General features: G+C 43.8%; 1 protein-coding gene across 2 annotated transcripts; it reads left to right on the top strand.

The window, feature by feature from the left end:
* Window positions 1–63766: 63766 nt before the first annotated feature.
* On the top strand, window positions 63767–137489 carry LOC119172614 (cell surface glycoprotein MUC18). 2 transcript variants are annotated; one of them, XM_075892621.1, is made up of 14 exons: window positions 63767–64112; window positions 106374–106736; window positions 108504–108614; window positions 114073–114279; window positions 117492–117806; window positions 118752–119006; window positions 120712–120996; window positions 126493–126816; window positions 127569–127694; window positions 128193–128220; window positions 134602–134693; window positions 134983–135101; window positions 135984–136161; window positions 137113–137489. In XM_075892621.1, exons 1-13 carry the CDS (start codon window positions 63983–63985, stop codon window positions 136137–136139), a joined length of 2511 nt encoding a protein of 836 aa, XP_075748736.1. In that variant the 5' UTR covers window positions 63767–63982; the 3' UTR covers window positions 136140–136161; window positions 137113–137489. The 2 variants fall into 2 exon arrangements, with proteins under 2 accessions (XP_075748736.1, XP_075748735.1); XM_075892620.1 differs by having other exon boundaries at window positions 135984–136175.
* Window positions 137490–144179: the final 6690 nt, after the last annotated feature.

The raw sequence follows: 144179 nt of genomic DNA, 5'->3' as shown, positions 1-144179 counted from the left end.
ACTGGACATTCCAAATTTCCTGGTAACCCCGATCTTGATGAAGTGGCATGGCAAGCACATTGTAAAGATGTTAATGTTTCTTTGCCAATCTCGAAAAATGAATTGCGTGGTGTTATAAACGCTACAAAATTCCAAATCCACAAAAGAACCGGGCTTGACCAAAGTACAAAGAGTCGTCATTTATATCTTATGGATCCATTCATTAAATTCGAAATTGCACTACCTATGGATAGAAATATGGAAACACCTATTCACCCGTTAAGGCTAGGCACAGCATGCACAAAATATTTTTTACACAGGATTGGCAGAGCAAGAACTCCAGATTGCAAATGTGGATCTGTATATGATGACGTATGTCACCTTCTGATAAACTGCCCAGATCATGACACGCCGAGACACCGTCTTAAGTCAGAACTGTTGGCATTCGACCACAGACCGTTCAGTATGAAAAAACTTCTGGACCCATGACCAACCGGTGGTTTCAGTCGTACGCTTTAAAAGTGTTAAAACGTTTTTTAGAAGACAGCGGAATTACTTACTAGTACTATTGAAAATGAGTAAATTTCATTTGTGTAACACATGTCATACTGATTATGCGCAGTATTATGACACCCATCAATGTGTGTGCTCAAGTGAATGACGTGTCTACTGTTATGTACAGATCAGCGAATACATCTCCGTAAGGACCAGACGTGTTCACTACTATTTTGTACGGTTGCGTTTTATGTTAACTAGAGATTATTAGATACATTATTCATTGACTTCCGAACGTTTCCTTATTCTTGTGTAGGTGTTGCATGATATGTGCGTATGAGTGTGTGTTTTTTGTGTGTGCTCAAGTGTGCTATTTTCCTTGTACTGCTCTTTATTTTTTCCTGTAAGTTATGTGTTCAACATTCACTCAAGGGCTAAGGAGTAATCGGCCCCTTACTTGTGCGCAAACATCATCTTATATACTATATCAATAAACTTGTAACTTTCTTGAATAAAACAAAGTATAAACCAATTTTGATGTAGGAAATAGGATTAAAAACGGCCGCCGGCCAAAGCGATAGAGAACTTAGGAAAACAAAATAGGGGAACTTTGAGTGGCCCCTGTTTCGGAAAGCGAAAGTAGTCTTGCAGTAATAAATTTTATTCTGGGGGGAAAGCAAGCAGCCAAAAAATAAACGTGAAGCACAATATTGGGTTTTTCTAGTGCGTGCTTCACTAAACAAAGACATACATGAGTAATTTCACCTCATTCTGCATTCTATCACAAATACGTTTTTGTGGTACATCTCTATAGCCAGAGGCGTAGGTGGGAAAGAGTAAATATCATTTTAGAAAAAAAATGTCCATAACCCTAAATTTAGTAAATGAAAGAAGAATACGCTAATCGATTTTTTCATTTAATTGCTCAACAAGGAACTATTCGAGTCTAACCTATACTCTTGAAACGAGAGGAAAAAATAAACAAAACTTTATGAATATTTGAATAACCAGGACGATTATTCAGATGATGCAAGAGGCGATGCCGGAACAAAAAAGCCTAATGCATGATAAAAAGCAAGCGCGACATTAAAATTGAGCGACGTGATGAGAGAGTTTTTGCGCGCATTCATAGTAAAATTGAAGCCATGGTTCTACAAAGTAGAATAAACCAAACATAGCTTGAACAACAAAACTAGTAGATTATGCTTGCATCTTACTGCACCAGACGAAGTTAGAAGTATTATATTTGAAACGTTCGCGTTCATATTTCTCCGAACAGTCTGCAAATCGTGAGATCTCCGCGCATTACCGTAGAGAGTATCTAGAAACCTTCCTGGCATTTCTGCTTATTCTCAATTGAATCACCAGGCATAGTTCTAGGGAACAAAAAAAAAAAAAAGACTAAGTTGTACATCACGATCAGGATGCAAATACGTGTCTTTGGCGATGTCATACATTTATTAAAATCCTATTAACGCACGTACACACACGTATTTAAAAGAAAAATTCAAGTATTGCTAATATTCAATTCAAAAAGAGTTTGCGAATCTTCCTATCGATTTCCGTAAGGGTTTCTTATTAACGACCCGAAGGTAGCGGATTCGATCCCGGCAGCGGCGGTCACATTTTGATGGATGTTATGCGATAGAAGCCCATGTACTGTGCGATGTCAGTGCGCGTTAACGAACACTCGATGGTCGAAATTTCCGGAGCCCTCCTCAACGGCATCTCTAATAATCAGACAGTGGTTTTGGGACGTAAAACCCCAGAAATGATTACTAAGCTCCCCTGATAATTCCGGCTGTGAGCCATTAGTGCAAGCTCGACATTTTTTTAATGAAATAACTACAGCGTACACGAGCGTATTGATGCGTGCAAGTGCGCAACAAAACAATAATATGCCAAAAACCGTATGTTTAGTTGAACAAGAATCTCGAGCCACAACATGCTGAAAGCGTCAGTACTATAGTATGTGCTATAGTACTCTAGTAGTTGTACTAGAATAGCTCTGTGCTTATATTTATCATCCCAACTGTTTAAGCGACTTATAATAACGACGTAAAAAAATGCCTCCACGTCCTACAACAGTCAAAATTTGAAGCTCCATGGAAACATTGGTTGTCTTTTGAATATTACGAAAGTTGGCTGCGTATTCCAAGCATTTTATTGTATGTATGTATGTATGTATGTATGTATGTATGTATGTATGTATGTATGTATGTATGTATGTATGTATGTATGTATGTATGTATGTATGTATGTATGTATGTATGTATGTATGTATGTATGTATGTATGTATGTATGTATGTATGTATGTATGTATGTATGTATGTATGTATGTATGTATGTATGTATGTATGTATGTATGTATGTATGTATGTATGCATGTGTACGTAAGTGTGTGTGTGTGTCTTTCAGAAAGATTTCTGGGTTTTAGGTTGCACACAACATATACCTGCATGGTTTGGGTCGTGAGGGGAAATCGGACAGGAGGAACTGTATTTGGATCTTTCAGTAGTCTCCCCTTTGCCCCTTCCCCATACTTCAGTGGCAGTCAGGGTTCGTATGTGTACCTTCAGTCCAAGCCTTCTTTCCTTAGCTTTTATCTGGTATTCGTACCAATCTGACTTATTCGACAACGACCCAAATCAACGCCTACAGTGCGACATCTCACGCTTGAAGTGCATTAAGCGTCATTTGAGAACTTCAGAACACGTGCGCTCGGGGATCCTTGGTTTCTCGCAGCGGATCGCGAAGCCGTGTTATCCCCCTTTAAGAACAGTATGCAGGAGAAACTGCCGCTAACGTATCTCTGCATAGCATATCTCAGTGAGCTGCGCGGGTGTATAGCCACGAAGCCCTAGCATGCTGACAAGTTAAGCGGAGTAAGAAAGACGACACACAACTACACAGAAAAGACTGTAGTCCACATCCGTGACCCGTTGTCATTGATTTCCTGTCTACGAGACGTTGCTGTGTTCTTAGCCGCCTCACCTGTCGATGGCTACTCTGCTGGACCGGTTCGATGCGGATGAGCTGTTTATAGATCGCTGAGCCATCAACGCGCCTTTTATGTCCAATCCCGAGGTCTGAGACGTGTGCGAGCAGTCTCGAAGGAGCCCCACGTCTTGCTGGCTCCGATGTCTCCCCTGAGGATACAGAGATATATGGAGAGTTCTGGCATTGGTTGTTTAGTCGAGTGAAGCGAAGTGCACGCGTGAAAGCTGTCCTCGCGTGCTGAAATGGGCTGTAGGTGTCTGTTTAGGCACCAGTATTCAAAGGCTTTGAATTTATGATATACTTGCTTGGGTGAGTTGGTACCTTCTCAATCTTCGTATCGTAATAAATCGCCTTTTAAGTGATGCACAATAACTCTACAAAGAACTTTATATTTCCCGGCAATTTGTAGAGGTATTCGGTCGAAATGCACATGTACCACATGTTTGCACGTTTTAGAACAGGCCGGACATCTAAATTTTCAAGGCGGGACAGCGGGAATACTCAGCTTTTACTTGACTTTTATGCACCATCTACATATGATCATGGGTTGAAGACATAGTGAATGGGTGAGTAATCATATAAAGTGTTAGGATATAGAATTATTCTACAGAAAATTTTCTAGCCAGGCTTAAAGGCTTGCAAAAGCCAAGGGAAAAGTAAAAAAAAAGTAACATAGTTTGCACTGAAGGCGCAATGCTAAAGAGACAGTGGAGCAAGATGACGGGTACCTAGGTAGTCGTAGCCGCTGCTGTTGTGGAAATATTTGCATATATATATATTTATTTCTTCCTTTATTTCTCTATTCTATCCGTTTTTAGTTAATATGACATTTTTCTCTCAGTTAAATCATATTTCTTTGTTTCTCTTTCTATATATCCACCCCTATCTTTTTCTTTCTCAGTGATTCTATCTTTAGCTCTCTCACTATTTCTTTGTATTTCTCGCGTCTTCTTTATTTCTCTCTTTCGCTCACTATCCGTTTCTTTCACACTTTTTTTATTGTCTCCTTTTCTGTCTTCCCTTTCTTTCTGTCTATTTTTCCCCTTCTCATTCTTTTTGTCCTATGCTTTAGTTTCGCCGCACCTTCTTCACCTCCTCCTCCTCCTCGCATTACTGTATCATGATACTTTTTTCACTAAACAGGGCTATGCTATGACATGCTACGTGCATGGATGGCTAAGGAGTTGAAGACGCTCACCTAGGGGAAAGTAGACACGTGGGTTGAAATCTCGCCCCGGCAAGAATTTCTTTCTGTTTTTTTTTTCCATTTCAATGTCTGTCTCTGTGTAGTCTTTTTCTCGTCTATCGAAGTCATTGCATCCAAAGCTGAACAAATAGGCACACGTTTTCTTGGAGCGAAGCAGAACAGGACGAGGAGGAAGAAGAGGATAAAAACTCTGTGTGTCGATTCATGACGATAAAGTTTACTTTCGAAGACTTACGGAACCACAGAAAGTTTAACAGCCCCACTGCAAAAGCAAAAGAATAATGATAACTATTGCGAATTTGGTTTTAGTAATTAAGAACGTAATGTATAAGATGACATGCGTTATTTTGTGGCGTATTTGTGTCCTAAATGCATGCTTCTTTTGTCTCGAATTAGATATTATTATGCCGCTCTACTAAATTACCCGTAATTCCCTTTAGTCAACGATCAATCGGTCGTGCATCGGCAATTTTTTTACAGTTCATTTTCTGCCACTCTAGGTCATCTTTACTTTGTCAAATTTAAAACACACCCATAGAAATCGGGTATGAGCCACATCTCATGATTCTGAATATTTTTCTTAAATCATTATGACCTAAAAATGAGAAAAAATAATTGCTACGAAAAGGTAGACAGAAGATTTTTTTTCTTTCTATGCTCTTTTTATGTCGTGTATGCCTATATGTCTCGTTTCGTTTCAATGAGCATCATGTCATAGGAGAGCTATGCAGATAACCTATAGTGCATTTTGGCTTTGCATCAGATAGTGCTTTAGGTTTTAATGATGGTTGAAATTTTCTTTTAGGACGACTTATGGCTTATGTAGCTTCTATCAGTATTTGCCGTGAGCAATTGCAAAGTGCGCGGAACACTATAGTGGCAGCTGTTGTTATTAGTCGAAAATGTAAAAGGCACATTTCATATATATAATGAGTGCACTGTACACAATTTTTTACACCAGAGCCTCCTGCAAAAACACAATGCTCTCGCCCAAACAACCCAAAGCAAAAAAAAAGAGCAAGAAGCGCAGTTGTTTTCCTCCAACTCCTTACCCAGAATATCTTCCCAAAATATCCTCCCACAATATCCTTTCCCACAATATCTTTACCGTGAACTCTTCTTGAAATATTGTCATTAATATGTTTTTGTTCTTGTTATCTCTGAAAGCAAGATTTCTGAATATTTTTTCTATGTTGACTGGGCAAGCATGTTTCTTTCTTCCATGGGGATGAGCCATGTGCAATGTGTGCATTGTTTGTTGTTGTTGATGATGTTGTTGTTTGTAACCGCCGCGCACGCTAATCTACGTTTAGGGTGGCCAGGACACCCTCAAGTTGATTGATCAGCTTTTCTTTTTTGGTCTCCAGCAACATTAGTGTTTTAAGTAAATCAATAAATAAATGAACTGAATGAAACTTTTCCCAAGTGATAACGCGATGGTATTAAAGGGCTCGATTCACAGAATTTTCGGCGCCGGTGAATGTGTCATTATTCGTGAGGAAAAATAATAAGCGTGGTGTTGGCCTAAAAAATAAAAAAAATATGTAAATAATCAAAATTTCGGGGCCCGAGTGAGTATTGAACTCTATAGGCCATGATGTGCCACGCAGGTATTCCACCTCAGAGCCACATTATTTATCGAAACTGCCTTGCAAAAAAAAAAAAAAAAACGGGCTTCAGGAATTTCATTTACTAGAAGGGGTTTTCTTAAGCATCATATATTGCGTGGCAGTAGCGTAGCAGAACTGCGGCAAAAGTCAAAAGATGTGAATAGAGTGACAGGTGGGTGTCCCAAAGGCCAACCAATTACAAAACACTGATACTTATTCAATCATCATCATCAGCAGAACCATCAGCAAAGAAGATAGCTCGGCAACGCAGAGTGCGGCACTCACTAATTCGCAAAAGAAATGATTATTGCTTTGTGGGCCCCTAACAACTGTGCTTGTAATAGTCATTCACAGATATATCGAAACAGGCAATATTACGCGCGCAATAGTTCATTTTTTATTTTGCGGCATGGTTGAGGCGTACACCGACACCCGAAGCAGGTTAGCAGTTCACAAGCCTTCGCAGTTCACGAGATTTATTATTTGTTTTTTTTTTGGGGGGGGGGGGCGTTGACGAAGACCTTGAAAAACCTGTATTTTTATTATTATTTCTTGGTAAAACACCCCCTTTAATCCAAATTTAGGGAAAGAGGAGCCGGGCTCCTACGCACTCTTCCTCTCCCGGCTACGTGGGTGGCCATTAAGAAGGCGATGCGCATGTCGCCTATACACTCTTGAAGGCAAAGCTGAAGCATCCTCCAATTTTTCCTGACGTAACTTGCACACTGCGACAAATAGCCTAATTATCCTATCAGCCCCGTATGAATCCGTACCACGCGCTCTCTGTCAATTCAAGCGTTGAGCGCGAAAGTTTCGTGCATGCCAACTATTCTGGAGCAGTATCGCTGTGTCGTGATGCGATTGGTGTAACCATCACAAGGAACAAACGTTTAATGAGATATTTTTGGGCATTGCGTTAAAATGTCGCGTCTTCAGAACGGATGAACACCCCAAAATAAGATTTGCGAACACCCGAACGCATAAAAGGCTTATGCGTCAGCAGACATCGTCGCGTTTCGTCAGTTTATATCTGCAACTCTTTCCTCAAAAGTGTACAAGGTTGAAGGGCTGAGGCGAGCGCAGAGTCTCCCCTTTTCTCTCCGTCTCTCTCTCTTTTTCTTACTGGCCCGTCATCGATGCAGGGAGAAGATACAGGCCGTCGGATGCGCCACTCTGCTCCGGAAGCGAATATTCGTGATTAATGGAGTCGGAAAGCGTGTCGTCGCAGTGATCGGGAGCTTCGCGCCCGCGCCAGATGAATGTTGAACGATGTACGGGACCGTTCCCAGCAGATGAGCGTGTAGATAGCGAGAGGCGTTTGCGCGTTGCTGCCACGCCTCCCCAGTGAACGGCTAAAAGAACGAAAGATCTACAAGACGGAAAGAACGACGTTTGACAAGGGTTGCACGCTTTCCCGTGGGTCTCAATTGAACGGGTGGAGTGCAGTCAGCTGGTTTGATGAACGACGCAGCCCGCGAAGCGGCTGACTGTCAGTGCTCCGCGTTGCGAAGCCCTGCTTCACTGGAAATAATCAACGAGCTTGTTTTGCGAACTCGCAAAAAGACGCTTACACGTCTTTGGATGCGTACGCATTCGCAGCATGCGTTATGCGTGTTGCGAGTTGGGAATATAAACACTTTAGGAGAGATCATTAATAGATAGATAGAAAGACAGTATATATATATATATATATATATATATATATATATATATATATATATATATATATATATATATATATATATATACATATATATATATATATATATATATATATATATATATATATATATATATATATATATATATATATATATATATATGTGTGTGTGTGTGTGTGTGTGTTTGTGTGTGTGTGTGTGTGTGTGTGTGTGTGTGTGTGGGTGAGATCTAACAGACAGTAATTCCAAGGAATGTATAGGGGAAGTTATTAGAACCAATGTAAAGTGAGTAAGAAGAAAGAAAAGTGGGTGAAAAAAAAGTTCCGTGAGCAATGGAACATCTGAATAACGCGTTCAATGCTCTACCACTGAGCTATCACAGCGGCTATTCCCCCAGCCCCTTTAATGGGTTTATATGTGAATTTAAACGTGGGAGTGTCAGGCGCCACCTTAGGTATACACTCCTTTCCCTTATTCATTAACGAGGGTCTCGTACTGGCAGACTTTGTGCCGTTAGGTTGTATACGAGGGACTATTGGTCAGCTGCCAGCTCGTAATAAGTTCACGGGCTACGTGACGCCATACCGGCTGATCAAAAGAGTGTACCACCCTCGCCGCCATGGCTACAGGTGGCGCTGATTGACGCTCCCACGTTTGAATTCACATATAAACCCAATAAAGTGGCTGGGGGAAGTGGCTGGGTTGGGCTTCCACCACAACCATCGACATCGTCTGCAGCTACCACGAGAAAGCGTACGGGCCACCCTAGTGATGCCGACAGCAAAGACACGCTCATTTACTCTATGGCCAGCGACGAAAGCTCCGATAAATGCGACTTCGTGCCTGTGACAAGGCGGCCGCCAAAAAGAAGACTAGTGATGCTGTCTCCATCAACAAGTAAGAATGTGACGAAGACGCGAGAGCCCACGATATACACAATTCTGTTTGTGCCAATCGATGCGGCTCATAGTCTCAACCGCCCCACCACGGTGGTCTAGTGGCTAAGGTACTCGGCTGCTGATCCGCAGGTCGCGGGATCAAATCCCGGCTGTGGCGGCTGCATTTCCGATGGAGGCGGAAATGTTGTAGGCCCGTGTACTCAGGTTTGGGTGCATGTTAAAAAATCCCAGGTGGTCGAAATTTCTGAAGCCCTCCACTATGGCATCTCTAATAATCATATGGTGGTTTTGCGACGTTAAACCCCACATATCAAATGAATCATAGTCTCAACCAGCTCAATCGTCAAGCCACGTCCAGGTCTCTTGAGGAACTCGCCCAGGGACAGATCGTGGACGTACGGATCAATGGCCGTAAAAATATCTTCGCCGTAGACGTCACTCAACGAAGCACATTGGAAGTGCTGAGCAACGTCAAGATGTTGGATAACATCAATGTTCGCTCATACATACCTGATGGCCGCGACTCTACTGCAGGCGTCATTTACGATGTCGACATTTCCATCAGCGAAAGTGACTTTGCTGCTCTCATCAAACCGGTGTCTTCAGAACTTACCATACTGCAAGCTCGTCGCCTTGTCAAATCCCGCTGCGTGAAGCTAGTGTTCAAGGGAGACAGCCTTCCATTGCAAGTCAAGGTCGGCCATTTTCGACACACAGTGCGACCCTTTGTACCGAAGCCCCTTCCCTTCAATGCCGGAAATGTTGTAGATTGGGACATGTCAGTGCTGTTTGTACAAACCTGGCTGTGTGCTCGCTAGGCTCAAAATCACATAGTGCAGATGCTTGCCAGGCAGAACTTTAAAAATGCCAAAACTGTCATGGCCCTCACGAAGCATCATCAAAAGATTGCCCGAAGCATCGTCACGAAGCATCGTCAAAAGAAATGCAAATGTTGAGGCAAATGGTCCGGGACGGCTCAACTCACAGGGAGGCCGCTGCCCAAGTACGACGCCGGCGGTCTCGCCGCTGGAGGCCCCTGAGCAGACCGAGTGCCGAAGCAAGGACTGCACCTCACCAAATGATCGCCGGCATACCACCTCAAGCGTCCAGACACGCAGACAACGAATCCTCCAAGCAAGACAAGAGCATCACCGGCTCGCCTGAAGCATGGCCAGCGCTGTCAACAAAAGACCCGCCGTTTGGGCCACCGCGTCGCTCGCCTACAATCACTTCGGAACGAGAATGCGGTGATAGTCGCGACAAAGAAATCGTAGCCATGGTAAAGGCCCTCATGAATACCATTCGTATGCTCCTCACTAGCATTGACAGTCCGGCTGCTAATAGTGCACTTCAGTTAGTGGATGCGCTGAAGCCGGTGCTATCAAGTCTGGAAAGGCACCATGGCTCCACCTCTGCAAGCCTTTCGTAAAAAAGTCGAAGGAGCTTCTATATTTCAGTGGAATGCCCGAGGCTTAAAACCCCGTATTTATGATATCCGAGAATTTGTGTTTAAAAACCAGTTTCCAATTATTGTTATCTGTGAGCCACGGCTACACAATGCGGTAGGACTATCCAGGTATGAAGCCTTCAAGTCCGCTACCTGCAACAAACAGAGTAAAGTCATTGTACATATCAGGTGCGACCTTACTTATATCGAGCACCGTGTAGCAACTGACGATGACAACCAGTATGTCTGCTTGACAGTAAAATGTAGAGACCTTAATTTCACGCTGGTAGGCGCATGTATATCACCTTCAAGCCATTTTGAACCTGAAAGACTATGTGCACTGTTAACAGCCACGCCTGGATCATGGATCATCTCCGGAGATTTCAATGCTCCCCACCTACTATGGGGAAGTCAGAAGACAGACCGTCGCGGAAGGCAAGTATTCTCCTTTGCTCTGGAGCAACAGCTGCTTTGTGTAAACGACGGAAGCCCAATGTTTCTACGGGGAACGACATACAGCAGCTGCCTTGACTTGACATTTGTGTCACGAAGCCTAAATGGAATAGTTGAGTGGTTCGCAGACAATGAAACTCATGTAAGTGACCACATACCAACTTATTTAATGATCAAGGGCCTGAAAAAATCGCCAGATTACGACACTTCGACTCGCATCGACTGGACAAAGTTCAGGTCACTGATGGAAAAGAGGTGTCAAGAAAATGAAGCGCCTCCTCTTGACACCCTCGAGGATGTGATTAGAGGTGCTACTCAAGAAGCGACTTATCATATTGAACATACTTCAAAATATTGTCAACATGAAACGGAATTGGAGCGGCTCAGAACAATCCATCGTCGTGCAGAACGAAGATATAGGCACACGAAGTCCATCCACGACTTGAGGGAGGCAAGGTGCCTACGGAAAAAAAAAATCAGCGGCGAATCAACTCACTTCAGTCCTTTCGGTGGAAATCTCTGTGTGAATCGTTGGATCCACACAAGCCTTTGACTAAGACATGGAGGATTGTTCGTGGCCTACGAACATCGTCACATCACGATCACCCCTTTGAGTGTCTGTCTCTCCACCAAGGACGCGCCGAAATTGAAGTAGCAGAATATTTCTGCATAAACTTTGCTGGTCAGGCGTCCGCGTGCACCACGCGTCACCTAGAAAACGCTCCAGCCTCCAGAGATTCAAGAATGAACACCTTTTTCTCTCTAGAGGAAATCCAAGTGGCCTTGACGGCATGCAAACAATCTTCATCGCCTGGTCCAGATGGGATAACGTACATGGCTCTTTGCAACCCCGGTGAAGCAGCTGGACGGGCCCTTCTATCCGTGTACAATGACCCGTGGAGCAGCGGATTTGTCCCTCATTCGTGGAAATCCAGCCGCCTCGTCCCTGTGTTTAAACCAGGTAAATCTCCTCTGGACTTGACCTCTTATCGCCCCATCGCGCTTACCAGCTATTTCGGGAAAGTGATGGAGAGGATGATCTTGACTCGCCTAGAGTGGTACCTGGAGCACCACGAGGTATACCCTGATGCTATGACGGGCTTTCGGCGTGGGCGGTCCGCAATCGATAACGTTATATTCCTGGTATCATCTGTTCAGCACCAAAAAAGACTGAAACGTTTATCTGCGGCGTCGTTCTTGGACGTGAAAGGTGCATCTGATAACGTATCACATGAAGCCATTCTGGATGTCATGGAAAATGTTGGATTAGGGGGTCGGGTTTACCAATGGATCAACAGCTATTTGAAAGGCAGAACTTCCTTTGTACCGACGGAGAATGGCACAACAACGCATCATTGCATTCGTCGTGGTGTGCCTCGAGGTGGTGTTCTTAGCCCCACACTTTTCAATCTAGTGCTCCTCGGCCTGGTTGACGCACTTCCAGAATATGTCCATCTATCAATATATGCAGATGACATCTGCATCTGGGCATCAGGCGTAACACGCCTTCATTTGCGTGTACGGCTTCAGAGAGCGGCTACACTAGCGACAAAGTACCTGGAAGAACGGGGACTAGAGCTGTCATCAGAGAAGCGCTCGCTTATAGCATTCACGCATAAGGCGATGAGCCCATATGTTATTAAAATCAACGGACACACAAACTACGTGAATACCCTGCGACTCCTCGGAGTCATAGTTGATGGCGACCTCTCCTGGAGCCCTCACATCGCCCACATGAAAACTAAACTCACCATGATCACCCACGTTCTGTGGTTTCTTGCTGAAAAAACGTGGTGTGCATGGGTACGAGCAAAGCTTCAACTCTACACTGTTCTGTTCCTCGGTAATATGCGATACAGCTTACCCGTGCTTTGCGGGATCCGAAGGACAAGCTTGCGCGTCCTCCAGTCGATCCAAGCCCACTCAGCGTTCAGCGCAAGTGTAGCTCAACATTGCGCAGTGCTTCCATTGCACTTCACGCATACAGCACGGCCGCCGATACCATTATGGTGCCTACACCCACTCAAAGCCCTTCTTACAATTCCTGGCATCCAAAATAAGAAAAAGTCGTCGCATATAGCCCTGAAACAGGCCACATTACTCTTCCTGCAAGAGAAGCACAACGGACGCATTCACATTTACACGGATGGATCGGTGTCTTCAGTAAGTTCTGCAGGGGCGGTGGTATTTCCGCGAGGCACATCACAATTAAATTCATGACATCGCATTTGACGTCGTCGACAGCTGCAGAACTCGCCGCCACACGTGCAGCTCTGGAGTTTATAGTTGAAGAACCTTCGGGAACTTCGTCTATCTTCTCGGAATCGAAGGCAGCTTTTCAATGTCTTATGTCACCCTTTTGCCCTGGACCTAATGAACAGTTAGTAGCTGAAATAAGGCTGCTTCATCACCAACGAATCGAGAAACAGCACAGCATAGTGTATCAGTGAATACCAGGTCATTGCGGTATATATGGTAATGACCGCGCCGATGAGGCCACCAGATCTGCCCACGACAGTACCCAATACAAAGCCATCCCGTTCTCAAGAACCAACGCCGCTACAAGACTTTGTTCACTTTCACGCGACCTCACACTGGTACAGTGGAACCCAACAGACTTCACAAACACGCGCCTGCATAACTTGGATCCCGATCTGCAGCTTCGTCTTCCCCCAAGGATATCTCGAGCTGAGGAGACTCTTCTATGCCTCCTGTGGCTTGGAGTGGCCTTCACGAACGCATACTCTTATCTCATCGGGATGGCCAGCTCTCCTACATGCACTTACTGCAGCTTCGAAGAAACCATCACGCACTGTCTGTGTGAGTGCACCCATTTCAACGCGCAAAGACAAGAACTCACAGCTGCTCTGGATAGACTGGACGATCGGCCTTTGTCGGAACAAAGGATTCTGGGTCATTGGCCGAGCCCAATCTCAGCCCAGAAGGCTTTGAAAGCTTTGCTGCGCTTTTTGCGGACAACTGGCCTCAGAGACAGACTTTAGTGTCTTATACTCACTTATGTTGCCTTTCCTCTATCGCAATTTTTTTGTAATTTCTCTCTCCCTTTCCCAATATTTCCTCTTAACATTTTTTATTCCCCTCACCCCTTGCCCCAGCACAGGGTAGCCAGCCGGTCTAAGAACTGGCTAACATCCCTGTCTTTCCGCTTAAACTTTCTTCCTCCTTTCTATGCCTTCGGCATTTTATCACAAATTGTTTAAAAGTTCTGAAGTGTAGAGCAAGTCGACATCTGATGGCAAGAGCACTATCGTTGAGATGCACTGAAGAACGCAGCGTCTGATACCAGCGCGACTAACACGAACTACCTTCGGCCTATTAGACGGAAAGCCGCCGTTTGTTGACGTGCCTGAAAGAACAAAGTCCATGCGTCTAAGGCCGTAATTAACTACGCCGGAGTCTCTTGACCCACCGAGCGCAAGAGTTTACAGCCGTTCAGTTCGAAGCACTCGTGTCTGACCCTTGTGTGAGATAAGCTCGAGAGGACGCGTTCGTTAATTAACGCTTATACTCATGCCTTTTGCTGCCACTCACAGCTGCGCACTTCACATGAGTGCCTGCTTTTTACTTCACTCATCGGCAAGTTTTACTTGTCGGTGATCACTAAAGCGTACATAATTTTAATTTGAAGCAGAATTCTGTTTTAATCAACCTTGTAGTAGAAGTGAACTCATTGCGATAACATTGAGCTGGTATACTCAGGTACGATAAAATATGGTTACTGGTTTAAGGAAAACCTCAGCCAACATAGAAATCAGGGGCAGCGTTGTAAGCTATGAAAAGGCATTGGTGGTACAGTTAACTTTGAAAGCACACCACGAGAACGTAGCTCCTGACAACGTTTGCACAGATCTTTTAAAGTGCCTGCAACTCTATCGTTTAAGCGCCAGCAGTCACTCAAAAAGTGGAGTTGTGAGTGAACGAATTAAGTAAACGAATGCTCGCTTGTGCTCGGTATGCCTGGTTGGAGATCAGTGCACAGAAACAAATGAGAGCCATGCCAATGATGTGGTAGCCGACTCAATAAAAAAGACTGTAGCTTAGCTATCCTAAAACCATGCTATAGTTATAAGAAACGCCGTAGTTGAGGGCTCCGAAAATTTTGACTATTTTCAGTGTTCTTTAACGTACACCGACATCATGCATTAAACGGGCCTCTCACATCTCGCCTGCATCGAAATGTGACCTCCGCGGCAAGGATCGAACCAGCCACCTTCGTGTCATGGCGGCTAGATTGATCGATTGATTGATTGATTGAATAATCTATTTATTGATTGATTGATTGAAAACGTATTGCACGGCGTAAAAGATTACTGCTGAATGGGAGGGTAATATTACCTGGCCCGTATCTGGTTCCCTCCACAGCGAGTGCTTGACTGGCAAGTGATTGCATCTGCTCAAGATTATTGCTTGACTTTCAAGGACGAATGGCGTATAGACCACACTTTACTCGGGATAGCATAGGATGTTCTTATTGGTAAACATGAGGTGCCATTTGGCTGCTGGGTCAAATATGTTATGTGTTTCGCACGTGGTGTGTAACGAGTTGTATCAAATTTATCAGGCGAACTTTACTTAACACATCCTATGCCTACTACATCCTACTGCGAGTTCTCACTGACCCATCACGAGGAAAAAGTTTAACGAAAGGTAAACGACGCAGTGTGGTAGCCCCGCTATTTACAGGTATGGGCATTGTGGTAAGGGGATTTCCGTTGATAAAAGTTTGCGATAAAATACGGAAAACTGAAATGCCAATAATGGGGTTGTCGACCACTGTACTACTTCAAAAAAAAGAGCGCATTCAATATTTTTTTTATCATTCAGAACAATTGCTATCACGTGTGATATAGCCGATTGTGAAAAAACTCTCATTACATTTCAAGCGATCCAACAAAAAAAAAAAAAGGCTGGCGTCAGAAAATGCTTTCGTGGGCGTCAATGACTTGTTTTTTTTCCCCAGAAGCCCGCGAGTCTCCATATTTGGCTTCATGGCGTCAACTGTCTTGCTTCCTGATTACTCAGTGCCACTGCATTCTTATCACTTTTTTTGTTGTTTTTGTTCAGCCCCTCAAACTCTAATATCCTGGTGGTTTCCCGTTTCAGTGCCACTGCATTCTTATCCCTTTTTTGTTGTTGTTTAGCCCTTCACACTCTAATATCCCGGCGGTTTCTCGTTCTTTTTTCAAAACATCTTTCATGTGTAATAAAAAATGTACGCTTTATATAATAAACGATCACAGGTCAGAAAAATAGTATACGGAAAACTCGATGGGTAAAACTCCCACCTCAGAGGATATTGCTTATTGATGAGGTACTCAACGCGACGGCACTAAGGTTTGCCGTGGTGAATGCCCGCCGGGCGCCCTCGATATTGGCAGCCATCCAGAATCCGCCGTATTTGATTTTGAGGTCATGCAAGATGCCGTTTCAATTGAGCTGTCAAAAAACATGTGACCCACTTTTGTTTGCCAGTGAGAGACGGCAAGCAAATCGTCCACAAAAACGCCACAAGTCATTTGTCATCGCGTCAGCAAGTTATATATATATATATAGATTGTTGTGCCCTATCCAGCACTCTGCAGAAAAGAATTTGTTAGAAGCCATTTGTCACAGTATGAACGCTGTCGTCGACTTGTTATTCGTACTTTGTTAACCCGTGATTGAGCCATATCGATTGATGAACAGCCTTGTGTTGACTTCTTTTCCACTATAGGCAACCTGCTTCTGCAAACGAAGCAAATGACGCGTCCTTTTCAGGGCCCTAGATTAGGAAGTATTAGGGATAAAAGTTAAAGGAGACTATCTAAGCAACCTGTGATTCGCTGATGGCATTGCATTGATTAGTAAATCAGGAAATGGATTGTAGCTCATGATTACTGAACTGCACACAGAAAGCAGAAGAGTACAGGTCTGAAAATTAGTACGCATAACACTAAGACAATGTGGAGCAGTCTCGGCAGAAAACAGCGCTTTGCGATATATGGCGACATGCTGGATATTGTAAAGGAATGTCCGAGACATGAGTTATCCTATTGTGTACATTTTTTCTTCACAATTACATCAAAATTACTTCCAATAACATCCCTCATACTTTCTCTGGCATTATTGTTTGTTAGTTCTCATTGACTCGATAGTTAGGACATGTACAAGTCTAGAACTTATTTTCATTAGCACTACTTGGGCTCTTTCTCCTAGATATGCGCGTATGGGGGAGGTGTGGGTGGGTTAGTGCTTTCTTTTATTACCTACGGGAGGAGGGGGCGCCAAGTCTGCCACGTAAGTTTAGCCAGTGGCACTCGTGTCACCATTGCTCAAATATCAGGGTTTTAGTCATGCAGGTTTTAGGACAATAATAGGGGCCGGTAAGACATCCTTTACTCAGTAATTGACTGAGGTACTAAAATCACTGTTAAAAACTACCTAAAAAAAGTTATACGTTTCTCATTTCCTTAAACGAGAAATACAGCTGTACTCGGGAACAGCTGAGTGAACTGTCATTTGCAAAGAAGGTATCTGTTTTACAATTCAGTTGCCCTTCACTTGCCCTGTCATGTATACCGTTTTACCTGCATCTCGGAATAGCCTAACGCAAACAAACAGTGCGCATACGCGTAATGCAGGAATCGGTGTCATATTTTGTTCCCAAAGAACATTTACTTATCTAAGTTTACTTTTACTTATCTAAATCGCCCTAGATTTCACCTGCCGGTAGCTAGTTAGTTATAATTTCAAAGTGCATTTGTGTTAGATAGCGACTTTCATTTGAATGCTGAGACGCTGTGGTGTTTTTCCTACTGCTTTAGTTCCGGGATGGGCATATTCATACTCAGTAGTGATTCAGGTTCCACCACAAGAAAAAAAAATTAATTGATTTGTATCGTACTGTATAATACCGAGTTTTAAGCGAAAGCTCGTTTCGTTCGGTTCGCACTGAGAGATGTGCGTGCATTGCTTCTCTATAGCTAGTATTCGTTAGAATGAACGGCATTATCATAGGGTGGCAAAAAAGTGTGCTCTAGTTCCTTGTCATACGCGACACATGTGAACCTTCCTCTGTAGCAGTGATGATGACGCGTCTGAGTTAACTCGCAAAGGTGCCCCGCCAACTTTCTGGGCCACTCCGGTGTTTTGCTCTCGTCTTACGTTTTTGAGAATGCCCTCGAGGGAGGCAATGACTGAGTACAACATACGACATCCCATTTTGACCGAGAAAAAAAAAGCTCGAAAACAATACACATTCAACGACTTCGATTTGTTTCGTGAAAAACGAATGTCCGGAACTGCCACAAATACCTCGACAGAGAAGCACACGCATGTAGATGCCAACGAAGAAGAGCCAGAAACAAAATTCTCTGACATGAGTTCGTCGCTTCTGCACCACTCCATAACTCTCGATTGTTTCCGCACCAGCGCTCGTCGGTGATGCTCCTACGAGCTCCGATTGCGGGCCGTCTTCACAACAGCTGTGACAGTGGAGACATCGGATTGTAATCTAAGATAGCTGCGTCGTATCTTTCACCCGGGCCCAACAGCAAATCGTTTAAATGAAGATAAAATGAAAGCGAGAACAAGCTTCATTCACATCGCTTGCAATCCAGCATGCCCCACAAAGCTCTATCTGTGGAGGCACATCGATGTCTCACCAACCGGCGGCTGCGGTCGACCAAACGGCACGATAGAGTGGATCCGGGAAAGTGTAACAATTCGACGGTTTCCGCAGGTGCTTGCTCGAACTTCTTTGTGGCGTCTGGTGGCACTGATTTTTGCTTCGTGAAAGTTGATTTTGTGCTGCCATGCTTTGAAGTCGGACAGTAATGAATTACTCAAACCCCCCGAGACATCCTCTGTCACTAGCTTGTTCAGAAGGGCCAGCGGTTCGACTCGATCGAGTGAAAAAAAAAAAAGGCGCGCCTTCTGCACACATTGACTTTGTGCGAGCACCGGAGAACTATTGTGGCGAAGCTAGTCGTCTCCTTACAGGCCTCTCATGTTGGTGCTCCTAGATTATTTGGCGGTGTTGTTTTTGTTGAACGGATTCTATTTTCGACAACCACACTTTCATTGTAAGTCTGTAATAACTCTGAGAGCCTGTACTATATGCGTAAAGAGTCTGGAAAATAGAAACTCTTGCAGTTCTATGCATTCGATGCTCGCTGTTTCCCATCAGCATCCCCTAGCTCGTGGTCAACTTTGAAGATATCTTGGACCTAACCGGTGCAATGCACGAAACGTTAAAAGAGAGAAAGAATGCAAAGAATTAAACAAAAACACGAAACCCAGGGAGACTAACCAGCAAAACTTTTGCTTGGATATCGTACGTTAGGGAAATATAAAAATGGAATACAAAGAAAGGAAAAAAAAGGATGGAAACGTGAAGTGAATTCATGTGTACGTGACTGAACCACTTCGTCAAATGCGTTCACTCAGGCAGTCACCCTAGGCAAGCACAATTGTTAGGAAAGTGGAAAGGAACTTTCATCTCCGGTGTACTCGAAGAGCTCTCCAAATAGTAACTCTAACCAGGCTAGTCTGAGTATCGTCATCGTGGCTGCATGTGCCGCTGGCTCACACACTGACATGGCTTTTCGTTTGCAGCGTGCGTTTCTTTTGTTTGCGGTTTACAGGACGTATTGCACTATTCCCTCCTTGTTAGCACCAATATTTGAATAGGGCGGAGTGTACTTATATTTTGTGCTGTTACTGCGGCACTATGTTCTTCGTTAGAGGTTTTTTTTGTTTTTGAATTGCGGTTTTTGTAGTTTGTGTCTCGTTATTTATTTCACGTTTCCTTTCACTCATATTCTCCGGGTACATGTGTGCTTTTCCGTTATCCCAAAGATAGGCACGTTTTGTGCGCCCTATGATGGTGACTGCCAGCACGCTTCTCATTTTTTCGTGCTTTAAATCGAATACGCTTTAAATCGAATGCGCTTGCTTTCATACCGAACAGCAATGAACTATACAGAAAGAAATCGTGCTCACTGTTTTAGGGAGGATTGAACTATGGCTGCTCACGTATTACACGACATCCATAAGCACAAAAATTACATACGCATGAGGCAGCCACTTGCATTCGCAGAGCGTAAGATAACACTTTCAACGATCGAATAGCACAAAAATGTGGCACAAGCTCCCATTGACTGCAAAATGGAAATACTTTACAATGCGTTCATCGTTAATAGATCCTCTTCCTCGTAATAAAGACTGGTTGCTTGTGGGTGGAGTACAGGTGAAATGCTTTGTCGACGCTCTTCAAGTAGTGGGCATAGTCACCGCTTCTTTTACGGTTCGAAAAAGCGCAACGGGAGAGTTAGGCAATGAAAGGCCGGTAAATTAACCTGACGCTTGTCCGGTTTGCTAACCTGCTCTGTATGAGAACGATAAGAAGAGAGACATAAAAAACAAAAAAAAACTATTGTAGTTCAAGTTCTGTTGTGCCAACTTGATCTCGTTTAGTGCTCTTATCTCTGAGACACACTGCGACTGCTTACGCAACAGCTTACTTTTTGCAACTGCCTTGATCACTAAAGAGTTGTGCATTGGACAGAACAATATCAGGCTTATGTCCCGGCTGATCAGGCAGACAGAAATTGTTCATTGATTCGAAGGCTAAGTACTACGCTCTGCGTCTTGTTAGAGACGGTATTTTCAGGAAATGTTTCATGGCGGCTCTAAGGTGCGCTACAGATGCGGCGCAAAAATGCTGTAATGATGCGCCGTGTTACTCGGATTGCTACATTACCGTATTGATGCCTTTAGAAGTCGCTTGCTAGAGTGTACAGGCATATGATGCTCCCTCTCAAGAAAACTGTATTTGAACATAAAAACAAACATTTCGCAGTATAATATCCAAGATACGATTCCCTCGCGTGCGTGTGTGCTCCGCCCTGCCCCTTTCCGTCCGAACACACAACTTTAATGCATATTGTACAGTATAGCATAAGAAAGAAAATTTCTAGAAGAGTTTGTCTCGGGGAAGCTTGTGCGTACAGCTGTAATGAATTTTGTTCATGTTTCATTGAAAATTTTTCATGTGCACTGTCTTGGCGTTAGGGGCATCGTAAATTTTGCTTCTTGTTTTGATATAACAAGTAGGCTAAAAGCTACAATTTCTTTCATAAAAATGCAATACTTCAAATTTAAAAACCAATGACAACTGGAAGAGTGTTGCAGAGAAACGAAAACCCGCTTTTAGTTTTGCTATGTGACGAAAATGTCATATATTGTGATACACCGCCAATATACAGATATGGATACTGTGGCGGACAGCTGCCGTGACGGCTCATAGCGGTTGCAGCGTTGCACACGCAAATTCTCCAATTAGTGTCATTGATCAGAATGGCAGTGTCTAATCGTATGCCACCTTAACTAAATTTCACAAAGTACTGTTGCGCTATTGGCGCGAAATGAAATGCACACAGGGGCAAGTAATCGCGATTGTATAGTAGCCACGGTGACAGCCCTTCACTGCCGGTTACATGCAGCAATAGTCTAGTGAAGTACATTTGGAGCACAATGAAAATGTCAGGCAATCAAATGCGTTTTGGCACATTTACTACCACGTGTGTTCCTATTTCGCGGTTGCTTTCATTAAAACAAACGGATGCCCGTTTATAAGTTTTTCACAGTCTTGTAAGGACGAAAATTTGCCACATCGAAGAAAGACAGGTCGTGGAACTTGGCAGTAATTGATCATCTGAACAAAACATAAAGTGCTCAAATAAGTTGAAATAAGCAACGGAAAGCAAATGAAGCAGCTCTGTTCGTCCGGTCGAGAAACTACTTCATCCTGCTGCCGGTCGAGAAACTACTTCAAGCTCGTTAACGTCGTAACAGGCTGAAGGAAAAAAAGTTTGCAAAATACATTAACAGAAAGGTCCGGCTCAGCGAGCCTAAGTCATCACACTACGAATGTTTTGTAAATATTTTTTATCCGTAAATGAAGCCGGGGCGCAAGATGATATTCGTTGCCTTGGAGCGTTTTATGAATGTTTTTAATCAGTTAATCCTGCTGCCAAGATTTTAAATGGACATTTTCGTGCCTGAATTTAGCAATACTTTATTAGTTACGAAGCACCTGAGGGTCTAGGCGTGTCTGTTGTGCGTTGTCCATTTTCATAGTGACGATGACGATGATGTTGATGATTATGAAGAACGAGCGCGGGGATGATGACGATGTAGAATAAGCGCGTTTCAGAACACACACTTATCTCTCTGCTGTAACGACGTTACAGTGTCCGACGTAGACGAGCCATCGTTGCCTGTATAATGAACAGACGAAAACAACAGTTGAGGGCGGAAACGAGCTGTCGAAGCATGCAGAGCAGCGGACGTGGCGTCCAGCCCGACAGAAGCATCGAACGTTCAAGGCGCCTCGCGCCACGAGCTACCAGCGCTCGTATTCCTTTTTCTCTAGCCGGCTGGCTGCCACTAGTGCTACCCTACACTGCCGTGGATGAAAACGAACGTCAACGTGCTCCCTCCCGGGAAAGGCAGCGCCCACGAGCCACCCAGAGTTGAAGCAGCGGCAAAGCGGAAACCCCGACAACCATCTGCTACTCGGTAGGAGAGAGCGCCGCATGCGGCGGCTCGACGCCTACGCAGGTATAGCAAGCCACCCCGAAAGTGAGAGCTCGGGAAACAGGGGCGAAACAGCAACGCGGACAACAAGCTGCTACACCGGCATTGAAGACACGCTCAACGGCAAAAACACGATGTATATACTGCACGCACGCGTTGTCACTCATTTACATGCACGAGTGAGCAATGTCATGGGTGATTTACGGTAAAAACAATCCCCTCCCTCTCCCTCCTCGTCCTGATTAGCTTCGTGGAGATGCGTGTATCTTTAGTTCTTAATAGGTTCATGACGCAAATTACTGTGTGAAAGAAGAGGAGTAGCCGGAGCCATATTATAGGCACCAACCTCTTCTGAAGCACACTTATTAAAGAAACAGTAAAAGTGCTCACTACAAAGGGCGTCTGTTTTTCTTTTGTTATGCTCTTGGAAGCAGCGAGATCATGCAATTTTCTTGCGCAACGGTGTGCGTAAAAATGGCGACGTTGTCTTCAAAGAGTGCACGATGCGGGTGATTGCTAGGTGGCAAGGAAATTGCTGTGTAGTCGTCAGAAAAGAAAGCAAGGCAGATGAACCGATGACGTGTATGCACAACGCTTGCGTTTTGTCACCTGGAAGATACTTCTGTAGTCGCTCACTTCAAGTAAGTGCTGTTTACCTCTTTCCGCACTACCGACGGTATTGTTACGAGCACGACATCCTTACACAGGGGCAAAAATGTTTTCTAAGGACTGAGCGTATACTTTCGGGTCCGCTACAAAGACACACTTGTTGCGAAGTATACTCTTCCATTATAACTCGCCACTGCGCACGACATAGCCGACACTGCAAGCTTGAAGATTCGACTGCCACTTGAACTTAAACATCATTATCATCACGAGCACACAAAGCAGAATCTGAAAATATTGTTTGCCTGAAAATAATGGTGGACTTAAGAATTTAAGGGCTTGGTTCCAGGTTCAATAGGATGACGGTGCTTATACGACGCAGTTTGTTTTGACGCTGGCGACACCTGAAAGCTTGGACACGATATTTCCATAATTCAATAAGCTTGGGTCTTCGCAATGGTGCTAGCTGGTATAGTTCCCCTGCCGATGTAGCTAAATAAATTGCTTCGCAATACAATAGCCTATAAATCTAGGGCGGGATTAGCGTGTTGTAGGTCACCGGCGGATCTAGCCTTGCGAAATTAGCAGGCTATTGCCCCGTCCAGTTGGACTTGATTCGGCAGACTGGAATTATTAACATTTGATTGGACACAAACTAAAATAATATTTTAGTAGTATGTAAATGTTTACTTGGTAATATTGTCACTGCTTAGAACTATGGATGGATCTTCGCTCTGCCTTTTTCTTTGCTTTTTTATTTTTTTATGGCATTGCATATTTTGCTCAGTCTATTATGTCCGCATGTTACAGGATCGCGTTTCTTAATGCAGTTCTTTGAATATTCTTCCTCTAAATATTTCTTCTTTTGTGTGTGTGTGTGTGTGTGTGTGTGTGTGTGTGTGTGTGTGCGTGCGTGCGTGCGTGTGTGCATGTGCGTGCGTGTGTGTGTGCGTGCGTGTGTGGAAATCTGTATATCATGTTACAATTATTCCAACCATTTCACTTATTTTTTTGTTGTTCGGCGATTATTTTCACTGACTATAGAAGTATGCAGATTAGTAGTCGATTACAAAAAGTCTTTCACCACCTGCGTAGTATTTTTGATCGCCAGACAGACACAGCAGCTCATTTGGCACTGCAATTTAAAATACTTCCGGTGGATCATCAGCGTACAAATCAGATGCGAGGAGAAGCTAGGCCATACCGCTAGCAGCCGCTCATTAGCCACTGATCAATTCGGTGCACCACCGCGGGTTGGCCGAGGAACAGAAACCGCAGGTGAGCCGCATTAATTGGAACTCGCGTCCCCCGAGCGAATCGGAAGCGTTCGCTTCCCATACTCACTTCGTCTGTGCCTCCCGAAATTGTTGAGGTCAGCGTTGCTCGCGGAATTAAGTTGAAAGGACTAGGCGATGCGGTTTTGAGAACACCACCGAGTCGATCTCGATGACCACAGTAGCAAGAAACGCATCGGTGATTTGTTCGTTGCGTAACGATTATTAGTGGCAATGTCACTCGCCGTTCCTCACTGAGCGTTGAAATACAGGCGCTTTCAGCGGCATGAACGACGACTGACACGCTTGTTTCCCTTCCAAGCGCTTCCGGCGAGCACTTACTTCTGGTGTTATGGACATTCCGAAGAAACTTGGTGTGAAAACAGAGCAAAAAGTACGGTGACAAGGAAGGGCGACACACGCCGAGCTGCGAGCGCCGAAAGAGTAGCGTTCTGTGTGCGTCGTCATTCCTTGTCTCCGCTTCTTTTGCGCTGTGTCTACTCCATTGTTCAACCCACATGCCCAAGCTTTGACGCTGAGTCGCTTTATTTTATTATAGTGTCGACATTATATTGTCAAAACAATAGGGTCGATATACAAACAATGAATTATCAGTGTTTCAAGGCATAAAGAAAATTACGATTAAACTGAAAGGAAAAACACGCAAAATTTCACGCGATTTTCGCAGTGCACGTTATCACCAGTAAACTTAGTATATTCGACAAAAGGTCACTAGCATCCTGAATAAGTATTGTACAAAAGGAAAAGATTTATCAGCTTAAATTGTGTCAGATGTCCATCATGAGAGGAGCATTTTGGGCTACTTGAAAATTTACTATGTATACAGAAGGACAGCGCAACAAAAACACGAATGACAAAGAAGTCACGCATGTGTCTTCTTGGTCATCTGTGTTTTTAGGTTGCGCAGCTCATTTTAAAAAAATATGAAAAAAATAGCACTCTTGTTAGCTTTCCTCGGCATTCTTTGCACAGTCTCGTCCGATGAACTGAACCTTGCCCGTATCCTTCCTTCACGAGGACACGTAGGATGGAGGCAATGCTCATGGGAGAATTATTGAAGAACGCGACGACGCAGAGGAAAAAAAAAAAGGTAAGAGTCGGGAGATTTAGGTGCAATTACAGTTTCTGCAGTGGCCGGGTCAATTTTTACCATCAGCTCTGTTGAGTCAACGGACCTCACAGCTGCGTCCACAACGAAGGGAAGCTCACGAAACAGCAGGAAAACAAGGCTTTGGCGTCTCATCATAGCGGGCTCGTTTGCTGAAGACAAAGCGGGCGACACAACCTGCAGCAACAGGGAGGCAACAGGGATTGAGTATGTTTACTAAACGAAAAGAACAAAGATAACAGCCGTCTTGAAGCTGCCTCTTGTCTCGTACAGGCTGTACTCACTTCCTTCTGTATTACCTAGCATCGCCGCAAGTTTGTCAACCTTCAATCAATAAGTTGCGAGCTTGAGACGACAACTTACTGCCTTTTTCTTGCCTTCAGCCTTCGAACGCTTCTGGCCTATTTCTCCTTCCTCCGGTTTAAGAAGAAAATAATGAACTCCCATAAACGAGAGCATGTTTAGTTTAGTAAAAGTTTCAGAAGCCACTGATTATTCGGGGAACGACTCTGTTACACGTAACGATGTGTCGGAGTAAGCCAAGCTAAACCTGTTTCGACGCCCTCAGAGAAGCGGGGATGAAGAGCAAACATTCTGAAACTTTCTGTGCGGCATGGAAGCAAGAGTGTGCTGACATTTATTTATTTTTTCATAGCTAAGGCTAAATCAGCACTTCGCTTCTTTCGCGCCAATAAAGGGAAATGCAAAACACGTTTTTAATATGAACGGGAAGTTAGTGATTGAGCTTGCCGCACCAAAGAACATTTTCGTAAGCAAACACTGACTTGTTGCTCAGAGAAGAACCGAGAAATTTAATGAATAGAGTACACGTCCTTTTTAAGGGATGCAAAAGGAAAGCACCAAATCCGGCTGTTTTGAAAGTGTCTGCTTGTTTTCGACACAAAAGCATTGACTTTCAATGAAAGAACACATGCCACTTGACGTTTGTCAATTTTTTGACAATTTCATTCGTAATTCTACCTTTTGAGGTTGTGATCTTTGCTGATTCGAATCATGTCAACGATTTAGGTGTTCTTCCATAAACTTCGCATTCAATTCTTTAGTTTAGTTTTATTTTACTATGAACGAAAGGTCCTGCATTTTGTTATATACTGCATTATAAAAACTCCGGCTTCTCTATTGCAGAGTTGGTTGCAGCCACTGACGATGCGAAAAACATAAATACAAAGAAGTCTTCTCGAGACTGTGGCCCGGTTACTTTCTATATAATTAATCACACTCGAAAGGCCAACATGTGGAAAATAAAGGAAACGACATATATCCACCTTTTACACTAATAAGCTCTCTCAGCAGAAACCTTCTCGGCCAGTATGATTTGCTTCTCTGTCACGTCCGCGTATGTCCTAAGTGCCATTTGGTTTGGTCAGCACAGACGTGAAAAGGAAAGGCCGGTGTGAAAAACGTTTTTCATCGTCTAGTGTATAGCAATTAAACGCAGTCTAAATTCGGAAATAGGTTTTTAAACCTCAATTTTGCCATTTTTCTTTCATTTTGTCTTTGCTACGTACTAAGACAAAATGTTTGGAAGTTTTCGCTTTATGTTTGTTTCATAAGCAATAGCAGAGACAAGCTTCCTGGAATAGTTTTCGCAATAATACTTAACAACATTAAAAAGATGAGCTACCAATATTTCAACGCTGGTGAATGCTAGGCAGCAAAAGTAAATTGTCGAACCTAGAGCGCAATATTCAGTCTCGCGAAAGCTATCGTGTTCAAATTTGCCTCCAGTTCACCTTTTACACTAGAGGTAATGCTGATTCACATTGTACAGTCAAAATATATAGTTGCGAATAGTCGTGCTTATAACAGGGGACTTTCCTTCGTAACACTAAGTACACACAAAAAAAAACGTAAGTGAAATGAGCTTAGCATGCAAGTAACTTTTTATGTCAACGGCAGTGCACACACAAAAAAATACGCACAAAGAGTGAGAGAAAACACGGGTGCTCTTTTCTCTGCATCCTTGTTTTCGCGCGTTGCCGGTCATTTATATATATGAAATACCCTCTCGCCCAACGTCATACCCTTTTGCAATAATTTTTTTGTGTTTTTTTCGTCATTAAAAACATGTACTCTGGTTTATTCGAAGAAATTGTCTATTCGAAGAAATCATTATTTTTTTCAAATGACTACCTTTGTACTACAAGTGTAACTATTTACGTTTATATACATGTATTCGTACAGCTGACCTGTGCCTACTTATTGCACTATATTGGACCAACCGTTTTATTCGTTATACTATTGGTGTTAATATCTTTTGCGTGTGTAATTTTATTGGGAGTGTAATTTCATGGAGACAGATTTTTCCCATGGCCGCCACCATCACCGTCATGCTTCGAATGAAGTCCAAATCGATAACCTCTCCCCGTGTATCGTATGTTCTACCCGCTGGTAAAAACAAGCGAGTCGGGGCGACGGACCCGGCCGAAGGAGAGATCAAAGGAGCCAGCCAGTTTCCGTCACTCGGAGGGCACATGCGATAACATCGACTCGCTCGGGAGGCCTGCCGTCAAAGCAAGCAATAAGAAAGCACCACGCTGATCTTCAACGAGCATGAAAAGAGTTGAGAGAAGGGTGGTGCTCTCGCCGCAAGTGTGAACCTTGAATCTAAAGGTGCTGTCGAGAAAGCTGGCGCGTGTCATCTCGGCAGCCATCAGCGAGCGGCTCTCGCATACATGCTGCACCCTGAGAGCAAAGAGACTGTGAGATAAAGTGTTGCTCTTGCTGGAGCGGCCATACTTTCTTACAAAGCGTTTCCTACAGTTATGCGATACCCGATCGAAAAGAATGTGCTGTTAGCCTCACTTCGTATTGCATTACCATTTGTTGCTACGCATTTATTGCGTCTCCCTTGCGGTGATGTTATGGCTATTTTTAATGGAAACAGTGCTTCATTAAGTGATTGATTGGTTGTTTTTTTGTTTTCTTGACACCTTTTCTTCACAACTTGTGAGCGTGTTGAGGGTCCCAGCCTTTATAACATAAGTAACGTACCCAGCTTCACGTGAATACAAAAAAAATTTATTTGATTGTATAGTTATTTATCGAATTATTTATTGTCTCACGAAGCAATCATTATATTGTAGTCACTGCAAGTACACTGAGACCTGATTGGCACTAAAAAGTTTCCGAATACACATTATCTAAGCTGATGATGTTCATAGTATGATCACAATATGCTTATTGGCTGAAAGGCCCAAATGTTGCGAAAGAGGGCCACTTAGCATTGTAAAATTTATATTGCTGTTTCGGTCAAACGAAAACGGATACAAAACACTTCTGGTGAAGATTATAAAATAAAAAACACTGACGAAAAGTTCATTGCTTAGTAAGCATTAGAGCAGCATTCATCAGAAAAAAATTTCTGACTTCCTCTTCGCCTTGACATTCATTATTGGAGGATCGGGAGAGAAGCAAGAACAAGCGTTCTTAGAGATTAATACGGTGAAGTGTCAAGGAGTGTGTATTTGCACATGAAGTGAATATATTGTTACTTTATGTTTTCGCACAACCTGTTTGCCAAAGTTGGTCCTGTGCCTGTAGCGCCCCGGTAAATCAAGCATTCCAATAGTACGACATTTATCTCAAGACACAACATAGGTTAGTTTTACTCTGTCTAAAATATCGTTCGCTGCAAGCATTTTGAATAGTTACAAAGCAAATCATATAACCCTTATCTAGGCGAAGAAATTAATATAAAGGATGAAGGAAAGGGCTATGACATTAAGCCAATGAATTGTTAGCTCAATGTCTGTCACCGATGGGAAAAAACACCGTGCGTACACGCAACGGTTTAAGCATAGTTGGACGGATATCCGATATATTCGTTAAGAAAATATTATAACTTCTGTGCACTCCCGTCTTAACGTTAGGCTACCCAGAAAGTCATGCTGTGCCCTTTCTCTTCTACACGGACGAGGTCACACACATTAACACAAAGGAATACTTACAGCTCCAACACTCTCACCGAGAAGCATCGTCTCTCATTAATTGTCATTTGTGTCGGTTTTAGCGGCCACAGATATTGTCTTTCCTTTATCACATTTCATCGCGCAGGAAGAGAAGTACAAGAATCCCCCTGTTATCAATACGTGAGGGGGCTCAATTTCTTCTTTTTTTTTTCTCGCGTATATCAAGCCCAGGCAGACACTATACTAGCCTCCGGAGTGAAGTCCCTTAATGTGCAGCCTTCATTAGGATTCCCACCGTCGTTCAAGTCTCAGAAGCGTCACTTATAACTCCACTGAGAGCCAGGGCGAAACACGGTGGTTCAAACTGACAGGCAGCAGTAGCAGCACCGTCACTGCGATGGGTGCCCTAATTACCACCGTCGAGTAGCTCGTCACTTCTGAGAATGTCTCTCGTCTCTGTTCCTTAGTGGTACACAGCAATAGGTCGACGATATCTTTGCTCTTGAACTCGCGCACCCTCTGACGAGAGGCACACGCTCTGGTGTTTTCGTGTGTCTCTTCTCACCCTGGTCTTTTTCGCGCTGTGGAATTTCCTTTAACGACAGTGTCTGGCCTACTTACTCTCAAGGCGCTGGCGATTCGGAATTCGCATCGCTTGAGCTTCAAGACTGCGATACATAGGAAGTGCTAGGACAGCACACTTGGATAAGGAGCATGAATTTGGTTCATGAATAAATGCTTCGGTTAGCCCCGGTTGAAGTTAAGTGAAATTGTCCTCGTGCCATCAAGCAAACTCGAAACCCTGTTTTACGAGGAAGTGCACTTCTCAGAGTTTGTGAGAGATGAAAAACATTTAGACAGAAAACAGTGCTCTAAGTGGCTGTATTGCATGAATATTAATTACTCTGCCATGTAAAATGAGTTGATCATGTAATGTTAGCAATGCTCTTTTAAAGCTTGGCTCTTGGCTTCTGTTACAAGTTTGACCACGCTTCCCTAACCTCCCTGCCGTGGTGATCTAGTGCTTGAGGTACTAGGCTGCTGCCCCACAGGTCGCGGAATCTAATCGCGGCCGCGGCGGCTACATTTTTGGTGGAGACGAAAATGCTGTAGACTCGTTTGCTCAGATTTGGGTGCACGTTAACAACCCCAGGTGGTGGAAATTTACGAAGTTCTCTTTCACGGCCACTCTCATAATCATATGGTGATTTTGCGACGTTAACCGTCACATGTAAATTGATCAATTATCGCCCTAACCAAGAATACGAGCGGAGTGAAAAAGCTCCTGGCTCCCACGTCTCAAGCTACGCGGCACCCCTCTTCTTCTTTTGCTCTGTAGTTAGCGTTACAGGAAAAAATATAGAAAAAATATTAAGAATAAAAAATTAACAAAAATACAAGACAGAAGTGACGAATAAAATTATGCGATAAAATTTTGTGTATATCTAGTATGCGTCGCAGAAACAGCAGAAGATTCAAACGAAATAAAATAAGTTGAGAAACGAGTAACGTGTGTTCCTTCTGTAACGAGTGCCCAGATTCAAACCACGAAGTTGTTGTGATAATCACATGTTGTGACGCCCTGTGGTGGTGCACGTTTGTACCATGCAATACTAGTGTGACAATAAGTGTCCTCTTGTGAAGTGTCCTCCTATTGTGAAGCATACTGGACGTGTGTGTTTGTAAAGCATGAGCGTTATTTTCACTGCATGTCCAATCAGAGGGAGTTATTTTATTTTCACCGTATTTGGGAGCAGGCTCTGTGGTAGAACACCTGCTTAAACTGCTTGTGTTTGACCCTCGCTAGGACTCATAACTTTTTATTTCACTTTTTATTTTTATTTTTCTCGATTTTTCAGTCGTGGCAAGGTGATGATTTTTCGCTAACAAACAATGACGCCGAAACTGATACGAACAGCGGAATTTCTGTGAAACAGGCTGTTTAACTTTATAGCGTTAAAGAAAGCGTAAAACTCCTCAGTTGGGTATTCCACACTGTAAATGGGTAAGCCTCAAAACCTTGTGCGAATGGTGCGAGCGTTAAACGAAAATTGTGCTCAGTGACATGGAGCACAGAAAACACGTTAGAAAGAGAGAGAAAGCAACAAAAAAAGAGTGAAAGAAGCAGAGTGAAAAAGAGGTAGATAGAAATAGAAAAGGCAGTATACAAAAACGATAAAACAAACATGGAGAAAGAAAGAGAAGAAATAAACACAAAAGTAAACAGAAACAAGGTAGGCCAGCCACCTTCGTTCATCCTTCAGGTTTCGTAGTATTTCGAAGCTGTCATAAACATTTTTTTGGGGTATTTGCTGACAAAAGCGACACCTCAGTTATTTCACCTGAATCATCAGAAAATAAAAGTGCACAAATACCCGTTACGTGTGCAAGTATTGAAAAAATAATCATAGAAACCAAAGCTTTGATCTTATATAACGAATAGTGATGCACTATCGCGCTGTATATAGGCGTCTGTAGTGTCCTGACTTTGTTCTTGTGTGCGTTTTTTGAAACATTTTCTTTTTTAGAATAACTTGCGTGGTTAGCCGGAAAGCTTAAAATAGTGGAATGATCATAAAATTAAAAGTAGGGGAAAGAACATATACTGTGGTCATCTGGCAGCCATACGTATTCGGGCACTCCCCTTGAGCCACAATATCAGGTGGCACACCGGATTATGCGAATGATGAATTGCGTCTTCGTTACCTCCGACCTAAGTCCATGCGTGACGCTGTCACGTATGCACAGGCACTCACTCACACGCGCCACGTGTTCAAAGAATCAAAGAAAACATAAATAAATGGCGACATGACTGGCGTCAGTCTAGCCTAACAAGCTTTTCCGGCCTAATCAGGCTAAATGCTTTAAGACCTGCTTGGGCCTTTTTGGCCTGCAGTATTCCACAAATAAAATAAATAAATAAAGGGGCGATCGATTGTCTTGGCACTGAAGCCGAATAGTGCGTGTGTGTATATAAATAGTTAGGAAATAGAATACGGGACACACCGAAAAGCAGGCCTCTAAAGCAACACTGAAATGAACGTCTAGTTTTTTTTGTTTTTTTTTTTTTGCAGTGGCACTTGGGTTCGAAGCTTGTCGGTTTATGCGATGCGCTGATGCGAACCCAAATCTGTCAGGGTGTGGTGGGTTTTGGTTGACCAGCAATATTAAAGCAGTCGTTGCACCAATAACGTAGCGTTCCGTGCGGCGTTGCACTAAGCAAACGCTAAATCGACTGGAGGCGAATGGACAGCACGTAGTGGTATACATATAGTGTCTTCCGTGGTGATAATTTTTTTCAACCAAATAATATCAGATATCAGCCCTTCAGAATAAGCTATGCCTCTACCTGTTAATGCCGGCTATTGATCACTTTCCTATTAATACCCATGATAATTCAATCAGTCAAGATATAACGAGGGCGCTTTGGGGCACATTCATTCTGAATAATGCATGGACAAAAATGAGAAGTCTAGAATTCGTTCCCGCCGTTACGCGACGACCTCGGGAGTGGTGGCGCATAATACCACCACTACTGTTTGTTTATGTAGTCATAACTGCGGCGCACAGTCGTTCTAGGGCTGCTTCTTCATTTCTAACGCTCCGCGCGCATCCTACCAATCATTAGATGAATCCTATATATATCCATACACTATACATACCCCGCGTGCTTACCCACCACTAGACGAGTTCAATTTACTGCACGTCCGCCTACGCTCCCCATCCGCTACGCTCTGCCTCCTTCTTCTTTTCCTACTTCACCACCTGATATACCGTATTGATATGACGTAACAAAGACGATGCGAGTAGAGAGAGAGAGATTTATGGTATGAAAAAAGGCGGGGAGGTTAACCAGGAAGCAATTGTCTGGTTGGCTACCCTGCACTGGGAAGGATAAATAGGAGACAGAAAAGTAAGAAAAAGTGAATGAGAGAAAGAGAGCGGCACGGAAGCGAAACGATGCGTGTATAGCTTGGTGGTGGGGGACAGACTGACCCGAGGAGATTACTTTACAAGCGAACCATGCGGCGTTATGTTCTTGTACGCACCTATGTAGATAGTCCCCGTCTGGCCACACTCATTCTTGTCTTTTAAGTTTTCTTCATTCTCTACTTCTCCGTCATTGTCATCTACTCGAGTTAGACAATTACGGTGCAGGCATCACTCAAAGGTTTCTTTTGACTTCCCTATTTTTTATACACTTCCTCGAAACGGTTCTACCGGTACTCTCATATTGGTTCTACCGGTGCTCTCAAAAGTTTTTGAAAGAATAATACACTCCAGACTTTAATTTTTTTTTCACTAACTACCTGATAATCAATTAAGCAAAGTATGGGTTTCAAAATAGTAAGTTTACGGAGTCGGCGCCTTTAGACACGAAAGAGGACATATAAAAAAAACACGGAAAACAGAGCGTATACACCATAGGTCTCTTATTGATTTGAGGAAGGCCTTTGACACTGTCCAACAGGATATTCTAATATCCAAGTTACATGATTACGGTGTAAAGGGCGTGGCAGCTAAACTAATAAAAAGTTATTTTACCGATAAAAAACAATATGTAAAGGTGGGTAACATTGCTTCCCAAATGAAAACTGTAAAAATGGTGTTCCGCAGGGTTAAATCTTTGGATCATTACTATTTATAACTCATAATAAGATCTGTGTGACATTCCACGATCCCCAAAATTAATTATTTATGCTGATGACACTAAAATATTTTTTGCAGGTAGAATAACTATAACGTTGAAGCTGAGGTAAATGATTACTTCACTCATATTAGAAAGATGGCTTCATCAAAATAAGCTTATGCTTAATATATTTAAATGTAAAAACATCGTATTCCAGCCTATCGACAAGCTCTTCGAGGACGACATTAACGTTTTTTTTTTTCAAAAACCAGAGGCTGGAGCAGGTTAAATCACGAAATTTTCTTGGATTGGGGTACCTAGCAATGTTTTTCTGGAATACCCATTGACAGTCTCGCATCCGAACTAAGCAAGACTGTTGGATATATATTTAAAATAAATCCACTTATACCAATTTGGCTGAAAAATAATACTACGCTCTTTTCTATTCGCGTTGGAAATATAGTGTGCATGTATGCGGCTATACAAGTGAGAAGAATTTAAATAAACTAGAAATCTTAGACAAAAAAGTCCTCTGTCTATTCGGAGATTAATATAACAACCCAATGGAGATGTCTAGCACTCCACTATCTATAAAACATGGTATACTCCAAGCAAGGCATGTGCATAAACATAAGCTATTACTTTACATTTATAAAAATAAACTCCACATTGTTACGGCACAGGAGGACGCACTCAAATACTCACTCCGTAGGCAGCTAATTTACGTTCCTGCTACCAGGATTGCGTATGAAATAGCCCTAATTGCATACCACACCTTCTAAATCATTTAGGTGAACAAATAAATTTTAACCTCTCATTAACGCAATTCAAATATCACATAATATATCTCCTCGTTAACTGATTAAAGTAACATCATGTTTTTCTATAAATTCCTGGCTAGGTTGCACATATATTACACTGTCTTACCTCTAGAAACACAATGCGATCATATACAGTGGTACGTACGTACATATGTGCAGATGTATGTATGAATATATGAGTGTAATATATGAATGTATGAATATGTAATACAATACTGAAAGTGTGTCTTTTGGATTTATTTATATGTAATGAAAAGGGCCTCAATGTTTGAATCTGTATGTCTCGTAGCCATTTTTGCATGTCTATGTCGCCTATTTTTGCATTTATTCTATTCTTGTGTTCTGTTATATTGCTGCTCCATCTATTTTGATAATTATTATTCAATGTAGCACTGTTGACTGAACGTTTAACATTTTGCGTAGCGAAGCCACGTCAGGCCAAATGGCCTTTAGCTTCGCTTCGTTTTTCCGTAACATTCCAGAAGTAAAATTCATTCATTCATTCATTCATTCATTCATTCATTCATTCATTCATTCATTCATTCATTCGTTCAAATAAACGTCCACATGTACAACTGCCACTACTTTTCACCTACGCTGTTTTCCACAGCGCGCGCTCCTCCTGTCCCCCTACAGACCTCATTGTCTTCCAGCGCTGGCCTACATTTCTTTCTTCTCCATTCTCCATTCCCTTAGTGCAGGGTAGCAAACCGGCTTGCTACGATTTCTGGTTAACCTCCCTCTTTTTCTCTCATTTTATTCTCTCTCCCTTGCACCGTCCGACTTAATCTCGTCGGTTATGTGTTCGCAAGTATACGTGCCTACACGGGGCACGCATGTTTGCGTGTAAAAAAAGGAAAAAAAAATTCCGGGGCAGAAGCGTGAGATAAGCTCGATTGCCCGACTTAGGCTAGCGATCATGTGTAACAGTATTCTTCCAGGCAGGTTAAGGCACACAATCCCTGTTTTTTTTTACCACTTTGAACACACATCGCGCGAAGCCTCTGAACCCGTTTTAAGGTTGTAACCACCGTGCGAATTGTCCATCTAATAACACTCTCAGCTCGGTCGAGGAGTTCCAGGGGCTCCGGTGGGTGCCGTGATGGCGACTCCATTTACCCTGTCAGCGCTCGGGACGCTTTGCGGGGAAGCGACTAGGCTCGTAAGGTGCGGTATATTTTTCACCATTACATACGCCGACCGAAAACCCAACTCTGGGCTGACTTGATTTGATTAGCCGGCCATCAGAGACACACGCCGCGATGGAAATAACATTTGCTGCTCTCTAATGTACCTCGGAATAATACCGGTATGGCGGTAGCGAGTAACCAATAAGTATAGCAGCGAAACACAACCGCGTAATGTTGCGGTAAACCATCAGCCACAAAGCTGCATGGGCAGGGAGCCGACAGATGAGCGCAATCACGTACTCCCATCTCGCGTAACTGCTTGAACTCCAGCTGCGGTGGCTGCATTTTCGATGGGGGCGAAAAGGCCGTAGGCCCGTGTGCTTAGATTTGGGGCACACGTTAAAGAACCCCAGATGGTCTGAATTTCCAGAGCCCTCTACTACGGCGTCTCTCATAATCATATGGTGGTTATGGGACGTTAAATGCTACATATCAATCAGTAACTTGTGGAGCCAGCGCTACAAGCTAAATCCTTTTTTTAACTTTAACATCCGTTCTAGTTTGCAAGTGCCGTGTCGGACGTCTATTGCAATCGGCTCTGCCAAATGCGAAAGCGGCCAACACTGTTTAAGTCGAAGTGTTAGTTCTTGAAAGCTAGGTCAGCATTCTAACGACATCTTGCATGGTGTTGCGTTACCGTAGAAATTCAGGTATATAACGCATCTAATCTCTCGGCAGACGAAGCATTGCTGTCGCCAAAGAAAACGTCTAAAACAACCAGGGTTTGTATTTTTAAGGAGTATTTTTTGTGCACTTTACTAAGTGTGAATCATAGAAAAAAAAAACATACCTTTGGGCTTACTCCAACTTGTTTGTTTTCCATGATTTTGAAAGTGTTGTAAAGAAAAAAGCAGGAAGATCGTTTTGTGATCCTCTATTTAAAATTATTCATTATGAACATAGCGTAAAATATAACTAATTTTTTGAAATTGCTCTCATCAGGTTAATACGACAGTTCGGAATATAAAATCAATAGCATAATACTTGTACTCTTTATTAAATGTATTACGTATTGTTGCCATTTTTTTCCTTATTTTTTTTTAAATCACCTACCATTCTTAAAATAGCATCTTAAATTATGAACTTCGGATTCTTCGTTAATCCGCCAGAATATGTACGCGCCATAGATTTGCGAAAAATAAAAACATTACCTTACGAAGCGTGCTGCTCTTTTCTCCACTAGTTGTATTCTGTGGTAGCATTTGGAAATTGCACGTTCTGCCAAAACAATGTATAGGAAGCAAAGTCACAACGACATTCAAATGTTCTTTCCCTTGCCACACCATTTGATAAGCCGAAATACACATACGCACACACTATGCAACAATTGCCTTAGAGCGAACATAAACACACCCCTGTGGCACGCACAAATATGTGCATTCAATTTGATTGCTCATTTTGCATAAACGGAGCTTCGTCACTTTGCTGAGAAAATATAGAAGCATTGTCGCTCTGACAGACTTCTGTGACCATCAGCTGCTAACAAAGAACAAGCCAAGACTACCAAAGTGTCTAGAGAATGTGTAACATTCTCTAGACACTTTGACAATTGACCTTGCCTTGTAGAACACGTGTCCCGAAGATATCTCTGTTCTTGCACTGCAAGAGGTATAATGATCGCAGGGCTCTATAAGCGATGGTCAGCGTCTATTCAAGTCTGAAGTTAAGCGCGCGCTAACCGCACACCATCACGTTACCCGAAAGAGAAAACAAACTTACTGTTGTTTGGAAACACATCCGGTCGCAATTCTCCGAAGCGGAAGCACGTCCCTCCCCTCTGCCCCCTTTACCCCCTCCTCTTTTTGCGCTCCCTTTGAGCGGTGACGCGGGGCCTCCCTTTCAGAGGTAATGAACCTTGCAAGAGACCACGCCATCTTGTCACTAACCAGAGTCGAGGAAGTGCAGCGCCTAACGGCACAGTATTATGACAGCTCCAACACCCCAAGGCGTGAGCTGCTGCCAGGCCACAGTTTCGGCCCCGCTTCCTTCGTTGCGTGCTATTAGGATCGGAAGAACACTGCATAAAAGCTAAGAAAGCGCAAGCCACGAGCTGCATTCACCCTATCTGTTGCTTAACAGCCAGCTTTCGTAACATCATGGACATTCGCCGGAAATGGCTGCGCAGTTTGTGCTTCACCGCTCACTGTTTGGCCGTCGCATAAAAAATAAAAAAACGCATTCCTAATGGCAAAGTGAGGCATCCCTGCATACGTGCGTGCATGGGTTTGTGCGTGTGTGCGTGGTTAACCTTAACTCAAGTAACCTTTGCCACGTGTAAAATATTTATCAGTTCTCCCTTTGGCGGGCACGGAAACCAAACGCCAGCTTTTCAAGCCCGAGAGTTCGTGCTTCTTGACGTCACCGGCTTTTCTCTGACAATTAGGGAAAGAACTCCGAAACATCTGAGATAAGGGAGAATCGAAACTAGAGAAAAGGGCTAAACAAACTGACAAAATGAAAACTGGATGGCATCCCGTTATCCGAAACTGATAGGAAACGTACTGTTGTTTGTGGACACATCCTGTTGCAAAGAAAACACATCCTGACGACACATCCTGTTGCATCCTGTTGCACCTCTTTGCCCTTACCAGCGATTCAGAATTTCGAGTGCTGCTTTTATCAGTCGAACATCACTCATGTATGAGCTCCAGAAGCCTGACTAGCCTTGTGCGAAAAATCTTTTTAGTAAAGTCCCAAAATACAGCTAAATTTGAGCTAGTGGAGTGAAAGAGTCTGAAGTGATTTCTCTAAGCGGCAATCTGATATAAAAATAGCAAAGATTTTCGGACCGAAAGGTACAAGCATATTTATAATGACAGTATTCAAACGTATCTCGCGCATGAATTCCAACCTTTTTTTGAAACTGCCTCAGACATGTCCGCAAATGTAAACTTGTTGTGGCTCCAGTTCAAAGTCATTATTCTTCACTGTATCAATACCTTTATACCTGTGAAACACAAAAAACAACCTAAAAAACTCATGGATAAATCGAGAAGTTATCCAAGCGAAACGTCAAGTAAAAAGGTTACGGGGGGCAGCGAGGATCAACCCCGCCAACTCACCAGGTAACGAGAAGTTATTAAATGCAGTCATGAGACTGAAAACAAAGACGCAGCAAGCTAAACAGCATTACTTCAACGTAACCCTTCCAAACTTTATCACAAATAGCCCGCAGAAATTCTGGAGGCATTTTCGTAAAATTCCTGAAGCGTAGTCTACACTAAAAGCAGAAGAGAAGGTAGCGAAGTCGAATGCGCATAATGATTTCTTCTGCTCGGTATTCACGACAGATAATGGCATTTCACCTTATTTGGAACAGCACAATACTGACAAAATTGACGAAATTAACATCACAGACGCTGGAATTATGCAACTATTGCTTAACTTGGACCCGAAAAAATCCACCGGCCCGGATGACATACCGAATGATTTCCTAAAAAGATATGCAGAATGGTGTAGCAAGTACCTCGGCCTAATTTTTCGCAAGTCGCTTTCAACATCTACCCTTCCGGAAGACTGGAAAATAGCAAAAATAGTACCAATTCACAAATCAGGAGACAAAAATGACGTTTCAAATTTCAGGCCTATTTCACTAACAAGCACGTCATGCAAATTACTTGAGCACATAATACTGAAGCATCTAACTGTTTACTTGGAAAAAGTGAACTTTTTATCACCTCATCAGCACGGCTTCCGCAGCGGCCTATCAACTATTACACAGCTAGCAGAAGTAGTTCACGACCTCGCACTATCAATAAACAACCAAGCGCAAACAGACATCATTCTGTTGGATTTTTCCAAGGCGTTTGATTGTGTAGGCCATACTAAATTAATTGGGAAATTGGAAAACTTGATTGGCAAAGGCGCAACATCAGCATGGGTAAAAGACTTCCTCTCGAACAGGTCCCAGTTTGTAGTCTTCGAAAACACACCATCTGAGACCGTACCTGTGACATCCGGGGTTCCGCAGGGGTCAGTCCTGGGACCGTTATTATTCTTAATTTTTATTAACAATATAACGTCCATTATCGAGTGCATCATCAAGTTATTTGCAGATGACTGCATTATTTACAGGGAAGTTAATAGCTATACGGACCACCTAATGCTTAACACGTCGCTTAGTAAAATAACGAAATGGTGTTCTGACTGGCAAATGACAATAAACATTAAAAAATCCGTTACCATGACTGTTTCAACAAAAAAACAGCCTTCTATGTTTACATACTTCATTAATGACATACCCTTAAGAAAGGTTTCGCAACACAAATATTTAGGAATTACGCTTACTTCCGATCTTAGATGGGATTCACACATCACAAATATTACCGCCACCGCATTGCGCAAACTGTTCTACCTAAAACGGTGCCTAAAGACGTCCCCCACTCCTACCAAGCTGTTAGCTTATAGAACGTTCGTAAGACCGCTTCTGGAATATGCAAGCACGATATGGTTTCCGCACTCGACTACCCTCATGAAAAAGATTGAAAGTGTCCAACGAAAGGCTATAAGGTTCATCTACAATAAATATAAACGGACTGACTCTCCCACTAACCTCTTGGCTGATTCAGGAATAAAAAGTTTGTCAGTTAGATCGAGGCACGCTCGCCTAAAATTCTTGTTCCAGCTAATTCATAACAGTTACAAGATTGATACGCATAAATACATATCTTTTTCTCAGACCCGCCCTACACGTCACAAACACGACCACACCATATCCGAATATTCCTGCAGTAACGACACGTTTATGTACTCTTTCTTTCCCATGGCAATACGCGAGTGGAATAAACTCGACCCCGTGATAACAAGCACTGACTCGTTATCTAAGTTCTTCGAAATGCTAGATTATTCAGTGTAGAAATAACACTTATTGTTGCGCTAACCGAACAGCACACGTGTAGCATTTCCAGCTTACAAATCTGTTAATTTCTTGTGTATTTCGTTGCTGCAGCCTTGTATTGGAACTATTTTTACCTTTTTGATGGACTTGTTTCTTTGGTTTATTTCTTCTTCTTGTTACTACAGCTTGTAATATAGGAGTGTTTATGCGTAAAGTTGTGCAATTATTCTGTCTTTGTGTGCATATGTTCTTTTTGTTCTTCCTCATGAATCAAGCCTGCAGATTCACATGTTTCTTGTACAAACATTTGTATGCCCTCCTGCTATGCTCTCGGATGAGAGTGGCAGTATTGTAAATAAAAATAAATAAATAATTCACGCGCGTTCAGACAGATTTACTGACAACGAAGCTTCATGGGCAAGGACGTCACTGATTTCATCAACTTAATTTTTTTTGAACACGCGGCTAGGCGTATTTGCCGTATTTGTTCTTGTGGTATGCTCTTATCCAGTTGTAATATTAGTTGTGAAAGCCCATATAACACAACAATAAGCTACCTTTTCCGAATAGCGGTATAAAAATCAGCAGCAGTTTTTTTTTTCACAACACGTGCCCAACCGACTTTTTACAAGAAACAATAAGTACATACCACACAATAATGAACGCATGGCATTTTCAGCTGCTGAAGGATAAGATTAAATATAATTACTGAAGCGTGTTATTCAAGGAATTGTTCGTTCGCAAAAAATCAAAATTCAGGAGCCATTCCACTCCGTAAAGATGGATGACCACAGAAGCCATTAGGCACACTACACAAAAAAGTGACTCAGAATTTCGAATCACAGCCACTCGCAGCGTGACCCTGCAACACGACTTGAAATTTATTTAGAAAAACTGCTGTTTTAATTTATCGCATGCAGACATTATAAAATATGGTACGAAAGTAATTGCAGCCGACATGAACCAAGCAACTCAGTGTGCCATTTATAAGCGCCCAGATGAACCCAGACCGTCAAGATGGCCGCTTGTTTTCTTCTTCGAACAAGCTCATGCACTCGTTCGCACAAAACTCGTCTTATTCCCGCGGTCTGAACATGGAAATTTCAACAGCTGTAAAGTACCCCTTTATTTTTTTGTAAGTACTGTAAATACAGCAGGACTAAACGAGCTATTCCAAGAGAGGGTTTACAGAGATACACGAAACTATAGCAAACAGCAACAAAAATGATGTAAACAGGGGAAATAATACAGATGAGAGTTTATGCAAAGCCAAAAGCGCGCAAACGTATGATGAACACAAATGAAAATAGAACAAAGAAACAATGCATCTCAAGAGTTAACATCAATTTCAAATATACGAGGGTACATTATAGAAGCATGTCATGAATGTCGGCCGAAAAATTGGGGGAGGGGCGTGACCAAATTGAACCCGGTAACGAATTTCAGTCTTCAATGTTGAAAGAAAAAAATACTGAACTTCAACATGCTGGTTCGAGCATAAGAAGGCGTTAAGTATAACTTGTCATGAACTCTTGTCATTGACTGAAGTGCAAAGTGGATGCAGTCATTGTCGTTTGATAATTTAACTGAAGAAGTTACAATGCTATGGAAGTATTCATTTATTTAAGAAGCATGGGCCTTTTTCCGTGACATGCGTCTTGTCTGGATCGCCGTATGCGTTTGTGCTTTTGTGTACTATCTTAGTTGGTATTTTCTGGTCATTCTTTGTTTTTAGAGGATTAGTGGTCAGTAGATTGATTGATTGATTGATTGATTGAATGAATGAATGAATAGATGGAAGAATGAATGAATGAATGACTGAATGAATGAATGTAGTGAAGTGAAATGCCGAGCGCTCCAGCCACATCACCAGCACTGCACAAGCTGGAGCTGCCTAAAGCCTCTGGTTGCTGCAGCGCTGCCTGCGCCTGTCCATCTCTTGCTGCTGCTGTTCGGACGAAGCCACCACTTTCAGCCCGGCATTGTAATTATAGAAATTACTTCAGTGAGATCTGGCATGACGCAACAACCGCACTGTGGGTTACTCCAACGCCATAGTTGGCCAAACGCGCCTTTTTCAGGCCTAAATGGGGCCTCCTGTGGAGATCGCTGAAATCGAAACTAAGGGTCAGCGGCCTCCGATGTTTTCAGCGGGAAATCTCGCGGGCAAAGTACTTTTTATGATAATTTGCAAGTGTCGCCACCCAGTTAACCCCCAAAAACATGGCGCGCGTGATGTCACCACCGTTGCGCTTGCGCAGGCCGGTCTCCAGAAAGGTCCATTACGCGGCAGAGTGGTTTTTGGCCACAGAGGAATTCTTGATATTTACTGGGACAGTGGTGAGTAGTCGGTCGCCCCAACTACCCACGACACGCACATACGTTTATTATTGAAGGTAGAAGTAGGACGCTGTACTTAACATGGACTGGAGGAGAGAACAACAACACAAGCGCACCTTCTGTCCGACAGTCTGTGTTAAGTACTGCACCCCACTTCTATCTTCAATAATGAACCGCTACCAAGTAGCGCAAATGGCTTTTTTTCTACGCACACACGTGTTTTTTTTTCACGTATGGCAGGCATTTCCGGAAACACCTTAGTCATATAAAGCATAGCTGCATTATAAACGTACTTCCGTGCCATTCCCTATTTCGCCCTTCCGTTAGAAAGAAACGGAAAACTCGAAAAATGTTTCCTGATCCTTGGAGCATCCCACAACAGTGGACTCATGTTTAGTTAACTGCTTCTCGAGAGAATATTGTAAACAAGCCCGTTCTTCGATTATCATGGCTTTCATCTTTTGGGATGGTTTTTAGTGTTGGAGGCGGAAAATACCCACCCATTTCCTTGTCGTGTTCAGAGCTAATGCGATCGGGCAGCCGAGGCGCCAAAGTCTCGAGGCCTGTGAAATGAAGTATCTCGAAAACTACTTCCCGCTGTGCGCCAAGCGATGCAGTGAATGGGATAACGTGGTATGCAGAAACGCCATAAAAGGGCGAACAAAATAGCCTTCTCATTGTACTCTGTGCCATGGGCACTCGATGAAGAATACATGGTTGTGTGTTTTTCATTGAGCGGCCGTGTCTCTGCCATCATTCATCGTTTCTTGATTGTTTCATTTTGTATGCTTCTAAGCGTTATAGAAATAAGCGTTATAATTAGCCATCGTGTTCCTTTCTGCTACACTGTCGGTCTTGCCTTGTAACTTTACATCCATTACCCTAAAATTCCCACACTCGTTTTTCGATTTCGCTTAAAGCTTCTTGTCTCACTCTTTTCATCGCTCCTGCTTTCAAGCGTCACAATTGATTGACTGTTCTTTTCACGAAGCCGTGAACTCCAGCTTTGTTTGTTTTATGCGTACACAAAGCTGCACCGCCTCTCTTGACGACGCGAGGGAAGTATGCTCGCAGTATAAAGCAGAAGCAAGTAAGCCTTGTGAAAGCCGCTGCTTTATGGCGTTGTCAGAAGCGCAGTTTGCCTTGGCAATTAACGATGACACGTTCCCCGGGGCTTGATTTTACTGAGTGTATCAATCAGGCCTGATGCTGTCAACCTGTGAACAAACATGGCCCTCTGGTGATTGTCATGTTCTTTTCATTCTTTTCCTTAGTGGTGTAGTGTCTTTTCGTGTTTTTTTTTGCAGAGCTTGCAAAAGTAGAGTAACTGAGTGAATGTAAGCCAGAACTTCTCTCCAGCAAATCAGTTAAGGCAGTAAAAAAAGAAGGAACCTGCGAACAAACACAAACAGCTGGCTTTCACGTAACAAATAAAGGATTCGTTTTCGAAGAGCAAAATGAACAACGTCCGCATGATAGCACATGACCCACCTGACACATACCTCTGTAGCTGTATACTTTGTCGACTAATTGTGTTTTCTAACTACGCACTACACCAACAGCTACATGCACCAGCAGCTGCGTCTACAATTGAGAAATGGAGGTTAAAATTTTTGCTCATGCCGCAGGTCTGTGTTTTACACGAGAAGCGTATTGCATGATGCTTGTACATTCCAAAGTAAACAGAGTTACTTTTGTCATAAAAGCCATGGCATATAAGATTGTAATAAAATATAGTAGCTCCTTGGCAAAATAAAGCTATTTATAAGCGCCGTGTGCTAATTTTCTGAAATGTCGTGCTCGTGGTATCAGTCGAACATGGGAATACGTTCTGTCATGACTAAGACTGGAAACGGCGTACTGGTGAAAAATAGTTAGTCCGCCATAAAAAACAAAGGTAATTGGTGTTTTGGTGTCGCTTGTCCACCTCAGCGGTGCCATGGTTAAGGTACTCGACTGCTGACCCAAAATGCGCGGGCTAGGCCCCGGCTAGGGTGGTCGTATTTCAATGGAGCTGACATATTTGAGCTCGAATACATATTGAGCGCTAACAGACAGGTACGTAAAAGAGACAACACAATGCGCTAACTTAGCACCACACAATTCACTAGGTTATCGCATTGTGTTGTTGTGGTCTCTTTTACGTTTCTGTCTGTTCGCGCTCAATATGTCTTCGAGTTCCGTTAACCAAAAATGCCCGAAAGGTGGCACTGACATCATTGAGGCCCGTGTGATATATCAGTGGGCGTAGCAGAACACCAGATGATCGTACTTTCTGGAGCGCTCTACTATAGCCTCTCTTGTAATCATATATAAAAAAACAGATATTACTATTTCACTGTCACTTGTTACCCCATATTCCAAGTCGTCGGAGCAGCTCACTGCACCATGTCGGTGATCTAGAGTGCACATCTTGGCACTTAGGACGGGCGTGGAAACTATGTGATTTGGCTTGACCTTGATTTGCATGTTTCATGACCGAGAACAGGTAATCTGAAGCCACAGGTAAGTATTTTTGATTATTTTAGTGGTGCATTGTGGACATTAGTCGTTAAAAACAAGCGAAGAAGCGAAACGCAACATAGTGCTCAATGAAACAAAAGAAAGTTGTTCTACAGGGTATTGTATATGACGAACAGTTGTGGCTGTGATCGAGCAGACATGTGCTACCACTTCATTGTGACTAGGGAAATACGTGTGGCACCTTGCCCTACTTGCCCTAGCTTGCTTCTTTAGCGCCTATTTCTCCATGTTGTAAATTAAACACAAGTCCCTCTTTCTTCTTTAAACCCACATGAAAATGTTCTTTTATTAACTGCCATGGTGTTCTCGCTCTGCGCAATGGGTCGTGGCCACAAAAATATCGCCATCATGAACAATTACGTGTCACAGAATTCGGGCAAGAAAAGAGGCGGGGTATAGAAAGGCTGAGAGAGAGAAAAAAAAGAAAGAAAGAAAAAGAAAGAAAAAGAAAGAAAAGAAATGACGACCAAAAATTTCTCACGAGATGACGGGAATTGAAATGACGTACCCATAATTAGAAGGTAAGCGTCTTAACAGCTCGGCTTACCAGGTACAGGGACAGAAAATAGCCTTGCATAGTATCGTATATCTAGGTTCAGTTGTAGGAGAGAAAATTGAAGCTGAGGCGGAAAGAAAAATCGGAGAAAAACAGCACAGCATATGAAAAATGAGGGAGGGAAACATAGAAAGAAATGCAGAAATAAAATAAAATAAAGAAAGTGAGAGAAAAATCACTTAAAGTGAAATAGTAAAGACATACAAGGAATTTGGATAGCTAGAATGAGGAGAAAAGTGAGAAATAAAGAGATAGTGAAACGAAGACAAGAAAAAGATAAAAAGACAGAGGAAGAAAGAAATAACCAGAAATATAAGGGGAAGGGTTATAGAGAGAAATAGTAATTAATGAAGATAAAAAGATGCCGGAAAGAAGTCCCACAATGCTCGACACAGCGACAGCGAAGATGGTCGATGCTCGAACAAAACCTGGTTACAGCATAGAAAAATCTTCATACAACACAACAAAACCTGGCGAGGCCCAGCTACAATACGGCAGGAGCCGGCGTTAGCCTAAAGAGTTGAGGATCGGCGAGCTTCGCCATGCCAAGCCTTGCGCAAATCAGTGTGAACTTTCCGCATTTTATCATTTTTATTTATTTCATTCTGCCTTATTTTTGTTTTCCGCTGTATTACATGGTGGCGACGCGAGAACCATCAGTGATACCTCAAGATCAGCACTCGCCCTTCTGATCCATTTCTTTGAATGGGACAACGACCTTTTGGCTGGCCCGCCGCGGGAAGCCGTCCGAGGACTGAGGTACCCACATGTAGCGCAATGGTCCATCGAACGAACACGGACGCGTGATGAAAGGAACGAACTGGTAGGGCGTGCGTTGAAAGACAGGAAATCAATGGCGACGGGGCATCGGCCGCACTCTGAAGGAGCACCGCCTTTTGTCGCATCGGAGTCGATCGTCCCTGACCTGACGGCGTCTGGGTGGACTACCAGGTGCTCGGCTGGTGATAGTGAGCGTGCTGGAGGTGTTCTCAGATGGCGGTGCTCGCTGGGCATAGCTGGCACCTGATCTAGTCAAGCCTGATCAGGTGCCATCAGGTGTTTGGACATCGGTACAAGTGCACTAGAAAAGTGATGGAGGCTTTTTTCATTGAAAAGAAGGGGGAAAGGAGTGTAAGTAAGCCGTCTGTGGCCCTTGTGAAAATGAAGTTCGGTACCTGGGTTCAACGCTGCCATGTTAAAGTGATTATTAGTTTGTTACAGACTGTTGCGTACTTTTGGCAAGTATGAAGATGTGTTTTTTTTTTCTTTTTCACGGTTGTTACACACGTGCTGCTGTTTAATATGATTACGCATGTTTCGTACCTTGTTTGTTTTGATGCGCAGATACCTTTGGTTTGCCACGTGACTGAGTCGAATGGTTGATATATGTGCGCGCGTCTTCCAATAAAGTTTAGTTGCGAGTTCAGTGCGGTGTTGGTTCTTCCTCTGTCCTTGTCTATAATTTTGCACTGTTTTTACTTCCAAAGTATGAACCACCAACTAGCCCAACTTTCGCTATTATTGCTGGTCCTAAAGATTGGAGTCTCACTTTTACGCTATGCTAGTGCTGTCATCAGACAGAAGGTCTTTGACAAAATGTATACGCCGTTTCATACATCTAGGCATTTATTCACAAAACCGGGTTACGCTATATTTTTTTCTAGGAGAATATTTCAGCCAATGACAGTGCGTGACATATAATTAGCGAAGCCGCCTGACCAATTGGAAAACGCGCTTACGAAAGCAAAGCTTTGGGAATTGGGCCCCAGGTGCAATGCTATGAGAGCTGGCGTAGTGTTTCGCATTGCATTCGCTCGCATCAAGCAATATATTTCACTCATTTTAGAACACGGTAATATTTTTTTGTTTTAGACTAACTAATTAACGAGAAAGCTCTGTGCCTTAGCGAAAAACCAATGTTGTCGTTTATGCGCTTGTCAAAAGGGACGTGCAATCGGACGTGCAAGAAGACCAGCGATGTCTCTGCTTTTCTCCTCGTTGTCACCCTGCATGCTTTTCGTTGGTGCCGCAAACCTAAAACCATAAAACTTGAGCGCATGCTCCCGGAACTATTTCTCTAGCATGTTTATTACAATCACTTTTGTTAAAGATGATGAAACAAAATTTCTTGGCATACTATCTCTTCCTTTCAAAACTGCTATTATTCAATGCAAGCTACCTCTACGAGTCTGCGTATTTTTCACGCGACTTATAAAAGTTGGTGCTGGGAAGTTGGCACATAATTAAATATACTGAAGCGGTGCAACACGGGACAAAGATGCAGCCGAGAGAACAAGTGTACAGGAACGCTTGTACCTGCTCCTTCGTCTACATATTTGTCCAATGCTGCGCAACTCTCCCATGCTTCACTTTCGCATGAATTTCTACCGTAAATTGAAGATTACCGCAGGTTCTATTAGTTAAAGTGATTCTTCGAACCGATAAATGCTTTGCTCGTTGTTTTTAGCCCAACTCTTTTACTACAGCTAATAACCTTCACCACCAACATATCGGGAAGTACAAAAAAAGAATATTTGAAAAGTAGTATGTTCTGATGCCTCGGATGAATTTTTAATGCGTATTTAATCCAATGACGTATGAGTCTTTCGATTGCACATTAGTTTGAGCATCTGTTTGAGAATTTATAAATCCACGAAAAGAATAATAAACCAGCGCCTAACTCGTTCAGGCTCCTTAAAGATATGAGGTCCCACATTCCGTATAAAAGAAACATTCTCATAACGCGGCAAGAACGCCTCCGCATTTCGCCATGGTATACAGAGGTGCCGCTGAGGAAGGGCGTTTATGGAGTCTTTATTGCCAATTTGCTCTCGGCGGGGAAAAACATTAGCCTATAAAGCGAAGCGGCCGGGCCAACGGGAGGGGCAAGCAGACTATCCCATTTATCTGACCGTACATTCGTACAACTTGTGCAAGCACTTCAAAGAGGTCGTTCCAGTAAAATAAAGCTGAGATAACGTTATTATATTAATACGCTCTTTCCTTCTTACGCGCTGAAGCAAGCAAGAGTGGAGAAACAGAAATTCAGCAACATCAGAGGAGCACGGATAAAAGTTCTGCGTGTATTGGGAGCTCAGCAACGCCCGCAGAAGTGAAACGAAAAAATTGGGTGGGCACTCCTTGACATAGAATGTTTACTATTTGTGGTCGCACCCTATAGTCTTTGGTAAGAAAAAAAGCAGTTGGAATTTTCTGAGTTTATTTTCCGCGCTCGATTGCTTCGGCAGAACGTGAGCAGTACTGCTAGACGAGCTAATTGGTAAGAAGGCATAACATCTATCTATCTATCTATCTATCTATCTATCTATCTATCTATCTATCTATCTATCTATCTATCTATCTATCTATCTATCTATCTATCTATCTATCTATCTATCTATCTATCTATCTATCGAGCCGCCTACGACTTTAAGCTATCCTGGCCGTTTCGATAATGGTATTGATACGAAAATTGGTCTGGGATAACATGACTGTACGACGAGCATACTTCATTAGACATAACATGAAAATCATGACATGTGTGTCACGAATGATATGATTGGCATGTCATCGTCTCGCTTCTCTAGCGGTGGTTTCGTTTACATGACATGTTTCAGAACTGGTATAGTATGACATGACTGCATGTCGAACACAAGAGACAGACCTTAACATGGAAATCATGACATCTTGTCATGTAAGTCATGAGTCATGACTACTTGTCACACTCATGACGCGCTCACAGCCTTTTCGCTAGGTTCACATATACCAAATTTGCTATTACGGGACACGAATGAATTGATTTGATATGTGGGGTTTAACGTCCCAAAACCACCATATGATTATGAGAGACGCCGTAGTGGGAGGCTCCGGAAATTTCGACCACCTGGGGTTCTTTAACGTGCGCCCAAATCTGAGCACACGGGCCTATAACATTTCCACCTCCATCGGAAATGCAGCCGCCGCAGCCGGGATTTGATCCCGCGACCTGCGGGTCAGCAGCCGAGTACCTTAGCCACTAGACCACCGCGGCGGGGCAGGGACACGAATGAATGACAAAGGTAAGTGACTGATGCAAACATGATAATTATGAGATGCGTGTCATGTGACAACATGACAACATGCCACGCTCATGATGCACTCGTGGTCATTTTGCTAGCATCACACATACCAAATTTGGTATTGCGTGACGCACACGAACGACGAAGGTAAATGACACGTCGAAACATGATAATCATGACATGCTGGTCATGTAACAACATGACTACATGCCACACTCATCATGCGCTCGCGGCCGTTTCCCTAGCTTCCCATATGCCAAATTCGGTATTACGGGACGTGAATGGATGACGAAGGTATGTGACTGGCGCAAACATGATAATAATGAGATGCGCGTCATGTAACAACAAGGCTACATGTCACGCTCATGATGAGCTCGCGGCATTTTCGCTATCTTCACAAATACCAAATTTGGTAATACGTGACGTGAACGCGTGACGAAGGTATTGAGACGTCCTAATATGATAATCATGACATGCGCGTCAGCCATGAAAAAAATTGGCAGATCCCACGTACAGTGGGAGTCGAGGATATGCGAAGCACGAATGGGAAATGTTGATTTGTCACTTTAAAGTCAGTGCATCGTTATGAATTGGAGGTAAATCATGTCGTACATGACTTCCATGTCATGATTATCATGTTTGGATGTGTCGTTTACCTTCGACATCTATTCACGTCACGTGATACCAAATTTAGTATATGTGGAGCTAGCGAAACGACCGCGAGCACGCTATGAGCGTGGTATGTTGTCATGTTCCTACATGACACGCGTGTCAGGATTATCATGTTTGCGCCAGTCATATAGTTTTTCATCCATTGACGTCACGCAACACCTAATTCGGTATACGTGGAGCTAGCAAATTGGCCGCGAGCGCATCATGAATGGCCCAATATACTCTTATGTAACGTTGACACCGCACGTACACAGGGCACAGCGACGGTTAGCAAAACGCGAGCACAGAACACCAGTCTGACGCCAGACGTGACCAGCGTCCGTCGACGCGAACTGACGGCAACCAGCGCGAAAGGCGACATGCTGCATTTTGTACCAATGCGTTACCCAGACAACACTGCGTCTCTCTCTTTAGTCCAAAAGGGACGCCGGACGCGCAGAAACGCGCAAGCGTCAAAGCAACGCAGCGCGGCGCGCGCTTGTGAGACCGGCGTCTGGCATGGCAACGCAGGCGTTACGCGACAATATGAACGCCGGCGAGCACGCGTACCACGTCACGTCGAAATGTATTGGCACCTTGACTGTGGCATGTAGTCATGTTCTCACATGACATGCATCTCATGATTATCATGTTTTCACCAGTCACATACATTCGTCATCCATTCACGTCCCGTAATAACAAATTTGATATAACTGAAGTTAGCGAAACGGCCGCGAGCGCATCATGAGTGTGGCATGTAGTCATCTTGTTACATGACACGCATGTCATGGTTCTCATGCTAGGGTCCATCGCTTGTGTTCGCCATACAGTCATGTCATACCATACCAGTTTTGCAATATGCCATGTGAACGAAACCACCGCAAGAGCTGCAGGACCATAAAATGTAAATCGTCACATTCATGACATAAGTCATGTCGTGTCATGATTTTCATGTTATGACTAGTCAAAAATATTCTTCATGGAGTCATGTTATGCCATACCATGTTTGGTATCGATACCATTATCGAAACAGCCAGGAGAAATAAAAGTCATAGGCGGCTAGGCAGATACGCTCAAAGCCGCTGAAGTTCGCTAAGAAATGCATCGCATTTAAAACATTACTACATGTTACGCTCATAGCGCAATCACTGCCATTTCGCTTGCTTCACATATACCAAATTCGGCATTACGTGACGCGAATGAACTACGAAGGTAAATGAAACGTGAAACATGTTAAGCATGGCAGGCGTGTCATGTAAAACATGACTACATGCTACGCTCACATCGTGCTCGCGGCCGTAAGTTATGTACGGCATAATTTACGTCCACCTTGTGACGTTGTGCTGATTTTAAAGGGCCCATAAACTACCCAGAGGCAGAAATATAGATGTGGCGTTGCATTTGTGTACGAGCCTGCAGTAAACGCTGGTGGAATTCCACGCGTTTCTTTGTATCTCTCTTTCTTTCGCTAGGCTGGATTTGTCGGCTCGTTTGACCAGCTCTCCTTGTGCCCTTGCTACGTTATACGTTATACTACGGGTTGCTACGTTATATTCACTGGGCGTAACCTCCTTGATTTTAGAAAGGTTTGGCGAGCGTTGGGCCACAGTGCCATGAATATAGTGAACTAGTATATACCATGAACTCGAGGTGGTTGAAGGTGGGAAGTAGATACGAAGGGCAAGCCGTAAGAAAGTGTGCGTGTGCCACCTCTCGTTTAGTCTTTGGAATGTCCGCTGGACGGCGGTGCTTCTATATGCGGAATATATGATGAAAAGATGCGAGATAGTGGTACTTGGATTATTGACTAAATGGATGAACGGACACACAGACAGATGCATGGATGAACGCATGTATGGCTGCACGGACGGATGGATGCATGAAGGGACGCAGGAGCGGTTGCATGGACGAACGCATGGACGGACGCATGGATGGACGTGCGGACGCATGAACAGACGCACGCACGGACGGGCGGATGAAGGCATGAACGGTCACATAGACAGGCGCCTGGACGAACGAATGCAAGAAAGAATAGACGGACGGATGCTTCGCCCCACTCTCCATTATTCACCCCGTAGCCATGCTGCCATTTTTTTTCTTATCCCACACTAACCCCTAGGGGTTCAGAATTTCAGGAGCCCTTCAGTACGGCGTCTCTCATAATCATATGGTGGTTTTGGAACGTTAAACCCCACATATCTATCTTAGGGCACAGTGACCCACGGACATAAAGAGGGAAAGACACCAGCGCTACTATAAACTGAAAGCTTTATTCAGAAAAGAAAAAAAAACATATATCCATACTATCAACCACTGTTCATGCGCACCGTCATATAGTTGTGGGAAAACCAGGGCTATCACGCCATATCTGCTGATGTACTCATTCTTATCTTCAGCAGCTACACTTGTTTTTCAGAAATAGTCACTGACAGGTGGCTGATACAAGATGATTGCCTGACGTGGATGTGAAATGCCTCTGATCTATCGTAAGGTACACCTGGCCCGCCCAGTGGTTCTCAGAGTACTATAGAGAACGCGTATTGCCGACCCCAACAAAACACGTGGCTCAGATATAACATGGAACGTATACTTGCACTGTTGCCTTCGGAAAGGTGCCAAGCATTGTTCACTAAATCGATTGTGAAGTACAACGAGAAACTTCCCGTGGGATTCAATCCTGCATCTAAACCATCGATACCCTCTTGGTGTCTTATTCGGCCCACAGTGCATCTTAGTGCACCAGGTATCCGGAGGAAATCTGAGCTTTCATCGCCCGTACTGAAACAACTGTCTCTTCTTCTTTTGCACGAGAAATATTCGGACAGTGCACATATATATACTGTTGGCTCAACGAACCGCCGGTGTTCGCCAGGGGCAGTAGTTGTCTCAGCAAGAGGTGTTACCATCAGCTTTAGAACTGACCACTCAGCGGCATCTACAGCAGCGGAACTAGCTACTTTGCGCGCTGCACTTAGTGGAGTCAATTGGGAACCACCGCAACAATGGTCGATTTTCAGCGGCTCAAGGGCTGCCCTACAATCAATTCTCTCAGCACTGCGTCGCGGGCCGTATGAACAGCTTGTTTTCAAAGTTCGATGCCTTTTCCACATTTCAAACGAGAAAGGGCATCATGTGACATTTCAGTGCCTGCCAAGTCATTGCGGCATCATAGGGAACGAACATGCCGATACTGCCGCGCGGGCCGCTCTTGAAGGAACACGAGAAGAAGCCATATCACTTTCGCGGACTGATGCTGCCAGTAATCTTCGACGATTTGCGCGTGAAATCACGTTTTCACTGTGGTGCCCACCAAGCAACGTGACGAATCGTCAACACCACCTGTCCTCTTTGATGGCTCTCCGCATGCCCACTGGGCTCGACCGAAGAGAAGACACCCTTCTTCATCGCTTATGGCTAGGGGTGGCATTTACAAAATCTTATTCATTTGTCAAAGGAATGGCCGACAACGCTCTCTGCGGTGCTTGTCATTGCAAAGATACGCTACACCACATTCTGTGCGACTGTCCATTGTATGACATCCAGAGACAGTCACTGGCGTCCGTTTTTGCGCGCATCGACAACAAACAAATTTCTGTGGACCTGTGGACACTATTCTGTCAAGTGCCCGAGAGAAGACATTGCAACAGAAGGCGACAAAATCTCTGTTGAATTTCCTACACGACACGGACTTGAACAAGCGGCTGTAACAGCAATGTCACACACCGCGAAAGACAAGACTGGACTATGACTGAGTGTGCGTGCGTGTGCTGCCGAATGTGCTGTGTTTATCTTTCTTCCCTCTCTGCTCTCTCTCTTTCATCTCCCCCATCTCCCTTCCATGCGCAGGTTAGCAAACCGGCTGCCTATAGGCTGGTTAACCTGCCTGCCGTTCTATTCCTCCTATTTTCCTTCCTTTGCCCCGCCGCGGTGGTCTAGTGGCTAAGGTACTCGGCTGCTGACCCGCAGGTCGCGGTTTCAAATCCCGGCTGCGGCGGCTGCATTTTCGATGGAGGCGGAAATGTTGTAGGCCCGTGTGCTCAAATTTAGGTGCACGTTAAAGAACCCCAGGTGGTCGAAATTTCCGGTGCCCTCCACTACGGCGTCTCTCATAATCATGTAGTGGTTTTGGGACGTTAAACCCCACATATCAATCATCAATTATTTTCCTTCCTTCTTTCGGCATGTAACCGCAACCCGTCCGCTTTCTTGAGCACAAAGCTGCGCCTCTGTATATGAGCGGGGCAAGGTCTGGGGACGACGCCTATACGGGGTCGAAACGCCGCGCCATGATAAATGGAGTGGCGCGGAGCAATTCGCAACATTTGTAAGCGCCAGCGAGGCATCGCCGAAGCAAATGGCCACTCCGGTACAAACGGAGTGAGATAACGCCGGTGGCCACGTCGGAAAACACCTGAGGGAGCCAAGAAATGCAGAGTTCCGCGAGATGGGGGAGCCCGGACCCCCTGCAGACGATTTTCTGGCGCACGGGGTCGAGACGAAGATAGCCACGTGACAAACGACGCACTCAACGCGCTGTCATCACAACCACGGCAGTTTGGTTTTTATTTCGGCTGATTTTTCGTCACCGTCTTGTTTTTTTTGTTGTTTTTGTTGGTGTTACAGTGGGGAACAATGGTTTTCCTTACCGGTCGCATTGGAAGTACACCGCTTGAGTCATCAGTCTAACCACACATCTAAACTGTAGTGATATTGATATATGTTTTTTTTTGTTCATGTCACGCTTTGCCGCGTCATCATCAGATGCGAGTGAGGGACGATCTTCGGGGTTAGAAAGATTGAACACTAAAGCGAGAGAAAAAAAAAACACACGGAAACTGTTCGGCGAACAGTCACAGTTTTCAATGCGCCACTTGAGTCGCTTTTAATGCAAATGGAAAACTTTGGCGCGAATGACGTCCCAACAGGTGTTTGAAGAATAAGTTTAGTTGTTTCTTACGTCCCGAAACCAGGATATATTTATGAAAGTCACCACAGCGGATGGTTCTGAAAAATTGAACAGCCTGTTGTTATTTAACGTTCGCCTAAATGTAAGCACCCGGGGCTATAGTATTGATCCCCTCAATGTGGCCATCGTGGCTGGGATTAGATCCCACTACCTTTAAGTCAGTAGCTGGCACTGTAACCACTATACCACCGCGACAGACTTTACTATAATTAGCAAAACAACAATGTGTTTCAACAAAATGAAAAAAAAATAGAGCACCCACAAGCCTCTATTGAAAGCCAACAGCGTATAAGAAGGAAGTAAAAAAGAAGGGTTAACAATAAGGCAAAAACCCAAGAGGTTAACTCGAAAAGTGTTTGGCTGTCTACCCTATACGTTAGGTTATTAAGAGAACGTGATGTTACTATACGTAATGCACCTTTACTGAGGCGTTCAATTTTGCTATCACAGTACCGATCATTGCCCTTAATGACCGCAAAGAAACAATATTGTTTGAGCTTAATTTCATAGGCGGGAAAGGCCTAGCAAAATAGAAGCTTGCTTTCAACGCAAACAAAAAACTTGCAAACTTTCCTAGATTATATTTCGTTGAGCCGAACACCTATGTCCACACGAGTTCGTTTCTGAAAATGAGACCAAGGGGTCATTATTGCTTTCTCTGCTTCACATCATCGGTGCAATAACAAACAACTTAATATCGAAGTCACGCTTACACAACAGCTGCGTAAGCAGTCGATGCAGGGGAAATTAATTGGACACATATCCTTTTGCATGCATTCGGTTGCAGTAACACTTCTCTACTGTCAAATCGATTTTGTGATACGCGTTTAACGTGTTCGCCACGTGTCACTTGCCGGTCCTGGTTTCCACTGAACCCCTTTATTTTGTTATACTCCATAGCTGGTCCTGTTGGACCGGCTAGGGTTTCTTGTCAGACGGGTATGTACAGCGCGTCTGAGTGTATTGAGAGAGTTGAATGGCCAAGAATTAACAAGTTAACGAGATCTGTACGTCTGGGCTGCCTATGAAGACACCTCGCCAGGATATGTTGTCAACTGCTTATATGAAGCACATGAAATAATATTACTGGGGTCTGCACACTTTCTATCACATACGCGCAGCCAGGCAACTCTCTTGAGAGAGAAAGAGAATTATTTATTGAACTGCAGAGAATTTAGCCGGCTTGTGTAGACTGCTGACCTGCAACTCGGCGTAGGGAAGGGTATTGGGAACTGAATGTTCCTGATATCTGGAAAACTTGATGTAGAGATCTTATTCCCTGACCTAAAACTGGGGGCGAATCGTGTGCTCTCCTAGCAAGGTTATAAACCTAAGTAATCAAGACTATTATTTCTCCTAAGTAAATGTTTTGTTCTAGTTTGGGAGTTCAGATTCGTTTCGCATGTCGCGAAATCACGAGAACGACGCTTGACGATGTTGATAACCCACACCTCTTCCAATATGTCACGCGAAAAACGAGACCATAAGACGGGAGACTGCTTTAAAGGTACATTTAAAAATACCCGTTGAAACACTCTCGAAAATTGCTTTTATTATGGTTGTTCTTCAATAGGCTTCCCTGGAAACCCGAGCATCGTAAGTTTTTTTTTTTCTTCGAAAGGAATCCCCACGCATTAGGCACACAATTCACATGTCGAAATAGTATTTGTCGAAAAGCGCAGCTTTAAAAAATAAAAGAAAAAAATAAAAGAATAAGTATAGAACGGGCATTTTAAGCAGCTAGCACACGTTAGAATTTTCGCGTCGCCAATATGGCTCTTATTTTTAACAGAACTAGAACTGAAAACTGTTTTTTTTTTGCGCATTTGTAGTGGAAGTAAGCACGGTAAATATCCCGACGACGCAAATTAAACACTTGTTGGCAAAAAGCAGCTTCAAAGCATTCGCAACCGACGTTGTAAAAAAAAAAAAACTCAATTGGTGAGCCAACTTCAAGTCATCGAGATCAGCCTCGTTTTGTTTCGTGCAACCCGGATAGTTTTGCGGGCTATGGGCAATTATACCACGGCGTAAAATTAGGCCTATGGCAGAGACCATATGATTCTTCCTCATTACAGTTACGAGCAATGTGTTGAAGTTGACACAAAATGCATCTACAAAGCAAGGCCAACGTCTACCAACAAAAAAGTGTGAAGTAGCTCATCGCCGTCATATTGCTTCAATTTGTTGAAATGTACGCCAATTGTTCTATGCAGTGCTGATAACGCTGTGGGTGTCGTAAAGTTTTGCAAGCTGCTAAAATTAAACGTCCTATATTGCCCTATCAGCACTTTTACAATAAAGTATACGAAAAATGCTGCGACTGCAAAAGTGGTGGCTGGCTTGGATTCTACGCACCTTGAGAACAAACAACATGACCGGCAAAGAGATTGCGGGCCGGCCGGTGAAGAATGTAGTATCGCTCCGGAAAGAAGGCGACAGAAAGCCCGGACCCGCGTGTAATTACTCCGCCTCCACCGAGGATCGTGGCCAGGCACGTGGCGAAAGCCTCCGAGTCTCACCATCTCGCTGCTCTGATCATTACAGATTAGGCAATCACGTCTATACGCAACGCACACGATTGCGCCTGTATAGATTCGGGTAGCGATTGACCTATAGCGTCGGTCTCCTCCGCGTAGATTAGTTTTCGCTGGAACGTTCATTCTTAGTGCGCTTAGGCCTCTTTACTCAATTTCTCCGGAAATTGAGAACTTCTGTGGAGCAACAAATACGTCAAAATATACGAGCTGTGATTTCATAGCAAAAAATGCGTGTGTGTGTGTGTGTGCGTGTGTGTGTGACACTATGAATGAGGATAAAAGAAGGACATGAGACAGTGGAATGGCAGGTATGTTGACTGGTCTATAAAAACCTGTGTTGTCCTACACAAGGGAAAGCGATAGCCGGTACTGATAATAATGGTAATATCTAGGGTTTTACGTTTCAAAACCACGATATGATTATGAGTGACGCCATTTAGGAGGGATTCGGAAATCTCCACCATCCGTGCTCATTAAGGTGCACTCACATCGCACAGTACAAGGGCCTCTAGAATTACGCCTCCATCGAAATTGTGAACGTTGTGGCCAGAATAGAACCCGCAACCTTCCGGTCAGCAGCCGAGCACCGTAATGCTACACCCCCGCGAAGGAGAAAAGTGATAAAGGAGTTTGAAAGATGGAGGCAGATGAGAGGAAAGAAATGAAGTTGAAGGAGAGAAAGAAAGAAAGAGAGGGGGCGCGCATACACAAAATGTCAAACTCTTCACCGTCGCATTATTGATATTGGTCTGCGACGGTCGAATAAAACATTTGCGGGCAGAAAAGGCGTGGAAACTCGATGAAGTTGGCCTATTCTTGTTCATGACGTTCTTTAGCGCAAAATATATATGGGAATTTTTTAATTTCTTTAAACCAACAGAGAGAAGAGTATTACAGATAGGTATGCTTGCTCGCAAGCCATTTGTAAGCAGGAACTCCTGCTGTATACGCTTTCCTGGTTTAAAATACGCCAGCACTTTCGTGGCGACGAAATGAGAAAAGCGTCCCTCCCTCCAGCAAGATGATAACCTCCATGAAGAAAAAAATGAATAAAAGAAGGTACATTTTCTCGTTTCGATTAGTTCTTATACCTGTGCTTTAGCGTTGCGGAGGTGAGTGTCTCAACCCCTACAGGTTAGACACCAACTCTTAAAGTTTGTGAATGTATTCGAACCATACAAAAGCGCTGTGCCCGCGGCTCCAAGCAAAAGTAAGAAGGGTGCACTTGTCGTGCAAACTTCGTTGAATATCGTGGCAGTGCAATAAAAGACGATGACAGCATGTAAAGTCGACATGCATACATGTATGCACGTCAGCAAAAATATGTCTAAAGCTGAAGTAGAGTGATAAATATGCGACCTATATGTCCAATCGGAACAAAATTTTTTAAAATACCGATGGTGAAACGAACAAGCACCGAATCAAAATCAATACCGAATCTTCTGAATCCCGATTCCTGGTAGATTTGAGTACAGCCGTGCCATACGAACCATCTGTCATAGTGGGCGTGGATGCTGTCCCACTTTGGGTGCTGGGTGAAAAAAAAATGAAAAAATCTAAGTTTACAATTTTTCGCATAATGCATTGACACATTTCTCGCCATAATGGACGTCTACACGATGAAAAAGAGACTGAGCAAGAAAGAAAAAAACAGAAACGTGGGAGAAAAGAAAGCAAGTCAGCAGAATATTGTGATTTGTTGTCGAAAGCCAGCGTAATATTAAGAGAACCATCGGGTCCTGATTCGCACGTTGGGGATATTGAAAGAGAAAAAAAGAAATCGAACTGAATGATGGGAGGCAAGCTCACACGTTACTACAGCCTGTTAATCTTATCCGTTGCTTTTCTCGTTCGAGTCAGCCCAAACGTGATTAATTTCTGGTGCTCTTCCTAGGCACCCTTTGAAGTTGCTTCTGTTTCGCCAGGTCAGGTCTTTACTTAACCGACAAATAATAACCTCTCTTACCGCATCAAGCCGAACACAACGGAAGTTCTTGCGCAATGCTGCTTCATGATGGATTAAGGTGCCCGGCGTAAACCTTATTACGCGTGCAAATATTTGTTCTTTTTGCGACAGCAGTATGTCGCTGCACAGGCGTCCCTCGCCGTATACGCGCAGTCTTGTAAAATATTTCGCAGCGACCGTTTCGACACTCGCTTCCTGCAGGCTGTACCTGTGAACTTCCTCTGCGATTGAATGTGTTTTGTTTGTTGAACCATTAGCCTTAAGGCTTTCGAAAGCCGTGAAAGCTCAATGTTTATACCGTAAGCACAGAATAAGGTCGAACTGAAGGTGGCCCCGCCGCGGTGGTCTAGTGGCTAAGGTACTTGGCTGCTGACCCGCAGGTCGCGGGTTCGATTCCCGGCTGCGGCGGCTGCATTTCCGACGGAGGCGGGAATGTTGTAGGCCCGTGTGCTCAGATTTGGGCGCACGTTGAAGAACCCCAGGTGGTCGAAATTTCCAGAGCCCTCCACTACGGCGTCTCTCATAATCATAAGGTGGTTTTGGGACGTTAAACCCCACAAATCAATCAACTGAAGGTGATTTTTAGGTAAGTTGATGGTAGTGATAGCCTCGATGTTGATTAGGATGATAATAATGATGGGGATGATGATGATGTGGATTTTGGTGGTATTGCAGGAGACGGGATTAGCCTGGTGTACATAACCGGCAATAGTACCATTATCTTGGATTTATTTTCGCTACCTAGTTAATAAATTTATTGGTAAAACTGTAACATAATCTTTATCGGATCAAACCAGCAATCTATATTTGTCATCAGGATTTCCAGTCTGTGCTCCGTTTCTTCACTTCATTTTTCAGTTTGACAGTACATAAAGTGCAGGGAAGATGCAGAGTAATACTGCAATATAAATGAGCGGAAGCTTGGTTGGCTTCGCAAGATATCAATATCGGTCGGTGCACACAACCAGTTGACCCTAACCCGCTGCCGAGGCTTTGCTAAGCAACTTCCATGAGGTTCCGCACTCCGACCTCTTTCCGTTATCGCTGGCCTTTCCTTAGCGAAATGCAATTACTGGCGGGGATTGACTACATAGTCGACTTGCTGACTCAAAAAAAGCTAACACGTTTTTTCTGTGTGCAGTTGCAAGCAATAGCATACGCAGGCGCCTACATATTCCATGGCACCTGATGGTTCGTCAAGCAATAGCCGCAGGAACATGCGCATGTTTAATGCAAATGGGAAACACTACATGAAGTGTACGCATGTCAAGGTTCATATGTACACGGGAGGTTGCCTTCTATTTCTCGCGGTTTGCTATCACGTTTGCCTACCTCTGCTATTCTGGTAGAGCAGAAAAACAACTATTGGGAAGCACTTCTTAGGCGCCGTAATGATCAACAGGGGAGAAAATAAACCTTTACAGTCTTTTTGCAGCTTCGAGACACACTGCATTAGTATTCGGGCTATATTTTTGGGGGGTCATAAAATATGCTCTGCGAAACGTTTCGTCTTTTAACGGCATAGATAAGTACAGCTACATTAGTGCTGTAAGAACCTGGCCTTGATGTTCTGGGGATAATATAGTGCACATATAACAGCCAGGGCGTTTCTAGTCATACAGCTCTGACATTGAAACGGTTGCGGTATTTGCAAAAACGATAGCGTGACAGTCTCAGCCTTCTATACTGGCGGCTTCCATGTGGGCTCAAATAAAGATGTGCGTTTACATCGTCATATTTTTGTGATCGAGAACACATTAAAAATAAGGATGCACCTAAATCTAAGCACATTGTAATGAATGAACTCACCCCAGAATAAAACGACACCTGCGTCAACCAGAAAATTATTTAGGAAGAGAGTCGCGATGCGGCATGCATGCACTTTTGAAGAGAAAAATGAGTTCGAACAACATGAAACTTCCAGGTCGCGGGATCGCATCCCGGTGGTGGCGGCTGCACTTTAGATCGAGGCGAAAATGGTGTAAGCCCATGTGCTCGAATTTGGGTGCACGTTAAAAAACACCAGTGGGTCGAAATTTCAGGAGCTCTCCGCTATGGCGTCTCTCATAATTATATCGTGGCTTTGGGACGTCAATCCCCACATGTCAGTGTCGACATGAAACTTGCCGTTGTGTCAAATACTTGCCCGTGCGTTTCTTGAACAGCGGTTTTTAGGATTCTGATGTATTGTTTTGTTGCCCTATGCAGAAAGTTTAAGTTTGCTCATTCCAGGTTCTTGGTTTTAAAAATGTTTCGTACTTTATTTCCTTGCTTTTCAGTATCAATGTATTCTTTAAGGCCATATACCAGTTCCTAATTGTGTAATAAGGTAATGGGCAAAATATTGTATTATTAATCTGTAACGTCCAGAGTCTGAGAGCGTTCAGAGGCAAGATTTAACATTCCATGCTTTAACTATTACTGAGAAAAGTGGAAAGGTTTCTATCATTATCAGAACCTCTCATAATAGTGGCTATTTCGAATGCAATGGCAATATAGTGCCTTAGCACACGATGCCTTCACAACAACATCAACTACAGTTTTGCGAAGTGAACTTTAAAATAGAAACAACTAAAAAAACCCTGCTGTATGTAGCCGATACAAATCCAAGCGAATAATGCGTATTCTGGAGAAGTTGGCACAGCAAGAAAGAAGAAAAAGTGGAACTCGAATAGACACGTTCACATTTAGATATAAATAAAGGGAGTAAAGTCATAAGAGCAACAAGGCGCCCACCCCGAGGCATCTCTAAACTCTGAGCGCAACTTGTCAGGAACCGTTTTCGGGGCACGCCTGGCTGCTCAGGAACGTGGTCGCGCCGAGATGCGCACTCCCTGCGTGCTATAGATTTTGCCTTTTTTCCCGCTTTTTTATCGCTCCATACATGCGTACTTTTCCTCCCCTCTCTCTTCCAAACTAACTTGCTCTTATCCGTGGGTTTATCCCACGCAGAGCGAGACTGCGGGTGGCTTCGGCGGAGGCTGCTTGCCGCGAAGACCGCCAGATGGTGCTGGTATCATCGATTCGGGAAGCGCCCACCCCGTCATCCCCTTTCTCTTCTCGCTTCCCCAAACGGACCCCTATGCTTCTCCCCTTTTTGTCCACGTCGGGATCTCGCAGTCACTCACCGCATTCGCTTCGGTTCTGGCGCACGCTGTGACGGTCTCGGGCCGCGGCGCTTCTCCGTAGCAGCGCCTGACTTTGAATCCTCCAGTTAGTATTCTACCTAACTGAACGCATGCTTTGCCATATAATTGGGAGCGGGAAAAGAAGTCTAGCTTTTTCATAAGTCTGCGTGGGCAGTCAATATTTTAAAGTTTTAGTTTGGCACCGCTGCCCGACGTGAACGCCGCTGCTAGCAGAGCTGTGTCTTCAGCCATACTTAATGTTTTATTTCAGCTTTTAAGCCTTGCCTTAGCTAAGGACCCAAACAAAGGCCTCCGAAAAGCGGAAGCTAGAAAGGGCTCAGCTTTTTTTCTCTCCACATTTTTTTTTTTGCGGCTCCGGGTGCGAGAACTTGTATTCGTCAGTTACCGGTCAGGTACTGTGCACAAGTGACGTGTGGTGCGAATTCCGGGAAGCACCAGAGACTTTGGGAATATTAGGAACAATGTCACGGTCGCTGAATCAACCAGCAGCAAGGACAAGTGTTGTTTGGATTACAATTTCACGGGATTGCCGTTGGTCCGTTGCGCTGACATGCACGCTTCTGCTGGTTGCGTGCGCCGAGGACGTAGAAGGTGAGAATATACTTTTTTGTCACGTGCAGCGCGAAATAGTTATAGTTTCTCTTATTCTTTTCTTGTGCTTCTATAAAGTCCCTTCTATAAAGTTACTTTCCTTGATATCTTTGTGCTGCGAACACGCATGACCCACAGCGTTTATGGTGCTTACATTTACAGTATATAGTTACTCTTTTGTTCGCGAATCTCAGCTCTCGGCGAGAAAATAAAAATCAATCTGGTTTGTTGGCCTGCAGGACGACAATAATACTCCTAAATGAGAAAAGTTGTGTTCGCCAGAATTTCTTTCGATGAAACTTTGGGCTAATGCGGCGCGAAACGCCGTTGTGCTATTGAAGCTACCCTTCTTGTGCGACACAAATACCGCTAAAAAGGCAGGTATCTTTTTCTCACAAATACATTTATATCAGTCAAGATCATATATATATGTATATATATATCTTAAAACAATGTTGCACAGAGATGACATCACCATAAGTTTAAGTAAGGGTGTTATTTTGCACGAATGAAAAGTGCTTCAGAATAACAGTCTAAAGTAGTTTTTACTTTGAGCTGTCTTTTGTATTTTTTCTTTCCTGGTAAATCAATTTGTTTCTTTTTATGTATGGCTGAACATGTGCATAGAGCAATGACATAGGTGAACTTCGTTTTACCTCGTGTTAACTGACACAGATGAAAGATACAAAAAAAAGAACGGTTTTTACATGCTTCGTATAGTAAACATCAAACACCATCATGATTTCCAGTATGCTAAATAGTTTCCGAAAAAAAAAACAGTGCTCAGTAAAACCTATATGTTTTTCGGGATGCTAACAAGTATAGATATTTTGTGACAGTAAAGATTGGGATTATAATCCTTATAAATGCAACTCATCTTTTGGCAACTCTCATCAGTGTGTTTAAAAAAAGACAATAGACGTGTTTTTTTTACATACGCGCTAGAATTATTGCATTTTTTAGCAGGCTGACAGAAAATTAACCGCATCTTGAGAGACTGGAAACGAACCTGACGGAGTGCTATCATAAAAGGAAACGTCTTATTAGCGCATTGTTGGGACCATTGGCTCCAAATACGCGTTTTGTTTGAGCCATCAGTTAACAGTGTCCACGACGATCTATGTGAAAGCACGCCACACCAGGCTGCAGATGATTGAGAACTCGCTAAGTCGTTGAAGTCAACAAGGCAATTGACGAATGTGTGTGCCTTGGAATGAACTGTTTTTAATATTTTGTTCTATGCAACTTTTGTTTAACAGTCAATCATAGAAGTTCACACGTGCTCGCAAAAGCTTTCGTAAGGATGTAAACATTACGAGAGGTGGATGGGATTTAGTGCAATCGTAGAAATGTTCAGTGGTCATGGTCGTGCTACGCGCTAGCTGATCATAACCATATTTGTTCTGCAATTTGTTCATTAAAGTGAATACAAATAAAGAGCTTGTTTTTATTTAGTTTTACGGCGATGTCTTTTTCTTCTTTCTTTGTTAATGAAACAATCCTTTAAACATTCAATAAGTATGTGAATTCTTGCCCAAGAGTCTACTTAGTAGAGAAGACAGTTAAGGCATTTCAAGCGTATACAAACATATATTCGGGGAACGTTTTTAGTTACAAATCTCTCAAACACTCAAAATGTGTTTCACCCAACTCTTCAATAAGGTGCGCGATGCTATCGCTTGTGTATAATACCCAATTCATGCATAAGTAATACATTTAAAAACGAGTACGTTTATTGCAGGAATTGGATTTGTTTAGGCTCAAAAAAATGCGCTTCCTGAGTCTTAAGCACAATTGTTTCTTCGTGTGGCTCGGGTGGTCTGGATATGCTCCAGATGTGTAGCAACGCAAGCAAAGCATCACAATTAGAACACAGAGCCAAGCACTTCTAATCTAATTCGGTCAAGCAGTATACGGCGGCGCTCAAAAGTTCTTAATTGAAAGCAGAGAAGTGACGCTATGGCATTTGGCAGAGCCATCTCGTAAAGAGCAAAGAAAGGCAAAAAAGAAAGTGCACCGAGGAAAATCTGACATTTCAGCGTCTCAGAATTTGATTACTCCGCTTCCTCAACGCCCACAAAAGGTTTCCTCTTTATTTAATGAGAAACCCCGTTCTGTCATCTTTCGCCATGCCACGCGAAATTGTCTTCTCCCCTATTACTCTGCGAATAACGTGCCTTTGAGTACATGATTTATATTCACGACAAACAAGACTTTCTGGTGTGGCAAACCATTGTGGCTGACAGTGAACCAGAAGCAGGCTTCGCACTGTGGATAATGCTAGAAAAATCTGATTCCATATCCTGCCACCGTAAGAGGGATTTTTGTTTCGCCCTGCAGTTCGCCTTTTCTGGTTTCAATATTGAAATAGGCTTACTACCTCTGCTGAGCCGGCAGCTTTTGACAAGCTCTACCGTGTATAAAGATTTCAGTGTGATAGGCTTTGTCTATCTATTTTTGAAAAGGTCTTTTATCTGATAATTTGCTTCTACTTGTTCAGTGTGCGAGACCTACGGTTTTGTTGCAAGAAAAAGCCGTCTATACGTCAGCTAATTGTATTCTATGATCAGCAAATGAAACGACTTGTTGCAGTTCATATTTGTAGACGTGTTTTTTATATTTTTATGATAAACATTGCATCAACTGCAAACATGACAAGGCTGCATACATTTTAAGTGAAGACTTAAATAGGAAATTTACTTGCTTGACAACTTCATTTGTAAGCTATATATTTTTTTGAGGAGGGGGGGGGGGGTTACAGTTCAATACGATGCAACACTGATAGCTGACGAAGATACTTTCAGCTACCACGTTCAGAATAATAAACAAGTACGAACGAACCAATCCAAGTAATAGCTTGCTTTGCTATTCTAAATGTACCTCGCCTACAACATGATCTGTAACATGTCACTGGCCTGCCTTGAAAACCATTATTATTATAATTATTATTATTATTATTATTATTACTATTATTATTATTATTATTATTATTATTATTATTATTATTATTATTATTATTATTATTATTATTATTATTATTATTATTATTATTATTATTATTATTATTATTATTATTATTATTATTATTATTATTATTATTATTATTAGTTACTCCAATTATTGCTGTTGTTTCTTAAATATTTTTGTTCCATTTAAAAAAATCTGTCGTAGATAATTCGTTTCCGGTGACATCATGCCAGTAAATGCCGCAGTACTTCGACGTTGCGTTTTTCGCACGCCTTCGTTATTTCTGCTCCATGTTGGTACTTCTTTCTCGTTTCCGTAACATTCAGTCAGTCCAATTGACGGTAACAAGCCGGAACTTCGGTCAACTTACCTGCCATCCGCCTATTTCGCTCGCTCTCTCACGCATCAAAACACCCTCCTCTTGTATTTTCAGGTTTCTGTCACTAGTTACGAGCATGTTATGCCTAGTAATGAACAACTACAACCTGCGTTACTTCTACTAAACAAGTCAAGCACCGTTCTAGCTACACGTCACCATCAGAGTGTTACGTCTAGTAATTGAGATTTTCTCCTGTTCGTCATTTCGTCCACGAGGGCGTTTTTTCTGCTTCGTCACCGCCCGCATAGACAAACAATGTTAGCCGACAGCCACGATTTGCTCGAAGCTAGCGGAAATCGGCGCTGCACCTGCGGCCAAAGGAACCACAATACGCCTTGCTTCCCAAATAGGAGCAGGTTCTATGCTGAATGTCTACGTGAAAAAGAAGGACTGATTTGGTTAGCCGCGACACTACCGGCTGCACCACAAGGGATCCGCCACGGAACTAAGTCACAATTGGGGGCTTTACTTTTACCCGCTACGTACGTTGTGCTTAGCTAGAACGCAATGCTTGTTTTTCATAAGGCGTTTCTTGAATAGGGGAACCCCTCTCGCGGAGCAGAGGTGGAGCTTCCTCCAACCTATACTGTTCTAATAATAATATCCTCGTTCACACGGGTCAGAATTACGATAAGGTTATGAGGTACGCCAAAATAGAGGGGCAAGGAATATTCGATAAACCGGTGTGCACTGGATTTGCACAGTACACGGGCCTCCAACTCCTCGCCCAGGTCGAAATGCGATCGCCATTGTCGGGGTCGAACCCACGACCTTTGGGTCACCAGACGAGCACCGTAACTACTGCCCTCTCGTGGCGTATGGGGATACTGCTTTAAAAATAAATGTTTATTCGTCTTCATCTTCATATTTTACGGGCGTTCCAAATTGAGGAATGCGAGTGAAATTGCGAGAGACAAACAAACGGTAGTTTGCGCTTAGGTAGCACGGAATACAGCCCCATAAAACCAAGAAAAAGGAATTATTATATTAGTTATCCACAAAGTACTGTCACACGCTCTTGCAGCAATTTATTATCGGTATTGTCGTATATAGCTACACGCGGTTGTTTCTAGGCTCAAGACCTGCCGACATTATCCGGCCTTACTTAAAACTTCATCCACAGTTGTGCCGTAGTTAACCTAATCAACAGAAGATTGTCTAATAAAGTTATTTGAGTGACTAGGAAACTGCCGTGCCTCTTAGGGAGTAAACTAGAACTAACGGTTAATTTGGAGCTTACGCTGATGTGTTCCCAAACAGCAAACTAATTTAGCCCTTGGGATTACATTCGAGAATCGCTGACTGTGTTCACCGTTATCATAGTGATCTTGAATGTTTGTGTTTTCTGCATAAGCTCCTAACGTAAATCTAACTTCTCAGCTAACATTCTCCGGCACTGCAGTGTTTTGCCCATTCGCTTTATAGAAGGGGACATCAGTGAAACAACAAAGAAAAAAAATTTCAGCTAAAGCATATTGCTGCACTATTCAAATCTTCAACAGGTTATCTACGCGGCTTTTTTCCACGAAAAAACAGACAGTGCTTCTGACAGCTGCGCAAATATTGTCTTGAGTACTTTTATTTGATGCTTCCTGAAAATAATCTTAAGCATGTAGTGTCAGTGGGACACGACATGAAAAAGAAGTCAACAGGAGTTCGCCGTCACGGTTAACTTGGAGAAAGGTGCGTAAAAAAAACAAAAAGAAAATTGCAGAGTCCCATTTGCAATCTCTTTCGAGAATAACGACAATACGTTTAAAATAAATTCTATCTTAGTTACGGTGGTTGCTCTTTGCTACTTCAGAACATTAGGTAGATTAAAGTATTCAGCACACGCCGAAGTTGAAAGGCATCATTTAAAAGCGCCGGCTGCAGCCCTAAAAGGGCATTGCATCGTGAAAAACAATGAATGATTTCGCATATTCATGCTGTGTGACTGTTACCGATAGTAGGAATACTTCTGTAGTGCTTACATAATTAAATAGCTCAACTTTCACCTGAATTATAGGGACGTGCTCTTAAACGCGACTTTAAGGCTCTTAGCGTCACACTTATCCGCATGCTATCGAGTTAGGAGCAGAGAGCAGTCGGCGAGCTTGATTACCTCTCTACTTCTCTTTCTCTTGATTTTCAAAAGTACAAGGTATAATATAAAGACCCGGAAAAGATTTTAACGCATGCATTAAACAGGCGAGTGCAGTAAATGCTCTAAAGTTGAAAAAAAGAAAAATTGCGGCAGCTTCAAACTACCGTGAAGCGAAAAATGAAGGAAGTTTTTAGCTGGGCTACCTGCCTTGTTTTCCGTCATTTTCTTTCTTTCTCTTTCTCTCTACTTCTTTTTTTATTTTTATTTATGTTTTTGAGCCTGTCGATCTCTTTGTAGCTTTTTTTCTGTTCATCTATCTATCTATCTATCTATCTATCTATCTATCTATCTATCTATCTATCTATCTATCTATCTATCTATCTATCTATCTATCTATCTATCTATCTATCTATCTATCTATCTGTCTATCTATCTATCTATCTATCTATCTATCTATCTATCTATCTATCTATCTATCTATCTATCTATCTATCTATCTATCTATCTATTTGCTTCTCTCTTTGTCTCTCTTTCTATTTTTGTCTTTTCCTTTCTTTTTTGCACCTCCTTTTGCCCCTATGTCTTTCTATACCTTACTCTCGTTCTAGTTCTTTTCTAATTTGTTCCCTTTCTCTGCGCCCTTTTTTCTATATTTTTCATTTTTTCCTCCTCTCTCCGCAGACGATTGTCGCCCATAAATGATTGCATATTTACACCGTACGAATTGGCACACCTGTTCTGCGAACAAAACAGCGTATGAAGAAGTGGACGAAGGAAGCCCGTGCCGTTTGATCATGATTATACTTTTTTCTGTTCGCTCTTCAACGAGTAGCTATCAGCTGAAGCCGTTAAAAAGTCACCGGCACCATTTTATATTCCCACGTGATATGCTCATAAAATAAGGAGGCCGCGCATTCAGCAGTAATGCGTTTATGAAGGACGGCGACAACAGAGCGGGGAGTGCACCCGTCGGCTTTTGTAGTCAGCCACTTACAAGAGAGGAATGGCTTCAATTTTACTGTGCACGCAGATCTCAACATGGACATTGCAGCCTACACGGATCATAGCTCGAATGCTACTCAATCACGGCGCAAACTCAATTGCACATTATAGAGCCATTTCGAAGTTGGTGTCGACTAAACAAAGCCTTTAAAAGAGGTGAAAGACATTCCGGAAGATTTCTCGTCTCACACCAAGCCTCAAGCTAAGAACAAACCTGCGATGCTACTTTCTGCAAAGACTTGTTCCATGAGCGTGCCACCAATTGGAGCACGCTTACCAAGTTCTTCCACTTACTTGGACCAACCGATCTGAGAGAAACGTCTGTTCACATATGCGCTTTCATGAGGAAGAACTTTTGCAATTTCTGTTTGATATCCCCTAAAACTTCGTACGTTGCACTAAATCGGCGCCGATATGGGCACCTTGATGTATATTCACCATAAACTCAGCCAAGGAATCGGAACAGGGTTGGTATTCAAAAACATCTCAATCAAGATTAAAAGAACAAGTAATCACGTAATCACGCCAAATATAGCGTCTGACATATTATTAGCGGAGGCGGCCAGCCAATGCCAAGCAACAGTTATACACAAGAAGGATATGTGAATTCGTACAAGCGCTACTTGGCTTCCCGCCATCTATATTGGCTTGTTTGAAAGACTCTGAGTCAAACGCTCCGCTGTGTGTGTGTGCGTGATTTTAGTTTGTGTTATTTCCCTCGATATTTATTTTTAATTTCTCTCTCATTCTTCTGGTAGAGTACCTATTATTCTACCAGAAGAATAAAGTAGAATGGTTGAGGGAACAGACGAAGGTTAAGGATATCATAGCTGAGATCAAGAAGTACTGAACATGGCCTGGACACGTAACGCGTAGGCAGGACAACCAGTGGCCATTGAAAGTAACTGAATGGTTTCAACAAAAAAAAAAAGGCAATCGCGTAAGGTGGAAGATTGAAAATTAGTTGGGAAGATGATGCCACCAATTTTTTTGGTAAATTGTGGCAGCAGAAAGCACAGGATTGGGTTGATTGGAGGAACGCACGATAGGCCTAGCAGTGGGCGTATCAGCGTGAAGGATAAATTATGGTGATAATGTTTATGACAATGATTCGTCAACCCTATTGCATGGTAGCATAATGGATACAACCTTCTGGTTAACAACTCCGTCTTTCTCTTCTCGTTCATTTTCTCTGCCCCAGGATAGCACTTTTATTTGCACTTTTTACTTTCACTTTTATTTTATTTCCTTAAAGGCCACACGTGGGGACATTACATAAGAGTTGGACGTACAATAACGATGCATGAAACTCGACTATTTAGTCACTAACTTCTAGCTACTAAATTCAACCTACTAGTCCCAGCTACTAAATTACCTAATGCGCCATTAAGAGTGCATTCTTCAGCTCATTACAATAGAAGCTGCGATAAAAGGCAAGCAGGAAACAATAACCACCATATGGCTCCAACACGAGAAGGGGTATTCCGTATGGTAACGTCCCCAATGCACTGTGGTCAGTCCATAAATAAACCATCACGTAGACAGAAATAGTGTGACCTTCCCAAGACCGTTACAGAATCAGCGGTGAGCGCTGGCCGACGATGTTAGCGAGCCTAAATTTCCCACATTGATGAAGCCAGTGGCCCCATTTAGAAGCGCGTCCAAAGAATGAAGGCAGCAAGGCGGTGGCGAAGAAAGGCCCGGCGAAGCTCGAAATAATGGCTCTCTTCTCATACGCTGCACCGCGCAGTTGGAATGTGCTTGGTGGCTTCACTCATGGCCGTCACGTAGTGCCCTCTGGCGAGAGCACTTCGTCGAGGAGAATTGCTTCGAGCATTGCTTTCTATCAGCGAAAACCATGCCTCACAATGGAATTATGCCACTTTCTTTCTAAGTAAGTAAGGAACTGATAAACTCAAAGCTTCTTCCGTCACTGCGGTCACCACTCTAGAAGGCTGTTCCTTGTTACAGTTAATGCAACCTTTTATATAGCTCAAATATGCTGCGTACTTCAGCATTGTTTCTCCTTCTAGAAATTACAGCTGAGGCATATAATAGGCTGCATCTGCTTTTCTTGTCAGCAGCTATTCAGAGGTCGGAATCAAGCGCTGTTATGAGCGATAAAAAGCGGGGAGAGAATGCAGACACGATAAAAAGCAGACTAGGTGCAGTTTGCCACCCTACGTCGAGAGAGGAATGATGGGGTGAGAGAGTGGAAGAGAGAAAACATGACGGCACACATGAACAGTGCTGTTCATTCTTAGAGTGAACATGGGTCAGCGTAACTGCGCTCTGCGGAGTACCAGTGCACCCAGCGTGGCCACGATCGTAGTAGCGTACGCGCACATAGACCCATGATTGCTACTTCGCATCTGCTGCTCGCCGGAGTGCGCTCCTCATGCACCGCTCCTAACGTTAATGTATATTGCTACCTTTAGCCGCACTACTCTAGCCGTTTTGTAGCAGCCATAAAGTTTCCTAAATATACACTAGAGGGAACATTGGTGTTATTGTCTATGGGATCTGCAACGCACGGCGCTTTTGCGAGCATAGAACTGATGTGCAGTAAACAGATTTGTCCAATCTTCGTACTTCTCGTACTTCTCTGCTTGGAGCTGTTTTCTCACGACGCAAAAATCTGAAAATTTTCAGCGGCTGTGCTTCACCACCATATTTATTTAGGCTTACCATTTAAGATCGCGTCACGAAATTCAAAATCCACCATATTTATTTAGGCTTACCATTTAAGATCGCGTCACGAAATTCAAAATGGTTCGTTCTTTCCTTCGACACAATACCGAAAAAAACATCAATGAATGAAGCCACAAGTGCGATTGGCCAGCCGCAAGTACGAAGACTAGACAAATCCACGTACTACTCATCATTCCCGTGGTTGCTCATCGATCGCAGTGCCAGAGTCCCCTCTAGCTGATTTCAGGAGACTCTATCGTAGTATCCGCCAGCTCACGGCACCACTTTTTCATTTAGAAGTGCGGAAAGAGCCTCGCGCTCGTGTGTGCCTGCGCCGCTTTGATTCGGTGCATGGCCGCCTGGCATGCAATGTCACTCCGCGGAGTGCAGCCACGCTGAGCCGTGTTCACCCCAACAGTGGCCGCCTCGGTACAGTGCACCCTTTGTACCTTCGATTTCTTAGTTCACGCCTTCGGGGACTGCATGAAGGCTCGTGCGGCTTTCTATGATTTATAAGGCACTGGATTACAGCAACGAGCACAGGAACAACTGTTGTCGGGAAATATAACAACAAGCTGCATATGTACACGAATTGCAATATTGTAATAATACCACATCTCATCATCATCATCATCATCATCATCATCATCATCATCATCATCATCATCATCATCATCAGCCTGACTACGTCCACTGCAGGACAAAGGCCTCTCCCATGTTCCACCAGTTAACACGGTCCTGTGCTTGCTGCTGCCATTTTATACCCGCAAACTTCTTAATTTCATCTGCTTACCTAACCTTCTGTCTCCCCCTGACCCGCTTCCCTTCCCTGGGAATCCAGTTAGTTACCCTTAACGACCAGCGGTAATCCTGTCTACGCGCTACATGCCCAGTCCATGTCCATTTCTTCTTCTTGATTTCAGCTATGATATCCTCAACCCCCGTTTGTTCCCTAATCCACTCTGCTCTCTTCTTGTCTCTTAAGGTTACACATACCATTTTTCTTTCCATTGCTCGCTGCGTCGTCCTCAATTTAAGCTGAACCCTCTTTGTAAGTCTTCAGGTTTCTGCTCCGTAGCTAAGTACCGGCAAGATACAGCTGATAACCACATCTAATAAATGCTAATGTAACCGTGAAAGGTGGGGCCCAAGTGTGATTTTAAGACCACACTTTTAAAAATAAAGGTTCGCATATTCACCAACTAAATACTAACCACTCACTTGTCACATATAGCACAAGCCTCTTAGTAATGAAGGGTAGTAAAATGCAGGTTAGCGAAGTTTAATACCTAGTTAGTAAGTGAATAGTGCTGACACGAGTGGTTAGTACATTACTAAATTGCTAGAAACCCCCCCAAATAGAGGTTTACGCCTATTTTGTAAATGTACGCGTGCGTTACCGTATCAAAACGATTCTATTACAAAAGTTCAGAATAAAAAAAAACGCATTGGCATGGCCGATTGCCCTCGTAAATTACCTAATGCCTTCTGACTACGTCACGTAACTATACTGTGGTAAGTGCGTATCACAGCAACATACCTTAGAAAATTGATCCTATGATCATATGATCAAATCAGATTCACATATGATCATCTCCCGCAGGGGCGCCTGCGCAAGTAGGCGTTTGGTGTGTAGCGACTCCACGGACCCGAGCTAACGGGGGAGTTTCTACTCCCTCCCACGCCTAGCCGTGCGTGGCTTTGCCGTGTCCGGGGAAAAGGGGATCCTGGGGGTTGAGCCGACGCTGGGTGATTGGACCGTTAAGGCCCCCCGGCAGAGGCAACACACCCCTTTGGCCCCGGCTTCACGTAGACGGCACCCCTGGGCTGACCCACCCAGGGGAAATCGGCAGTCGCCTTTTCCTATCTCTCTCTCCCTACATCTTCGTCTTTATCTCTTACTGTTTATCTGTCCTGTCTTCTACTCTCTTCCGTTTACTTCCAAACTTCCTGGCGGCTAGGGTTAACCCTGTGCAAATAGCCTACCTTGGTCTAGGCGCATTGGGTTATAGTGGCGTTGTACGGCTGGCGTCTGCAGGTTTCAGCATCTGTAAACCTGCAGCGTCCCCTCGTTGGGCTCCGTGGTGGGTGGCCGCCAACGCTACCGAACAACATACAATTAGCATGCACAAAGCATTCCCTTTACTAAGTGATCGTGCCTCCTCAAAGCGGGTACGCACCGAAGATATCAACTTTTTCATGCGCCCAAGACAAACCTTTCCTCGATTCCATGTTATACACTGTGAAAAAACTAACAAGCAAGCCAGAACAGTATCCCCCTTCGTAGTGGCTAGGTCCTTAACCGAAACTCTCGGTGCCGGGTACAAGGTTACCAAAATGGCCAGTGGAGATCTACTCCTTGAAATACATGAACAAAACCAATTCGATAAACTGAACACCCTCACAACGTTTGGAGACACACCCATCAGTATTAGATAGATAGATTTATTTCCAGAAATACAAAGATTCTGGCGGATACCATCGACTAAAAGCTGTTGTCAAACAGCTTGACGGGGTCGATGGTCCGTTACAAGGCATATGTGGCAAATGTACACAACAATATCTGAAATTATTGAAAAACAATGAAAACAAAAATTCAATGCAGAAGAAGACAGGAAATCATACACAATTTGCTCTGACAAGTGAAACATAGAAAACAATAATAGTAATACGTTAAGTCATCACATGTTAACAAAGAGAGTCCTGAGTTCCTTGGCTGAGAAGCACTTGACGTCTTTGTATTTATTTAAAATATGCGGCAAGTTGTGCTCTAATGATTGTAGCCTATAATTATTGCGAAATCTAGGAACATACCACATGTCACTGTTTCTAGTATTGACGGAAGTGATTCTAGGTGTCAATGATGCAGTAGACGCAAGAAAATTATGCCACACAGGTCCATGAACTCATCTCGCGGGGTCGTATCAGACGTAGATTTGCTTGAGCTGACGGAAGCTGAACTTCTGGAAGGATGGAAGAGCCAGAACGTGACAAACGTACAGCGTATTAAGATCAGAAGAGATCAAAAGGAAATCCCAACCAAACACTTAGTACTGACCTTTGCTTCGAGCGATTTGCCGGAAACTATTCAGACTGGGTACACAAAGACATCCGTGAGACCATATATTCCCAACCCCCGCCGTTGCTTCCAATGCCAGAAATATGGCCATGGCTCCAAAACGTGTCGTGGTCGCCAGACTTGTGCACAATGTGGAGTTCTAGGCCACGTGTCTGAGAACTGCAAACAACCACCACACTGTGTAAACTGCGAAGGAAACCATGCCGCATATTCACGCTCCTGCACATACTGGAAAAAAGAAAAAGAAATAATTACGTTGAAGGTGAAGGAAAACATTACATTTAAGGAAGCACGGCGAAGAGTCGCTCCATTCTATGGAGCTACATACGCTGATGCGGCGCGTCAGGGGGCACCGCCGCACCAGCCCTCGCCACTCCCTCGGCCCGCGCATACCGAGCCGGTGGTTGTGGCACCTGCCCCCAAGGCGGCTGTAGCCCAGGCTACACCGCCTACTCCCAAACAGAGACCGGAGACTCCAGAGTCCTCCAGTCTCAAGGCCTCACCTCCGCAGGTGAGGCCCGAAATTCGAACTAGCAGCCCGCACGTGCGGGCATCCAGTGCCTCCGAGGAGGCAATGGATACGTCGGCACCCTTGGTGCCGAAAGAGCGGCGTGGCTCCTTGGAGCGCGCCAAGAAAACAAAAAAGCCGATAACAGGGCCTGGTGACGGCCCTGTTAAGTGAAGTCAAACTCTGTCTAAACAGCCACTCGCTTTTCGTACACACAGCACTATTTTACATTCACCATGAACACTCAAATTATACAATGGAACGTCAGGGGCCTTTTCAGAAACCTTGACGACATCCAAGAACTCTTACACGAATACTCACCAAAAGTGCTGTGTGTACAAGAAACACACCTTAATTCAAAGCACACAAATTTTCTCCGTAATTACGTTATATTCCGAAAGGACCGTGTTGATGCTATGACATCATCCGGAGGTGTTGCCATCATTGTGAATCAAGGAATTGCATGCACACACTTACAACTCCAAACATCCCTTGAGGCAGTGGCTGTTCGAGCAGTTCTTTTTGATAAACTGATCACAATCTGCACTATCTACATTCCTCCTAGCTATCAGCTGCAAAAACGTGATTTACACTCTTTAATTGATGAACTTCCGGAGCCCTATGTTCTCCTTGGAGACTTTAATGCGCATAGCAGGCTATGGGGTGACTCTCGGTATGACGCGCGAGGTCGACTGATTGAAGAGTTCCTTCTCTCCTCAAGCGCGTGTCTTCTAAATCGAAAAGACTCAACGTATTATAATCTCGCCAATAACACCTACTCCTCCATAGACCTAAGCATAGTATCCCCATCTCTTGTGCCCCTACTCCAGTGGAAAGTCATCAGTAATCTGTACGGAAGTGACCACTTCCCCATAGTTTTGAGCACAAATACAGTAACTGAGTGTCCATCACGTGTTCCCAAGTGGCTCATAAACAGAGCCGACTGGGAACACTTTTATACCATCGCTCGTCTAGGTTGGAATGACATAAGTACTTTGAACATTGATGTTGCTGTCAACTACTTCACAGCATTTTTGATTGATGCTGCAACAAAATGCATCCCACAAACAAATGGACACCCTGGAAAACGGCGTGTGCCATGGTGGAACTCTGAATGCCGAAACGCGCGCAAACAGCAAAACAGAGCTTGGAGGCTGCTTCGGAACTCACCGACAGCCGAAAATCTTGACACCTTCAAGAAAATAAAGTCTCAAGGCAGGCGAACGCGTCGGCAGGCAAGAAGAGAAAGTTGGCAGAAGTTTTTGTCAGGGATCAATTCATACACACAGGAAGCTAAAGTGTGGAACATGGTCGGTAGGATAGCAGGAAAACAAGTACACACACTTCCACTCGTAAACACTCAGGGCGACACCTTGGAAGATCAGGCAAACTTCCTCGGTGCACACTTCGAACAGGTGTCCAGCTCATCCCACTATACTGACACTTTCCAAAAATACAGAACAAGAATAGAAAAGCAGAAACTCGAACACAAATGCACTGGATACGAGGCATATAATCAAGCGTTCAGTCTAGCTGAGCTCCGAACATCCCTAAACTCCTGCAGTACTTCTGCCCCAGGTTGTGACCGTGTCGTTTATGAAATGTTAAAAAACCTGCCGATCGAAACGCGAAAAACCTTACTTTGTTTGTACAATGCTATCTGGTTTTCTGGCACTATCCCTAACTCCTGGAAAGAGGCTATTATAATTCCCGTTTTGAAAGAGGGCAAGGACCCTTCCTTACCTTCCAGTTATAGGCCTATTGCACTCACAAGCTGCTTGTGCAAAATCTTTGAAAAAATGATAAACTGCAGACTTGTACACTTTCTTGAAATAAACAATTTGCTCGATCCATTTCAGTGCGGGTTTCGAGAAAGTAGATCCACCACAGACCACCTTGTTCGTATCGAGGCACAGATCAGGGACGCCTTCGTCCATAAACAATATTTTCTCTCTGTATTCCTCGATATCGAAAAGGCTTATGATACAACATGGCGTTTCGGAATTCTAAGAGACCTGTCCCACCTTGGCGTGCGCGGAAGAATGTTTCACATAATCGAAAGTTACCTGTCAAACCGGACATTCCGTGTCCGAGTGGGCACGGTTCTTTCCCAAACATTCGTCCAGGAAACAGGCGTGCCACAAGGTGGTGTACTTAGCTGCACACTTTTTCTCATCAAGATGAATTCCTTGCACTTGTCCATCCCTCGCAATATGTTCTATTGTACATATGTCGACGACGTTCAGCTTGGCTTCAAGTCATGCAACTTGGCCATGTGTGAGCGGCAGGTTCAGCTTGGTTTAAATAAGGTCTCCAAATGGGCAGATGAAAACGGATTTCGACTTAACCCACAAAAAAGCACATGTGTCTTGTTCTCTCGAAAGAGAGGCATGCACTCGGAACCCGACATTCAACTGAACGGGCAACAACTGTCCGTCAAAGCCGAGCATAAATTCTTAGGCTTAATCTTGAACAACAAGTTGACCTTCGTACCCCACATAAAGTATTTAAAAACAAAATGTTTAAAAGCCATGAATGTTATAAAAGTGTTGTCACGTACTACGTGGGGTAGTGACAGGAAATGCCTCATGAACCTGTATAGAAGCCTTATTCGCACCCGCTTAGATTATGGGGCCATTGTTTATCAGTCAGTGACTCAAAGTGCTTTGAAGATGCTGGATCCCGTGCACCATTCGGGCATCCGCCTTTCTACGGGTGCTTTTCGCACCAGCCCCGTAGAAAGCCTTTACGTTGAGTCAAATGAGTGGTCCCTTCATCTGCAAAGAACCTACATGTCCTTTATATATTTCCTTAAGGTGAAAGCAGACAAGAGGCACCCCTCATACTCTACTATTAATGACTTATCGAGCTCCATTCTCTTTCAAAACAGGCCTTCAATGAGGCAGCCCTTCTCAGTTCGCCTGAAGGGTCTATCTGAAGAAACTGCAGTATCACTTGAACACAGTTTAATGGCTCCTGTTGCACACCCGCCACCGTGGCAGTGGCAGACTGTAGATTGCGATGTGTCTTTTTTAGAAGTTACAAAACATGCGCCTATTGCCCATATTCGAACATACTTCTTGGAACTTCAATACAAATACACACGTCCCGAGTTTTTCACAGATGCCTCTAAGTCTAACTCTTCTGTGTCCTACGCTGCTGTTGGCCCTTCCTTTTCGGATGCTGGCCCTCTACATCCAGGCACAAGTATCTTCACAGCGGAAGCTTACGCGATACTTGTGGCAGCTAAACACATCAAACAATCACAAATACAAAAAGCAGTAATTTATACAGACTCCCTCAGTGTGGTAACGGCTCTGCACAGTCTTAAAAAACAAAAAAACCCTGTCCTCGTTTCACTTTACTCCATTTTATGCACCCTCTACACACTCAACAGACATGTTGTTGTGTGCTGGGTGCCAGGGCACCGTGAGATTCAAGGCAACGTGATGGCGGATCAGCTTGCTGCATCCGCCCACGAAAGCACCGCCGTTACACCGACATCAATCCCGGTCCTTGATCTTAAGCCGTCTCTCAAACGAAAACTCAGGGACTACTGGCAGAGCAAGTGGGATACACACACACAAAACAAACTACACGTTATCAAGCCACACCTTGGCCATTGGCCACCAGTATCAAAATCGCGTCTAACAGAGGTAACACTAACAAGACTCAGGATAGGACACACATACACGACACACACACACCTTTTGTCTGGTGGCAATCCACCATTGTGTGACAGATGTGGGGAATACTTAACCGTCCTTCACATGTTAATTCAGTGTAAACACTTAGAAACTCTTAGAAAACAACATTTTCCAATACTCTACCGACAACATATACCTTTACACCCTGCAATGTTTGTCGGTAGGGAACCACTTTTTAGTCATAATTCATTGTTAGCGTTTTTAAAAGAAATTCACAGCTTTCATGTCATATACCCGGGCATACCGTAGCAGGACCTCTCCAGAGAGGTTTTTGCTGCGGTGGCTACACAAAAAAAAAAGCACATGCCTCACGGCCCTTGGACGCAAGGGTTTGAACGAGTGAGGCACTTGTGCTATTGCCATACATATCCACCATCGTCTTTTATTATCACCAACTTTTGTCATCTGTTCACATCACACACACCTTTCACGGCATGGTCATGATTTTATTACCTGTATGTTTTTACCCGCCTTACTGCGAGGAATTTTATGGCCCTTATACAGCCGCTTATCACAATCATTGTCCATATTTTTTAGTAAGATGAACTGGCGCTCTTTGGCCGTGAATCGGCCCTTGCGCCATAAAACATCAAACATCATCATCACATATGATCATACATATGTGAATCCCATATGCTGATGTGGACTCATATGAGCATATGATATGCTCTATCTGTTCTCATACTCACATGAATATATGCTCAGATGAGTATGAGTACTCATATGAACGTATCACGAGAAGATGGATGCAAGCGCATGCACAAGTATATCTTCAAGACCTGGGCATAGCAGATTTGTACTGTCAGCTTGAAGGCAACATATACCCTTGCTTTGGGATCACATCCCGCGTACTGGTTAGCAGTCACAGAGTTTATAAGATAATTGTTGTTTTCTACGCATCATAAAGTCGCCATCTGTTTACTTATGTGTGTGCCTTCCCGTAGCATTAAACTTCTATTTCAAGGTAGTCAATGAAATTGAGCTTTTCAAAAAAAGCATTTCATGAAGTTCTTTTTTTTTTCTAAGATCCTTCTTAATTTTGAGGAATCGAGTCTTGCAGTAATCGCTTGTGGCAATAACAGGTGTCGTGGGCACTGGATTTGTATGAATTTTGAGTGATCGAAATGTTTATGACAGCATTTCATATTACTATTCAAACATATTTATACCACCAACCCATGTAAACTATTGAATCGAAGAGTACGGTCTGCACGCCCACGCTTCGTATCCCTGAAACTGTAGTGCGCAATTGCCAGAGAATCAGGGTAACGGTGTTAATTGATTGATTTGTAGGGTTTAACGTCCCAAAACCACCCTATGATTATGAGAGACGCTGTAGTGGAGGGCTCCGGAAATTTCGACCACCTGGGGTTCTTTAACGTGCACCCAAATCTGAGCACACGGGCCTACAACATTTCCGCCTCCATCGGAAATGCAGCCGCCGCAGCCGGGATTTTAACCCGCGACCTGCGGGTCAGCAGACGAGTACCTTAGCCACTAGACCACCGCGGCGGGGCAGCGTAACGGTGTTAGTACTCCAATATCGGAAGGAATGTAGATGACAACACGTTTGCTTCTAGTTAGACAAACATAGCATGCCAAATGGAAATGTTTGTTTAACTGGTTCCCAAGCCCAAACCCACTGCACTAGGGGTTGTTTAAGCAAGGTTACACTTTAGCCCTAAAGCATCCCATTCTGAGTGTAACTGATTTCTAATTCTTTCTCGGGAACCTCTTGGTGCCATTGCTGTGATGAGCAACTTTTAAGCGGCTATTTAGAACAGGCGTGTTTGTTTACGCGTCATATCGCGGGAGCTAAGAACGGCACAAAGGAAAGCCTTGTTGCGTCCCAAACGAAATAAAACGGGTTTTCTCGTGATACGAGGCCGCGGCTACGGTCAATTAGTACCCGATCTATATTATTGTTTTTTTTGTGTGTGTAACAGGAACAAAATGTTATGTGGTTGCGCAGCAAGTAAATACGGCAGACGTGAGCGGTTGCATTAAGCCAGCCAGAGAAGTTGTGGGTGATTTTCACTGTTGCCAATGCACCCGCAAGGTGACGTACGTAGTGGCGGCTGAAGAGAGGCCAGGCGAGCAGGAGCAACGACTTCGTATTTTGTCGTAAGTTTTGCGACAGATGACTGATGGTGGGACCGTCGTGAAAAATTTCCAGAACTTCACGTTGTAGGGAACGTGGGATGACGGGTACACACCTGTTGTAATCGACGTGGTAAACGTAGCTGTATAAAGTGCCACCGCGAACCCTAAATTGTGTAAGTTGTCAACGGAGTCAGGCATTGGGAGGAGGAGTAGAGCCGGTCCGGTCATGCGTTCAACCATGGTGCGGCAATATGGCTCGACGCGTTGTTGTGAAACGAGCACGAATGGGATGCTGGATGATTGTGAACTTAGCGTTGCCATTGGAGAGGCGGCGTCGTTCTGGAGCAGCGGGGGTGAGTTGCCTGCGCTGGACAGAGGACAGCGTGATAGACCATCAGCGTCTTGGTGTTTCTTTCCAGATTTGTAGGCGACATCGAAATTGTACTCTAGCAAGCGAAGCACCCAATGACCGAGGCGACCCGGTCCGTTTTTCAGCGATGAAAGCCAGCATAGTGCGTTGTGGTCAGTAACGACTGTAAAGGGACAGCCGTAAAGGTATATGGTCGAAGTCTATGACCTGCCCAAACAACAGCAAGGCACCCCTGCTATATGATGGTGTAGTTCTTTTCTGCAGCTGTAGGAACACGACTTGCGTAAGCAACGACGCGTGTGCACGAGTTGTCACGCTGAAAGAGTACCGCTCCCAGACCATGACTATACCCTATATAGCGTCACTGTGAATAATCGTGGGTTTGTTCGGATTTAAGAGGCACGGTACCGTATCCGTTGCAAGTTCTTGTTTTAAGGCCGTGAAAGTGCTTTCGCGCAGACAATAAATTTTGGGTAAGCGTAATTAAATCCTTGCCGTACTCCCCCCCCCCCTCCACAAAAAAATGATTACGTTGCATGAGTGGTCTTATTAAGGGCTCTGTCGAATCCAACGGTAATATTGTACTCAATATGTATCACTTTTATAAAATAGGAAAAACGTCCCCTTACAAACGAATAGCGTTGGCCCAAGTTTATCCTTGGTTTCTTTCAGAAAAAACCTAACTTTATCGCTTGATGGACAATATTACTGTTAGTTCTTTCTTTAACAATCAATAAAACATTTTAGTCTACGCCCAACCTAGCTCTTGAATGTGATCATATAATAAAAAATTGAAACTGAAGGCATGAAAGATGCTTGCTGGTTTAGTTAACCTTTGACAGCACATATATGAAACTGGGGGTATTACGAACTTGAAAGGTTTCCTGACCTGACACTTGTTATGATAGATATGTGGGGTTTAACGTCCTAAAATCACCATACGATTATGAGAGACGCCGTAGTGAAGGGCTCCAAAAATTTCGACCACCTGGGGTTCTTTAACGTGTACCCAAATCTGAGCACACGAGCCTACAACATTTCCGCCTCCATCGGAAATGCAGCCGCCGCAGCCGGGATACGATCCCGCCACCTGCGGGTCAGCAGCCGAGTACCTTAGCCACTAGACCACCACGGCGTGGCAATAACGCTTGTTATTGCGTCGCTTCTGTTGCAGCGACAATGAGATAAGATCGTTTCGATGTGTCCTTGAATGTATGTAATGAGCGACTAAGCAATGTTTATTTGATTGGGACTTGTGTTTTGCACATCACTCTTTATGACAACCTAAAGTGCACCTTCAGTTGTAAAGAGCCTCGGTCAAGTTTTTCAGTCATCGGCGCCAGATTTCTTCTTTGTAAAACAAAGGGAAATAACGCTTCACTTCATTTTACAGGAATGGGCATAAAGAACATAACAACTGACACTCGTTGAAAATTCTCATTTCACGCCACATTTACTGATAAAAACTGAAGGAAGCCACCTGACTTAGGTTATCAACGATAAATGCAATAAATGATACCGAATGACCCCCCTGATTTTCTTATCATCCCTTTTACCAGCCGATATTTGTACTAACGCATTAGAACGAGCAGTTTCACACTAGGGCCCTTGCCTATTCTAAATGACGTTCACCTCGCAACTAGAACCAAAGTACATTACTTCTACCATCCATTTCTTCATTTTCATCAGTGTAGCAAAAGTGACATATAGTTAGGCTTGGCCATCCTCATTCACTTCTTTTCCTACATTTCTTCGCACAGTGCAGTTTGTAATTCTTAAACGATTAGATATATAGCCTCAAGTTTTTCATGCCTTTTTTTTTCTTTCTAGGTGCTAATGGATAGCTTGAAGGCGGTGCCTATGTTCGAAGACACCGTTTCACCCTTTTACTGATTTTGCGGTTTTTCATTATTCCATTACTGATTTCATTCGCTAATATCTTACGATTTCTCTTCCGCACAAGCCACCCAATTGCCCAACATTTGCACCTCGACGAAACCTCTCAGCTCTGCTCTATCAGGAGCAAATTGGAAAACTAATCGTCGAAGCTGTAGATGGCTGGCAAAAAAGCAGTCACCCGAAAGCGCTCATTTCATTTGCCCCCATTCCGCTATGAGCGTGGCATCCAGCGCGAATCTCTTTTTTTTTTTCTGTAGCGCTCGAAACGGTGCCATTGTCACACGGAGGGAGACACTTAACGAGGTTGAAACGAATTGCCAATTGCACGCCCGGTTGCACTTGAAAGCACCACGCTAATGCTTTGGGTCCAGTCATTGGCTAGATTTGTGGCCTGGTTCACGGATTCAGTGATGAAGCGAGGAAACAGCAAGCTAAAACACATTATGCCTATGAAAGTAAAGTAAAAGGTCACTGTTATTGGCATACGCTAACGTACTGCTTGGTGAAAGCACGTTGATAGCGATTGTCTTTGTTCATCACGCCCCCCTACGTGAGTCAGTCAACCTACGTGTCAGGTTATTCCAGTTGACATGCGGGCAGCGCTCCGCTTTGGAAGTGCTTTTCAATTCAAGCTATTTGGTGACTGGACGGCATGTACTATATAATTTCTACTGTTTGGCGCTGGTCGTGCTTCATTTCACAACGATTGCACACTGCTTTTGAGCGTAAAAACATATCTGTTTGCTTATGCACCAAGCAGCGCTTTCAAACAACATAGACTTATAATGGTTTTGATGTTTGTGGTTTCAGACACTACATATAGAATAATAAAAACAGCGGGCAAGAAAAGGCTTGCGAGAAAAAAAAGGAACAGCTTGAAATCTAATGATGATTGATATGTGGGGTTTAACGTCTCAAAACCACCATTTGATTATGAGAGACGCCGTAGTGGAGGGCTCCGAAAATTTTGACCACCTGGGGTTCTTTAACGGGCACCCAAATCTGAGCACACGGGCCTACAACATTTTCACCTCCATCGGAAATGCAGCCGCTGCAGCAGGGATTCAATCACGCGACCTAGGGGTCAGCAGCCGAGTACCTTAGCCACAGACCACCACGGCGGGGCAAGAACTTGAATTCTAGAACTAAACGATAAATTACAGAAAAAAAGACCTAATGCCGTTATAAGAGGTAAGTCTTATTTACGTCCTAACTATAACGTCAGCTGTGATGGCTAAAAAATGTACGCTTGAGGAAAACACGCAATGATGTGCCCATCAATGTACGCACCTTGCAATTTCGCCGGGCGCTCACGTCTTGCAAAACGCGTGAGCACCAATTCGCTCTCTAAGCGATGACGTGCACTTTTTAGGTGTCACTAGCATACATAGAAAGCCGTTGAGCTTTGGCTGTTACCGTGACGCACGTCTCTTTCATAGCAGGGTCTATAGATGATTTGTTGTTGTTTGTTACGCCGGTTTCTGCTCGTCATTAAGTTTCGGTCGCACGACCATTCTGTGTGGATGTGAATGTAATATTTAAGCTTTTCTAAGCCACGGTGTTGCGCTTCCGGCTTGTCTAATTGGTAATTGTTTGAGTGCTCCTTCGAAAACCATCACCAGAAATATATATAGCCTTGTGCTGTGCGCCACATTGTTACTAACAGACGCTACAGCTATTTTCAAGATAAGCTTAAACAGAATACAAAGAACTCAGCCTGCCTGTTTATTATTATTGTTTGTGGATAACTATTGTGAACACAGATTTGCGGCCCGTAGCTGTGGTATTGCGTTATATTTACTTGCATAATACTTCTGCTTGAAACAGCCCCGCCGAAGTGCCTAGTGGCTAAGGTACTCGGCTGCTGACGCGCAGGTCGTGGAATCGAATCCCGGCTGCGGCTGCTGCATTTTCGATGGAGGCGAGAACGCTGTACGCCCGTGCGCTCAGATATGGGTGCACGTTAAAGAACCCCAGGTGGTCAAACTTTCCGAGCCCTCTGCTACGGCGTCTCTCATAATCATATGGTGGTTTTGGGACGTTAAACCCCACATATTAATCATCATGCGCTCGAAACAAAATAACTTTAAGACGAATACCTTTTTAGAGAAAGAACATACGTTGGTGCTTGTAGTAATTGAACAAATTTAGAGATATTAGTGCTGGTTTCTTCATTATTTGTCATGGTCAAACACATGACAATAAACTTCCCTCTAAACGAAGTTCAACCCAACCACGGCGGCACCGTTTTAAATGGAAGTGAAAATGATCGATGCCCGTGGACTTAGATTTTAGGATCACGTTAGAGAATGCCAGATGGTATAAATTACCGGAGCCCACCATTACGGAGTCTGTTATAATCATATTGCATGTTTGAGACGTTAAACCACAAATATTGCCGTTATTAAAATATGTTCAATTAAACATAAACTAAAGTTTGTAACAACTTCAAGTATTTTAGCAAGGGAGGGCATTTATCTTAAGTATTGATCTACTTTCACGCTTTATCAGCTCTGGTTACACATACGTTACGTTCTCTTACTTTGCACGCACCGGGAAATACGTCCATGCAGTGACAAAAAAACAAACACTCACACACATCTCCCCGCAAAAAAATCCTGACCAGTATGCGAAGAAGCCATGGGTCGACTTGAAGTTCAGTAAAGAGGAACTCTTTGTTCATCACCCAAGATGTTCTTGGTTGCGCGCACAGCAGCTTCGCGATCCAACCTCAGCCGCACTCATGCTCATGTGTTCAATGATACTAATACGCTGTGCAAATCGAAAAGAAACGGTATGAAGGCGAAGATGGAACCTTGCGATGAAAAATCCGTAGACACGGGTTGAGTTCTCGACGTTCCGAAAAGGGGACTCGTCTTCCTTCGACAAGTCCACTTGTTGAAACGCCGGCTCGACACAACCCCTGTTTACGGAATTTTCAAATACGACACTGTGTCTGGTGTTTGAGAGAGGGGAGTAAATGATCTTGTAATACAGGGCTGCGCAGCGCCGCAAGCGCTCTCACCTCATACCAGAGCATGCGCCGTAGTGGAGCGAGTGCTCTACCACAGAGCCATCTAGTGGGTGCTCCCAGTGCTAGCGTGGCTACGACGATGGTCAAAGGACAATCCCGACAATACGCTGCTTCGCGTATGAAAAAAAAATTATCTGTTTCGGTATTCTGTGTTGCACCGTGAGCACCGGCGTGGTTGAGGGCTCCCTGTTAGCCATTATTGATTAGTACGCTTTATCTCCTACCAAAATTCGTAATGGTTGCATGACTATTTCCTTTTGCTTTTTTATTTCGCTGTCATGTGTTAGTAGTTGCACATTGTGGCCAACCAATTTGCGACCTTGTGCTCCCCAGCGTGAGACCATAGCTAATAATCCAGAGCAGCTGGAAGACATTGAATGATTAGTTGTTTTAACTAAATATTATCATAGCGACGAAGTGCTTCTATAACGCAAGGATTTTCAGACACTCTTTTCTCCATTGCTCATTAACTATAAGGTGATTATTGGGCTTGATTTTTATACGCCTCTAAATCTACTGTATTGGCATCTTAGAATTAACACTCGAGACTTGTGGCACAGAAAAACATTAACGTGATAATTTTAGTTTCAAGAAAGTCGTTGCGAATTCTATTCCTTTCCGCATACACTGCCCAATATCAGGTTGTCACGTTTTTTTTATTTTTCTTATACCTGTTTAATACTTCTTTTTAGTTGTCCTGCTTAGGCCTGCATAATGTTCGCTGCGTTTATTGATAAAAAATTGCAAGACACTTCATCGCTGTCATTGTTGACATATAATCTGGTTATTGGTTTTCGTCATATATTTTGCTCATTTATCTCCGAAAAACTCTTGCCGAAGGCAGCACTAACTAAGTTTCAGGCGAAATGAAAAATTAGGAAACAACAAAACCCGCCTGTTTTCCAAAGCTGGAGGAGATATCGCTACTGTCATAGATAGTTTTCCAAGCATACACTAGAGGGAACTAGTCTCTAAGGGAGCTGAAACGCATGGCGCTTTAGCGAGCATGGTAATTGTGGTTATGACATGGGTTTGCCTAGTCTTCGTACTTTACGTTCCTTCTCGCTTCGCGTGGCTTGAAGCTGCTTTATAACGAAACAACACTCGGCAAATGTCCGGCATTTACGCTTTACCCTCATAATGGTTTAGGCTTACCACTTCAAATCGGTTCACGAAGCGAAAAACGGTTTGTTCTTTGATTCTAAAGGAAACCAAAACGCAACAATAAACGAAGCCACAAGTGTGTTCCTTATACCCGCTAGCACGAAGATTAAATGGGAATCCATGTCATATACCCATAATCCCCATGGTCACTGAATGATCACAGTCCTAAGCCCCCTCTAGTTAATCTTAGGAAACTCTATGGTTACAGTTTAATTAGTTCAGTCAAGCTCTAATGATCTCATCACATCAATGTTTGGACAGTACTAGCAGGTCGCGAAAGGCGAAATGATCCCCTTGGTCTGACGATTTTTCTCATTATTTTTTTCCAGCGTTGTTTTTTATTGCCGCCCACTGGGTTTAGGACTTTCCTTGGAATGCTGCGCGTAATAAAGTTTGCGAATAATAGAAAGACAGAAAAAGGGAAGAAAAAAAAAACATGTACTATCCGGAGCCGCGTGCGAAAACACTGCCACTGAGGAGACCACGCATCTTTCGAGTTCCCTGCGTCTCGATCCGCATATCAGAGTACACAAGCTCCGAACTCGTTAATGCCTCGTTGCACGTGCCTAGGCATATCTGATTGCGAGAGCGGAAAAGAACTCATCGGGTCGTCGCTTCCGATGATACCAGGAGACCGAGACGGCAGAGCTTACGAGCAACGCAGGCAATTTCCCGTCTACGCGTGGAAGTCTTGCCGTTGTCTTATGTTTACAGTACCATTTGTGACTAACGCTTCGCTGCGCCCCTGTAGGTAACGAACGGGAGAATCGAAAACAACAGCGGGACATGATATCTTCTCGTGCCATCCAGCCTTCACCATCCCATGTGGCGCGAATCAGTATGATTTGCTTTGTATTTGACGCACCATCCGTAGGATGTTTTCCCGGCAATAACAGCCAACACGGATTCCCGTATTGCGTGAATGTGTCATTCACGCTCACGGTCGAGCATTTCATTCACGCACCGGTAAGTACTGCTGTCGTGGCGGAACCATGTCCTGTAGCAGCTTGCAGTTTGAAATTCTATATGGGCATACGTGGTGGACGCGGCTTTGCGTGCGAGCGTATCAGTTGTCTTTTCTCTCCTTCTTCCTTTTTTACATTTCTTTCCTCCCTCCTACTTTTTTGATCAGGGACCTCATTAACCTTCCTGCATTTCCTTTGCATTTCCTTTTACCTTATTGATACTGCTGTTAGGTGGTGTCATTCGCTTTTGATATTCAAGCACGTTTTTGTTGTACACCTCATTCCGGAAATTGATGTTGCATAGCATAAAGAGCTTATGCTTACTTTGAATTATGCTGGAATTTGATGCAAGCTTCGTGATTATTGTGACACCACAATTTTCTGCTTTCTGTACGAGCTCATTTTCTGTGTTATATAGAGCTAATAAAATAACAGGCAATTAGGCATCCCACGGAAAAGGGAACGAGTGTCACAGACGAGTGCTCAAGGAAGAGCGCGTTCCGATTTCTAACTGATGCGACAATACCGCTCGACATTCGGACGCGACAAGAGCCGCCGCAACGAAGAAACAAGCATCAAAAAACGCTGCAAGCGCGCCTCTTCTCGAAAGAGCCGCTGCCACGCCGACCAACCTCCTCCGAATACGCCGAGAAGATTGTAGAAACATCTAGAAGGGGCGTGGGGCTGCATATTTGAGTCGCGGGACGCGGAACCGGCGAGAGGAATGTGCCCCTTTTCCCCACCTTTGGCTGTGCGGTACGCCTGGAAACTTCGAGAAATCAATTGGCTTCTTTCTCTTCTCAAGAGTCATTTAACCCAGGCAGAACGCATACCGGAGGGTGGCGATGAGGAGATGAAGAATGTTATCCGCAAGCAGTCGAAGGCTTGTTGAACAATGACAAAGCGGTAGATGAAGTCAGTGTTACCGCCCGTGGCTGAAGACGTGACCTGCAGTAGCAGCGCGTGAGTAACCGATGTGTTACCGGCAAAGAACTTTTGTTATTGAAGGACGGTCAGTTGACGACGCTCGAGTTTCTTGGAAGAGAAACCTCGGGTGCAGTGGGACGATAACCGGCACTGGACTTTGAGTGATTGTTTCCTTGACAAAAAGCATTCAAAGTTTGTTTCGAGAAATTTGGACTGAATACACTTGACGAACATGTTAGTCTATAAGTGTGTTGGTTAATGCATAAGATTGAACTGTGTAGCGCTTCTTGTTTGTGTCCTTTCTTTTGAATGTATTGAAGTACGTTGTAATTGGTGTCATATTGTATTTGATTACTATCAAGCATATATACGCAATTGTTTTGTACATAGTTTTGGTTTTGTTATCAAATCTCGGCTTCACCTTGTTTTTTGGACGCGCCGAAAGTATCAACGCTAAATTGTCCGTGCTTTCGTTGTGCATTCCGGGGGACCAATTGATTAGCAATTGGAATTAGCCGGGTGATTGCCACCTTATCAACGGGACTACTGACAACGAGAGAGCAGCTTCCGTCTTAGCTTAAACGGTAGAACATCGTTCTTTGTTAGGGTCATGCAAACGGTCATATTTGGATCACTTTAGTTCATTTCAAGTTAAGTGAGAATAATACAATACAGTTAGAAAGCCAGACATATTCTCCCTTCTGCTTTAATTGGCTTAATTGTCTGTTAGATTTATGAATTGTTATTGTGTATAACTTACACCGGACAATCTTTTATAAGCTCACTCAACCTTACACTCTCGCATGTAACGTTCCAACTTCAGGATGCCGCAGCATTAATATTTTCACCAGCTGACGCTCACTTTAACACAGAGCGAACCACTCGGAAGTTTAATGATGCTTGAAGTAATGTATCTAAACGCAGTACAGGAACGGTTTATAAAAAAGAAACGCTCTGCACTTGAGGCAAGCGGCCGTACTAATAGAAACAGCTCCGTTTCTATAAGACGTGCTCTTCTCGCGCGCAAGTGAAATTCAAATGACAGCGTATTTTCACAAGGAGATGGTTGTCAGCCGCGCGGCGGCACCGAATCAAAATGCAGGCTTTCTCAATTTCTGCTCCTCGGTGCTCAGCGCAACACACTCACAAGGTTCTATTCACCCGTTTTTTCCCCCGGAGTTTCTTGCTGTTGCAAAGGAACCCTTCTTCGATGTGACGAGGTCAATATATTTATTTCTAGTGAAAAATAGGTGGAGAATAGCAGTTGCTGAAAAATTCGTTTCGTTCTCGCAGAGATGAGAGGGGTACCCGCACGTATTTCTAGGCCCATCGATTTTTAACTAAGGGTGCTCTTGCAAGGAAAAGTAGAAAGAGAGATGAAAAGAAATTCTTCCCTGCTCTGCTAATAGTGGATACAAAATGCGCCCTTTGTCCCCTATAGTTAGACGTTCTAGATTCACATAGTCATCATTTGGCCGCCTCTCACTTATACGAGACATAGTTGCTTCCTTGTTGAACTGTTTAAGTTTTTATTCATGGAGTAATTGGGACAAATTGCCTTTATAATCATGCTATGCAAACCCATATTTACTCAAAGAACAAACAATGGTTAGTAACAATGCTCAGCGGAAATTAACTGTCTTTTATTACAGCCTTTAGAGAAGTCATTTAATTTTTTCCGATATCAATCGCAGTGCCGATTTTATATATATATATATATATATATATATATATATATATATATATATATATATATATATATATATATATATATATATATATATATATATATATTAAAATAGCATCGGCGATTCTCTTTAAACGTAGTCAATTCAAAATTTCAATAACAAGCTCCTGGTCATAAGAATGCCTTGCACTTTGAATTACTTTTTAACTAATAAGAAAATTGAAGGAGTGACTGCTTATTAGTCTATTAGTCTATTTCTTGCACCATATATTCTCGACTTTGACGCACTTCTGTAATGTTTCCGGGCAGGCTAGCAGCCTGTGGTATCGGTTTTTTTTTTAATTCCTTACATTATAAGGACTCGTCCATCACAACGGCTGAAAATAAGAAAATCAGTTTAAAATTCCTGGACGTGGTGTGAAATAAATAAAGAAAAATTACAGCCATAGCCTGTGGTAAATTTACCTCCGCCTGTGCCGATTTGTGTCATTATATTGCACAGCCTTTCGTGTATATATCAACATCGTTACGAGAAGAACGGGAGCAAATTTGAGCTGGCCTATTTGTATTCCTTCGGCACAAAGGTAGACGTCAAGGAATAACACATTTCGATAAAAAAGTGAAGCCAGATAGCATTGTGATTAATGGCCTGATGAAACCTCGCATTTATATCATCTGTTTTTTAAGGCGCCCCTTTCTTAGAGCAGCCCTTCGCACCTTGAAGCCTTGATATATCGCTTCCACTTTTCTCTCGCTCTGAAAAATAGTATTTTGAAAATGTATAAACGCTAGTTTTTTTAACTGTTCTTGTCTAGCCTTGTGTTTGTGATTCTGTACTTGTGTTACCGAGATCACATGCTGGTCTCGCTTCAGAGCCACCATGTGGGCTACGACTTTTTCTCATGGTTTGCCGTTGTCGGGCTGCCTTTCTAAATGTCCCATTCTTGATAATAGGTATCTGTAATGGGGTCTAAGTTAGTCTGCTTACTGGCAGTTATATACTACAACGGATTTTACAGCTGCACTGATCATCTTCCAGAGATTCTAGAAGTAGCATTTGCTCATGTGTCCATGAGTTGTGTACGAGAAACTGCATTTATTCTCAAAAAAGATAATATTGACAACTTGTTGTTGTAGTATTCTTGTCGCCACAATTCCTTGGCCTCGGTTATTGCTAAATTTTGCCTGTAATATTGAATACGAACCTTCGAAAATTGGGGAAGTGACAAAAAGCCAGCAAGACTTCGTATATGAGAGTGGTCTCTTTCCAAACAACCTGGTTCCTAGAAGTCCCCAATTTCTGGTCTATATAGAAAGAGAGGAACAAAAAGTGCGGTTTGGGAAATATGAAAGGACTTGACAGGAAAGGGAGATCATATTTTTGTTCGCGCACTCAGGAGGCTGCAAAGGAAGACAGAATGGAAAAAAACGGTGGCACACCCATGAAATGGGCGCACCAACACGCACACGCAAACACACACACACGCACACATACATACAGAAGGCTGTATAATGCCGCCGTCATTTAAATATGTAGCTTGATTTCAAGAAGTTGAGTTTGGTTTCTTTACTTATTTCGTGAAAAAATGCTGTATACCGGTATTCGAAGATGAAGTGTTCAGAAAGCATTTGCGAAATATGGACCAAGACACAATTGCTAGAAATTAGTTGTCTTGTTTAGAGTTAATCAATATGTAGAAGAGTGACGTGAGACCACTAATGTTTGTAAAGTTCCCACTGCATAGTAATAAACTATTCGGCATTTGATGCGTAATATTTTGTCTATATGGTGACATCTGACACTAGGATGTACGTGCTTAAGTGATTAAGAAGGTACCTTAACTTTTGAAAGGAAGGAAGGAAAATACACAGAAAAGAACGGCAGGGAGGTCAACCAGCCTATAGGCAGCCGGTTTGCTATCCTACGCATGGGAGGGGGATGAGGGAGATGGAAGATAGAGAGCAGAGAGGGAAGAGACCGTGCTTCATAGGATCATTTTAATTTGGAAGATAATCATTCTTCTAAGGTGAATAGCATTCAGTACTTTCATTTCCTGTTTCATAGTTTAGCAAGGAAAAAAAGCTTCGATTGTTATCTTGTAAGACATTGCTTAAAGCTTATGTTTTATGCGTATACGTGCAGCTGAACTGGCCCATGTTTTTCGAACTTCACAGCGAAACGTTTCATAGTAAAGAAATTCGACATAACGACTAAGTGATTGTTTGCTTCTTTTTATTATCAATTTTAAAAAAAAATTGGAACACAGTGGTATGCCTTGACAGTACCATCTGGCATCGGTGACGGGAATTGCTATTGTTTTGCTTTTTCCTACAAAACTACACTTTTGGTGGCTTCCCTGAAGCCTCTTTTTAAACGCTTCGACATAACTGTTTGTACCTGACAGCCATGTCAAATGCTTGCTGATATGTGAAATTACATTTTCGAAAGAAGTATTCTCGAAAGTGCATTGACAACTGAAAAAGCATGGCTTATCCCTCTCTGATAGGAATCGGTGTTGCTAGAAAGTGAAACGTGACTTCACAGAGGTAGTTCTGTGTTCTGAGCTTTGTTTCATCCCACAGGCGTAGCAATGAGTGTTAAGGGAACAAATTGTAATGCCGCGCGAAGACCAGCAAGCAGCTCGAAATTCGCAGCGTACTTCACAAGCAAAACAAAGCACTAATACGAGCTTGAACAAACCACTGTGACAGGTCACAGCCCAACACCTGAAGTGCGCGGCTCAAACCATGTCGTCCGAGATTGCGAGCGCGCGGCGGGTTTCTCTCCGGCCGTCCCAATCGCACGGAGAGCGCGTGTTTCCGGAGGTGGGCGTGGCCCGCTCTTTTCTCCGCACCACAGCGCTCTTTCTTTCGGTGCAAACGACTGCTGCGCTGTTGGCTAAGCTTCTATGTGGCGAGAAAAAAAAATGGTTTCGCGCTTTTTACAACTTAGCATTCATTTGGAAACGTCGGGTCAAGGAGTGCGAGAAGCAAACTGAATGTTGTGGCGTTTTATTTTCAAATGGGGTTTTTATTTTGCTGTAGATTGGCACCGCCCATATTAGAGTAGTTAAAATTCACCAATTGGACAAAAATTCACCAATTGGACAAAATGAAAGCAGCAACAGAAAAAATATGTGCTTCAGAGCAGTCAGAAGATTTGTCGGTAATTTTTCTCACACGCGAGAAAATAATTATGCGCATGCTGAAATCCAACGTGCTCTGCTTTCTGCCGTGGTCTCCGCCACTCCTGGAACCCATCTTAAACGCGCCCCCTAGCTGTAGCCGAATGTGTGTGGTGATACTCGCTCATTTTTCTGGGGATTGCGGCAATTGGAACGGCCGGAGAGAACCCCACCGTGCGCTGGCAATCTCGGAAGCCATGCTGAAATAGAAAGAAGGACGCGCTGAACGAACGCCAAGTATACACAGGATGAGCGAGAACAAACGAGTGCCACAGCTGTTACTTCCTTCAGTGAGAGCAGCGCCTTTCTTTCGCACTCGTGGCAGCTGCAGCCAATGAAGTGATCTTTGGGCTCTCACTCACTTCTTAAAGTTGCATGGAAAGCACAACACGTACAAACTGATCCAATCAAGAGATAACAGCACGCGCATGAGGGGCGCCCTGTAGAGGCTGTGTGGGGCAAAGTTACTAGAACCAGGTCCTAGTAACGTTGGTGTGGGGCTTTAACCCTTCGAGCCATTCGTGCCATCTCGCTAGTAATAACGAGAACACAAAGTGTCGCGAACTTTAAGTACCGCCAATGATGCATAGAAATCAATATGAATAGCTCGCCGTTAGTACGCTGAAAAACGTACAGTCTGTGGCGCGAGTCACTTCATGCCTCGCGCTATGGAGCGAGAGGTCATAGGTTCGACTCACGCTGACGAATTCTTTCTCTCGCAATAACTTTCTTTGCCGTATGTGAGAGTATATTTTACAACATCATATTCGCGTGGAAATACGCCAGTGTAGCTGTAGTGGATTCATGACCTAGCAATTTTATACTAAAGGGAACTTCAAGGAAATAAAACTGGATTTTAACGCACCCTCGTTCGATAACCTTTATGCAGAATTGTTTGCTATTACCATAATGTTTAATACTTTTTTTGGTCATGAAACTCCCGCGTCACTCAATAAGAGAGCGTCATACGCCGCCCGCACTTTCCGCGCCATGGCGCTGGCGTATATAGAGGAGCGAGCATGAAGGAAAGGAAAAAGCCGGCTCGGCCGGCTGCTTCACTGGCCGCCATTATCGGAGTGGTGGTGGTCGTGCAGATCGCCCTCATTTTTTTCGCTTTTTGGGGTTGCATCGTGTTGACTGTGATGACCACCTGCTGCGTGCCGGGCTGTCGCTTTGAATACCAGGGCACTGTCGAAAACTTTTCTCTGTTCTGTTTCTTAGCCAACGCAGAACAACGCGACAGGTGGAAACGTGCAATCCCGCGACCAGAGACTGTCAGATTTTCGTTGGCCTCAAAGAACGCTTGCGTGTGTGAAAAACATTTCGACGCCAGTGACATTGTACGTGCGGACATGTGCACAGTGAACGTATTATCGTTTCGCTGCCTTTAGAGTGACCGAGACTGGTGGAAGACGCCGTACTAAGGATTTTCGAAGGTTTGCCTTCTTGCCTCTCCAAACCAAAGCAGTGTTCGCGTGCAGCACAGAGAGCCTCGGTTGAAGAGAATGCTTCGCGTCTCCTCTGGAAAGGGCAAGATCTCTTTCGACATAGAGAACCCCCTATTAATCAAATAAACATTTGAATAGCACCTACCAACGCTGCTTGTAGGGTGCTTGTCCTTCGTAAACGTGCTGAGTTACGTCTAGCCTTTTGATGCTGATGACATTCACGTCTGGTCGTCTGATATAGCACAAACTTTTATTCGGCTTTTCATATTAGGTTATTTTTTAAATTTCTCACTCTGGCCATTGTGATATTGTGAAATATATTTCAGATTCATACCTTGAAAGTTCTTTTTGACAACATACTGCTGGAGCTTGCTGAATTCATGCAAGACATAATTAATTCATCGCGAGTCAACGAAGAACTGCATTTTGGATTACCTGGGTGGCTATGTAGCCAAAAACATTTGCTAAACTAAGCCGAAAAGACTGCCTCCAAACACTCACAAGAAAGTCCTGAGAGCCAACTGCATTGACTCGAATCAAGTCAAGAGAATTTTTGCAAGTGCCATTAGAAAAATTAATGCGGCTCTTGCAAATTGTGGAAGAACATGTGGAAATGTGTATCGTGGACAAAACAGCCTGTGCCAGTGTTGGCTGTGGAGCACATTTAGTGAGAACTATGGCAGAAATTGTGCAGTTTTTTGTTAAGTGCTGTCTGCATTTTTTTACGCGTGAGCAAAACAAACTGTTTCGTGCTTGCGTACGTCGTTTATACTGCATGGCCAAAGGAGGGAAGAAACCAGAGGCATAAATTTTTTCAGTGATTTTTGTTGTGTCGTTCACTCGATCTCCCAACGTTCAAGCTCAGTTTATGAAATGCGAATTTGAATAATATATGTGCCTGTGCTCATGGCAGTTAGGAATTTTCGACGATTGCCAGTTTTTTTTTTACCAAGAAAAAAAAAACGTTACGTGCAGCCAGACCACGGCTGCTCCACAATCTCTAGCGCCAACTATGTTACATTTCAGTCATCTTGAACCAGTCACAGCGTTTGGTTTAAGCCCGAAAGCAACTATGCAGCAACTGAGAAATTTAGAAGGTAAAATTGAGAAAGTTAGAAAATTGCCAGAAATCAAGGACTTAGGCAATTTGACAACGCGTATCATGGGCCACTTTGGCAATACTAATAGCTGCTATGATTTGTTAGCGAAAACACGGAGAACAAAAATATATAAAGAAGGGTTTTTGTTGGGAAACGCTTCCGCGGATGCGCTACAGCCCTGCCAAGTGCGGCTGATAGATGCCCTCCTGCTTACGGTGGCATTTCTGGTGACCACTTTTGTCCCTATATAAAACGTTCGCGAGAGTTTCATCACTAGAAAAAAAAGTATTAAAAGACAATGCTATTACTATTTCCACAATCTTCGGTACAAAAAAAAAACGGCTTTTCTGGCAACTTACAAAAAATCTTATGAGTTTTTCAGTGCTATTTATGTCAAAATGACGTCATAAAGATTATTGGGTAATGCCTCTAGCGTTGCTGCGTGAACAAAGGAAAAAAAAAAGTGTTTTCTACAGGTATAGGCGCGAGCTTTTTCAATTTTTTTTCATTATTTTTTGTTTTCTGAACCCAGTCCTGCAGATAATTTCACCACGCTGACGAATCCGCAGGTTGACATTCGATGCCTCACAAGAAATAAATAAATGGCCCTGATAAATAATTAATTTCGAGACACATTTCGAACGTTGCAAAGTACGCCAAATTCATCCCAATTGGGTGATTTCGTGTGTTAACATTTCATGCTGTGCAGTTCCTCTATGCAACACTTTATTAAAGTGTTGTTTGAAACATACTCAACAAACCGTACAATATGGTTTGTGAACAAGTCACAGATGTTTTTTTTTGGATTGTCTTAAAAGTTTCACAGAAGGGGAATGTTTGTATCATGTCTTTAAGATTAACGTATGTGTGTTTATCCTATATTGCCGCATTTCATGTCAGCTATTTAGACGAAGTTACTGAAGCTAGTGTGACCCTACTACACGTATTTCTTTATTTAGTTGAATATATGTTTAAGGTCACCACTATCGCATTAGGTTATATTAACTGCAATTTGAATGCGCTGGGTGCAATGCTTGCTGTTACTGGCTTCGGCCGATTGTTAGATGCGAAGCCACTCTTTGACTCACATGCGTAATGACGCACGTACTTGCGTCCGTACGAACACGCCGCAACGCGTTTTCCTCGCCACAAGTGCTGGAGCGGTGCGAAGTAGGCCACGCCACAGCTGCGCGTTGACGCCATGCTCTCCTTGCAAGTTTCCCTCACAGGTGCGCTGACGTCGTTCTCTCCCTCTCCTGCAGCATGCTCGCCGCAGCGCCCCAAGCTGCCGGCTCTTCCCCCCGCTCGAAACACACTCATGTCTCACTTCCCCACACTACACCGTCCACAACGCTCGACAACACGTCGAGTGGAAATCCTCTTTCGGCTCGTTTATCTGCGATGAACCTTAAAGAAAACCCAATTCTTCTCCTGTGTTTTTGTATTTCGAGCAAATGCCTACTTAGGTGAACGCTACACCGAGTTTTGCTTCAAACCGCTCTTCCAGCACTCGCATCGACGCCCGTTTCAACCGGGTCAACACCGTGCGCACCGCTTATGCATCGCATCCCATCAGGGTTCTCTTCGGGGAGATGGTCCATAATTTTTCTTTTCTTTCATAACCTTGCATGATGAGGCCATTAATAGCAAAAAAAGAAATAGAAGCATGCAGCCACGAACTTTTAGCGCTATGAATACTGAGACTTGACAATTTTTTTTACTCTCCACCAGTATTTATTTACCTGCGAACTTAAATAACATTTATGAAGGGCAAAACTCAAAGGCGACGGAAACTTTGGTAAAAATTGCTTAGAGGCCAACCATCACTCTTGTGATTTAGACCCCATATTTCGTGTGTGTGTGTGTGTGTGTGTGTGTGCGTGCGTGCGTGTGTGTGTGTGTGTGTGTGTGCGTGCGTGTGTGTGTGTGTGTGTGTGTGTGCGTGTGTGTGCGTGTGCGCGTGTGTGTGTGTGTGTGTGTGTGTGTGTGTGTCGAACGAACAGAATGCACGATTACCGGAAACGTTATAAAATATAAAGATTTGTTTCATCATCGCAAAGGCGAATAAGACGTTCCAACGCCACGTACGAGTAAATAAAAAAAAGTTGGCAAAACTTGCAATATTTTGGCCATAACATTACGGTAAGTATCTCTGCATGGTGCCGGTAATGTGGATGTTCGTTCGCTTTTCAGGAAATCTAGCTCGTATTCGTGCTTGAGGAATTCAACTCTCTCAGCAAGATTGTTTGCTGTATATCTGGAAATGAAGATAATTGCTTAATAGCTTGGACCTATTTGTTGTGGAGTATAGTCGTCCAAATATAGCTAACATAACGGAAGCATGAAAAAGATAATTCAAGGAAACTGACCCATCTTTTAACTTTGTTTTTATAACACGTATACCATGACCGCGAAAACGACACACTGGAAGATCCGCCATAATTACATGTTCCGCCTCATGTAATGCATTGGGTTCAGTCACTGTAGTTTCTTATCTGCTTTTCGTTGTAGCGCGGCTCTTTCATTAACAACGGTCATTTGTTTCGCACGGCTGTAGTTGCCGCGATAAGGACCAGGTGTGCGGTCAGGGCCCGGTTTCGCGGTTCGCCGGAAAGGGATATTGTTCCGTAGGGTGTCAGCGTGTCTGGTGGGGAGAGCTCTGTGGTCACCAGACTGAAAGTAAATCAAATAAAGAGTTCCATGTTTCACATTGAGCCACGAAGGTTACACCAAAAAACTGCGGGATAGAAGAAACCAGGATTCGTCTTAGCTGACTCGACAGCCATTGTTGTAGCGCTTCTCACTGCTTGGTTAAAAGCGTGCCGTGATAGCACGGGATTACTGCAACGCAGCGCTGTCAGAGTTGCAGTCGATACAATCCAATTCTATGAGTAATACGCTCTATTAAATCAGATGAACGCGTCAAGTTCTTCAGCTCAGCCCACCAAGTGCATAAAATGTAAATAAAGGCATGTGAACAACAACACGGTCTTGCTTGGTTGATGGCGTCGAGTACGGGAGTTATTTTGGGGCTAATACTCTCGGGTGAAGATCATTTTTGTAACGTTTCGCATGACTATTGACAGAGTACTCTCGAATGCATATAGGGCACAGAACGCTCCTGTAAGGCTGCACCATCTCTGCCACTTGAAACGTTCATTAAGTGGATGGTATCTAGCTATGGCCGCTACAACGCATGACACTTCAGCTCGCAAGAGAATAGTGGGTAGTATACAAGGATTTTCCTAAGCATTGTTATATCGGCTCCATGTGAGCTACAGCTGTTTTCTCGCAAGACGAAGTTCAGAAAAGTTTCAGTGATCGCACTTCACCGCCCTGACCCTCCTCAATCTGACCCCTTCAAATCAGCTCACGAGGGTCACAACAATCGATTTCTCTATTCGAATCAATAGCGAAAACAGAGCAATAAAAGAACCACAAGTATGTAAAAAGTCGCAAGAGCGAAGAGTAGGTATATCTATGCACCACTGATAATCTCCATGGCCTCTAATGGATCCCGTTACCATGGTTCTTTTTAGTAAACTTTGTAGTAAACTATGCGATTATCTGCACAATACTGGGAGTTGTGTAAGCTGTCTCAAGGCGTCCAGTACCTTGACAAAATCTAATAAAAATATGGCATGCACAAGAGTGATGTATCAAGTTTACCGCCACTCCAGCTATATTAAAATACCAGTGGCTTTGGAGATATTTACGTAATCATGCACGGTCAGCATAGGCATATATATACTCTCCTAACAGCTGCTGAAAAATTCACACACACACACACACACACACACACACGCACACACACACACACACACACACACACACACACACACACACACACACACATATATATATATATATATATATATATATATATATATATATATAATGGATTGATTGATTTGTGGGGTTTAACGTCCCAAAACCACCATATGATTATGAGAGACGCCGTAGTGGAGGGCTCCGGAAATTTCGACAACCTACGGTTCTTTAACGTGCACCCAAATCTGAGCGCACGGGCCTACAACATTTCCGCCTCCATCGGAAATGTATGTTCCTTATTCCTTCATCAGAATAAATGTTCCTTATTTATTCGTTAGTGCATGAGCACGTGCCTTAACCTTAACGTCACTGAGACCATGAGAACGTTATGCGAGGTGGTTGCCAACAAGTAATTATAAAGTACAAGATTCGCATAATTAACCTGGCAGCCATGTAATGTGGGGCACCTACAATAATGTGCGGGCTACTTTGCATATTACGAATTTATCGTGGTACGTACATTATGTCATACCGTTTCCGTATACCACAAGTAACAATCCAGACATCTGGTTGTTGAGCGAAGAAAGTACTTCAATTAGAAAATGTTGGAGCATGTTACCTGCAACGGGAACTACTCATAATAGAGTAAGCAGCACGTCTTAAAATCACGTAAGTTGTATGCTGTAAGCAGCAGCAGATGGATATAATTGCATTTTGCTTTACAGATCACAGTTTCAATATCAGGAGTCAAAGCAAGATCTGTGTCTGCCTGTTTATTTGGAAAAGAGGAATTTCTTGATCAATTTTTTGATATTCAATGACTTCCCACAATTTCTCCACAGCTAACTACTTACTAACATTATCAAATAAGAGTAATAAGCAGAGGCTTACCAAAGTACTTCGTTTTATTTTTACAGTGATATCTGGTAGCTATGAAGCTGTTACGGCTTAACTATTAAGTTAGTGATGTGTACACTACCACCCGCACTGTCCGTTGCAGGATCTTAAAAGTGTCCTGTGTGATTTATGTAGAGGGAAAGTTACAATAGAGAGAAAGTTACAAGCCCTTCACGAGGGTGCGATATCCCCACCATGAAATAACAGTTTCAGATCAGATACATCTTATGACTCCGCTATCTTTTCTTTCTCTAATGTAAGTAACACACGTGAATTGCGTGGTACCACACGTGAATTGCGTGGGAATTGCGACTAATTAACACACGTGAATTTGCGTGGCCGATTCACGCAAACACAGGTGTCCAAGCATGCAAACTACGCAATGAGTGGCACGTTTAAAGACCCGCTAAATTTAAAGCACACAGGCACGAATGATAATCATTACCACCAATGGCATCCAACATATGTGTCTAGATGCGCTGAGGCACGTGTTTCTTTACATACGCGTAGGGGGTACATCGCTAACTTTCAAAAGGAATATTTATCTAGTGTGATCACTTCGCAACTGGACTTGTAGAATACATTCTAGGATAGTTTGAAAGGGCCCATGTTACGATAACCATGCCTCATGGTTTTGGTGTCCTCCGAGAAGCGAAACTAGGCTAGCAAGTCAGACGCCGATGTGAACAGGGTCCGATTACGCTATCGCAATCTACTTTTGAAGGTGGAGCTCTAACGCCTGCCAAGTTTTTCTCTGCCTTGCTTTCATAAGACATTCTGATTTGTTTCTTTCCCTCTATTTTGGTGTGCCTATTTTGCCTGTGTTGCTATTTCTCTTTGTACTCTATATCAATGTATTTCTCTTTCTCGCTCTTTTTATCTTTCTGCCTCTTCCTTCCTATTCAAACACCCCCTGTCTCTCTTTTTCTCGCTTCACTTTCCTTTCTATCTCTTTCTACATTTTTTTATTTCATTGGTTCTCTCCTCCTCACCCCCCTTTCCTTTCCCACCTCTTTGCCGTACTAAACTATGCTCTACTATACAAGGCTATGTTTTTTGTCTCGATATCGTGCCTGAATAACTGAGTGGTTACGATTCACGCCTTCAGATTGTGGAGAAGCAGGTTTGAGTCCCGCCTCGCCAAGAAATATCTGCTCAAGAGTTCTTCTCCCCATTATCCGTTCTGTCTTTCGGTGCTAATTTTTTCGCCCATCCAACCTACTGCATCTCATGCTGTACGTATCGGCTCAGCGAAGAAGCTCTAGGCGAGTGCACATGACCGCGGGGCGAAGCAGAAGTTATTGCACCACACGCTCATGAACGATAGAGGTCATTCACAAGGATGACAGTTTACGTGAACTCGTAACGACATAAAGAAAACAATAACAACTCTTCTGAAAAAAAAAAAACGTGTGGCTCTTACACGGGTTTATGCGGTACTGTGCGTGGTATTCCGCCCGCTCGTAAATAGGAGCGTGCTGGCTGCCTGTCAGCACGGGCTGCAGCCTATTCATAAATCAGCACGAGGTTGAGGAAACTACGGAAGCCACCAGACCGATGAGAATTGTGGGATAGGAAAGAGGAGCGAAAAAGAGGCTCATCTCCACATCAACACGATATTTCTGGAAGAAAGACGAAAAAAAAAAAAGCGTCAGTGAACCAGATTTGCTTCTTTGACCAGACTAGAAGTTGCTCGCTAGTATTTGCGGATGTTTACTCAAACCAAGGAGCGCGAGGCAGTGTTATAGTTAGTGCGTACGACATTTCACTGCCTCTGGCGTCACCACTTCCGCAACATGAGTGAAAGTTCGCCCAAGACGCCAATTTTCACTGACTCCAACAGTTTTCCGAGTCACAATTAGATAAGGGATGTTCTGGGAAAAAGGGCTGTGTGGTCGCCAAAAAATGAATGGAAGGTCAAACTAATTTAGGAGTCCAGAGGAGCGCGACTAGCGTGCAGTGGGTACGATTTTTTTTTTTTTTATCAGGGAAGCATGCGCGTATGTAACATTAAGGATGTATAAAGAGCGATGAGTGTGTAATAATGATGGGTGTATAATTGAAGTATGGAAATTCAGCAAGACAGTTTTTGCAGGTTTGGAACAAAAGAACCAGCATAATATTTTTTTTTCAATATTATTGGTATGTGAAGTATTGATGCGAGCAAACAAACGGGAACACATTGTAGAACAAACGTTGCATGACATGGGATATGTTACCTTACACAGATTGGTGGACGTTTCGAAAGGTGTGTGTGTGTGTGTGTGTGTGTGTGTGTGTGCTTTGCCAGAAGTGTTTTCTTCTTCCTTGGCAGATTATTCTTGGTGTCATCGTCACTAACGTCATCGTTATTGTGCTATACATCATCATTTTCCTGCATTTTCGGGGGGGGGGGCATCATTTTATTGGCGCCAAGATCTAAGATGACAAGCCGTGCTTAGCAACAGCAGCGAATTTCAGAACAAGAGCACCATAAGAGTCCCCGTGTACTGAAATGAGTAGATGAATGCGAAACTTTATTTTCAGTTCTGAGGTGCACGACTCAACGGGCAGTGGGCCGTTTTCACATTGGGACGCAAAGTCTCATGGCCACGTCGTGGGCCCTCTGGACAACTCACAGTTGAGCCCCGACATCGGGGATCTTCGCAGCGGATTGATAGCCACTTGTCTTCATTGAAATATTCCGTGCCCTGTAACTAGGAGCAATTGTAGTGCATCTGATCTAGGCCAGCGAAAACAAAACAGTTCCGCCACCTGACGCGCTGATAGTTCTTAATTATTTTGGTACTTGAACGCAAGTATCTTGCTTATACAATACTTGTCTCACCATTCGTATTTGTTTTATTGCTCTGAAGTTTCGCAACATGACGCGCTTGGCTGCTGACCTTCAGTGGGCGTGATCCTATCTCGACAGCGGTGACCGCATTGAAATGGAACTGAAATGCTAGATGCCAGTGTTCTAATATTTAAGTGTACGTTAAAGAACACGTTAAAGAACAGAAAGGTCGAAATATCTGGAGCCCTTCACAACAGCCTCTCTCAAAATCACAACGCGAGACCATGTCGTGTAGTTTCAAGCTGAGTGTTGATCCATCTCCTTCTTACAATTCCTCACTCTTCTCTATTCTTTCTATTATTCTCACTTTCCCCCAACCCAAGTGTAGGGTAGGCAACCGAACTAGAACTTGGTTAACCTTCCTGCCTTTCGTCTCCATTTCTCTCTCTTCCTCACACACACTCGCATCGTGGTTTTGAGAAGTGAAACCCAACAGTCTTAATTATTTTTTTCCAGCGTCAAGCAATGCTCCTGTCGAAGTGACCGCCGTGGCCGGTGGTGACGCCTGGCTCCCGTGCAACATCACCCCTGACGGCAATGAAGAGCGACCAGTGGCGCTTATCCTGTGGTACAAGGACAACTCTTCAACTCCCGTCTACACGGTCGACGCTCGCTGGGGCAGCCTTCTCCAAGGCGCGCGGCACTTCCCCAGTGAAGAGGACGAAGAACTTGCTGCCAGGATGAGCTTCGAGGCCAGCCACGAGCCAGCACTGTTACGAGTGACGCGCGTCGAAGCCGAAGACGCCGGGGTGTACCGCTGTCGGGTAGACTACCGCCAGGCGCGCACTGAAGTCACTTACAGCGAGCTACGTGTCATAGGTGAGAACAAATACAAAGCAAATGAACGAACGTTATCTATCAGTTAAAAATAAAAAGCTGAATTTAAAAGACCTTTCTTTGACAAGTGCATTTTTCCACTGGTCAGCTAGCGACGCTAATTATGTGTCTCGCATCCCCATTAGCTGAGATGTAGTCGGACTGCTCAATAACGAAATCACCGGGGAAGTTAAATTTGTTCGTTGCCGTGGGAATATGGTCATCGGAAAAATTAAGAAAACAAAATTCGCCGTGCAAAAATGCACGTAAGCAAAGCGCGGGAGATCCCGGCGTGCACACGGAGATACGTGTGGCTGGAGACCCTTAGGCAGTCTACAAAATGTCGGTGGGCGGTATGACGCCAGTTTCACAAATTTAATCACTTGAATGCGTCCGCGTAGTTGCCAAAAGAAGCGATAGCAAAAACTGACCTCGTGAAAAAAAAAAGAAGTGTTGTTAGCATCATCATCATCCAACCAAATGCAAACAGCAATGGTCAAACCGATAATTGTTGGTGAAACATATAAAGTCTACTTGCCGAATAAGTGGTGCTGCAATACTTGAGCTTCTGCGTTCCCAACTAGCTTATGAATTGAGAGAGAGAGAGGAGAAAAACGAGAAAAGAGGAAGGCAGGGACGTTAACCTGGCTTGAAGAAATTGTAGTGGATCACCACCTGAAACTTCCGTTATTGCGGGAGTGCTTCTTAATGTCCTTCGTTGTGGGGAGGGGACAAACGCTAGTGGGGAGAGGACAATCGCATTGCACTCTATAGACTTTCGCAGGGGATGCCAGAGATTATCGTTGCAGCCAGAATGTCGATCTTGAAAGAATTCATTATTGGGGCATTCAAACGTATTTTCTAATAAAATTTTTATTTTAAGACGTTTTTGTGAAGACGGGTGCAGGCATTCGGTTACCACAACTTATGAAAAAAAGCGACATCGGCCAGGTATAATGCAAAAACAACTGCGAGCTGAAATCAATGCTTGGCTCGTCTTTTTCGCTACGTGTGTAGAAAAGCATTGCACCCTATTTTTAATTTATTCTTGCTTGTAGTATTGTGATGGTAAAATGGCAAAAGAAAGCTCCACGAGTATCTGTGGTGATAATTTTAATATTAAATAAACAGCGACTTTCAAGTCTAGGTGGCATCAAAGGCACATCCCAGCCCCACTGCGTTGGTCTAGTGGTCAAGATACTCGGCTGCTGACATGCAGGTCGCGTAATTGAATCCCGGCTGCAGCGGCTGCATTATCGATGGAGGTGCAAATGCTGTAGGCCATGTGCTTAGATTTGGGTACACGTTAAAGAACCCCAGGTGGTCGAAATTTCCGGAGCCCTCCACTATGGCGTCTCTCATAAACATATGGTGGTATTGGGATGTTAAAGCCTATATATCAATCAAATCAACCAAATAATCAAAGGTACATTCCGGTATTCCAGTGTCAACGCGAGGAGTCATTTGTAGACGTCAGAGCAGCGATTTCAAATCAAATCTAGGTTCTAGTCTGCGATTTCTAAAGGCCATCAGACTCTTGCACTATTTTCGGCAGGGAAGCATTTCTGAGTTGGTGACATCAACAGCGGAAATTTACTTCTCACAATCTTTTCTTTGGAATTCGTGTTTGCACACGTAGGCCGATCTATCGTGCTCAGTCTTGACCAATGTACTTGCCAGTGATTCGTTCTTTTACTCTCACTTATTCTTCAGCAAACCTCGCCTAAGAAAATGCGTTCGTTTATTGTTCATGGTCCGTATTGTCTGCAGTGCCTCCGAGGGAGCTCATTGTGCTTGACGAGTACGGCCAAAGGCAAGTTGATGTCCTTGGGCCATACAACGAAGGCACCACTGTTCTACTTGTATGCGAAGTGGAAGGAGGTGAGAGCAAGTGACGTCAAATTATTCGCCACTTCTAATACTGCAATGTGTCTTGAAACAATTCATAAAATGTGCACGAACAAACTTTATTTGCTAAACGTGAACTGTCCAGAGAAGCCCCAACGAAATGTCTTTGCACTTATTTTGGGAAGGTTACCATGGCGACACCAATATTTATTGCAATATTCTAAGTGGTATAAAAATGAGCCAGTAAAAAATTCTAGTAAACTGTAAGATAGACTAATCGCTCGACAAGCCCGTCGTGAATGTAATGTTGACCTATATATACTTGTTAGTGACACGTCAAAAATAATTCAAATTATCACTTACTGGACTTTTTTTATCAAACCAGAGATATAATAATAGTTAACGTTGCCCTTGCAGCTTTCAGCATATTTGATTGAATATGAAGTTCAGCACGTTTCACATGCTCATGGTTTGGGGGCACTTCATACCACAATGATAATAAAATGTTGAAGCTGAAAAGGTATGTACACCTTCATCTAAATCCCAGTACGCTCCAAAAATAATGTTATAATGTGAGCGAAATATTTTTAGGGAAGAAAATATACCCTAGTTATGTTTTTAAAGGTTAGGAGCCTTCTACGACTTATTCATTTGAAACAACACACTAGCATTAAATTTGATTAGTTTTAGCAAGAGGCAATGGTCGCTCATTGCGCTTAGTCGTGCCCAGATATGAAAAATAAACGCCCCGATTACAGTAACATTATGTAAGACAGAGCTGCAAAATATTGTCTTTAGAAATAAACGTTTGTCAGCTGGCTCAATTACTATTGTTTTTCTTTCGACCTATTTATGCACCACATCTCATGACCTTAGGTAACCACTCCCTTTGCGTGTTTTACTTATGGCACGCGTGATCCTCCCAAAACGACACCTCCACCGTTCAGGATGGTCCGAGCTTCTCAGGCAGATGAGCAGCTACGAGCTCACTCTACGGCGACCATCCCATCAAGACAGTGTGGAGCGCAGGATAGCAGCGCGATAGAAATGACCACAAGAACGCGCGTGGCGACAGAAATGCATGTGGGGCATTTGCGGTGGTTATCAAAGAAACACCGCGTGCGTACGTAAGGTCCCTAGATGAAGAACATTGGCCCCGTGTCTGCATGTTACAGTGCAAATGTCGTCCAAAGACGATAGTCTTGCCTTTGGAGAGAGCGAACAAAACGTTTATTTGAGGTTCTACGCAAGAAAATCGGTGAATGGCGTTCTGGAGGCACTGGGTTAGAGTACCTCGAGCGTGAAGCGGAGGCATCAAGCCACGTCACACGTGAGACATGAGCGCGATCTGGCAGTTATCTTGGAAAACGAAGCACGTGGCGTGCGCCCCTGCCTCGGAGTTGATAAGGTGTAGAACGCAAGGCGACGGGTAGGTGCCACCACCGTATCGCCTTAGCAAGGCGTTGGAAACACTTGCCGTTTCGTACAAGCGTTGCATTGCAAGCGCAGCGTAATAAGAGCTACAGTCCTTAGTATTACTTATGTATGCCTTTTCTAGCAAAAGACGCTCATGCAGATTATCAACGTGTTGTTATGATTCCTCAGATATGCGCAATATTTGCTTTTTAATTGACAATCGCAGAAGTATAAACGCTAAACCTTGAGCAATATTGGTGGACTCTGCGGGTGTGGTCGACCATTTGGGCCATCGTTCGGTCCCGTTTAAGGTATCATTAAGCCAGGACAAACAGACAAATGTACAGACAGATAGACCAAAATTTTTGCGTCGAAGGTCCCCAAGAAAGACTATCGTCTTTAAAACTTGTTGTATCTAAGAACATTATGCGTACGTACGTACTACATGTCAAGCGCCGCCACTCAGCGTTTCAGAAGTGCAGGACCGTCACCTTGATTGTTGCGCTATCGTGTCGCCGACACAACACGCACCTTCCACAGGCATTTTTATGGGCGTCTGTCCTCTTTCGAGTACGTTCTTTCGTTCCACTTGCAGCATGTGAATTTCCACTCTCGAAAGCAGCAAGGGTGCACGCGCAGCCCTCTCTTGCTGCTCGTTTCGCTTCTATCAAATATTCCAAATAAATGTAACGACAGGTGTTCACCAGAAGCGCTCGTATCATGGCGACAATGCGGCTCTGAGTGGATACGTCATGAGCACGGTGATATTGAATGCGATACATAGTAGCCAAATGATGATATAACTTGTACTTTTGCGTGCGCGTGTGCATAGTGTGCGTGATAACTCTGATAGATGAATTGGGCCACTCGCTCTCAACATGGCGTGAGCACTGCTCCTCACCAAGGACAAAAGTGGTGGGCGGACCCGATCTTCACCGCAGGCGTCTGTCAATCAAACTAATTGGGGCGTGAACTCGGATACAAACTCATTCATTTTCCCCAGTTCAACTCGTGACGGTCATGGTGCCTGCGTAACTGTGCAGCGTTTGCTGCGGTGGACGCTAAGCAGCTACTTCTTAGCGTATGAAACAGTTTGGTCATCTCACACTGCCATAGAGGAGCCCGTGATAACCCAACTTCTTCCAGCTTTACAATTCGGTCGTCTGCTCATTTCTTTGGTCTGCTTCGAAGTGAAAGCCGCATCAGCTGTCTTAATTTTTATTTTACTTATAATCTAGAGCTTAAAGGACATAACAATGAACAGTTGTGTTTTACTTGATAAGGTTAAAATTCAAAAGAGAATAATTATTTGGGTGCAATTAGCTGACTGATCATTAGTATAGAGCTATGTACTGACATTATTATTAGCGCGATACTAATTGTCATCATATTAGTATAGTCGGTTTTATTTAGCGTGCTCATAAAAAAAGTCGCGTTAACTAGCATGGTTTAGCTAGCACGTCAACTAGCACGTTTTAGTTAGAGCGGTTCTAGCTTTACATGACTTGTTTACCATGGTATTAATAAGATGTGGCGTAATTACTTCGGTCTTACAACAGCTTCGCTTAATTACCTTGTTAATGGCTTGTCTTGGCCTAACTGTCCAAGTATACCACTTAGCCAAATAGCTAATTAGCCGGCCGCACGTGGTTGCATGCTAGAGGATGATAAAGACGACAAAAAAGGCACGTGCCAACCGAGCGGCGCGCTATATAGAATGTACAGGCTGACCATGATGATTAACACGTGACCTCCAGTTAGTTGTTGTCATGACGTCGTGAGGCGCTCGGCCGGAACAAATCTCAGAGGCCACCGTGCTGCTTATTTTAAACAAGGCTTCGTGCAGACATTAAAAGCTTCATGATGAATTTAAACAAATCACGCCTTTATCATCGGGAAAAGCTCCTTACACATTTATTGCATGGGTGCACTTTCGCACCTAGTGAAGCGGCAAACGAATGAAAGACGATGTCTCTGGTTTGAAAACACCACCCAAGTTTGTCGATTGACCTCTATACGATGCCTAGTTGCATCGTAACCAATTAAACGCAACGCGCTGAGGGGTCGATTTGACTTTTTCGCAGTATTCGCTCATTCAAAACAGGGTGTCGCTAGAGCTCGGAAAGGTGTTTCGCCAAGCTCGGGCGATCCTGCACTATAGCGCCTATGCACTTCAACAAAGTATGCTATGAACATCAATTTTAGGCAAATGGGTTTATTTGAACTAATTACACGATGCTTGAACAGATGTAAAGGCAGATAAACGGAATCCATGAAACGTCTGTATTGGGACTGGTTTTTCATGAAATTTGAGCCTATAATGAAATGAAGTTATTGGTACCGAATCGGCATGGTCGACTTCTAGACACAAGTGATATGCATTGTTTCATGGATGACGCAAAGTGTGATACCTACTTCAAATGCTCAAGCGAGAAAAAAAAAAAAGAAAGTAGTCTAGATAAATGCACATCAAAGTGCGGAGTCGTAGCTCTCCATCTTTTTTCAAATTTGCCTTTTCGAATTTTCGCAGCTGTGATGTTGCATTGCAATTCACAGTTCAGCGAACTACTCCAAAGGGTTTAGCTTCTACAGGGAAGGCAGAAAGTTAAAAAAAATGAACCAGTAATATCAAAGCGAGCAAGGTTCTGGTGGCAGCATTCCACAGGAGGGAGGCGTGTCGCTCATAGAGAAGCGAATTAGCCCGTCTCGAAACACAGACATTGGAATGTGGCTAGTGAGAGAAGGCATGCGACGAAGACAAGACTGGTGTCTATATAGAGAAATCAATGACCGTCTCGCATGCTAGACGGCGCGTCGGTCAAACAAAGAAGATAAAATACATTCCGAACGCAGATATCACGAAAGCGTCTTTTCTTGGGACACATAATAACTTTTTATACCGATGCCCACATCATGGCTCCCACCATTTCTTCTTTTGGTTTTATGACTACGCCACTTTCCAATAGACATCGTCCTGTGGAGATCATGAATAAGGCTAGCGCTTTGCAATGTTACACATCACAGAATTTTATTGTTAGTGTCCCGTATGTCTAGAGCCCAGCACTCATCTCGCAATAGCACATAAGGTTTGTATATAAATAATTCATAGCTTTGTATACCATCTGGGATTGTCATAACGTCAAGCCATTGAATAAATTTGTTTTTTTTTTTTAACACAAACAATGTTCCCGGCATCATTCTTGAAATAAACGCACTTGATATATGCTTGACGTCATATATTGCACACGTTAATTTAAAAAAAAATTGGGGACCAGAGGGTTGTGTTCGTTTGACATATGAGTTGCTCCAGAAAACCAATAAAGCACACGAAGAAGGCAAGGTGGGTTCTAAACGTCATTTAGTCTTCCTGGACACAAGCAGTACTAGTCAGTAACAGTTCAGCTCTGACAAATAAGAAGCAAAAAAAAAAACTCGACTTTTTGGGCGCATTCGAACGAGCGTACAGAACTCCACGGATATACGAGTCCCTGAAAAAAAAAAAATGCTGAGGGCGAACCTAGCTAGACGGAGCTTGTGGAGCGATAGCTGCGAGACCATAGCGCGGAAAGCATGGTGTGGTGGTGTCCCACACTGCAAGCAGCGGCTCACTGTTTACAATCCTCCTCGTACTGCCAACGCGAAGTTCACGTAACAAGGGTTCCATGTCTCAAGGTGCGTGTGCGGCACGTACACGCATCTGGAGACATCTAACTCACGGCTCTCGCCGACCTGCTGCGAGGATGCGCGGAGATAAAAAAAAAAAAACACTGACACTGCGCATATACGCTTCCATGACGACTCATGTGTGAGAAGGAAGTTCACGTTGGCTGATGCTCAAAGCCGAATGGATGCACAATGTCGTTTTCTCGATTTGTATACCGTGGGAGGAGCTATCACTCATAAATGTTCTAGCGTATAGCCATTGTCATCGACCATACGAGGTCGACATCTTTCGTGCGACCAGCGCGCAATTATATGAAATAATTTCGTTAACCTCTTGCCGCTATACATAGACGGTGCACATGAGCGAACTCAACGCGGTATTTTCACAATGTTCTTCGACCTTGTCCCTTAGGAGATCCTCCGCCCGAAGTTGTTTGGTACAAGGACGGCGAACTGCTGGACGCCAGCTTCTCCGTGCTGTGGCCGCAAGGCGTAGTGCGCAACGAGCTGCGAATGGGTCCGTTGCGACGTCGAGACCTTCTCGTCGCGCTTCAATGCACCGCCTCGAATAACAACTTCACCGAGGAGCTCTCGTCCCGTCTCAAGTTGGACCTCACTTGTGAGTTTGCGATTCAGCGAGCACGCGTTTCCTGATCGGGTGTGACATGCGTCAAGTTTCTTCCCAGGTTCATGCTTTGTTTATGGGCTCGCTCGAAATGCGCCCTTACTAACATGACCTATACTGCCGAAAATTGTGTGTTGAATTGACAGCCATTATAGCCAAAGAGTACAACGTGTTTCCCAATCATCATCGTGCACAAAGATTTAAAAAACAACAAAAAATATTTTACGCGCGGAATTCAAAGTCACGTCACGCTGTGATATATATATATATATATATATATACATATAGCTCAGTGGTAGAGCATCGAACGCGTTTTTCGAAGGTCGCAGGTTCGGATCCTGCCCACGGCAACTTATCTTTTCACCCACTTTTTTTTTCTTCTGATTTACATTACAATTGGCCTAATAACTTCCCCTATAGCTTCCTTGGCATTATTGTCTGTTATATCTCATTAATATTGTGTAAACACGAAAAACGAGCACTTAAGTATACACTTGTTTCCCTTATATATATATATATATATATATATATATATATATATATATATATATATATATATATATATATGTTATGAAAAAAGTGTATACCTAAGGGCTCGTTTTCTTGAATGTATACACTTCTTTCCCTTATTCACTAATGAGGCTCTCTTACTGGCACACTTGGTGTCGTTAGGTTGTATACGAGGGACTACTGGTCAGCTGCACGCTCGTAATAAGTTCACGTGCTACGTAACGCTACACAGGCTCATAAAAGGGTGTTCCACACTCGCCGCTTTGGCTACAGATGGCGCTGACTGACACTCTCACGTTTAAATCACATATAAACCCAATAAGTGGCTCGCTGGTTAGCCGCCGTGACAGCTCAGCCGTTAGAGCATCGAACGCGTTATTCGAAGGTCGTAGGTTCAATTCCTGCTCATGACAAGTTATTTTTTCACCCACTTTTTTTCCTTCTTATTAACTTTACATTGGTTCAAATAACTTCCCATATACATTCCTTGGCATTATTGTCTGTTAGACCAGATATATATATATATATATATATATATATATATATATATATATATATATATGTATATATATGAAAGAGGCCTTTGCCGTGCAGCGGGCGTAGTCCGGCTGATGATGATGTTAACGTAACGTAATTCATCTGCTTTTATAACAAAGCAGCATGACATTGGCAACACCACGCCTGTAATTACCTCCGAAGCCTTTCTTCACTGCAATAAAGTGGTCGGTGTTGCCAATGTTTAGCTTATGACTGTCTCCAGGTTTGCCTGAATTCATGCTAACAGACGACCAGTATGTCAACACCCTTTATAGCACCAAGAAAGCTTTAAGTAGGCCAACCCAGTTTTCAAATGATTGTGAAGAAACAATAATAAACTAATTTCAGTATAATAAACATCAAGATGCGAATCTTGCCGCTCGTTTATTTCATGAAAATTCAAGAGCGAATTATTTCTGATGTTTATATAAATCGAGAGATGTTATAACACCGCAACACGGGGCAACCACATAATTCGGATTTGATTGTTTCTGCTGTTCCCATGATTGCATAAGGCCTCTGACGTTTTTTTTTTTTTCTAGTAGCGCTTTTGCTGCGTGCGCTGTCAACATTGAGAAATAAGGAAACCATTCATTTCCTACTTTATGCTAGCAACATATACGAAAAAATGAAAAGCCATTCTTTGAATTCATTTCCTAGAGTTTTACCTTACACGCGGCTGAATCTCATCTTTTATTCCCCACACATTTGCGGACTTCACTGCAATGAAAACAACCTTACTGATTTAAAGAAAGAGCTGACCGTTTTCATGTGCCTATTTCTAAACATTATTTGAAAAAAGCAGATGCAAAAGAAAATAGGCAATATAAGACCTTTTATCTAAATAAGAAAAATATAAGATATATACAGATGGATCATACACTGAAGAAGCGTCAGCCTGTGCGGTCTGTATAGCCGAAATTCAGAAAAAGAGAATGTACAAATTATCGCACAAATCTTCATCGACGACAGCAGAATCTATCTATGAAGCAGTTAAGCTTATCTGCGATGATTCTGAGGCACGCAAGTAGGTGGTAATTCTGAGCCATGAAAGTAGGTGGCTGCACGGATAGCAAACATTCCCTTCAGCTAATAAAAAATGTGAGATCACTTTACGACAATGGTGAAACAGCACAATGTATTTCAGAAACTGTGGAATATGTCTCAGCGCAGGGTCGCAACATCGTTTTCCAATGAATACCCAGTCACAGTGGAATATAGGAAAATGAAGAAGTTGACAGCCTCGCCAAGAAAGCATTGAACGAAAGACGGGATTGCGCCTTCCCTATGTCTGGGGCGGATATTCCACATTTTATAACGGAAGGAGCTAACCATTGTTCGATGGAGAAGTGGTCCAATAGCCGTAAATCAAAGGAATCAGTACTTTATGAGGTTGATCCACACAGAAAATGTTTCATAGCAACATATCTCCCACGACACTTAGAGACATTATTTCCAGACTTCGCTTGGAAGTAGCGTACACAAACAGCTTCCTGCACAAAATACACTGATTCAACTCCCCGGTATGCCATTGTGGTCATGCAGAAGAAAATGTTCGCCATATTTGTTTGGAGTGCGTTAAATACGCGAATGAAAGAGAAAAATCAATGAACAAATTAGCAAGTTTGGACAGACGGCCCCTGACATTAAAGAAATTACTTGGACCATGTGCTGAGATGCATCTTCAGAAAAAGGCAAACATCTTCCTGACAGACTTCTTAGTGGCGACCGGACTGGATAAGCGCCTGTGATAGACTGCCAGGGATTGATATATATATATAATGTGTTAGTGCATATACTAACAGTATAAAAGGGAGGTGTGCGTGTGAACAGTTTGATAGCGTGAAATTCTGCAAGTGAACAGTGCGTTGGAATGATAACTGTTTTCAGTGTGCTATTATGTTTTTTATTGTTCATTTTCGGGTACCATTCAGGAATATTCTTTTTTTCACTGCAGAACTTATTAATACGGAGTAGCCGAGGCATTATGGACCTCAACGTCTCCAAAGCAAAACAGTTAGAACAGAACATAACAGAAGAAAAATAGTACAATGGAAGAAACTGATGACACATTTACCGCAACCTTTCACTTATGTCACATTCGCAGATTCCCTGTATTCAATAATAATGCGTATGTCTTGTTTACTTTTCTGTGCCAGTGAAGCCGACCGAGGTGAAGGTGTCATTACCTGCACTGTCACCACCGGCAAGTGGCGCCGCCCTGGTGGCTGGAGAAGTTGCAGAAGCACGCTGCCTGGCACGCGGAGCGCGTCCTATGGCGCAAGTCGCATGGTTCAAAGGCAGCGAGCGCCTGCAGCATGACCGCCTGCTTTCTCGAGAACCTGGACTTACACTCAGCGCAGTGAGCTTCGTGGTTCGCGCCCAGGACCATGGCTTGCAGCTTACGTGCCGAGCGGACAACCCGAGCCTTCCGGGGAGCGAGATCAGCGATTCACTGCCGCTTAATGTTCAGTGTGAGTCGATGAATAAAGCAGCGTTTGCATCAGTGCATTATTTGTTGCGCTGAAGTGATTCGAAGCGGCGGGATAGGTGACTGATAAAGGCAGCACAACAATGTTTATCAAGACGGCAGACAGGAATGGCACAGACCACTCTTCTGAATATACTAGGTGAATAAGGCAGAAAGAATAACAAAAGCATGTGCTACACCCATTTCTGAGTTGCATCGTATGCTGTGTTATGCAAAATTTTCTCCGCAAGGGTGAAGAAAAGACTGCGATAGCAAGAAAATGCAAATCTCACACAGGCTAAGGCTCACAGCTAACTCCTTTATAACACGATCGTGCGTAATCCTACAAAACCATTTATGGTTCGCAGTATGTACTAAATAAATAAATAAAATAAATAAAGAAAACACTGCCGTATCAGAATATAGCCGCGCAAGGTAGCGAAGTGGTTTTCGTGCTGTCTGTTGGCTCAACATGAAGAAAGCGTTGAGAGTACAAGTGCACGCACAGGAGTATTCTACTAGTATTAGTCAAGTTAAAGCATGTGACCATGATCTTTCTATTATTATTTGAAATTTCTGCCCGAGCGACGATGCCCCCACCCCTCTCCGGCTCCCCTTCCCGATCCTTCTCCCGAATAAGCGTTTCCTCTCTTGTTGAACCGTGCCCATATGCAGCCTTCGCAAGCTTTCAGTCACACATGGAACCTAAGGAGCTATGAGCGATGTAATCAATTTATACGTTATACAGAACATGACGGCGACTGCAGTAACAAAAACGCACCTCTTGTGTCGATATATTTGTTATCAGAATGGAAAGCAAACTGCAGAGCAATAGTAATTGAGAGTTAAATTAAGGTGGCTGCTCCAACCCGTAGCTGACTGAGCAGGGCTCCACACTTGCAATAACTGTCTCAGGTCTGACGCGTAGTTCCCATTTCGCTCCGTGCAGATCCGCCACAGCTGTCGCTAACCGCAACCGACCTCCGTCCTCACGAAGGTGAGAATTCGACGCTACGTTGCGACTGGAGCGCCAACCCGACCATCAACGCTGTCTGGTGGCGCCGAGACGGGCAGCTGCTGGAGTGGCGAGACGACGTTCTTCACCTGAGCAACGTTACCAGGGCCCACTCTGGCCTGTACGAGTGTCTAGCCTCTAACCGCTTTGGCGAAAGCTTCAGCAATCAACTGAGGCTGTCTGTGCAGTGTAAGCAGTGGCAATAGAATCATCTTACCCTGATTAAAGAACTGTTCGAGCGCCTTTAGATTAGGGCATTGAGTGTTTAACAGTAATGGCAGCAATAAACCTAAATGACACAAACATTGTGACAATATGTGTCGTTTAATGGCGGAAAGAGTGAGTTAAGGACAATAATACCAAAACGTCCACTCTTCTGGACAAAGTGACTGATAGGGCTAGTTGGTTTAGCATACTTAAGATTTAACAGCGCGGAAAAATACACGGCGGAGAAGAAAATGACGGGACAAGCGCTCACTTCCAACTAAAATTTTATTGACAAGAAGGCTGGTAATATGCCCAAGTGAACAGAAAAAACAGGGAAGAAATTACTGATGTAAAGATACAAAATATCTACAACCACTGAGCCTGATACGCCGACCCTCGCAACTCTGATTTTATTGGTTGATTTGTGGGGTTTAACGTCCCAAAACCACTATATCGTTATTAGAGACGCCGTAGTAGAGTGCTCCAGAAATTTCGACCGCCTGGGATTCCTTAAGGTGCACCCAAATCTGAGCACATGGGCCTACACCATTTCCGCCTCCATCGGAAATGCAGCCGCCGCAGCCGGGGTTCGAACCCGCGACCTGCGGGTCAGCAGCCGAGTACCTTAGCCACTAGACCACCGCGGCGGGGCAGACCCTCACAACGAAAAAAACAAACAAAAAACATAGCTCTCTTTCTGACAGAGCAACTGATGGCTTGCATGTGCATGCACCCCTTTCAAGCGCCATCTGAGCAGCCTCATATACTATACGCTCGTGTTCCTCTTTAATGTTGCCGAGCATTGTTGTCTTTTCGAACAGCGGAGTTCACCCACACGTGCTGACGTGTTGCGCCAGGAAGCTACCTTTGCCATTACGAACATTATTGGCGTGTTCCCATGCGTTCATTTAGGTATCTGCCCATTTGGCCCGCGGAACATGGCCCGCGGAACATGCACCGCAAAACAATTTTTCTTTTTATCTGTTCACTCGGGTATACTAACAGCGTTTTTGTCAATAAAATTTTGGTTGGAAGTCAGCGCTTGTCCCGTCCCTTTCCTGTCTGCCGTGTACTTTTTTCGCGCTGTTAAACCTTAACTATGCTAAAATTTGGTTAGCTAAGAACCCGTTTGATGCTGTTTGTAAAATTTCAACAGAAAAGGAAAGCCAAAAATAAGAGATGCGCGCTTATCACCAGCCGGAGCTCCGTGAAGGAAAGCAGGCAAAAGAGATTCAATCAGTTTCGTTTGCGCCACTCAGACTCGGTGAATATTAGAGCCCTGGACTTGTTTGCTGCTCTAGGGATAAGGCAGGCATAAGAGATTCAATCAGGTCTGCTTACGCCACTCATACTCGGTGAATATTAGAGCCCTGGCTTCGTTTGCTGCTCCAGGGATGAATTTGTTTGGTTACTCCGAGAATCCTTTGATCTAAAATCGTTGATCGAGCGTAGTATGCTCAGCATGACCGTATAAGTAAAATGCAGCTTATTTACTAGTCTGCTATTAGATTAACCCGACCAGCTCAGATCCCACCAGCTTTTGCCAGTTTTTACAAACTCAAGGGGCCGACGACAAGCATTTGATGTCGTCGATAATAAAATGACGGACATCATTTATTCCGCTGCGCCTAGTAGTAATTGCGTTTACCTTTGATCACTTTCTTGTCGTCTTCTTCCTCGAGAACAGTCGCTCCAGAATGCGCCGAGAATCAAAGAGAAGAGTACGCGGCGTCTCCCGAGCTCCGCGTCGCATGCGAAGTACGCGCCAACCCGAGCGACGAGCTGCACTTCGAGTGGCTGGCCAACACCACCAAGCGCACAGGGCGCATCAACAGCCTAGCGGTGAACGGAACCCGGGCCCTGGCTCGGGCCGTCGCCAGCAGGGAGCTCGAGTACGGCCTGCTCCTCTGCTGGGCTTCGAACAATGTGGGCAAGCAGCGGGAACCTTGCGTCTTCCGCATCGTGCCTCCCGGTGGGTGCACGTGAGCACTCGTGCAAAAATTAGATCGAATTGCCTAGTACAGAGGTTATTCAGCTTATCCTCAAGACAACAAGGTGAAAGTCATGTTGTTTTCCTTCTCATTAAATAGTATTTATCCCGCTCGGCACTCTCCGTAGTCAATGGGGCTTTGCACAGCCTCTGTGATGGGCCCTACCTCGGACAAGGCGGCTATAGGATGACGTCATCATGTGACGTCACAAGATTACATGACATTTGAAATGAAATACGGCACGATGATGTTTGCATAACTCATGCTGATGCGTTTCATGTCGTGGCGCATTTTATGCGGCACTCAACGCTCTCGCCTTCATAAGAGAAGAGAGTGAGGAGTATATCCTAAAGTTTGCGTAAGTGCAGGCAGAAGTTACAGAACGTGATACAGATACGTGACTGGGTAAAGAGAACGCGAAGGAAAAATGTATGCTTGTGGCCGCTGCGCTATCAGGCACAATACCCTGAATGTGGCGCTTAGACTATGGATGTCAGCCAATATAGGTAATAAGAAAGTGCAGAATTGCATTGGTTTCTTCAAGGTCATTTTGCGAATTTCCACATTAACAACAATAAATCACACATTACTTTTATATCGCCAGTTCGCTCATGCTAACTCCTGCGAGCTTCACCGACTTCGCCTTCTTCTGTAGTTATTGAGTCATCCATTGGGATATAACTATAAGCACCGTTCGGGCATGTCGCATCTAACGCAATATCTGCTAATTCATATTTTTACCGCCGCTTTCGTAATAATATTAGCCCATTTATATGGCGTGCCCTGCAGCTTTATTTATTATTTCATTTACCTTTCTTTATTCCGTGAGAACTGCGTTCCTTCGTACACTGCTTCCCTGTCTGTCCTCTTTCCTTCTTTCTGTGTTTGATTACATACAAAGTTATTTCATAATAAAACTTGTTGTTGGGCTAGTTGGTTATACATCATATACTTAGAAATTTGGCGCAACCTCGACTCACGCAAACACTCACACAAGCACACACACTTACACCAGAGCAACACACACAACACGCAGCGCTCACTACCAACTGTTTATTGCTCCTATCTGACCTTCTTAAATACGTACATCGAAATGCGCAAAGGCACAAACTAACAGAACTGCGCCAGTAGAAAACCAACATGGCGTCACCACACCACTAGGAACAAGTAAAAAGTAAAAAAAGTAAAAAAAGTAAAAACAGTAAAAAAGGGGGGGGTTAACACGAAAAGGAGATATAATCGCTAAACCCTCGCATCAAGGAAAGATATTTCTTGTTGATGCAACACCAAGGATGGCTCGCTGACACATATATCTTTATTCTTTTCTATATAATATGCTTCTAACAGCAAACGTGCTGATAAATTTGAGCTTCTCCCAAGAATCCTTGTATCAGAAAATCGTGGTTCACACCCACATGCGGCAATATGCGACACAAGATGTGCGTACTTGTCCTCGTTTTTCTTAACCTTTAGCGCATGCTCCCTAAGCCGGTCATTGAGGCATCGCTCGGTAATGCCAATGTACACGTTACCGCAGGAAAAAGGAATGGAGTATACAACTCCCATGGAACATTTTACGAAGGCATTCTCATGTTTTTTCACGCAACCGCGTCTCTTGCCATTGCAAATACGCGGACATAACTTGGCGAGCTTTTCTGGCGCAGAAAAGACCACAGCCACACCATGCCTTGCAGCAACCTTCTTACTATTATGGGAGAGCTTGTGCACGTAAGGCACGACTTGAAGCTTGGAACCCGAAGGATCCCAAGTAGCTCTATCCCTTTGTGTTCCACGTTTCATCTTCTGCAGTAGTGACTCGGTGACCGCGTTTAGGACCGACGAAGGGAAGCCCGCCGCCGTCAATCGGCTGATCTGTTCATAAAAACTAGTACGCATGTGGTGTGGACACGACTTAATCAACGAGGATTCCAGACAAAGCGAAGCAATACCTCTTTTAACTAATTTCGAGTGCGCAGAATCATACGGCAACAGCCCCTTCTTCACTCTAGGCCGGTAGACCCAACAAAAGTGTTCACTACCCCACAGTAGCTTGAGGTCTAAAAACTGGAGACAAGACTCTGTGGGTACCTCGGTAGTGAACCTAAGTCCGCGTCCATGATCTTTAAAAACACTAAGCACATGTTCACAATAAGAACGCTGCACTTCATATGATACCTCATCCGCACGCACACTCACTGAAGTACAGGCGTCTACTTGAAAATCTAAAAAGTAATTAGGGGGTGTATATGGCCCCCGCTTGTCTAAAAGAATTAAAAAATCGTCAACATATCTAAAAATCTTCAAAACCTTATTCCCCCTTAAAAATTTATCCAACGTCCTATCTACATCTGCTAAAAAAATATCAGTAAGAACAGGGGCGACACAAGAACCTATACAGATGCCTTGTCGTTGTAGATAGGGCTTGTCGTTAAACGTAATAAAAGTGACGTTAAGATAAAATTCTAAAAGTGCTAAAAAGTTTTCAACGGATACGCCCGCATTATTCATAAAAGAAACGTCACCATTATCTTCTATGCACTGTCGGACCGAAGTCAAAAGCTTATCATGAGGTACCGAATAAAACAGGTCTTCAACATCTACTGAGAAAGCAAAGGAAATCTGCTGGTTATTCCGTATGAAATCTGCGACATCACTAGAGCTTTTAGTGCGAAACGGGTCACTAACACTGAGTGGCTTTAGTTTGCTTAACAGGAATTTGCTAACGTTGCCCTGCCATGAACCATTTTCACTAACAATGGTTCTGAAGGGAATGCCCACTTTGTGGGTTTTAGCGGAAAAAAAGACGTTCAAGTTAGTGCTTTTGCTACTAGCTAAGGTTCCAGCCAGCGTAGGAAGTCCTACTTCCCTACAGAACGCGGTGAATTTAGATTTAACGCGTACAGCACTTTTTTTAACAGGTAAAAAGTTCTTGTCAATGGCGCTAATCGCTTTCTCATTGTAAACACCCTGTGGCAAAACAACGAAACCACCCTCCTTGTCGGCTTGTACTAACTTCAAATTCTGCTTCTTGAAAAAAGACACCACACTACTCAATCTTCTGCTACCGCTATTGTCCGGAAGTTGGCTTGCACACCTCGTGAGGCAGTCCATACCGTCCAGCAGGCATCTTTCTCGGTCCTGGTTGGCCTTAGATGACAGGTCCCTGTTCAGGCCTACCAGGTCATGGGCGGAAACACTTGGTGTGCACGCATACTTTGGTCCTTTTCGCAGAAGCTTTTCAATGTCTTCAGGTAGCACTGCACCCCCGAGAACAACGAGGTCCTGACAATTATCTCTTCTCCGTTTACCTTGAAGCCTCAGAAGGGGGGTCAACACGCTCCTCCACCTAGATTCAGTTGTCTGAGCTATACGACGCTTGATTTTCCCGAGTTTATAAGCCGCAAGTTGTTCAGGGTATTCGCATTGAAGAATCACACGAAGCCAATCATAGAGCAGCCTTACTTGGCGCCACAATTCCGCTCTAAGAATTTTGAGCACTCTTTTCACGTGTCCCCAAGAAGGTCTCACACACCCAAACAAGGCACTTACTTCTTCTGGTGTGATGGCTTTCCGGATGCAGAAGGCGGAAATCCTTGCTCTGCATGTGGCTTCACTGATGTAGCCCATAAGAAGGTCAATCTTCGCAGACACATTAGGAGCATAAAAAGAGGGGCCCATTGCACTAGAAATATAGCTTAATAAAACTTGTTGTTGGGCTAGTTGGTTATACATCATATACTTAGAAATTTGGCGCAACCTCGACTCACGCAAACACTCACACAAGCACACACACTTACACCAGAGCAACACACACAACACGCAGCGCTCACTACCAACTGTTTATTGCTCCTATCTGACCTTCTTAAATACGTACATCGAAATGCGCAAAGGCACAAACTAACAGAACTGCGCCAGTAGAAAACCAACATGGCGTCACCACACCACTAGGAACAAGTAAAAAGTAAAAAAAGTAAAAAAAGTAAAAAAAGTAAAAAAGGGGGGGGTTAACACGAAAAGGAGATATAATCGCTAAACCCTCGCATCAAGGAAAGATATTTCTTGTTGATGCAACACCAAGGATGGCTCGCTGACACATATATCTTTATTCTTTTCTATATAATATGCTTCTAACAGCAAACGTGCTGATAAATTTGAGCTTCTCCCAAGAATCCTTGTATCAGAAAATCGTGGTTCACACCCACATGCGGCAATATGCGACACAAGATGTGCGTACTTGTCCTCGTTTTTCTTAACCTTTAGCGCATGCTCCCTAAGCCGGTCATTGAGGCATCGCTCGGTAATGCCAATGTACACGTTACCGCAGGAAAAAGGAATGGAGTATACAACTCCCATGGAACATTTTACGAAGGCATTCTCATGTTTTTTCACGCAACCGCGTCTCTTGCCATTGCAAATACGCGGACATAAGGGATAGAGCTACTTGGGATCCTTCGGGTTCCAAGCTTCAAGTCGTGCCTTACGTGCACAAGCTCTCCCATAATATTAAGAAGGTTGCTGCAAGGCATGGTGTGGCTGTGGTCTTTTCTGCGCCAGAAAAGCTCGCCAAGTTATGTCCGCGTATTTGCAATGGCAAGAGACGCGGTTGCGTGAAAAAACATGAGAATGCCTTCGTAAAATGTTCCATGGGAGTTGTATACTCCATTCCTTTTTCCTGCGGTAACGTGTACATTGGCATTACCGAGCGATGCCTCAATGACCGGCTTAGGGAGCATGCGCTAAAGGTTAAGAAAAACGAGGACAAGTACGCACATCTTGTGTCGCATATTGCCGCATGTGGGTGTGAACCACGATTTTCTGATACAAGGATTCTTGGGAGAAGCTCAAATTTATCAGCACGTTTGCTGTTAGAAGCATATTATATAGAAAAGAATAAAGATATATGTGTCAGCGAGCCATCCTTGGTGTTGCATCAACAAGAAATATCTTTCCTTGATGCGAGGGTTTAGCGATTATATCTCCTTTTCGTGTTAACCCCCCCCTTTTTTACTTTTTTTACTTTTTTTACTTTTTTTACTTTTTACTTGTTCCTAGTGGTGTGGTGACGCCATGTTGGTTTTCTACTGGCGCAGTTCTGTTAGTTTGTGCCTTTGCGCATTTCGATGTACGTATTTAAGAAGGTCAGATAGGAGCAATAAACAGTTGGTAGTGAGCGCTGCGTGTTGTGTGTGTTGCTCTGGTGTAAGTGTGTGTGCTTGTGTGAGTGTTTGCGTGAGTCGAGGTTGCGCCAAATTTCTAAGTATATGAAAGTTATTTCAGTTTTCTTTCTTTCTTTCTTTCTTTCTTTCTTTTTTTCTTTCTTTCTTTCTTCGTTTCTTTTTTTTCGTGCCCCTATATTTGCTTGCTTTGCTTCGTTCTTCGTTCACATTTATTAGTTTGTTTCTATTATGTCGATGCCTACGTTTTTTTTCGTTGTTCGTCTTTCTTTTTTGTTTTATTCTTCATCATAATTTTCGCAGCACCACCAGCAACTCCACACAACTGCACGGTGACTGCTCAGAGTCAAGACGGCATGGCTGTCATCTGCGTGCCGGGCTCCACAGGTGGCCTCCCGGTCACTTTTTTTGCCGAACTTCTCATTGACGGCACCGCAACGTCACCGCCTGCACTATTGAGGAACGCCAGCGACACCCAAAGGCCCGAGTTTAGCTTCTCAGGTTTGCCCAGGGAGGGTTCCCTGTTGGTGCGGGTCTATGCAGCAAACTCGCAAGGCCGCAGCACCGATGCGGAGGTTCACCTGCCCGCGGGATTGTCGCTGCTGCATAAACCCACTCACACAAGCGGTGAGTATCTGCTTTTGCGGGCTGTTTCAGCTAACTTCCGTATAGAATAATAATTTAAAAATTGTGCTGCGCGTTCCAAGTCAGCCCAGTAGTGTTCTGAACCATATGTGACCCGTCGTTTTTTTTTTTGACATTATACAAAGCATAGTTAATAACAATCAAGGTTAAAGAAAAATTTTTTTAAGCGCGCAATAAACGAGAACACAAGAACAACGACTTTTACAGGACACAGCATTAGTGTTACTAAGCAAGCTGTCCTTTGAAATTTTTAGTTTTTCGTTCTTCTATTTTGTTTGCTTAAAAGCTTTTGCTTTAAACGAGATATTTTACACTCTAGGACATATTGCCATCTCGTACAAACATTGCGTTAATTTTAATTCGTAAGAGCAACAAAATATCTACACTACAACAGCTGCGCTGCGGGTTATGAAACGTCGGGGTTCTCGAGTGCACCATGGGGACCAACTGAAGCGTCGGAATATTTCATTTATGCTAAGATACAAGGTAGTTGTTTTAATCCTTCTGTACATTCTTGAACGCCTGATCTTCGCTCGCATAAATGGAGGCTAAGGTAAATACCTTTAAATTTCTTCAAAACATTTGCCGGCTATGTAATTAATAACATGGACAGAAACATCACAACTGTGAAATAGGTGCAGTGGCGTGCGGATTGAGCTTTGTTGAATGGTTAAAACAAATGATGATGGATTGACAATACTGAAGCACTTGTTTCGTTACTCGATTTCTCGCAGATTCCAGTACTGTGAAACTTCCGGGTCACGTCTTAGGCTTCCTCGTTGCGGCTATCGTCGCGCTGGCTTTTCTTACCGTTTCCTTGACAGCTGCGAGACACTGGAAACGTCGGCGGAGGCGAAAAGGTGAACATATCCTTTGTTAAAGCATATACATTGTAAGGCTAGTTTTACGACCTAATGCGTAAGCGAAGTCATTTAAAGACTCCTGCAAACATAACAAGAAAAGCGCCAATACGTCTGCTATGCATGTAGTGCGATACCGCATTCGATGTAATGATGGCGCATAAGCGACGATGGTATACAACTGAAAATTTTATTTTTGGATGATGCGGTTACCAAGGCTGGTTATCCTACAGCTGGTGGAAATACAAAGCTTGACAGCAGTTGTACTTGTACCACGTACAAAAAGCATACATTAGTGAACCCCCTTCCTCTCAATTCTTAAAAAGCAGTGATTGGTGACGCATGTACTTATCAATTGTATTTACTCGCATCGTGCGAGGAGTGGTTGGTACTGGTCAATGTCGGGTAAACTATGCTTCCTTTTATCAGCTATCCCTGAGTTTTGTTATCTCGGCCACTAATATTTCATATGACCAATATTTTTCTTTTCTCTTGCAGAGGCAAAACACGCTGTTCAGCTTCAAAAGTGAGTAATCAGCACTATTAAATGACTAATGCCTGCAGTTTTAGTAAATACGTTTCAATGGTTTCAATTTCATCTTTCCTTCCTTCTTTCTTTCATTCTTTCTCCCTTTCTTTATTGTTCCTTTCTTCCTTCCTCCCTGTCTTTCTTTCTCGCAACACTTCTGTTACTTCTGGCAGCAACAAAGCCATACTTTCATATCCAAGCAGCGAATAAATGTGGCAACGTGGCATGACAAGTCACACCTATAATAGATCACACTGCCATATCAATGAAGAAAAGAAGTGGAAAATCAGGGGCTTGTTTTTCATTGTTGGACACAATATAACTAAGAACTAATAGAAAACGATGCCACAAAAAGTGTACGGTAATTTATTAGCAGTAATTCTTATATATATGTGAAGAAAGAACAGTGCACAAAAAGATAACTTGCCGTGGCCAGGGACCAAACCTGCGACATTTGAATAACGTCTGCGATGCTCACACACGTTCTTATTGCGATAACAATTATATGAACAGTCTCAGCTGAGTTTCGCTGCCGGCGTCAGCGTTGCCGTCACTCACCGTTTTTCTCATCATCATCATAATCAGCCTGCCTACGCACACTGCAGGACAAAAGCATATTCCATGATCCACCAGTCAACTCGGTCGTGTGCTTGCTACAGCCATTTTATACCCGCAAACTTTCTAATCTCATCTGCTTACCTAACTTTACGTCTCCCCCTTACCATCTTGCGTTCTCTAGAAATCTAGTCAGTTATCCTTAATGACCGACGGTTATCCCGCCTACGCGCTACATACCGGGCCAACGTCCATTTCTGCTTCTTGACTTCAACTATGATCTCCTTCACCCCGGTTTGTTCCCTGATTCACTCTGCTCTCTTCTTGTCACTAAAGCTTACACCTATCACTTTCCTTTTCATCGCTCTATGCGTAGTCCTCAATTTAAGATTAATCCTCTTTGTAAGCCTCCAGGTAGCGGAAAATTGGAGTTCGTTTCATAACCGGGAAGTAGGTGCTTCGGATTCAAATCCCGATTTCGGCCCCCTTACCACATACAGTTTGTTACAACTGTACAACCAAAATACTCCGGCGCGCGGAATCTAACGTGGAACCTAGCTCTGAATCGCGTATGTGAGGCGTTAACCACTGAACCACGAAGGAGCACGTCTTTCAATGTTCAAACGGGATGCTATTCAGTTACCACTGGTGACGGGCATTTCGGGAAGGGGAGCTATTGTGTTCTCAGCACCACCAGCAAGATGGCGCAATGAGTGCGCGTCGCCACATTGTCACGACCTGGCGGCGTGCGCTATCATCTCCCACGCGTACTTTGCCCCACGGAGAGGAGGGCGCTGGACGCTCTACCGCGCGCCCTTATCTCGCAGTGCGGAAGATCGTACGCCTTGACTGGCCTTCAGCTTTCACCAGAACGATTCTGTTGTAATTACCGGGCGCGCAAAGGTCACTGTAATTGTTGCACAATCTCCGTTTGCGAAAAGGGCGTGCTTTTCAGACACAGCGTAGTAACAACTGAGACACTTATTCGCGTTCACCTGTACCTGTGAGTACGTTTCGTGCGTCATTTGTGTGGGAGCAACGTGGGGCACGTTTCAATTCGCTTGCCATTCTTCTCGTGACATTCCAATTTGTTGTGATCACAATGATTGCTTCGCCTTTGCGGTGAAGCTGTGACTTTTTTCTGAGACAGAATAGTTAGTGTCAGTCTTCCTCAGAGTGCGACTGGCGAAAGCGACGGCGTACTGATCGAAGCCAGCCTTTCGCTGAGCAAGGATGGCGCTAAGGCCCACACTACTGGCGTCTGCGTGTATTTCTGTCGGGGCGCTTGGGTCGAAATGCCGCAGGATCGGAGGAGAAGTGAGAAGACAGCGCGTCGTTGTGAACGCGGCGTCGCAATCTGGTGACCACATTGAAATGTTGTGGTGCCGTTAACCATACTATTACTTGGGTTTTACATCTCGAAAGCGCGATACAATTACGAGGAATGTCGTAGTGCAAGGCTGCGGATATTTAGAACATCTAAAGTTATTTAGCGTGCATTGGCTTCACGCAGTACACCGGCCACTAGCATTAAGCTTCCATCGACATGCGACCGCCACGGCTGGGATCGAACCAGTGACTTTCGTGACCTTTGAGCACAGTGACCACTTTGCTGCAATGTAGGGCACTAGTGCATAATCATGAAATAAACAGTTGTACATGAGAAAAAAAATTGGCGCCGCGTTTACAGGCAGTGTTTCTGAGAATCATCTCAGCGTGAGTAGTAAGCGCTGTAGTGAAGATGAGACACGGTACGTGTGGTTCACTAAAGTATGATCAATAGCGTCATCCCCCTTGTTTCCAACTTAGCAACGAACGTGACAGAATGCGTTCTTTCGACCTCCTCCAAATACAAAAAAAAATGAACGTCTTATTCATGACAGGCTCACGCAATCTATTGTCACTGTTGTGCAAGTGCGTAGTGTTTCGCAGTGCTTCTGGCGCATACAAAGCAGTTGCACCTGTTGCCCCGTGGCCTTCCCACGGTTTCTTTACTGTTATGGTTAGCGCAGAATGAAGAGGCACGGTTTTATTCTGGATTTTTGCGGGATATATGTCATAAGTATTCTCCATATAGTGAATGATGTCTAAGTATAACTGTCTTCAGCTAGGTTGGTGTGTTCAGGGGAAGCGGCATATCTGAAAGCGAAGGAAGAAACAGTAGTGAAAGTTGGAGAAAGTCAGACATTGTGTGATTCCAGGGGGGTGGAACGCACGCGTACGTAACAAAATATATGTAGTCCAGGGGCTGCACAGAGTGTAAGTTCTGGTGATACCTTTCCACCATCATGTCATAGTGGTGGCGTGTACGAACTGGACTTCATCTGGTCGCGCAACAGCTGCTTATGGCAAATGTTGTGCCAATTTCAAATGCACTTTAGAAGGAAGACGCAAGTCAATCACACGCACCACACGACACTCACAATCACACCACACTACAAAGCGTACAAGCGCCTAGAAATCACGCGTACATATCTTGCACGTGACATCGTGGACGCCGAACATGGCTCCAAGATGGCGGCTCAGATGACGTCAAAGCATGATCAGCACGCGGATACACTTATTCATTGCGGTAATGACGGATCTGGATTGTTATTGGGCCTCTGTGCGTCCATAACGAAGGCACCAGCATGCCAGGTAGTCAACACTAACGTAACACAATGTTGATGCTCCAACATGGCGTTTCAGTCACTTTAGTGGAAGCCATTTATGCAGGAGCTTGCAATATTAAATTGATATCGCTATACATGACGTATCCTTAGGATATGAATATTAAGACGTATCCTGCTAAATATGTAGTCATTGTGAACTTCAATCACCATTGTACCTCGTTTTTGATGCAGCACACGATAGCTCACAACTACTATAAACACCGATTTGAGATGCATGGGTAAAAATCAATACAGCAAGCTGACAGTGATTCCAAAGAGCGCAGAAACGCTTTGCTTAACCACCATTTTGAAGCGCAGTAAACCGGATTCGTATGAAAAGAAAATTGAAGAATAGCCGTTCGTCATTCAATGTGGGTGGTTAGTTGAAAAGAAATTATAGCACGTATACATATTTCGAAAACATGATTGTAACGAGTTTCGAAGACGCACCTGCGTTTGCAGCACGTAGACGTTTCCGGTGATAAAATGGCTATACCGTTCAGTTCGACGTAAACAGTGCGCAAGAGCCTTTTTCGTGCATCCGAAGTTCTTAAAACAATAACAAAAAGACCGCGGTTGTTCCACTTTTATGCCCCTTATGTCACGTTCACCGCTTAAAAGTAGCCCCCCTCTCGCATCGGTACACAGTCGGGACGCTGCGAACACGTACTTTTATAGCCCCGCATGGCTGCGCCGTGTCGTTCGTATTATGGCGGTGGCCTGGAATTGCCGGCATGGTTCAGAGCTGTAGCCGCACCGAAACGTGGGTTCATAGCGGACTCGAATCGATGGCAAAGGCCTGCGCTGAGGTGTAGCTGAGTGGATACTAACCTGTTTGTTCATCGCTTCTCGGGTCATGTGACTGTTCCCTTAGCAGCTGCCACGGATTTGCATAAAGCAAACAATCTTCGAGAAGCTTCGTCGACGACGTGCGTGATTACATGCTCGTAATTTCGTATGCAGTATCTCGGAGCCTTCTCGTAACGTTCTCCAGCGTTTTTCTCTCGAACATTTCGCATAATCTCCTCACTAACCTCAAGCATTTACTTGCACGAACTGGTTTACTTTCTTCGTTCCTTGCTTCCTCGCTTTGTTTGTTCCTCTCTTCCGCGCTTTGTGTTGCTGCCTTTGGTGGGCGCGGATTTCTGCGACGCGTAGAAGCTATAGCCATCGATCGGTGTAGGGCCAACACCAGCGCTCTAATGCATCCTGCCGTTGGCCGGCTCGTCTGGCCTCTCGGTCACTGCAAGGGGTTCCCATCGAAATCACGCCGCGCTGTCAGAATGATCGAGCGGGCACCCGTTACGTGTAACACACACCGCGCCTCGCACGGTCGACAAAGTTGAATCAATCCGCGAGCGTCAAGGCAAGTTTCACGGCACGCTTCACGCTCATTATTAGATTGATTCGAAGCAGCGACGGCCAGCCACTCTAGCGCTATATGTGGCAGGCGTCGTCGTAAAGTGCACACATATATAGCGGCTCTCGTGCCTCGTGTGCGGGGCTTGGAATGATTGCCGAGCGAATGCACCGTCCGGGCGAAATACAATCCGTGCTCCGGACTTTTGCGGATGACAGGACCGTAATAGCTGTTGCCATCTGGCAAACTCCTGAACACGACAACGGCGTTGCAACATTGCGGTGAAACTTTCTGTTATTACGAAATGCGCTCGACTGATACAAAAGTTTTGGGAGTTTAAAGTAATGACCGGACTGGACTTGGTCGCTCAGGTTGCCTCATTAAAAGTGATACCTTTTAGAAGGTGTGCGAGTGGTCGTTTGGAAGGTTTCAAGCAAAAAAAAAAAAACGCCAGAAATGAGGAAAGTAAGTAATTGAGAGGTATGTTTCAGAGTGCCATCACAGCGACAGTGTCAGCAGTGCTGGTACTCTGTATAAATAAGGAAACCTGGTATTTAGATTTTACAAAATAAATTAAAAGAAAAAAGTTAACAAAAAGGGTAGGCATAACGTATCACTGAACCACCTTAATATTTTTTGTCTATAATCCTGCTCGGAGAAGAGGAAGGAAGGCGCTGCTTCCCCGATAAAGATAGAAAATAGGACCTGCAGTTCCGCCTCACATTTGCTATTGTGTCGTTATTGAGAATCCTATGACACGTCCGTGCCCTATGTGGCACGTCAACTTAAAATAATGATTGCCACAAACTACTGCGACATAAAAAAAAAGAATGAGAATAATAGGTACGGGTGGCGTTATGTCTGTAATGGTCTTGGCGTTGTTACTGTGCAGCAGGTTCATATCCATAGCAATATAAGTACGACTAAATATTGCAATGACGTGCATGTCTCTAATAGTCGGATACTACTGAAAAAGACAGGAGAGGCCTCGCCCAGACGACAGAAGCGCGCCAGCTGATTGACTCCACGAGTAAATAGATAGACCCTCTTGAGCTCTGCGTAATGTGTTGTATCTGTTATGTCTATCGCCCCTATTAACCCGGACCACACGTCACCGTAGACAAAAGGCATTAACACCATACTTTGCGAGAACAAACACACTTATATATTTCTTTCCCTTGTTCTATAAAAAAATATAATTGTGTAATTGAATAGATTTCATGATCACTAATAACATTGATTTGTTTTATAGCATTTTGCCAAACATATCGACTCTTGTTCTGAAATAGTGTTCTTGTTTTCTTGTTATTTTAAATTTTTTTGCCTAACTTGTTCATTCCTGTACCATTTTATTACCCTCCCTGCTTGCACTACGTGTCCGCAGTACTTGACAAACAAATAAATAAAATAAATAATCTCCGAAGTCAAACTTACCAGCTGTCCTGCCCATGACGTCAATCTGGAGTGCGCACCCATTGATACAAGCTTTCCCGCATTTTTTTTTAGGAACATATGCTCCAACACACTCCTGAAGATGAATCTGAATAAACTTGCAAGTAACTTGCGATTTTTTCGGAGATGTAAGTAATATCGTCTCTAATTAAGGAGAGAGATGGAAGGAAAGGCAGAGGAATCAGCCAAAAGCACGTCCGGTTCATCTCTTTCCTGCACTGAGGTACGAGATAAAGGCGCGAAAAAAAAAACAACAGACGAAGTGGGAGAAATGAAGAGTTTCGCGAGCACACTTGTGGGGGGGGGGGGGGGGGGGCAGATTGAGCGACAAGAATAGTAACGTATATGCTCTGTGTGCAGGTATTCGCCTGAGAAGACTTTTTGCGAGTGCACTTCCGGAGACGTCGTGTACCAGTCTCCAGATCTCATCACAAACAAATACGGAGTGTCAGGCGAGTATTCCAGGTTTGGCGTTGTCTTGTAATGTGTCTTGAATGGTACGCCCACCTTATGAACAGCCAGTATTGTCTGCTGAATTATTTGTCTAATAAAAAATATAGCGACAATGTCCGGCTGGAGCTGTATGATCTTCCAATGGCCGCTGTTCTTTATGAGAAACCCCAAATTCACTTTCATTATCTAAGTTTCCTAATACCGCAGCATGTGTACATGCGTATTGTGAAGCGCGATGTTTCTTTGTGTACATTTACTTATTTTCGCTGTTTCATTTAAGCCGTGCAGACCGAGCCGTAGCAGTGTCAACATTGCACGGCGACGTAGTGGGTGCGTCTATGATGGATACCTGCTGCCCCGGCACGGTCAGTCTGGAGTCAGGCTGTGTGGAACCCGTGCAGATCAAGGTAACTCAAACGATGGCCATCTCTTATTCTGTCCTTCCTTTTTCATTTTTATTTTTTCCTCCCTTCCTTTTTTCCTGAAATTCATTCTTTCACAATCAAGATCACATTGCAAAATGACATAAGGACAGACAGGTAACCAGTGCTTGCGTACGATTCTCTTGTCGAGTGTCATGCACCAACCAGCCAAAGATAACGTTCCGCTATGCCATATTTCTTCCCTCTCTTCCTTACTTCACTGTTACTCCAGTCATAATTTCATTACATCAGTCCTTTCATTCCTTCAGTCATTCACTCCATCTTACAGCCTTCTACTCTCTCAGTCTTTCTTTCTTTCTTTCTTTCTCTTTCTTTCTTTCTTTCTTTCTTTCTTTCTTTCTTTCTTTCTTTCTTTCTTTCTTTCTTTCTTTCTTTCTTTCTTTCTAGAATGCTTACAGCTACTACAGCGTCACGTATACAGTATGTCGTGAGACCAAAGTATATGCATACGGCTATGTAAACATTAATGCAGTCGTTGTGTTGCCTCGGACGACACGCAAGTGTTTGCCCAAGGCACATATGACGTAAGTATTGTATGCAGTGTTCTTGCGCCTGAGCTAGCGCACAAGGTATTTTGTCTGCTTCTTTTATTTTGTCTGCAAAAACCACTGTCATGGCAGATATACTCGGCAGACTTTTTTTTTCTTACCATTATAACAAGACTTCTGATTGTCCGCTACAACTATCCAGATATTTGGTCAGATCGTCTCTCGCAAATTTATCGCACTTCATTTTTTTAAATAAGCGTTTATAGCAATTACAATAGCAATTACCGCGTGAGAGCCTTGTTTCACTTATGAACTCTACGCGTTGATATAAAAAACCTTTTTTTCTTCTATGTTCCAGCTCACAACATTCGCCCCTCGCGCCAGCCCCAAAGACCGCAGGAGGGCATCGTCTCCGTGCATTTGTTCGCCCTCAAGTGTGCTACAGGCACGAAATACTTCGCGCCCGCAGGACCTCTACTGCACCGGAAAAGAATCGGCGATCACTGCCACATGAAGGGCGACAGAGCAGCAAGCAGGTTTGGGATAATTGGTCAGTGCCTTGATTACGAGTATGAACGGCAGCGACACGTAGTTTCTTCTGAAGAAGAAATTTTCGTAACGTCATATCTAAGAAAGTAAGGTAAGGGAGATCTATATACAAGTAAGGTATATAACTAAGGTAAATCTACAAGATGGTTTTGGTTAGTACGCATGCATTTCAGAATAGCGCGGAAGAGTTTCAACCAAACTCTTTGCCACTTATGGCAGAGGAGAAGGAAGCAAAAGAGGGAAACACAAGGAAAAAAAACAGAAAAGTTGAACTAGTTACCGTGTTTGTTGTCTGCACTACCCATATGGGGAAGGAATTGTACATGGAAAAATTGGCAAGGGTACAGTAAGGCTTGCCCTATCTGGTGTAACGCAAGATGAATTTAGGGTGTGAAGATGCAGATTTTAAATAAACGAATTAAAGCAAATAAAGCAAGTTTATGAGTTTATTTCAACGAACGATAGTTTTCATCAGCTGATGACTGCTACTGTCGGAAGCTTTTGAGCACTTTAGGTGATCTGTAGGCGTCCGCTGTTACAAGGACTGGGCTAAGTAAGATTGCCGTTCTCTAACGCACGATGACTCGCCGTGCATTTTTATGTTGAATAGTTTTACCTCAGAGTTTCGGTAATGCATTAAAAACAAAAGGCGCTGCAAAGAGCATGCTCACACTTATTTCATATGTTTGTCACGGCAACTTGATGACTATAAACTGATGTTCGCAGACCAGCGAATGAGAGGAGCTCATGCTTACCTGTATACGCGTGGCACTGTGTTTGTGTAACTGTTGAGTGAACGTCTACTGCAATAGTTTGTAATGCAGACAGAACTTCGAAAGTTGCCTTGCTTAGTTGCTTAATGCGTCAAAATCGCCAATGATGAATCGCTTTTCGAACGAAACTATATTTTCTCATATATTTTTTTTTTTCATTTGCAGGGTTCATGGAAGGTGATAACAAAAAGAAGCAACAGTTTGTGGTGAGGCACTTCAACGACTTCTGATCAGTCATCGATCATGCTAGTTCCCTTTCGTTTCCACATAATGGTACCCGGGCGCTCATAATGAACTGAAAACATGTGAGCTTGTGGAAGTATGTTTGTGGAATGATGTGGAAGGAAGTTTAAACAATCCCTCCTCTTGTTTTTCTTACAACGCACAAAACTTGCCTGAATATATTGATGTTCGCAAACACGTTTAATAAAGTTTACTGCATCAATTTCATCGAAAGGTGCTTTAATAAAAAAAAACTCGGAATTACACATACTGCGAAGAAATGAACGGCACAAATAAATGATACTTTTGAGAACCACGAAGAGCATTTGCATTATTCTTCATTCTGAGGAGACCGCAAATACGCCAAATGCTGCACTCTGACACAAAAATTTTCAGTAATGGTTATCTGCTAACTGCATCGAACATTGCGTAACAAAACAGATCAGCAAAAAAGACGAAAAGACTTTTGAACCACATGAACACAAGCGCCGGTTAAAAAGTGTTCTTGTGTTCTTTGCTGCGCCCTTTTCCGATACAATGCGGCTGCACTAACTCGCCCAACTTTCAGTCCTACCTAAGTGCGGACTCACACTGAGAACGTTGTCGCGGGTTCAAATCCCGGCTGCGGCGGCTGCATTTCCGATGGAGGCGGAAATGTTGTAGGCCCGTGTGCTCAGATTTGGGTGCACGTTAAAGAACCCCAGGTGGTCGAAATTTCCGGAGCCCTCCACTACGGCGTCTCTCATAATCATATGGTGGTTTTGGGACGTTAAACCCCACATATCAATCAATCAATCAACACTGAGAACGTTGTGCAAGATGGTGTTATTCAAATTATTCTCAGGAAGGCAGCCCTATCGCAAGCGTTCCTTAATATAGGACACGGAACAAGCAGTCTTATACAGCTTTGATATCACCAGGTGTCTTAAAATACGCGGAGCTTCATTTATTTCACGCCCATGGTGTCTTGAATAAGATCACGTGAACAGACTTAAGTCCAACTATGAAATAAAGGCGTCTCAGAAGCAAGCAAACTGAGTGGAATCAAGATTGCGGCGTAAAACAATGCTGCGAGGGCCGTCCGTCGCGAACAGAACTCGGCCACTTAGAAAAACAACTTATACAGCCTTCGTTCGCATGCGACAAAGCAACAGGCAGCGGAACAGCCAAATGAAACCGGAGTCGCAATAGCTGCGTGGAGGTGCGTGCTCTTGCTCCATAACTCTCGATTACTTCCGAGAGAACGCATCCCCGCGGGTGCTTCTGTCGTCCCACAGGGTCCAACTAACTGTTTGCTGAAGCCTCGGCGCCCGCATTTCCTCCAAGTCGTAAATATGGAAAACAGAACGGCGTTTCAAAGGCACTTCCGGACAACGTCGCGCACCCCCTCGTCGCGTAATGACGGAGACACTCTGTGAGTAAACTTGGCGAGCTGGAATTTCGAGTGACCAGGAAGCACGAGGAAAAGACTGCGCTAAGGCGCCTTTCCACGAGGCCGCTCGTCTCTTTCAGACGTTGGCGGCAGTCTCTGTCAAAACAAACCTGTCAACGGCTTCATATGAGATCTAGACAGAATAGGGGAGCGCTCGGAAAATTTCTTGAGGTAGGCAAGGTGTGCCCGGCCCGAGCTCGACTTCACAACAGCACCTTAAGACAGACAAAACAACGAAATAAGAAAAGTGCAGAAGCGAAGCGCAGTCACACGTTGCGTTGTCAAGGGGAAACGCAGCAAAAACAGCGGGCAAGACGAAGCAACACAAGCACTCACGTTGTTACATCCTGCTCTCTGTCCTGTCATCTCCACTGTTTGGCGGTCTACCGTCAAAACTGCGCAGCTGTCGATGACAGCAACACGAAAGCCGATGTTTTAGAGAATGCGTGGCAAGGTGGCTGTAAGCTTAAAAGTTCATTTTGTAAGCGTGAGAGCACACATTAAGAAAAATAAAAACACAGCTGCCAACTCAAGAACTTCTAAAGCGACTCTTCTATTGTTTTTTCTACTTTCAACATCTATTTCTTCTTATTTATCCTTGAGGAAGACAAGGATAGAGGTAAAACAAGACACAACATTTCGGCTTGACAAAGCCTTGGCCACGTGTGTGCTTTTTTTGTGTGAATAATTTTACATGGTGATACACATTAATGCGACTAAAAAGAAGAAAAAACTGTGAAAACGAGCGAAAAAGCTCACCGCAATTGAAAGCCATGTAAGCTTTACCACTTAAGTTGTTAAATGTGTCAACAAATAAACTGAAAAAGCAAGGAAAGTGCACCAAAAGAGCAAAATCGTACCATGATAAAAGGTAAATAGTGTCAACGTGACATTCATTTGGTAGAAAGTCAAGTGCAATAAAAAAAGGAACAGAAGGGAAAGGAAAGGCATGAATGTTGAGTAGAAATGAGTAATTCCTGTAGCGAACAGTTATCTTTAGCATGTGATGTATATAGAAACATAGGTTTTTGTCAACCAAGATGATATGCGCTATAGGTGAAAAAGGTATTCAACGCATAGCGAAAAAATTCCTATAAAAACAGCCCAGCAATATTGGGAAAGAAAATGACCAAGCCAAATGTAGACTGAAAAGAAATTGGGGAAAATAGAAAGCGGCATGCAGCAAGGGATAAAAAGTATACACATTGTCAAGGTTGAAGGGAAGAAGGTCGCCGGAGGATACGAAAAACAAACATGGTTTAAGGCACTATTTACACAACTTTACAGCAAAGAAAGGATAGTGGTTTCACAAAACCACGAGCGTGGTGGTTGAACCGTTACGTGGTTCATAGCGACGTCCAGCACTCTGCGGCGTCGTTTTAAGCCCTGTCGGGCTCCTCCTCTCCGAGTGGAACACCAATCACACACAACAGGTGAGGGGGGCGAGCATGCACGGTCCACGTGAACGTCCAATATTGAGTCGTGAACACTGCACTGCAAGGTGGCGCCAGCAGGGCTCTTCCTCGTCGTGTGTGTGCCACTAGTCGAGAGTTCCCACGGTCCTGACAGCGTACATCAAAGGGTCTGCCGCCCAGCTCGCCCTATTGGCGGGGTGATTTGCGGTGGCCGCCACGGTCTCTTCCAGGAAGATGCTGTCTTTGTTGTCCTCTCTGGGACTGTTTACGATGTCGTGGCCACACAACGTCTCATTCTCCGGCTAGCAGGGACAATGCCTGGCGGGCATAGGCAGTCGGCTGGTCGGCTACTTGATTGAGGATTAAAAGAGCGCCGCTCCCCCGTCAGCTCTGGCGCTGGTCACGCCAGCTTCCCCGTCGCCCGATGAGTCGCCGAGGGCATCAGTCACCGCTTCTGCTCGAAGAGACGACAAAAGGGTCCGTAGTTGATAGTCAGGCACTCGCCTTCGCTTGTCACATGGTCTGGGTAATTACTCAAATCTTCGACAGCGTCTGGTGGACTGGGTGCCGAAGGGATTGAGAGCCTCTCCAGTGGACTGGGTTACGCACCATGGCGTCTGCCCAGATGAATTTTCAGACCAAACTTGACAGCTCCTTCGCCGCCCGGAAAATCTCGGCTGGCCAGCGCTCCCAACCGCTGGGCACGAAGAGAATGGTTGGTGACGAGGACGATGGCCTGGCTTCTCCCTCCAGCTGCGAACTCTAAACCAGCTCCCAAACCAGCTCACACTGATAGACAACAGCAAGGCGAACCACACAACACAATACCATGCTGCAGTCAAGCACATTGGACCCGCTTAAAATTCTCCAGGCTTCTCAACACAAAAAGGAAAACCTGTACGCTAAAATTTTGAGACAATTTGATGCCGCCAAAGTTACAACAATCATGGATGTGGAGATGCTTACCAAAGATGGAACAAATTGCCGTGTGAGAAAAGCACACAAAGGCAAACACAATTTTGTCCCATACAACAGTAATCCCATTTTTACAAAACTAGCTTTCTCCTACCATCCGCACTACTAAGTTGTAACTCACATTTAACTTCATGACTAATTGCATGAAACACAACCAAATACAAAGGTTTCATACGATTGCTGCCAGACCCTATACACAAGTTATCTGGGCGCATTCTTCATTCTCTCAATATATCGAAATGTGTAAATCCTTAAAACGCATCCCTAATCTCAACGTTCGGTATACCATAACGCTCAGCTAAATAATTCACCTGATCCCTGAGCACATACTAAAATAACAAAGGGAAATGCAATTCGTGTACTAACACGCTCATTTGCTGAATGTAGTTTCATGTCAGCCCATGTTTTTAAAGAACGCACAAGACTTTGCCGTGCGCCCTAGCACGACATCATACTCTCATCCAAAGAGCGCTAGCATACCAACACGAACCTAACCATAGGCGATATCTCTCTCACCTAGGTATCCTTAAACCCTCATCTGAACGTAAATTTTCTCAAGGAACAAACGCAATGAACAATAACACTTGATGTTGTACACGTCAGGAGCGCGTAACAAAACCTGCATACGTTTTACGCTAAATATCCGGTACCGAACGATTCTAAAACATGAGCATTTTAAAAATCGCATTTGGTTTTATTCTAAAACCTTCTTTAAGAATGCTCATTTACTTTTTTAAGACGGTCGACCATCTCGCGCTACACAAAAACTGGCACGAAGCATACACACTTCGTCTCCGCTCGACCTACGTTACCGCGCTTTCAAATTTAGCGGGCGAATCAAACTTCATTTACGATTTTTTTTTTCTAAAAGAAAAACTTATTTGAAGCAATCGGTTGACCGATGCGGATCACTGCATCCGCATAACGCTTAAGAACGTCACTCGAAGCTCTTACAAAATTTACAAAAAAGTACTCAACTGGAAAACCAACTAAACAAACAAGCCGTGAAGATGACAAAAGAATATTACTTTAAAACCAAAAATAAGCAAACAAACACGCTTCCCCGTAAATTCCTGTGTCTCCAACTTACAGCTAGCTGTCTCTCACTCTTCAATCGTACACGTAGCGGTCGCGGTCTTGGCGGAATTTCAGAACGCCCGGCACCACAACATGCACGTCCTACAAGCTGAACAGCGCCGTCACGCATCAATCGCGATTTCAGCCTGCCTCTGTCAGGCTCGCGAAGGGGACACGAGCAACGCGTGGGAAAGAGTGATGGTGTCCTCTTTGGTCTAGCTCCCGTGTGGTGCTTAGCTATTGTGGCCTTTCTTCTAGGACCACGTAGACACTCTTTTCCATGAAAAGCTCGAAATCTCCACTGCGCATACCATCGCGAGGACTTGCGCCATGGTCTATCCTTTCATTGTTGGAACCTTACTTTATGCCACAAAGGACCTTTCTTTGAACTGGCTGGTAACCTACTGTTCGGTCGCTCGCCCGGCTGATTGCCACCTCTTTCACCCCTTCGCTTTGTCGCTCGCGTACGCTTCCCTCGTTTACAGTGACGTCTGCGACTGACCTGTCCCACACCGCTTCGAAATTTGTTGCAGGTTGAGTCATCAATGGTTTTACAGCACAAGGGCGCACCATGAAACTTGCTGTGGACGGAATAGCAAGACTGGCGCTTTACACGAGATACGATTTGCGAATCCTTTTTCTTTTTACTTTTCGTCCGGTGGCTAGGACGCATGCAAACCGAGTTTGACGCCGATGCAGAACCCCTAGTTCTGTTCACTATGCTCAAAGATGTCGAGCTTTTCTTTACACCCTTAGTGTCTTGTCTCGTTCGCAGCTCTCCAACGTCGCTTTCATCTGCGCTGCTTTTTGCGGTTCGTTTTTAAGCTTTTCGATAGCAACTCACACTCGTGAACCCTCTCACAGCTTTCGTCAGCTGTCGAACCCGCACCGTCTAAATGATTTTTGAAAAAATCACCTACTTCACATTCTATACTCGTGGACAGCTTGACGCCCTTAGTAACCGTGCCACTGTTTTTCTGGAAACTATCGACCTCGAATGTGTGAGGGCTGTCAGCAACTGTACTGTTATCTTCGATACCTACTTTCGCTGCTTCTGAGCTTTCTTCGGTATTCTTGCGTACTTCCACACTGTTTGCAAGTTCCACTGTTGCGACAACCGCACTTGAGGTCTGTACCAGCTTTTCTACAACTATCCTAGCTGTTTCACTAACATTTAACTGGCACAGCACCTCGTCGCACTTGCTCCGACCTTCAATGGCCTCTCTCATTAGAGCAGCACCTTTCGCAACTCTCACATTTTGTTCGTCTTCGAACCTGCTGCGCTCTTTAAACGTGCTAGCTTTCTCTATAGCTCTGGACTGCACCTCACTCGTTTGAACATCGTACTTCTCTTGAGCTACACTTACGGATGGCTGAATTTTCCGTCTCATTGCCTCGTTTTTCTGTTCCGATTGTTCGAGCACCAAGGCGCGTGCTCGATCACGCTCTTTTCTATCCCTTATTTCCCTTTCTTCCCTATCTCGTTCCCGTGCCTCTCTTTCGCGTTCCTCTCGTTTCCGTTCCTCCAACCTTCCTAAAGCTTTCAACGCGTGCCCAATATCCTCCTCACTGGCGCTTTCCAAAATTAGCTCTAAAATTTCTGACCTGCCCATTCCTTCCTTAACCTTAATACCCAAGTATTCACAAATGTACAAAAGACCATCTTTTAGCAGTGTCTTCACCTCCATGTTTGCCGTTGTACTTTGGTCCTGCATCTCACACAAATGTAGGGGATCCCTAGAACTCGAAACTCACAAAAGGTAATCTCCTTAATTCACACACAATCCAGCTTCTAATAAACTCACACAATTGAAGCCTGGAAAGTCAAAGCAAAGACCAAGCACTCACCACAGCACAGCACCAGTTCGTGAAGTCCATCCCACCGCTGCCAACCAGTTGTAAGGGTCGGAAGGAAGGAATGTCGCTGGAGGATACGAAAAACAAACATGGTTTAAGGCACTATTTACACATATTTACAGCAAAGAAAGGATAGTGGTTTTACAAAACCACGAGCGTGGTGGTTGAAGCGTTACATGATTCAGAGCGACGTCCAGCACTCTGTGGCGTCGTTTTAAGCCCTGTCGGGCTCCTCCTCTCCGAGTGGAACACCA

This window comes from Rhipicephalus microplus, chromosome 4 (assembly GCF_043290135.1).
Source record: "Rhipicephalus microplus isolate Deutch F79 chromosome 4, USDA_Rmic, whole genome shotgun sequence".
Classification (NCBI taxonomy): domain Eukaryota; kingdom Metazoa; phylum Arthropoda; class Arachnida; order Ixodida; family Ixodidae; genus Rhipicephalus; species Rhipicephalus microplus.
This window is presented reverse-complemented; position numbering and strand designations above follow the sequence as displayed.

What these genes read in the sequence shown, in the direction of transcription:
- LOC119172614 (XM_075892621.1), top strand. Translation starts at nt 63,983, where the DNA reads ATGTCACGGTCGCTGAATCAACCAGCAGCAAGGACAAGTGTTGTTTGG. An exon ending in CAGCGAGCTACGTGTCATAG is followed by an intron (nt 106,737 to 108,503) that starts GTGAGAACAAAT and finishes TATTGTCTGCAG; the next exon opens with TGCCTCCGAGGGAGCTCATT. An exon ending in TCTCAAGTTGGACCTCACTT is followed by an intron (nt 114,280 to 117,491) that starts GTGAGTTTGCGA and finishes TTTCTGTGCCAG; the next exon opens with TGAAGCCGACCGAGGTGAAG.